The 144179-nt window shown below is 36.8% G+C and overlaps 1 non-coding gene and 2 pseudogenes across 1 annotated transcript; all 3 read right to left on the reverse strand.

Moving 5' to 3' along the window:
- Positions 1 to 54958: 54958 nt before the first annotated feature.
- Positions 54959 to 55142, reverse strand: LOC147004593 (U2 spliceosomal RNA). Its single transcript, XR_015047209.1, has one exon. It is a non-coding gene; the product is annotated as a U2 spliceosomal RNA (small nuclear RNA).
- A 706-nt stretch (positions 55143 to 55848) lies between these two features.
- On the reverse strand, positions 55849 to 58606 carry LOC147004594 (putative ATP-dependent RNA helicase DDX6 pseudogene; annotated as a pseudogene).
- A 22752-nt stretch (positions 58607 to 81358) lies between these two features.
- On the reverse strand, positions 81359 to 99391 carry LOC110286361 (fructose-bisphosphate aldolase A pseudogene; annotated as a pseudogene).
- Between the last annotated feature and the right edge of the window lie 44788 nt (positions 99392 to 144179).

The raw sequence follows: 144179 nt of genomic DNA on the forward strand, positions 1-144179 counted from the left end.
GTTTTTCTCCTCCATATGTTCCCTACCACGGAGTTCAAACCTATCTCAGCCCACAGCATTAAAAATGGCCAACCTTGGCCTGAAACTGTGAGCCAAAATAAATCATTTCTCTCATAAACTACTTCTGTGTTGGTATGATAAAAATATCTTATATATTTGATAATTAATGCTAAAGAGTGAATTAATGAGAAAATGATTAAGTTATTTTGTCTAAATACAGACTCACTTAAAATTCTAATAATATGTGATTATAATACCATTAGAGTTTGAATCCAATGAAAAGGAAATGAGAATTTTCAAGTAGAAATTACGTAGTTGCAACTTTGTATTCAAAGTTAGAATGTTATTAAAATACATCCCAAGGTGACATAACAACATGTCACTGAAAGGTGAATTTTGACAATTACTTGTCTTAAACAGGAAGGCATATTGAGAGTTTTAAAGTAAATTAAAAAACAATCTAAGATTAAAATATCTAGATATTTTTCTTTGTTTTTCTCAAAATAATTCCAATAACAGATTTTTCCTGCCTCTAATAAACAATTCTTTATAAATACTTATAAATATATTATTTTAACAAATTATAAATACTAGAAGCAATCCTGTATTTATTAATTTCAATAAGATATATTTCTACCTATCATTGATTTTCAAATCTTTTCATTTATATTACACGTACATTTTCAATGATTTATTTGTTACTCTATTTGATCAGTCCTGAGGGAGTCTGAAAGAGAATCAATTTAGAACAGCAGAGTTGGTAAAGCATTCTTTTCTAAAGTAACACTTAAATCATTCTAGGATAGTAGCATTATAAGTGCTAAAAATATTTACCAACCTAAATATAGTTGACTAAGCTGTTTTTTTTTTGTTTGTTTGTTTAAGTGGTATCCATATCCATTTTATGGTAGGAATTCATGTTTTAAGCACCCATTTTAGAACTGAATTTAGATTGCCTCACATATTCTACATGTTATGTTTTAGGTATAATTACATTCTAGAAATCAATGAATTGAAAACTAAACAGAAATATAAAGATTCAATAGATTCAATGAAACCATTGGTTCTTTGAAAGAGTAAAAATCACAACAAAACAAAAACAAAACAAAACAAAACAAACAAAATAAAAAAAAAACTTCGAGGCTTTTAACGTAGATTAACCAAAACAAAAGAGACAGAAAACCCAAATTAATAAACTTAAAGATGAAGAGGCAGACATTATGTCAGATACCAATGAAATTAAGAAGATTACCACCAGGAAATGCTTTGAAAACCTATATTGCAATACATTGGAAAATTTAGAAAAGATGGATATATTTGTAGATATATATGCCTAACAAAATTACATTGAGATGGTATAAGTAAGTTAATTAGATCAGTAGCAAGCAATGAGATTATAGTGGTCATAAAAATTCACCCATTCAACAGAAGTCTAGGCTTATATTGATTATCTGATGAATTCTGCCAGACCATTAGAGAAAAGTAATACTGATGTTTATCAAATTATTGTATAAAAGAGAAGGATAAAGAAAACTGAACAGACATAGCATTTGAAACTAGTATTATTTCATCACTCAAAGCAGAAAAGATCAAAACAAATAACTGAAAACTAATATAGGAAAAATTACAAAGAGGAACACTGTAGGCCAATATATCCCTGATTAACATAGATGCAGAGGTTTTTAATGCAATACTGACAAACTGAATTTAACAGCAAATCAAAAAGATCACTTGAGACTATCAAGTTAGCTTCATTCAAATTAGGCAAGGACAGTTTAACATACATACATTAATACATGTAAAACGTCAAGTACAAGGTCAAGGACACAAATATATCATTGTATATATAGTAAAAGGCCTTCAAACAAATCCAGTATCTTTCATTACAAAAACAGTGAAGAAATTAAAAAAGAAGGAACAAATGTAAACATACTAAAATCTCAAAACAACAGTTTATTAAACAGGAGGGAATTCTGATTAGTTCTACTAAAATTAAGAATAAAACATGGATATCTTTTTATAAACTAGTTTTCCCCCTTTGTTGTGCCTATGTGAAAGGTGTGTTTGGTTGCAAAAACTGGTATACGTGCCCAAAGGATAAAGTAGGGCATCAGTTGTCCTCCGTTTTTTTTTTGTTTTTGTTTTGTTTTTGTTTTTTTTGTTTTTTGTTTTTTGTTTTTTCCTCTGTGACAGATTCCCTCTCTGAAACTGTATTTTGGTTAGCCTGGTGGTGGGTCAAGAAGTTCTAGTTGTCCTTCTATCTTTATCAGTTCATGGTTTAGAGGTGTGCATGTGATCACACAAGTCTTGTGATATGGGTCTTCATTCTTGTGCAACAAGTGGTCTTACATATACTGACTTACCTCTTTTTCCTGTATTTCCTCAACTCTAATTTATTTCTGGAAGCCTAAGCTAGAACAACAAGACATATGAAAGAACTACACAATAATAAGGGGAAAAATCAATGTATCCCTAGTTGCAAATGTAATCCTATACACAAAAGGCACTATAGAATCCCCTGCAGGAAATGCTTTGATCTAGTAAACCCTTTCAGCACATATAGGATATATAAGAAACCTACAGATCCCTTTATTTTCTTACATACCACTAAGGAATATGTTCAGGACAAGAAGACAATGTCATTCATATGTAATAGCTTTCAAAGTGGGGGTGGAGGTGCTAGAAATAAAGACAACCAAAGAAGTAAAGGAAGCCTTTACTAAATTGTGAAAGCACTGAAGAAAGTAATTGAAGATGCAAAGATATCTCATGCTTATGGTTAAGAAGTTTACCAGTGTAAATTGGCTATGTAACTCAAAAATTATCTACAAATTTGATTCATTGCTCATCTTAATCAAGACACACTTCATTAGGAAAACAAATAGTATGATATGTAGTAAGCTAACAAGAAAGAAAAATTAGCTAGAATTCTACAAAGCTGTAAAATGCCAGAATCATAATAAGATTGGAAAAATTCATCAACAGTACAATATTGACTTTTATACTTTGTAGGTAGCCAACAGCTCTTTAAATGAAATTAAAACCTGCTTTATTGGAAGGAACTCAAATACACATATATAACAAAAGTAATCATAAAATAAAAAGCCATTAGGGTCCTTTCAGCAAATACTTGCGAGTGTATGCAATGGTGTCATCGTTTGGAGGCTAATTATGGGATGGATCCCTGGATATGGCAGTCTCTAGATGGTCCATCCTTTTGTCTCAGCTCCAAACTTTGTCTCTGTAACTACTTCCTGGGCCGGGGCCTAGCAAACACATAAGTGGATGCTCACAGTCAGCTATTGGATGGATCACAGGGCCCCCAATGGAGGAGCTAGAGAAAGTATCCAAGGAGCTAAAGAGATCTGCAACCCTGTAGGTGCAACAACATTATGAACTAACCAGTACCCCAGAGCTCTTGACTCTAGCTGCATATGAATCAAAAGATGACCTAGTCGGCCATCACTGGAAAGAGAGGCCCATTGGACACACAAACTTTATATGCCCCAGTACAGGGGAACGCCGGGGCCAAAAGGTGGGAATGAGAGGGTAGGGGAGTTGTGGGGAGTGTATGGGGGACTTTTGGGATAGCATTGGAAATGTAATTGAGGAAAATACTTAATAAAAAAAATAAAAAGCCATGAATTGAGGGGGGGCATGGGTTGGGGACATAGGACGTGTTGTCCATGTGTGAAAAATGCAAATGTAATATATTCAAGCATTATATTACCAAATATCATTTTTAACCTTTTAGAAATATTAAGAAGTATAAGAAAACAAGACATGACTTTTGAAAAATAAGAAAAACAAATAAATGTTAGAGGAGATTCAGTTATATTCCATTTTTTTTGATTTTTAATATTTTTATTACATATTTTCCTCAATTACATTTCCAATGCTATCCCAAAAGTCCCCCATAGCGCCCCCCACTTCCCTACCCACCCATTCCCATTCTTTTGGCCCTGGCATTCCCCTATATTGGGACATATAAAGTTTGCAAGTCCAATGGGCCTCTCTTTCCATTGATGGCCGACTAGGCCATCTTTCGATACATATGCAGCTAGAGACAAGAGCTCCGGGGTTCTGCTTAGTACATCATGTTGTTCCAACAATAGGGTTGCTGATCCCTTTAGCTCCTTGGGTACTTTCTCTAGCTTCTCCATTGGGAGCCCTGTGATACATCCAATAGCTGACTGTGAACATCCACTCCTGTGTTTGCTAGGCCCCGGCATCGTCTCACAAGAGACAGCTATATTTGGGTCCTTTCAGCAAAATCTTGCTAGTGTATGCAATGGTGTCAGCGTTTAGAAGCTGATTATGGGACGGATCCCTGGATACAGCAGTCTCTAAATGGTCCATCCTTTCATCACAGCTACGAAATTTGTCTCTGTAACTCCTTCCCTGGGTGTTTTGTTCCCAATTCTAAGAAGGTGCACAGTGTCCACACTTTGGTCTTCATTCTTCTTGAGTTTCATGCGTTTATCAAATTGTATCTTATATCTTGGGTATCCTAAGTTTTGGGCTAATATCCACTTATCAATGAATACATATTGTGTGAGTTCTTTTGTGATTGTGTTACTTCACTCAAGATGATGCCCTCCAGGTCCATCCATTTGGCTAGGAATTTCATAAATTCATTCTTTTTAATAGCTGAGTAGTACTCCATTGTGTAAATGTACCATAATTTCTGTATCCATTCCTCTGTTGAGGGACATCTGGGTTCTTTCCAGCTTCTGGCTATTATAAATAGGGCTGCTATGAACATAGTGGAGCATGTGTCCTTTTTACCGGTTGGGACATCTTCTGGATATATGCCCAGGAGAGGTATTGCTGGATCCTCCAGTAGTACTATGTCCAATTTTCTGAGGAACCGCCAGACTGATTTCCAGAGTGGTTGTACAAGCTTGCAATCCCACCAACAATGGAGAAGTGTTCCTCTTTCTCCACATCCTCGCCAGCATCTGCTGTCACCTGAATTTTTGATCTTAGCCATTCTGACTGGTGTGAGGTGGAATCTCAGGGTTGTTTTGATTTGCATTTCCCTGATGATTAAGGATGTTGAACATTTTTTCAGGTGCTTCTCTGCCATTCGGTATTCCTCAGGTGAGAATTCTTTGTTTAGTTCTGAGCCTAATTTTTTAATGTGGTTATTTGACTTTCTGGAGTCCACCTTCTTGAGTTCTTTATATATATTGGATATTAGTCCCTTATCTGATTTAGGATAGGTGAAGATACTTTCCCAATCTGTTGGTGGTTTTTTTGTCTTATTGATGGTGTCTTTAGCCTTGCAGAAGCTTTGTAGTTTCATGAGGTCCCACTTGTCAATTCTCGATCTTACAGCACAAGCCATTACTGTTCTATTCAGGAATTTTTTCCCTGTGCCCATATCTTCAAGGCTTTTCCCCACTTTCTCCTCTATAAGTTTTAGTGTCTCTGGTTTTATGTGAAGTTCCTTGATCCACTTAGACTTGACCTTAGTACAAGGAGATAGGAATGGATCGATTCGCATTCTTCTACATGTTAACAACCAGTTGTGCCAGCACCATTTGTTGAAAATGCTCTTTCTTCCACTGGATGTTTTTAGCTCCCTTGTCGAAGATCAAGTGACCATAGGTGTGTGGGTTCATTTCTGGGTCTTCAATTCTATTCCATTGGTCTATTTGTCTGTCACTATACCAGTACCATGCAGTTTTTATCACAATTGCTCTGTAGTAGAGCTTTAGGTCCGGCATGGTGATTCCACCAGAGGTTCTTTTATCCTTGAGAAGAGTTTTTGCTATCCTAGGTTTTTTGTTATTCCAGATGAATTTGCAGATTGCACTTTCTAATTCGTTGAAGAATTGAGTTGGAATTTTGAGGGGGATTGCATTGAATATGTAGATTGCTTTTGGCCAGATAGCCATTTTTACAATGTTGATCCTGCCAATCCATGAGCATGGGAGATCTTTCCATCTTCTGAGATCTTCTAGAATTTCTTTCTTCAGAGACTTGAAGTTTTTATTATACAGATCTTTCACTTCCTTAGTTAGAGTCACGCCAAGATATTTTATATTATTTGTGACTATTGAGAAGGGTGTTGTTTCCCTAATTTCTTTCTCAGCCTGTTTATTCTTTGTGTAGAGAAAGGCCATTGATTTGTTTGAGTTAATTTTATATCCAGCTACTTCACCGAAGCTGTTTATCAGGCTTAGGAGTTCTCTGGTGGAATTTTTAGGGTCACTCACATATATACTATCATATCATCTGCAAAAAGTGATATTTTGACTTCAACTTTTCCAATTTGTATCCCTTTGATCTCCTTTTGTTGTCGAATTGCTCTGGCTAGGACTTCAAGTACAATGTTGCATAGGTATGGAGAAAGTGGACAGCCTTGTCTAGTCCCTGATTTTAGAGGGATTGCTTCAAGCTTCTCACCATTTACTTTGATGTTGGCTACTGGTTTGCTGTAGATTGCTTTTATCATGTTTAGGTATGGGCCTTGAATTCCTGATCTTTCCAAGACTTTTATCATGAATGGGTGTTGGATCTTGTCAAATGCTTTTTCCGCAACTAACGAGATGACCATGTGGTTTTTGTCTTTGAGTTTGTTTATATACTGGATTATGTTGATGGATTTCCGTATATTGAACCATCCCTGCATCCCTGGGATGAAACCTACTTGGTCAGGATGGATGATTGTTTTGATGTGTTCTTGGATTCGGTTAGCAAGAACTTTATTGAGGATTTTTGCATCAATATTCATAAGGGATATTGGTCTGAAGTTTTCTATATTTGTTGGGTCTTTTTGTGGTTTAGGTATCAGAGTAATTGTGGCTTCATAGAATGAGTTGGGTAGAGAACCTTCTGTTTCTATTTTGTGGAATAGTTTGTGAAGAACTGGGATTAGATCTTCTTTGAAGGTCTGATAGAACTCTGCACTAAACCCATCTGGTCCTGGGCTTTTTTTAGTTGGGAGACTATTAATGACTGCTTCTATTTCTTTGGGGGATATAGGGCTGTTTAGATCATTAACCTGATCTTGATTCAACTTTGGTACCTGGTATCTGTCTAGGAACTTCTCCATTTCATCCAGGTTCTCCAGTTTTGTTGAGTATAGCCTTTCATAGAAGGATCTGATGGTGTTTTGGATGTCTTCAGGATCTGTTGTTATGTCTCCTTTTTCATTTCTGATTTTGTTAATTAGGATGCTTTCCCTGTGCCCTCTAGTGAGTCTGGCTAAGGGTTTATCTATCTTGTTGATTTTCTCAAAGAACCAGCTCCTTGATTGGTTGATTCTTTGAATAGTTTTTCTTGTTTCCACTTGGTTGATTTCGCCCCTGAGTTTGATTATTTCCTGCCGTCTACTCCTCTTGGGTGAATTTGCTTCCTATTGTTCTAGTGCTTTTAGGTGTGTTGTCAAGCTGCTAATGTGTGCTCTCTCTAGTTTCCTTTTGGAGGCATTCAGAGCTATGAGTTTTCCTCTTAGAAATGCTTTCATTGCGTCCCATAAGTTTGGGTATGTTGTGGCTTCATTTTCATTGAACTCTAAAAAGTCCTTAATTTCTTTCTTTATTCCTTCCTTGACCAAGGTATCATTGAGAAGAGTGTTGTTCAGTTTCCACGTGAAGTTTGGCTTTCTATTATTTATTTTGTTATTGAAGATCAGCCTTAGTCCATGGTGATCTGATAGGATGCATGGGACAATTTCAATATTTTTGTATCTGTTGAGGCCTGTTTTGTGACCAATTATGTGGTCAATTTTGGAGAAGGTACCATGAGGTGCTGAGAAGAAGGTATATCCTTTTGTTTTAGGATAGAATGTTCTGTAGATATCTGCCAGTTCCATTTGATTCATAATTTCTCTTAGTTTCTCTGTGTCCCTGTTTAGTTTCTGTTTCCATGATCTGTCCAATGGTGAAAGTGGTGTGTTGAAGTCTCCCACTATTATTGTATGAGGTGCAATGTGTGCTTTGAGATTTACTAAAGTTTCTTTAATGACTGTGGCTGCCTTTGTATTTGGAGCATAGATATTCAGGATTGATAGTTCCTCTTGGAGGATTTTACCTTTGATGAGTATGAAGTGTCCCTCCCTGTCTTTTTTAATGACTTTGGGTTGGAAGTCAATTTATCAGATATTAGAATGGCTACTTCAGCTTGTTTCTTCATGCCATTTGCTTGGAAAATTGTTTTCCAGCCTTTCATTCTGAGGTAGTGTCTATCCTTTTCTCTGAGTTGAGTTTCCTGTAAGCAGCAAAATGTTGGGTCTTGTTTGTGTAGCCAGTTTGTTAGTCTATGTCTTTTTATCAGGGAGTTGAGTCCATTGATATTAAGAGATATTAAGGAAAAGTAATTGTTGTTTCCTGTTATTTTTGTTGTTAAAGTTGGCATTTTGTTCTTGTGGCTGTCTTCTTTTAGGTTTGTTGAGGGATTACCTTCTTGTTGTTTCTAGGGCGTGGTTCCTGTCCTTGTATTGGTTTTTTTTCTGTTATTATCCTTTGAAGGGCTGGATTCGTGGAGAGATAATGTGTGAATTTGGTTTTGTCGTGGAATACTTTGGTTTCTCCATCTATGTTAATTGAGAGTTTGGCTGGGTATAGTAGCCTGGGCTGGAATTTGTGTTCTTTTAGTGTCTGTATAACATCCGTCCAGGATCTTCTGGCTTTCATAGTCTCTGGTGAAAAATCTGGTGTAATTCTGATAGGCTTGCCTTTATATGTTACTTGGCCTTTTTCTCTTACTGCTTTTAGTACTCTATCTTTATTTAGAGCATTTGTTGTTCTGATTATTATGTGTCGGGAGGTATTTCTTTTCTGGTCCATTCTATTTGGAGTTCTGTAGGCTTCTTGTATGTTCATGGGCATCTCTTTCTTTAGATTTGGGAAGTTTTCTTCTATAATTTTGTTGAAGATGTTTGCTGGTCCTTTGAGTTGAAAATCTTTATGCTCATCCACTCCTATTATCCGTAGGTTTGGTCTTCTCATTGTGTCCTGTATTTCTTGGATGTTTTGAGTTAGGATCTTTTTGCATTTTCCATTTTCCTTGATTGTTGTGCCGATGTTCTCTATGGAATCTTCTGCACCTGAGATTCTCTCTTCCATCTCTTGTATTCTGTTGCTGATGCTGGTATCTATGGTTCCAGATTTCTTTCCTAGGGTTTCTATCTCCAGTGTTGCCTCATTTTGGGTTTTCTTTATTGTGTCTACTTCCCTTTTTAGGTCTAGTATGGTTTTGTTCATTTCCATCATCTGTTTGGATGTGTTTTCCTGTTTTTCTGTAAGGACTTCTACCTGTTTGATTATGTTATCCTGTTTTTCTTTAAGGATTTGTAACTCTTTAGCAGTGTTCTCCTGCAATTCTTTAAGGGATTTTTGTGCTTCCTCTTTAGTGTCTTCTGCCTGTTTAGCAGTGTTCTCCTGTATTTCGTTAAGTGTGTTATTAAAGTCCTTCTTGAAGTCCTCTACCATCATCAGGAGATATGCTTTTAGATCCGTGTCTAGCTTTTCCGGTGTGTTGGGGTGCCCTGGACTGGGCGAAGTGGGGGTGCTGGGTTCTGATGATGGTGAGTGGTCTTGGTTTCTGTTAGTAAGATTATTACGTTTACCTTTCGCCATCTGGTAATCTCTGGGGTTAGTTTTTATTGTTGTCACTGTTTAAAGATTGGAGCAGAAGCTGTGTTCCACTCACCAGCAGTCTCAAAATCCTGCGGCGGGGGTCGTGGGTAGCTGGCGGGTGTCAGGCAACCCTGCGCTCCAGCTACCCCGGCGCTGATCAGGCCGGATGAGGCCTGTGGCCCTACTCAGGCTGGTTTCTGCTTCCCTAACTAATGCAGTCTCAGGTCCCACGCGCAATTGGATTGGAGCAGAAGCTGTGCTCCACTCACCAGAAGTCTTAAGATCCTGTGGCGGGTGTTGTGGGTAGCTGGCGAGTGTCAGCCGACCCTGCCCCCCAGCTGCCCCGGTGCTTTTCTGACCGGAAGTGGCTTGTGGCCCTATGTAGGCCGGATTTCTCTCTCCCCAACCAGAGCAGTCTCAGGTCCTGCGTGATTGGACTGGAGCAGAAACTGTGTTCTACTCACCAGCAGTCCCAAAATCCTGCGGCAGGGGTCGTGGGTAGCTGGTGGGTGTCAGGCAACCCTGCGCTCCAGCTACCCCAGCGCTGATCATGCAGGATGAGGCCTGTGGCCTTACTCAGGCCGGTTTCTGCTTCCCTAACTAATGCAGTCTCAGGTCCTGCGCGCAATTGGATTGGAGCAGAAGCTGTGTTCCACTCTCCAGAAGTCTTAAGATCCTGTGGCGGGTGTTGTGGGTAGCTGGCGAGTGTCAGCCGACCCTGCGCCCCAGCTGCCCGGGTGCTTTTCTGACCAGAAGAGCTCCATTTTTTAAAATGTAAATTAGTCCAACCACTTTCAAAACAAGTGTGGAGATTCTTCAAAAACTGGAAACATAACTACTGTATGACCTGGGTATACTTCTCCTAGATATACCTCAAGGACTCAAAATCAATATTCCATAGAGATATTTGCCCATCGGTATGTACTAAGTCAGTATTTGAGATAGTCACTTTATATACATGTCTGACAACAGATAAATGGATAAAGAAAATATAGCATATAGAGGCAATTTAATTCTATTCAGTCATAAACAAGGTGAAACTATGACATTTATAAAAAAATGAGTATGATTTAATTTCAACATAATAACTCAATATCACAAAAAAATACATTTTATACCATTTGTGAATTATAGGTGAAGGCATTCTTTATTAAAACTGTTCTCATAATTAAATATTTTTGATTTTTTAACTTCTTCACAACATTCTATTTGAACTGTTTTACAAATTAGCTAGTATTTACTATAGACCTCCATCATTATATGTAGCATATTTCTTCAAAGTGAAGGAAATAAAAGAAAAATAGCAACCAGTGAGCTGGTTCAGTTATTAGAGAAAATTAAGTCAGAAGACATGACTTTGAACCTCGGAACACATATTAAAAAAAAAATCCAGATGTGATGACATTTCTGGAATCATTCCTACAGTAAGATGGGAGACAGATACAGCACATTTACTTAGAAGCCTTTAGGCGAGTTAGCCTGGAGTATACATAACTGCCAAAAATGAAAAGAGATTCTGCTTCAAAAACAAGGTGGAAGGACAGAACTAATTTTTGTGAAATGACTTTAGTGAGATGTATTACATCCCTATGCACATTATGACACATATACTTCTATATACATTAATAAATATCTCTCTATCTGTCTCAAATAAGATTTCTCCCCTCTACAATTGTGGAGGAGGACATAGTACAGTTTCAAATCAAATGAAATGCTATATTATTCTTTCAAAAAATAAAATAGTATAAAGTAATTGAGTGACATTTCTATAACAAACATTTCTCCTATATTTTATGTAAAGTTGTTTCATAACAGTGTGTCTGTGGAAAATGAAATATGTTATTGGACTCTGACTATAAACATATGAATTAATTGTGCTAATCCATTTAACAGACATATTTTCAATATTTGTTTTGAGCAACATGTCCCACTAAAAATTGTAAGTCAAAGTAGAAGGCATGCTAATACATTTAGCCTTATGGATTTAAGGCATAAAACAATATTTTAAATTGACTTTATGACTTCTCTGTTTGATATGATAGGCAGCAGGGTCACTTACTTTTTATAAATATAAACAGAGAAATTAGAAACAATACATGATAGAGAAGGCTGAAAAGAAGATTTATTACCGAGCAAAGTCTGGCTCCCGTGTCACATATAATCAAGTTACATGAACATAATCTGTGAACTTTTGGTTTGTTAGAGCAGAATTTAGAAGGATAACGAGAGATGCTCCTAAAAGAGTTATACGATTTTTTTTTTAATGTGGGCATAGAGAATAGTTTTTTGTCACATTATTGGTCACATGTTCTGTTTTGTTTTGTTTTGAGATATGATTCACTTTGAAAGCCAGGCTGTCCTGGAATTCACTGTATAGTTTTTCTTCAAAGTTATGGGGATCATCCTGTCTCATCATCCCCAGTTTGGGAAATCAAAACAAAAGCTATAACATAGGGCTTATTACTTTTTATTTTTAATTTTGATTGTCATCCTTTCCTGGAAGAAGTTGTGTTCAATGTTGGGTAAGTTTGAATTCGTGATTTTAAAGGTCATTGTTCTAATTTGATAGCTGTTTCCATAATAAACATATTCTGACAACAAGCAAGCTAGAGTAGGAAGATTTAATTGGATTCTATTTCCAGTACCAGTCCATCACTGAGGCATGTCAAAGCAGGAACCCAAGATAGGAACTTGAATGCAGGCCTACCTGCTATAACACACAAAATTATTTCTGACAAAGAACTCAGTTTTCTGTTTTCTTTAAGGGGTTATCCACTGACATTTTGATCATGCTCCATGCACATCACTAATTGAACTTGGTATATAATTTTTCTTTCTTCATTTTTTATAAAGGGGGAGACCACAGGGTGGACAAGTGGATTTGAGAGGATTGAGAACTGATTGTGATCAGGGTGCATTATTAGAAATTCCAAAATGATTAATAAAAATATTATTTTGGAAAAATAAAATATGAAAAACTGTACTATCATTTCTCCTTTCTACATACTAGAATGTCCTTTTCTTTTATACCAAGCTCCTATATGAATGTTTTATATACTAGATTATCTTTACTTCTTCAGAGATCTTGTTATATTTCCCTTTTACATTTTTGAAAAATTAGATTTTACAACTTTTGTCGCTGAGATATAGTGGGTAGGTCTGATGCTACTTATATTCTAATGTTAAATACTGTTTCCTCAAGATGTGGTTGTCACGGACTAGCATATGTTCATGTATTCATGTCATGCCATGAGAACCTTCTCCCCAATTTAACTGGTCGATAAAAAGCTAGACCCTATGATTGGGAAGTTCAAGGAAGAAGATGGACTGGAGGATCATGAGAGAGGGTTACAAGGAAAAATATAGAAGGAGAGAGACAGAGACAGAGACAGAGACAGAGACAGAGAGACAGAGAGAAAGAGACAGAGAGAGAGAGACAGAGACAGAGACAGAGACAGAGACAGACAGAGACAGACAGAGAGAAGGGGGTGAGGAAGATGAAAAAGGAAGAAACTACCAGGGATCCGAACCAATCAGCCAGGAGAAACAGCAAATAACAAGGGGCTTTATAGCTGAGGAATAAGTTAGCAAAGCCTTAGATTACCCAAGCTAGGCATATGGTTTGAAAACAGAAAACAAAAATAAAAAATAAAAAAATCAAAAACCAAAAAACTAAAACCAAAACAAAACAACAACAAAAATGGTATTGTGTGTCTTTTTTATGGGGTTATTAGGATTCTAAATTTACACTACAAAGAGATTTTTCCCAAAAGATAAAAATTGAACAGTGAGCTTCCCAAATGGTAATAATAACCTCTCCCACTGAGATATACTCTAGTGTCTACACTACCATTTTTGATACAAAGGTTTTATGGTAAAATATAGACTACTAAAATGCTGTATGTAATGACGTAGGCAGCTAAGAAGTTAAGGCAGCCTGACACATTCTCCTCCAGTTTAAAAACAATGCAGTGATTCCACACATCTCTTGAATTGTTGAAATTGTAGTTGTTGAAACTGTAATTCAGTTTATTTATAACCCAGAGATCACCCTCATTTTCCATTTACAGGTTATCTGTATATGCACAAAATGTCAAAAATGCTTGAATTCTTCAATATGAACATTCTTATTGCTAGTGACATTCTGGTGTCTTGTTTCATCTTCCATACAAGGTTTCATTTTTACTAATTAAATATTCATCACAAAGTTTTTATGTATATAGAAATTGTGTGTGTGTGTTGTTATTGTGACATCACTGATTTTTAAATGCCTCCAATTCAATGCTTTTGAATGCTGTCTGCTTTTCCCATGTTTGAGAAGTTTGTTGCATAATATGTCTTATAGAGAAATAATTAGCATTATAGGAGCTGTGTTCAGTCATAAAACATAGTATTTTTAGATTGGATATGCAAAATGATTTCACACTAGTAATATATATTAGATAATACATACTGTATTAACAACACTCTAGAGAACTGATCAATTTGGTATATAGATATACTTGTATATATTCATAATATATTCACAATTCATAATGTAGAATTCATAATGTAGAAATTTTAATGAGACTGAATTATTTTATGAGCAATGTACTCTGGAATATTTAAGATTGATCACCAGTAGTCTGGAGATCCAGGATAGAACAATTTTTTTCAATTTTTATTAGATATTTTCTTCATTTACATTTCAAATGCTATCCTGAAATTTCCCTATTACCCCACTCCCCTGCTCCCCTACCTACACACTCCCACTTCTTGGCCCTGGTTTTCCCCTGTACTGGAGTATATAAAGTTTTTAAGACCAACAAAAATTTAAATCTAAACGTGATCTGCAGGACAATTCCATTTTCTAAGACCGAGGAAGTCATTCTTTTTTAATGGTTGATTTTCTAAGGTTCACACTTGTGATGAAAAATAAACATTTTTCATTCTGTGTTTGTAATTTAAATGTTACTTGCATTTAAAACTTTGATGAAAATATCCACATTTTAGACCAATTACCAGCATTATGAGTTCCATTCATGTTGATACAAAAATATGAACCCCTTCAAGTCTCTCAATAGCTTGGCATCTCTAAACACTTTTTTAACTACATGTAATATTCAAATGGTGAGAATATATTCATAACTTTTCTTTCTATAAAAGCAGGCTAACACGGAAACAAATTTAGGGCAATTCATCCAATGCTTGTTGTTGTGTTTCATTAAAAAGAATCACAGTCAGTATATGTGTGGTAGAAGTGAGTTATGGTGTGGGGGTAGGGGTGCCTCTTTGGAGCCATGAAGAGGCATCCCTTTTCATGAGGTATCAGCCATATACGGGTTTAGTATGGAATTGATTTTATTTAGGGCATGGGGAGTTGAGGGAGTAAGGAACATGTGGAGAGAGAGTTGGGAGGATTGGGGAGAGAAGGGACAGACATGGTAAAAGAATAAGAGGGTAAGAGGGTAAGAGAGTAAGAGAATGAGGAGGCAAACAGCTCCCCTTTTTCATTTAAAAGGGGGGTGTTTTATTTACTTACATTTGATATTTTATTTACTTACATTTCATATGTTATCCCCTTTCCTGGTTTCTCCTCTGAGAGCTCCCTATCCTCTCCCCACTCCACCAATCCAACCACTCCCACTTCTTGGCCCTGGCATTCCCCTATACTGGGGCATAGAACCTTCACAGGATCACTCCTCACATTGATGACTGACTAGGCCATCCTCTGCTACATATGCAGCTAGAGCCATGAATCCAACCATGTGTACTCTTTGGTTGGTGGTTTAAGAACCAGCTTTTGGTTTAGTTGATTTTTTGTATCATTCTCTTTTTTTCTAGTTGGTTGATTTCTGCCCTGTGTTTGACTATTTCTCACCTTTTACTCCTCTTGGGTGCATATGCTTCCTTTTGTTGTAGGTCTTTTGGGTGTTTAGTATCATTGTTAGTGTAGGATCTCTGCATATTCCTTATGAGGGCACTTAGTGTCATGGATTTTCCTTTTAGCACTACTTTCATTGTGTCCATTGTGTTCATTGTTGTGAAATTATAAATAGCTTGTTTTTTCTTTGGTGTATGTACCCTCCTTCTGTTGGAGAATATTTTTTGTATGTTTTTAGAATCCTCTGTATGGCTAGATTAGTAGATAGATATTGTTTAAATTTGGATGTTTCCAGGAATATTTTGGTTTCTCCATCTATCTTGATTGAGAGTTTTGCTAAGTATAGAAGCCTGGGTTGACATTTATGTTTTCTTAGGATCTGCATGACTTTTTTCCAGGCTCTTCTGTTTTTTATGGTCACCTTTAAGATGTCTGTTAAGTCTGCCTTTATGAGTTACTTAGCCTTTTTCTCATATAGCACTTAATATTCTTCCTTTGTTCTTTCAAAGTATCTTCTATACCTGAGATTCTCTCCTCTATCTCTTGTATTATATCGGTAATGCTTTCATCTGTAGTTCCTGTCTTCTTTCCTAGGTTTTTCATTTCCAGGGTTGTCTACATTTGTGTTTTTTTTTTATGGTTTCCAATTATATTTCTAGGTAGTGGAGTGCTTTGTTCAATTCCTTCACCTGTTTGTTAGGGTTTTTCTGTATTTCCTTAAGTGATTTGTTTTCTCTTCAAGGGCTTCTACCTGTTTACCTGTGTTTTCCTGTATTTCTTTCAGTGAGTTATTTATATTTTCCTTTAAGGACTCTATTGTCTTCATGAGATAGGATTTTAGTTCAGCATCCTGGTTTTCAGGTGTGGGTGTATCCAGAGCTTGCTGTGGTAGGAGAACTGTGTTCTGATGGTGCCAGAGTATACTAGTTTCTATTGCTTATGGCCTTGTGCTTAGCTCTCACCAGCTCTTTATCTTTGCTATTAACTGACCTGGATGTCTGTCTGGAGCCTGCCTCCTGTGTCCTTGGGTTGCAGCAGGTCTTCTGGGAGGCCTGTGACCCTGGTTGTAGCAGACCTCCTTGGAGACCTTCAAACTGTGGGGTCTTTAATGGAGTAGACATTATGATGATCTGCTCAGGGGGGATGGTGTAGGCTGGAAAGTAGGTGGAGTTTGTGCAGGGGCGGTGGGGGGGGGTTGGTCCTGTGTCCAATGGACTCCTTGAGAAAATGATGCTATTTTTCAGAATGCATTTAAGTTTCTAAAGTATATTAATTAATTTATCTCATAACTAATTACACATTTTCATAGATATTCATTTAACTGATAATTATGCAATAGCATTATGCTACTGGTAGCATAAAGCTATTGCAATATGTTTTTATTTTTGAAAAATCAGTTAGCTACTTTTTTATTCAAGAATTTTAATTATGAAAATTAAAATTCAGGGGTAATAGGCAATAGTGTATATATTTGAATGCTTATTTATTTTTATTCTAAATAACATTGTCATTTAGCTTCTAGCTAATATTTTCATTTTCATTTACGTTGGAAAGGTATACAAGGTATGTAAAAAAATTCATGGAGCTTCCTGGTCAGAGCACAGGTGTCCGCCCAGCCTGAGAGGCTTCTGCCACAGGTTCAGCAGGAGGCAGCTTGGTTCCGGGACTCCGCGGAGGGCAGTCTGCACAGTTGAGAGTATGGAATACAGAGGCCAGCAGTCTCTGGGACAGGCGAGAGCCACAGAGCCTCTGAGGCGGCACCATTTTCAGCTCCAGACAACCGGCCACCTTCCTGGTCAGAGCACAGGTGTCCGCCCTGCCTGAGAGGCTTCTGCCTCAGGTTCCACGGGAGCAACCTTGGTTCTGAGACTCCGCAGAAAGTAGTCTACACAGGTGAGAGTGTGGACTACTGAAACAACAGCTTCTGTGACAGGCCAAAGCAACACAGCTTCTGGGAAAGATCCTATTTTGGGACTTCATCTTCGGCCAGGAGGAGGTCCAAACACCAGATAACTGTGCACCTTCCCTGAAAGAGGAGACCTTGCCTGCAGAGACTGTTCTGACCACTGAAACTCAGAGGAGAGAGCTAGTCTCCCAGGTCTGCTCATAGAGGGTAACAAAATCCCCAGAGGAACAATCTCTAAACAGAGACAACTATAACAACTAACTCCAGAGATCACCAGATGGCAAAATGTAAACATAAGAATCTTACTAACAGAAACCGGGACCACTCACCATCATCAGAACCCAGCACTCCCACTTCGCCCAGTCCGGGGCACCCCAACACACCTGAAAAGCTAGACCTGGATTTAAAAGCATATCTCATGATGATAGTAAAGGACATCAAGAAGGACTTAAATAACTCAAAGAAGTACAGGATGTGGGACGCCTGACTCGCCAGCAAGAAAGACACCACAATAGGATACTTCTGCACACGTTTATTGGGAGAGCATTGACTGTGTAGGCGAAAGACCCCGAGCCCTGGGCCTCTCACTCTTATATACTATCAGTTCCCATCCACTCACAGCAGGCCTCATCACCTCACCAGGTATTCAGCTTCAGCTAATCAGGGCAGCAGGGGCATATCTCCACCAAAATGGCTTCGCCAGTAACCTGGTACACCTGCGAAGCTCTCACGATGTTTGTGGCTTATATGAGGAAGTCAGGTGCAAGTCATACGACTTAGATGCAGTTCCTGGCGCCTTTTTGAGACTGCTGCCACATCTGCTCCTCACATTTCCCCCTTTTTTCTTTTTTGACAGAGAGAATGTCTGTCTTAGATTGCCCCCTGCAGCAATGTCCCTTACCCGTCCTTGGGAGACAAACAGCATTGGTTTGATCCCTGTATTAGGTTGGTGACATGCCCAGGGAGTCTTATCACTGACTACCTCTCTGTCATGCCAAGCCACTCTTGGGGAGATTGTGTTTTGCTTGCGGCAGGTGCATCAAAAGGCCAGGATGTTGATTAACCTATGACCAGATCTTAATTGCTGCAAGCAAACCTCATGGGTGAAGGTAGAGGTCTGATCCCCAGTGTGCAAGCATAGGGGCCTTACAAAAAACCATCCCTTGGGCTCATCACCCAGAGAGGTCTTGGCCAGCTCCCGTGTCATTTTTCCTGGGGGAAGGGAACTAGGACACTGAACCTTCATGCACTCAGACATGCCTTCCACAGGATGTCAACAGCAAGCTATCTTCTGTGCAGTGCTTAGCCTCGCAACCCATGGCATAATGCAGCATAATTTCGTTTAGAGTGGCAAACCGAATCTGAGGAGATTGTCCCACCTCCACTGCAGCAAAAGCCTACGCTACCATGGCGAAAGTGCAGGCCTGCACACACTGCACCTAACACATGCACCAAACACACAACACACACACTATTACAAGCATACATCCCAGGGCTCCCATCCCTGCTCATCAGCCCTGAAGCAAGGGATAGACAGTTTGTAAACAAAGTAACTTGAAAAGGCAAAGGTACAAAGCAAGGCATCCTAGTCACAACAGCCAAATGATATAACGGATATCACTACTACAATATTATTCTTCTAAACAATAAACAAAAAAGGAGATCACATACAAACAGGCATAGCCAGAAAAGAAACATTCCTTCCTCCAGCAAATTGAAATACGTAAGTTTCAAACACATTAGAACCATTCCAATAAAATTTGCATTATCCCAGGCCCCTCCCACCACCATGCTTAAGGGGGAAAGATCAGTGCAACTACCATTCATCCCACATAACAACCATACATATAAGGGGCACTGCCCAAGGTGGAAGGGAATCAGGAACACTCCTACAAAAAGGAAAGGGGGGGCCATCTAGGTTGAGAGGGTATAGTGCCAATGCCCTTGGATATACTGGTAGGCCACACCCCTCGAATCCAGGTAGCATTAGTTTTAGTAGATACAGCTGAACACAATCATTCATCTGTGAAATATTTGGAATCATCTGAAAACACAACAATCCCTTTAGCTGAAGCAACATAGAAAAAAGGCAATTGTAGTGAAGCATTAGATGTAAAGAATTGAGCAAACACTTGAATGCGTCAATGACATGGGTTTCAGGAACACAGCCCCAACGTAGCTCTTCAGTTATCACTAGCCAGAGCACCTCCAGCCACAGGAACATCCACGTCCTCACAGCTCCACCTGCCCTGAATTACTCTGGTCAGCCACTCCGGACCCGAAGCTGTTGTCGATGATCCTGAGGAAACACAAACAGATCCTCTCTCCCAAACCAATTGAGAGCACTCCTCTCTTACCTGATTCAGCGCCTCATTGTCTCTCTGGAGTTCTGCAAGACCTTCAACACCAGTGGGCAATGATTTCCACACCCTTATGGCAATCTGATTCACCTGCTCAAACACCTGCACTGGATATCCTGTCTGTTGTTGTGCAAAGCGACCTTGACTAAGCAGCATATCCCTGTCCCATGCTGGATTTCCTGCAGCAGTGTTAGCCGCTGCCTGTTCATTTGCAAATTCAATAAGGAAGGCTTTCCAATCTAAATACTGCCCAGGTGAAAGGCATGCCTTTACCAAGCCTGCCCAATCGGACGGCGTCATGCAGTGTCTATTCAAGGCCTCTACTTGAGCCACAGTATAGGAGGCAGTTAAGCCATACATCCGCACGAACTCAGCCAAATTCCTGATTACTTTGAAATCCAAAGGCTCATGATATCTCTGCCCTGCTTGGTCGGTGAAAATAGGACATCCCAGCAAGGAGAATATAACCTCTCTCCAAACATCTAGACAGAAGGTCTGCTTATAGGTAGCTGCCAAGGAGGCATAGGGAGGGGGCGCAGTAGCCAATTTGCCTTCCTCCTCCGCCTCAGCTCTTTTGTTTTGTCCTTTCTGTCCACCTGATAACACTGTGTCTCCTTTCTTTTTTCTTTTTCTTTTTAAGCCCTTCTCCTCTTCCAACATATCCTCTTGTTGCTCTGTAAGGATTTTCTGACCTGTCTTGACTGCCTGACAATTCAAACAGTAACAGAGTCCATATATCAGAACAAACAAGACCAAACTTATCAGACCTACGCACAAAGGGTCAATGGGAGAAAAAAGCATAACTACACAGTGAGGATCTATTGATCACTACACTGAGGTTATCATAGTTCCTTAACTTGTCCCAAAACCGGGAACCTTAACTTGTCCCAAAACCGGGAACCTTATCATTACTTCCAGAGAGAAAACAGGACATCTCCCGTTTTCCTTCTGTCCCTAGGAAAGCTCTGAATTAGCTTATTTTCATTTTTCTCTTCTTATATTTCTTATTTTACTTATATTTCTGTGCATGCCTTCTTTTTCATTTCTCTCTGTTTCTGATATCCTTCCCTGGTGCTCCTGCAAAAGTTGCTACCCTTATCAAGGCAAGCAACAATTACTGGACCTACTGCATAAGAAAGCATACCTCTCAGAGACTCACATTAATTTCTTTTTACTTACCAGTACCACTGTTCCCCAGCTGAAGAGTTCTGAATCCATGCAGCTGAATCCTTCTCAACAGTCTGAGTTGCAGGAACACTTCATTACCACCGTTCCCCAGCTGAAGAGTTCTGAATCCACGCTGGATCCTTCTAAGCAGTCTGTTTTACGGGAACACTTTATTAACTGCTCCTTCACCGCGATGCAGTTCTGAATCCTCCCTGTAACAGGGGGTCTTCACTCATGCCTGATGTTGTTACTTCCCAGGTTTCGGCACCATTTGTGGGACTCCTGACTCGCCAACAAGAAAGACACCACAATAGGATCCTTCTGCACACGTTTATTGGGAGAGCATTGACTGTGTAGGCAAAAGACCCCGAGCCCTGGGCCTCTCACACTTATATACTATCAGTTCCCATCCACTCACAGCAGGCCACATCACCTCACCAGGTATGCAGCTTCAGCTAATCAGGGCAGCAGGGGCATATCTTCACCAAAATGGCTTCGGCAGTAACCTGGTACACCTTCGAAGCTCTCACGAAGTTTGTGGCTTATATGAGGAAGTCAGGTGCAAGTCATACGACTTAGATGCAGTCCCTGGCGCCTTTTTGAGACTGCTGCCACATCTGCTCTTCACAACAGGAGAACACTGCTAAACAAGTAGAAGACATTAAAGAGGAAACACAAAAATCCCTTTAAAAATTGCAGGAAAACACAACTAAACAGGTGATGGAATTGAATAAAACCATCCAAGACCTAAAAAAAGGAAGTAGACACAATAAAGAAAACCCAAAGTGAGGCAACGCTGGAGAAACCCTAGGAAAGAAATCTGGAACCATAGATGCAAGCATCAGCAACAGAATACAAGAGATGGAAGAGAGAATCTCAGGTGCAGAAGATTCCATAGAGAACATCGGCACAACAATCAAAGAAAATGGAAAATGCAAAAAGATCCTAACTCAAAACATCCAGGAAATCCAGGACACAATGAGAAGACCAAACCTACAGATAATAGGAGTGGATGAGAATGAAGATTTTCAACTTACAGGACCAGCAAACATCTTCAACAAAATTATTGAAGAAAACTTCCCAAATCAAAAGAAAGAGATGCCCAGGAACATACAAGAAGCCTACAGAACTCCAAATAGACTGGACCAGAAAAGAAATTCCTCCCGACAAATAATAATCAGAACAACAAATGCACTAAATAAAGATAGAATACTAAAAGCAGTAAGGGAAAAAGGTCAAGTAACATATAAAGGCAAGCCTATCAGAATTACACCAGATTTTTCACCAGAGACTATGAAAGCCAGAAGATCCTGGACAGATGTTATACAGACACTAAGAGAACACAAATTCCAGCCCAGGTTACTATACCCAGCCAAAATCTCAATTACCATAGAAGGAGAAACCAAAGTATTCCACGACAAAACCAAATTCACCCATTATCTCTCCACGAATCCAGCCCTTCAAAGGATAATAACAGAAAAAAATAAATACAAAGAAAGGAACCATGCCCTAGAAAAAACAAGAAGGTAATCCCTCAACAAACCTAAGACAGCCACAAGAACAGAATGCCAACTTTAATAACAAAAATAACAGGAAGCAACAATTACTTTTCCTTAATATCTCTTAATATCAATGGACTCAACTCTCCAATAAAAAGACATAAACTAACAAATTGGCTACACAAACAAGACCCAACATTTTGCTGCTTACAGGAAACTCATCTCAGAGAAAAAGATAGACACTACCTCAGAATGAAAGGCTGGAAAACAATTTTCCAAGCAAATGGCATGAATAAACAAGCTGGAGTAGCCATTTTAATATCTAACAAAATCGACTTCCAACCCAAAATAATCAAAAAAGACAAGGAGGGGCACTTCATACTCATCAAAGGAAAAATCCTCCAAGAGGAACTTTAAATTCTGAATATATATGCTCCAAATACAAGGGCAGCCACATTCATTAAAGAAACTTTAGTAAAGCTCAAAGCACACATTGCACCTCACACAATAATAGTGGGAGACTTCAACACACCACTTTTACCAAAGGACAGATCATGGAAACAGAAATTAAACAGGGAGACAGTGAAACTAACAGAAGTGATGAAACAAATGGACTTAACAGATATCTACAGAATATTTTATTCTAAAACAAAAGGATATACCTTCTTCTCAGCACCCCATGGTACCTTCTCCAAAATTGACCACATAATTGGTCACAAAACAAGCCTTAAAATATACAAAAATATTGAAATTGTCCCATGCAACCTATCAGATCACCATGGACTAAGGCTGATCTTCAATAACAAGATAACTAATAGAAAGCCAACATTCACGTGGAAACTGAACAGCACTCTTCTCAATGATAACTTAGTCAAAGAAGGAATAAAGAAAGAAATTAAGAACTTTTTGGAGTTTAATGAAAATGAAGCCACAATATACCCAAACTTATGGGACACAATGAAAGCATTCCTAAGAGGAAAACTCATAGCTCTGAGTGCCTCCAAAAAGAAACTATAGAGAGCACACATTAGCAGCTTGCAACACACCTAAAAGCTCTATAACAAAAGGAAGCATATTCACCCAAGGAGTAGAAGGCAGGAAATAATCAAACTCATGGGTGAAATCAACCAAGTGGAAACAAGAAGAACTATTCAAAGAATCAACCAATCAAGGAGCTGGTTCTTTGAGAAAATCAACAAGATAGATAAACCCTTAGCCAGACTCATTAGAGGGTACAGGGAAAGCATCCTAATTAACAAAATCAGAAATGAAAAGGGAAATAGAACAACAGATCCTGAAGAAATCCAAAACACCATCAGATCCTTCTACGAAAGGCTATACTCAACAAAACTGGAAAACCTGGATGAAATGAAAAAGTTTCTAAACAGATACCAGGTACCAAAGCTAAATCAAGATCAGGTTAATGATCTAAACAGTCCTATATCCCCTAAAGAAATAGAAGCAGTCATTAATAGTCTCCCAACCAAAAAAGCCCAGGATCAGATGGGTTTAGTGCAGAGTTCTATCAGACCTTCAAAGAAGACCTAATTCCAGTTCTTCACAAACTATTCCACAAAATAGAAACAGAAGGTTCTCTACCCAACTCATTCTATGAAGCCACAATTACTCTGATACCTAAACCACAAAAAGACCCAACAAAGATAGAGAACTTCAGACCAATTTCCCTTATGAATATCGATGCAAAAATCCTCAATAAAGTTCTTGCTAACCGAATCCAAGAACACATCAAAACAATCATCCATCCTGACCAAGTGGGTTTCAACCCAGGGATGAAAGGATGGTTCAATATATGGAAATCCATCAACGTAATCCAGTATATAAACAAACTCAAATACAAAACCACATGATCATTTCGTTAGATGTTGAGAAAGCATTTGACAAAATCCAACACCCATTCATGATAAAAGTCTTGGAAAGATCAGGAATTCAAGGCCCATACCTAAACATGATAAAAGCAATCTATAGCAAACCAGTAGCCAACATCAAAGTAAATGGTGAGAAGCTAGAAGCAATCCAACTAAAATCAGGGACTAGACAAGGCTGTCCACTCTTGCCCTACATATTAAACATTGTCCTTGAAGTCCTAGCTAGAGCAATTCGACAACAAAAGGAGATCAAGGGGATACAAATTGGAAAGGAAGAAGTCAAAATATCACATTTGCAGATGATATGATAGTATATATAAGTGACCCTAAAATTTCCACCAGAGAACTCCTAAGCCTGATAAACAGCTTCAATGAAGTAGCTGGATATAAAATTAACTCAAACAAGTCAATGGCCTTTCTCTACACAAATGATAAACAGGCTGAGAAAGAAATTAGGGAAACAACACCTTTCTCAAAAGTCACAAATAATATAAAATACCTTGGCGTGACTCTAACTAAGGAAGTGAAAAATCTGTATGATAAGAGCTCCAAGTCTCTGAAGAAAGAAATTAAAGTAGATCTCAGTAGATGGAAAGATCTCCCATGCTCATGGTTAGCAGGATTAACATTGTAAAAATGGCTATCTTGCAACAGCAATCTACAGATTCAATGCAATCCCCATCAAAATTCCAACTCAATTCTTCAACGAATTAGAAAGGGCAATCAGCAGATTCATCTGGAATAACAAAAAACCTAGGAAAGCAAAAATTCTTCTCAAGGATAAAAAAACCTCTGGTGGAATCACCATCCCTGACCTAAAGCTGTACTACAGAGCAATTGTGATAAAAACTGCATGGTATTGGTATAGTGACAGACAAGTAGACCTATGGAACAAAATTGAAGACCCAGAGATGAACCCACACACCTATTGTCACTTGATCTTTGACAAGGGAGCTAAAACCATCCAGTGGAAAAAAGACAGCATTTTCAACTAATGGTGCTGGCACAATTGGCGGTTATCATGTAGAAAAATGCGAATTGATCCATTTCTATCTCCTTGTACTAAGGTCAAATCTAAGTGGAATAAGGAACTCCACATAAAAGCAGAGACACTGAAACTTATAGAGGAGAAAGTAGGGAAAAGCCTCGAAGATATGGGTACAGGGGAAAAATTCCTGAATAGAACAGCAATGGCTTGTGCTGTAAGATCGAGAATCGATAAATGGGACCTCATAAAATTGCAAAGCTTCTGCAAGGCAAAAGACACCGTCAATAAGACAAAAAGTTCACCAACAGATTGGGAAAGGATCTTTACCTATCCCAAATCAGATAGGGGACTAATATCCAATATATATAAAGAACTCAAGAAGTTGGACTCTTGAAAATCTAATAACCCCATTAAAAAATGGGGGTCAGAGCTGAACAAAGAATTCTCACCTGAGGAATACCGAATGGCTTAGAAGCACCTGAAAAAATGTTCAACATCCTCAATCATCAGGGAAATGCAAATCAAAACAACCCTGAGATTCCACTTCACTCCAGTCAGAATGGCTAAGATCAAAAATTCAGGTGACAGCAGATGCTGGCGAGGATGTGGAGAAAGAGGAACACTCCTCCTTTGTTGGTGGGATTGCAAGCTTGTACAACCCCTCTGGAAATCAGTCTAGCAGCTCCTCAGAACATTGGACATAGTACTACTGGAGGATCCAGCAATACCTCTCCTGGACATATATCCAGAAGATGTCCCAACCGGTAAGTAGGACACATGCTCCACTATGTTCATAGCAGCCTTATTTATAATAGCCAGAAGCTGGAAAGAACCCAGATGCTCCTCAACAGAGGAATGGATACAGAAAATGTCGTACATCTACACAATGGAGTACTACTCAGCTATTAAAAAAAATGAATTTATGAAATTCCTAGGCAAATGGATGGACCTGGAGGGCATAATCCTGAGTGAGGTAACCCAATCACAAAGGAACTCGCACAATATGTACTCACTGATAAGTGGATATAAGCCCAGAATCTTAGGATACCCAAGATATAAGGTACAATTTGCTAAACACATGAAATTCAAGAAGAACGAAGACCAAAGTGTGAACACTTTGCCCCTTCTTAGAAATGGGAACAAAACACCCATGGAAGGACTTACAGAGATAAAATTTGGAGCTGTGATGAAAGGATGGACCATCTTGTGATTGCCATATGCAGGGATCCATCCCATAATCAGCTTCCAAACGCTGACACCATTGCATACACTAGCAAGATTTTGCTGAAAGGACCCAGATATAGCTGTCTCTTGTGAGACTATGCCGGGGCCTATCAAACACATAAGTGGATGCTCACAGTCAGCTATTGGATGGATCACATGGCCCCCAATGGAGAAGCTAGAGGAATTACCCAAGGAGCTAAAGGGATCTACAACCCTATAGGTGGAACAACAATATGAACTAACCAGTACCCTGGAGCTCTTCTCTCTAGCTGCATATGTATCAAAAGATGGCCCAGTCGGCCATCACTGCAAAGAAAGGCCCATTGGACTTGCAAACTTTTTATGCCCCAGTACAGGGGAACCCCAGGGCCAAAAAGGGGTAGTGGGTGGGTATGGTATTGGGGGGGTGGGTATGGGGGACTTTTGGGATAGCATTGAAAATGTAAACGAGGAAAATACCTAAAAAAAAAAAATAAAAGAAATAGTTAGAGGAAGGATTGAAGGAGCTGAAGGGACTGGCAATCCTATAGGAAGAAAAATATTTTCAATTAACATGGAACCTGGGGAGCTCCCAGAGACTAAACCACCAACCAAAGAGCATACATGGGCTGGTCCAAGGGCTCAGGTATATATGCAGCATAGGACTGCCTTTTTTGGCCTTAGTCGCCCTATGCTAGACTTCATAGAGACTTGATGCCCCAGAGAAGGAAGATGCTGGGGTGGAGTGAATGAAGTAGGACTGAGGTGGATGAAGGGGTAGGGTGGGTGAAGAAGCACCCTCTCATAGGCAAAGGAAATGGGGATTGGGTGAAGAACTCTGGGAGGGAGGAATGGGAAGGGAGGCACCATTTGGAATAAAAATAAATAAAATAACTTAATACAAAGGAAAAAAAATCATGGATACTACCTGTGTACATAGCCTCACTGAAGTGGAAACTTCTAGTACTTTGGAAAGTTAATTATGTCAAATGATGTTTTGCTGGAGCACAGAGGATTTCTTGCTAAAGCAAACATGTGAAAGATTGTCTTCCTGAAGCAGACATAGGTGAAAGGATGTTTGGATATAAGAGACATGTGAAAGCATGCTTGATGAAGGAGTATAAATATGAGCCCACATACAGTGAAATACGAGCACTGAACATTGTTTTGGTTTGGTCGCCTCACTATACTTAGTTAAGGATGCTCATGTATTAGTTTGCCTTACATAGTGTTACTGAGCTCACCTTGTGCTAATGCTGCTATTGAGAGAAACTCACCCAAGAACTGCTCCTGGGGTTCCTTTGGTAGCTCATTGCTTCTTTTGCCTTGCCTCAGGCCAATTAGTGAGCCTGGTGTTTTGTTGTTGTTTTTGTTTTGTTTTGTTTTTGTTTTTGTTTTCAGGATTGAACTACAGCTGCCTGGTATCTGCTTGCTAGAAGGACTGGAAGGTAGTTTCTGGTTTGGTTCGTGCCTAATATCTGCCTGCCTAGAGGAGTGGTCTGTATCTGCTGAATCATATTTGGTGTTTGCTATAAGACTGAACTGCTGCCAAAGAAGATTAAGCTTGCCCTCAAAAGAATTGTTGCTGGGAAGGTCCACTTCCCCCGTATGCTAATAACTTTTCTCTTCTACTACCTCTGCTGGGTGGTGGGATAGAGGAGAGGCTGAAACCTTATTTATGCCTACACCTCACTATAGCTTTCAAAGTTATGCAGTTATTAGGCCTTATAATTTACAATGTAATGATGGTAATTTGATGAAATTTGTATGCAATTTCTTTATTTTAGACAGAAATATGGAAAAAAATAGGAAAAGTTGAGTTTGTCTAGTTCCTCCATCTTCTATTGTGTTTGGAGTAATTTATTGTCTGTCTTGATTGCTATTGTATCAAAAAGTCAATTGTCATAAATGAGAAAAGAATGATTGTAGATCCAATATTCATAAATTTTATCCTGTTTATAAAAAGACTTTTGAGTGTCCATGCTACAATGAAACTGACCCTCTATTGTTTTGTGCTTTCTTTTTCTGGTTTTGATAATAAGATTCCGCTACTTACTTAGCTAGTCATTTTTTTCTAAATTTTAATTTTCCATAGAAAATGAAGCTTATATAAAAGCTATTAATATTATTTTTATAATCATTTAGTTGTGGACTTAATTTAAGATGTAAGAGTTTTTAGTAACTATTAGTATTCACTTTTAGATCTCTTAAATAAAATGATTATTAGAAGTGTTTCCTTGGAGTTTTATATGGTATATTTTTAGGTTTTGAAATCTTATCAATGACTGTTAACTTTTTGAGACAACTTTTCTCATACCCAAGTCGTTTTGTAGCAGAGAATGTCTTGAGAGTTACGACCAGAGAATGACCTAACATTATGTTCAGAGAATGATAGGATCATAATCCTTCTGCCTATACCTTCTCTTGACTATTGTTACTACCATTAAACATGAGTGAGTTTCCTCATCAGTTTTATGAGTTACTGGTAGTCAAATTCAAAGTTCTGTGTATAATAGGCAAGCTCTCTACCAAAAGCTATACCACCAGCCCTCTCATTGTGAATGATTTCTTTTTGTTTACATGTATTTTTAACAATCTAATTTTGTGATTTATATAGTAATTACATATTTTTTCCTTCCCTCTCTTTCCTCCAAACACTCTTTTGTAGCCCTGTCCTTGCTTTCCTGCACAGTAATGTGCTCTTTTTTTTTTTCCTTTAACTGTGGTTATATACACATGTGTATATACATTTCCATTACTAAAGAAACAAAATCTCTTCATCCTTTATTTTACATATAACAGTATGTGTAATATTATGTTTACATATGTTTCCAGGGTAGATTATTTAGTATTTTTAACATGAATGCTAATATATAAGCCTATAAGATTCAATAGATCAAGTACATGGTTCAAAATATAAACATGTCACTATTTGAGTTTTCAATGATTCATATATTTGAAATATTCTCACCACTTTAAAAAGAAATCTCACATGATTAATATAAACCATTCATCTTCTATATTCTCTTTGATTTAGAAAATTATTTGTATCTCTTTATTTGACTATTTTTTAATTTGGTATGGATGGAATTTAAGTGTATTCTCTTTTGCTACTAGATTCTTTTTTTTCTATTTTTATTAGGTATTTATTTCATTTACATTTCCAAAGCTATCCCAAAAGTCCCCCATACCTTCTCCCATCCACTCTCCCACCCAACCACTCTCACATTTTGGCCCTGGCATTCCCCTGTACTGAGGCATATAAAGTTTGCACAACCAGTGGGCCTATCTTTCCACCAATGGCCTACTAGGCCATCTTCTGATACATATGCAGCACTTTGGTCTTCGTTCTTTTTGAGTTTCATGTGTTTCACAAATTGATTTTTATATCTTGGGTATACTAAGTTTCTGGGCTAATATCCACTTACCAGTGAGTACATATCATTTGAGTTCTTTTGTAATTGGGTTACCTCACTAGGATGATGCCCTCCAGGTCCATACATTTGCCTAGGAATTTCATGAATTCATTCTTTTTAATGGCTGAGTAGTACTCCATTGTGTAAATGTACCACATTTTCTGAATCCATTCCTCTGTTGAGGGGCATCTGGGTTCTTTCCAGATTCTGGTTATTATAAATAAGGCTGCTATGAAAATAGTGGAGCATGAGTCCTTCTTACTGGTTGGAACATCTTTTGGATATATGCCCAGGAGAGGTATTACTGGATCTTCTGATAGTACTATGTCCAATTTTCTGAGGAACCGCCAGACTGATTTCCAGAGTGGTTGTACAAGCTTGGAATCCCACCAACAATGGAGTAGTGTGCCTCTTTCTCCACATCCTCACCAGCATCTGCTGTCAACTGAATTTTTGATCTTAGCCATTCTGACTGGTGTGAGATGGAATCTCAGGGTTGTTTTGATTTGCATTTCCCTGATGATTAAGGATGTTGAACATTTTTTCAGGTGCTTCTTGGGGATTCAGTATTCCTCAGGTGAGAATTCTTTGTTTAGCTCTGAGCCCCACTTTTAATGAGGTTATTGGATATTCTAGAGTCCACCTTCTTGATTTCTTTATATATATTAGATATTAGTCCCTTATCTGATTTAGAATAGGTAAAGATCCTTTCCTAATCTGTTGGTGACCTCTTTGTCTTATTGACAGTCTTTTGCCTTAAAAAAGCTTTGAAAATATATGAGATCCCATTTGTCGATTCTCGATCTTACAGCACAAGCCATTGCTGTTCTATTCAGGAATTTTTCCGCTGTGTCCATATCTTCGAGGTTTTCCCCTACTTTCTCCACTATAAGTTTCAGTGTCTCTGGTTTTATGTGGAGTTCCTTAGTCCACTTAGATTTGACCTTAGTACAAGGAGATAGGAATGGATCAATTCGCATTCTTCTACATGATAACCACCTGTTGTGCCAGCACCATTTGTTGAAAATGCTGTCTTTTTTCCACTGGATGGTTTTAGCTCCCTTGTTAAAGATCAAGTGACCATAGGTGTGTGGGTTCATTTCTGGGTCTTCAGTTCTATTCCATTGGTCTACTTGTCTGTCCCTATATCAGTTCCATGCAGTTTTTTATCACAATTGTTCTGTAGTACAGATTTAGGTCTGGCATGGTGATTCCACCAGAGGTTTTTTTGTCCTTGAGAAGAGTTTTTGCTATCCTAGGTTTTCTGTTATTCCAGATGAATTTGCAGATTGCCCTTTCTAATTCGTTGAAGAATTGAGTTGGAATTTTGATGGGGAATTCATTGAATCTGTAGATTGCTTTTGGAAAGATAAGCATTTTTACTATGTTGATCCTGCCCATCCATGAGCATGGGAGATCTTTCCATCTTCTGAGATCTTCTTTAATTTCTTTCTTCAGAGACTTGAAGTTCTTGTCATACAAATCTTTCACTTCCTTAGTTAGAGTCACGCCAAGATATTTAATATTATTTGTTACTATTGAGAAGGATGTTGTTTCCCTAATTTCTTTCTCAGCCTGTTTATCCTTTCTATAGAGAAAGGCCATTGAATTGTTTGCAGATCATTCTACAAAAGGCTTTACTCAACATAACTGGAGAACCTGGATGTAATGGACACATTTCTAGACAGATAGCAGGCACCAAAATTAAATATCAATCAGGTTAATGATCTAAACAATCCTAAAAACCCCAAAGAAATAGAAGCAATCATTAATAGTCTCCAAACAAAAAAAAGCCCAGGACCAGATGGGTTTATTGTAGAGTTCTCTCAGACCTTCAAAGAAAAATTAATTCCAGTTCTTCTCAAACTATTCCACAAAATAGAAGCAGAAGGTACTCTACCCAACTCATTCTATGAAGCCACAATTACTCTGATACCTAAACCCCAGAAAGACCTAACAAAGACAGAGAACTTCAGACCAATTTCCCTCATGAATATCGATGGAAAAATACTCAATAAAATTATCACTAACTCAACCCGAAAACACATCAAAACAACCATCCATCCTGACCAAGTAGGTTTCATTCCAGGGATGCAGGAATGGATTAACATATGGAAATCCATCATCAGCATCCACTATATAAACAAACTCAAAGACAAAACTACCTGATCATCTAGTTAGATGTAGAGAAAGCATTTGACAAAATCCAACACCCATTCATGATAAAAGTCTTGGAAAGATCAGGAATTCAAGGCCCAAACCTAAATATGCAAACCAGTAGCCAACATCAAAGTAAATGCTGAGAAGCTGGAAGCAATCCTACTAAAATCAGGGACTAGACAAGGCTGCCCAATTTCTCCCTACCTATTAAACATTGTACTTGAAGTCCTAGCCAGAGCAATTCGACAACAAAAGGAGATCAAGGCGATACAAATTGGAAAGGAAGTAGTCAAATTATCACTTTTTGCAGATGATATGATAGTATATATAAGTGACCCTAAAAATTCCACCAGAGAACTCCTAAACCTGATAAACAGCATCAATGAAGTAGCTGGATATAAAATTAAATCAAACAATCAATTGCTACTAGATTCTTTATTGCATTGTTTTAATTGCTTAATATTTTAGCATGAGTCAGGATCCTGGTTATTTTGAAACCAAACAATGTTGCATCATAAAGCACATATTGTATGATTATTTTCCCAGAGACAAGTTAGGAAATGTCTGCTTGATAGGGACTGCACTGACAGTTCAAATAACAAATTCAATCCAAGTTCAACTTGGTAAAGCAATGAGTTTATTGAAGTTACTCACAGAAGCATGAATTATTCAACCTCTTGAGCTGCATCAATAACATATCCAAATGTCAACATGGACAACTGATGAAAAGTTGAACCACTGAAAATATATCATCTCCAACGAAGTTGTTATATAATCTCAGGGAGATCTAGAAGACCCTACAGGATATAATAAAAGGCTTATAAGATCCATGTCATCTTGAGAGAATATTCACAGGCCTAATGTCAAGAGAACCTCCTGCCTGTAGCCTTAGTTGTTCTACTTCAATATAGCAAAGTTCATGTCCAATCTAGAATGAAGTTACACTACAGCATACTACACCTTATTTATCCTTATTTATCCAGACATCAGTTGCAGAACCAATGTTTAATGTATTGACAATTAAGAATAATGTTGTTGTAAGCTTCAGCTCCATTATCATTAGAAATATCTTGTTGCTTGTTTATATATATATATATATATATATATATATATATATATATATATATATATATATTTCAAAATAGGCTTCATGAATCATTTAGTAATTCCATGCTCAATTCTTGAAAGAAGCTACAAATCTGCTTTCAAATGCAACTATACATTTATATTTTCAACATTAGTTATTATATTTCCCACATTTTTGCTAAGCACATATTTTGTGTAATTTTTGTTAAGATCATATACAGATGTAGATTAATTTTATTTATTTGCAACTAATGTTGTTTAAAAATTGACCTGTTTATTTTAAGGATTTGTTTATTTTCTTTCGCAACCAAGTCCACTTTCATGACTATTCAAAATTTTATTTCAATCTTTAATATTTATTTAAATATGGTTAACCATGTCTCCTCCATATTTGAAGTTAAACTATTTTCCACTCAAGATAAAAGATTATAATCCTCAAATTAAATACACATATTCAATATGTACATACAATATGAAAATATTATAATCCATAATTCCTGTAAAAAAAAGTAAAATTCAGTAAAAAGTAAAATAATATTCAGATTTGTGATCAGATTTGTGTCTCTTCCCCAGATCCTGAGTAGAAGCCCTCCTGAATGGCCATGTGCTAATTGTCTCTTTCTATGCTATTGTCAATACTGCCACAATATCCACTTACTCATCCTGTCTCCTCACTCACAAAGTAGCATTGTTGTGCCAAGAAATGCTTCTGAACCCTAAAAGACCACCAAGGAGCTAATTCTGATGCAGTTATATTAGGGTCTCTTTATTCACGCTCAAGCTGTAGCTCCCCGCTAACCCTGAAATACCAGGAAAGTAGAGCCCTGAGCCTAGTTTCTGGCAAGCATTTATAAAGGCAAGAAGTGGGTATCTGACTGGGCGGCCATTATGGCTTCTAGCATAATTGGCTGGAGACAAACCATAAACTTGATTTCTGCTTTTCTCCTTATTTTTGGTTGCTAGGAAGTGACATGCCAGGGGCAGACTTTTAACCTGTGGTGGTGGGAGGCAGATTTGTTGAAGAAAAACCTGACACTGGTGTTAGATGCTGGTTTTTTTTTTGGGGGGGGAATAGGGGTGTAACCTGGAAAGCGATGTTACACATAGGTCTTGTTGAGGGGTAGCCAGGAAACAAGTATGGCCTGTTACTTGTTGAGCATTAGCCAGGAAGTAAGTATGGCCTTTTGCTTAACTTGAGTTCAACCTTAGGTCAGATTTTCTAAAACAGAATCTGAATGCAAAAGATTTGGTCTCTCAGTATTTGAGGGATAAGTTCCTTTCAGCAATGTGAGTGCAACTGTACTGGATGCAGCCCAGTTCCCAGAATTTGTGATTTCATTATTTTCTTTGTTATTGGGCATAGTCTCCGCCCCCACCCCGAAAAAAAAAAAAAGAGAGAGAGAAAGAAAGAAAAAACAAAAACAAAAAATTCCTTGTGACCAATGTCTCAGTCTTTTGGAGGCTTTTTGCTTTCTTTTGCCTATGTCCAGCATTGCCTACTATTTATATTTATTCTCACTTTCTTTGGACTGATGAGTTCTTCAATTATTTACATTTTCCTCCTTTTACAGTTTATAACTTTCTTGTTTAAATACCTTTCAGCTGAGATTTTAGTAGTTGAGATTTTATTCTGTTTGAGTTTAGAGATTTGTTGTTGTTTTTGTTTGCCATTTATAGACTTGGCAATTTTGTTAGATATAAAACTTTTTTTCCTTCTTTGCTGGTAGTTGATCTTCTAGTGGATCTACCAAAAAATCACATTAAGTCATATGCATTTCTTAATTTGTGTGTTGATAGTTGTGTTTTGTTTTATTTAATAAAAAAACATTAAAGAATCACTAATAATTTCAAGATGTTATAGACAACTATGACAAAATTTAAATTTAAAAATTTAAAAATTCTTCTCTATTTTAATACAAACATAAAAATATATTTTAAGGAAAATATTCAATAATAGAATATTTCTAAATCAATAATATTTAAATGGTGATACCATTAATAGGTCTTTCTCAGTGTTCTGTAAAGACTATAACCTGAGTATTCGAACAGCAATCAAAGAAATCCCTATTGGAAGTTCTAGTATAATTTTTACCATGATGAGAATTAAGTTACTTAAATTAGGTGTAAGGTTTTTCCCTTATTCCTGTGAGCTGGATCTGCCTAATGTTTACAATTAAATGGGAATGCATAGTTATTTCCCTATTTTTTCTGAGTGATGGTGAAATTACCTCTCAAATATTAATACTGAACTGAATTCCAATGGAGAATTCATATTTTCATTTATTTTAACTTTTTTCATATTACTAATTAAAACACTTATTCAGATAGTGACTTGTCTAATTTATATGTTCATTAAAGCACTCAAAGATTTTTTTAATGAAATTTATTAAGAAATGTAAAGCCAAGCTTAAAGAAATAAAAAGAAAAGAAACAAAAACAAACAAGCTTCTTTAAGATGACTATGAAAATAAAAGTTTTTTCAATTCCCAAAAATAAAATGTACAACTAAAATTAGTAATAGTTTAAGAAAGTGATATTGAAACTTTTATTAAAAGGATTTTAGTGGGTAACTGTTTTGAATAGAAATTGATTTACAGAACTTGTAATAATGAGGACTTTAAGAATTCTGTAATTATTTGGTGGCTTTGTGTCCAATTTCACATTCAATATGCTATAAGATAGTATGTCCTGGTGCTTGTGTTAATAATTCTGCATCACAAAAATAGGCAAGTACAGTGTTGGTATACTTATTTGCTTATAATATATTGCATTTAGAAAGATCAGATTAAGTAATTTTAAAATAGTAAATCTGAAGGGCTTACTCAACACATTATTTGATATTTTAACTCATTTTTAAGCTTAATGCTCAATATTCTTTTTCTTAAATATGAAAGTTCAGGTCTTGCTATACCACATATGTAATTGTGCTTTAGTTACTATGATGATTTAAATGAGGATGTCTCCCATGTTCTCTGATACTTGAGACCATTTCACCAATTGGTGGCATGGTTTTGACAGATTTAGGAGGTATAGTCTGGTTGGAAAAGGTATGTCATAGGACGTAATGCTTAAGAGTTTAAATATTCACTGCATTCTTCTTTTGTTTGTTTGTTTGTTTGTTTCTCTTTCATAGTCAATGTTTCTTACATTTGACTATGTTAGTTCTCACCTTGTTTCATTGGTGATGCCTCTGCTCTGCAGTCATGGGCTGTTATCTGGAATCTTAAATCCTAATAAACTCTTCCTTGTTTAAAGTGGCTTGACAGTGGTGTTTTGTCACACCAGTAGATAAGTAAATAATACAGGTAGCTTGCAGAGACTGTACACTTCTAAGAAGATTCAACTATCAGACTGATATCAGGGAAGTAAGTATGGCAAGACACTAGCAACAAATATATAGTTTGTTCAGCTTGATATATATGATTTTTTTTCTGTATTTTTAAGTTATTGTTCAATAGTTTCAGTGTATTTTTGAACAAATTCTCTTTAGAATAAGTCAACAAGTATATTGTTTTCTTGATAATTTGGCATGTCTTTTTAACATAACATCTATGTTCTTATATGCAGCAGGATAATTTTAAATTCAGTCTAGTGATTTTATAAGTAAGATTGTACTGTTTTAGTATATTCAGCATGGTACAGAGGGTGGGCAGGACTTGGTAGGAAGAAAAGAGGGAGAGAAAAAAAAGGGGCAGGATCAGTGTGGGAGGAGACAGGGAGAGATGTACAGAGGGTCAGGAAATTGAATGGAGGCGTGTAGCAATGGGGGATGGGGAACGGAGGGGAGCCAACAGAAAGTTCCAGACACCAGGAATGCAAGAGGCTCCCAGGATCCAACAAGGTTGAAATACCCAACAAAGAGGAGGGAGAACCTGTAGAGACCATGTCCAGAGGTCAGGCAGGGTCCTCGGTTGAAGGATGGGGCCACACACACACACACTCTTCTCAAAAATTTAACCTAGAATTGCTCCTGTGTAAAGGAAATGCAGGGATAAAGATTGGAGCAGAGACTGAAGGAAAGACCATCCCAGAGACTGCCCCACCTGGGGATCCATCAAACCCAAACATTATTGCAGATGCCAATAAGTGCTTGCTGACAGGAGCCTGATATGGATATCTTCTGAGAGGCTCTGCCAAAGACTTACTGATACAGATGAGGATGCTTGCAGCCAACCAACGTACTGAACAGGGCTGCATTTGAGGAGTTAGGGGAATAACTGAAGGGGCCAAAGGGATTTGCAATTCCATAGGGAGAAAAACAGTACCAACCAATCAGAACCCCCAGAGCTCCCATAGACTAAACCACCAACCCATAGCTCCAGCTGCATGCATATGTATCAGAGGATGGCCTTCTCTAGCACCAAAGGGAGAGGAGGCCTTTGATTTTGTGAGGGCTTGATGGACCAGCATAGGGGAATATTAGGGAGGTGAGGAAGGTGTGTGTGTGTGAGCACCCTCTTGGAGGCAGGGGGAAGAGGATGGAATGGGTTTTTTTGGAAAGGAAATCTAGAAGGGGGATAACATTTAAAATGTAAGTAAACAAACTAAGCAATTAATTTTTTAAAAGAAACGTAAATAAATAAAATGATTAATAAAAATAACTTATATTACATTATCTATAATTAATGTACTCACCGCCCAGTTTGGGAGGCTGAAAATGTCAAGGTCAAGGGAATAGAAGATACAGGGTTTACTGAAAGCTTACTCTCTTTCATACTTATTATCCTTTGACAGTAAAAATGAATTTATCTGTTAAAATATAATTATATTTTTATTAATACTATAAGTCATTCCATGTAAAGAAATATGTAGCAATGGATCAATGGTTGAAAATTCTTTTTACATATTCAATGATATTTTTGTGTTGTTTGTATACTTGGTTTAAATTAAAATTATACTTACATATATAACAGAGAAATTATTTTTTTCCTTTTTTTAATTTTTAATATTTTTATTACATATTTTCCTCAATTACATTTCCAATGCTATCCCAAAAGTCCCCCATAGCGCCCCCCAATTCCCTACACACCCATTCCCATTCTTTTGGCCCTGGCATTCCCCTATATTGGGGCATATAAAGTTTGTAAGTCCAATGGGCCTCTCTTTCCATTGATGGCCGACTAGGTCATCTTTCGATACATATGCAGCTAGAGACAAGAGCTCCGGGGTTCTGCTTAGTACATCATGTTGTTCCAACAATAGGGTTGCAGATCCCTTTAGCTCCTTGGGTACTTTCTCTAGCTTCTCCATTGGGAGCCCTGTGATACATCCAATAGCTGACTGTGAACATCCACTCCTGTGTTTGCTAGGCCCCGGCATCGTCTCACAAGAGACAGCTATATTTGGGTCCTTTCAGCAAAATCTTGCTAGTGTATGCAATGGTGTCAGCGTTTAGAAGCTGATTATGGGATGGATCCCTGGATACGGCAGTCTCTAAATGGTCCATTCTTTCATCACAGCTACGAACTTTGTCTCTGTAACTCCTTCCCTGGGTGTTTTGTTCCCAATTCTAAGAAGGTGCACAGTGTCCACACTTTGGTCTTCATTCTTCTTGAGTTTCATGCGTTTAGCAAATTGTATCTTATATCTTGGGTATCCTAAGTTTTGGGCTAATATCCACTTATCAGTGAATACATATTGTGTGAGTTTTTTTGTGATTGTGTTACTTCACTCAAGATGATGCCCTCCAGGTCCATCCATTTGGCTAGGAATTTCATAAATTCATTCTTTTTAATAGCTGAGTAATACTCCATTGTGTAAATGTACCATAATTTCTGTATCCATTCCTCTGTTGAGGGACATCTGGGTTCTTTCCAGCTTCTGGCTATTATAAATAGGGCTGCTATGAACATAGTGGAGCATGTGTCCTTCTTACCGGTTGGGACATCTTCTGGATATATGCCCAGGAGAGGTATTGCTGGATCCTCCAGTAGTACTATGTCCAATTTTCTGAGGAACCGCCAGACTGATTTCCAGAGTGGTTGTACAAGCTTGCAATCCCACCAACAATGGAGAAGTGTTCCTCTTTCTCCACATCCTCGCCAGCATCTGCTGTCACCTGAATTTTTGATCTTAGCCATTCTGACTGGTGTGAGGTGGAATCTCAGGGTTGTTTTGATTTGCATTTCCCTGATGATTAAGGATGTTGAACATTTTTTCAGGTGCTTCTCTGCCATTCGGTATTCCTCAGGTGAGAATTCTTTGTTCAGTTCTGAGCCCCATTTTTTAATGGGGTTATTTGACTTTCTGGAGTCCACCTTCTTGAGTTCTTTATATATATTGGATATTAGTCCCTTATCTGATTTAGAATAGGTGAAGATCCTTTCCCAATCTGTTGGTGTTTTTTTGTCTTATTGATGGTGTCTTTAGCCTTGCAGAAGCTTTGTAGTTTCATGAGGTCCCACTTGTCAATTCTCGATCTTACAGCACAAGCCATTACTGTTCTATTCAGGAATTTTTCTCCTGTGCCCATATCTTCAAGGCTTTCCCCCACGTTCTCCTCTATAATTTTCAGTGTCTCTGGTTTTATGTGAAGTTCCTTGATCCACTTAGACTTGACCTTAGTACAAGGAGATAGGAATGGATCGATTCGCATTCTTCTACATGTTAACAACCAGTTGTGCCAGCACCATTTGTTGAAAATGCTGTCTATATAGAAAGCATTATATGTTACTATTTTGGGCATTTTATCTTTTTTGGGGGGGGGGGTTGATATAGGGTTTCTCTGTGTAGCCCTGGCTGTCTGGGAACTCACTCTGTAGACCAGGCTGGCCTCGATCTCAGAAATTCACCTGCCTCTGCCTCCCAAGTGCTTGGATCAAAGGCGTGTGCCATCACACCAGACTGGGCATTTTATCTTAATGACTGTAAATCAAAAGTAATCTTGAATAATGGATAATATTTTAAACTACTATTTAGCTTTTAAGATTTGTCCTCTTATATAGAAGACCCAAGTTAATCGGTTTTACTTTGCTCTCATAACAGGAAAAAAGACAGAAATCAACAACAATTCCAATATAAATTTAAAAAAAAATATTGCTAAAAATGTAGATATAACTCACATCTGTAATCCCAGCATTTCAGAAGCTGAAGACAGAATATTGCCTTTATAGTATACCATGATGCATTTTTTAAAAAAAGTATATTGGTGAATTTCAGTCGCACTGTTTTATTCACCAGTAAGAGAAATTGGTGTAGAATATATTTTACTATAGTCACTTAATCAACAGAATATGAAGACCATATTAATCAGTGGTATAAGTTGTCATTTGAAGTTTCTTTGATAGTATATAGACTTTATTCAAATGTATAGTTTAGCAAATAAAATGACAGGAAATCTAATACTTTGCTTTGAAAGAATTAATGTTTTTATTGTTTGAAAAAATGAGAAGTACAAAGCTTAAATATGTAAAGAAAGCCTAAAGCAAAGCAAGACACTAGGGATCTCAATAGTAAGTCTTTGATAGTTATATGTATAATAAAAGATGATCCATGACAAAACCAAATTTGCACAATATCTTTCTACAAATCCAGCCTTAAAAAGGAAAATAGAAGGAAAACTCCAATACAAGGAGGAAATTACACCCTTTTATAAAAAGAAAGTATTCTTCTTTCAAGAAACCCAAAAGAAGATAGCTACACAAATATAATTACACCTCTAACAACAAAAAATAACAGGAAGTAACAATCACTTTCCCCTAATATCTCTTAACATTACTGGACTCAGTTCCCCAATAAAAAAGACATAGACTAACAGACTGAATGTGTAAACAGAACCCAGCATTTTGCTGCATACAGGAAAGGCAACTTAGTGACAAGGACTGACACTACCTCAGAATAAAAGGTTGCAAAATATTTTGCCACGCAAATGGTCCCAAAAAACAAGCTGGAGTATCCATTCTAATATCAAATAAAATCGACTTTCACATAGATGTTATCAAAAAAAGATAAGGAAGGACACTTTATACTAGTCAATGAAGAAAAGCAACCAAGAAAAACTCTTAATTCTGAACATCAATGTTCCAAAAGCAAGGACGGCCACATTCATAGAAGAAATTTTATGAAAGCCCAGAGCACACATTGAACCTCACACAATAATAGTGGGATACTCAACACTCCAAACTAAGCCATGGACAGATCATGGAAACCAAAACTAAACAAAGACACAGAGGAACTAACAGAAGCAAACCAAATGTATTTAAAAGATATCTATAGAACAGTATATCCTAAAACAAAAAAATATAGCTTCTTCTCTGTACGTTCTCCAAAACTGACCATATAGTTGGTTACAAAACAGGCCTCAACAGATACAAGAATATTGAAATAATCCCATTTATAATATCAGGTCACCAGAGACTAAGCCTGGTCTTCAACAACAAAAAAATAGGAGAAAGCCCACACACATGTACAAACTGAACAATTCTCTAGTCAATGATAACTTGGTCAAGGAAGAAATAAAGAAAGACATTAAAGTCTTTTTAGAATATAATGAAAATTAAGACACATAACACCAAAACTTATAGAACACAATGAAAACAGTGTTAAGAAGAAAACTCATACCTCTAAGTGCCTCCAAAAAGAAACTGGAGAAATCATACAAATGCAGCTTATGAGCACACCTAAAAGATCTAGAACAAAAAGAGACAAATATACCCAAGAGGGCTAGACAGGAGAAAATAATCAAAGTCAGGGTTGAAATTATCCAAGTAGATACAAAAAGAAATATAGAAAGAATTAACAAAACCAGGAATTTGTTCATTGAGAAAATCAACAAGATAGATAAACCATTAGCCAGACTAACCAGAGGACATAGAGACAAAAACCAAATAAAGTAAGAACTCAAAAGGGATACATAAGAACAGAAACTGAGGAAATTAAAAAAATCAGCAGATACTACTACAAAAGCCTATACTCACCAAAACTGGAAAATCTGGATGAAATGGAAATTTTCCTAGGTAGATACCTTGTACCAGATTTAAATCAGGAACAGGTAAAGCATCTAAATAATTCTATTACCCCTAAAAAATAGAAGCAGTCATTAAAAGACTCCCAACCAAAAAAAAAAAAAAAAAAAAAAAAAGCCCAGGACCAGATGATTTTAGGGCAGAATTCTGTCAAAGAAGACCTAATACCAATTCTCTTCAAACTATTCCACAGAATAGAAACATAACGATTTGTTCTAGGAAGCCACAATTATGCTTATACCTAAACCACACAAAGACCCAATAAAGAAGAGAACTTCTGACCAATTTACCTTAAGAATATTAATGCAAAAAATCTCTTAAACCGAATCCAATGATGCATCACAACAATCTCCCATTATGTCCTAGTAGGGTTCATCCCAAGAATGCAGAGATGGTTGAATATAGGGAATACATCAACATAATGCACTATATAAACAAACTCAAAGAAAAAAAAAAAACATGACCTTCTCATTAGATTCAGAGAAAGCATTTGACAAAATTCAATACTCCTTCATATTAAAAGTCTTGTAAAGTTCAGAAATTCAAGGACCATACCTAAACATAGTAAAAACAAAATACAGCAAACAATTATCCAAATACATGGAAAGAAACTTGAAACAATCCCACTAAAATCAGGGACTAGACAAGGCTGACCACTCTCTCCCTATGTGTACATTACATAGTGCTAAAAGGACTAGCCAGAGCAGATAAACAACATAAGAAGGTAAAAGTGATACATTTAGAAAGAAAGAAGCCAAAATATCACCATTTGAAGATGATATGACAGTATACTTAAATGACCACAAAAATTCTACCAGAGAATTCCTAAATCTGATAAATAACTTAAGCAACATGGCTGGATAAAACTTAACTCAAACCAATCAGTAGCTTTCCTCTACTCAAACGATAAACAGGATGAGAAAGAAATTAGGGAAATGACACCTTTCACAACAGTCACAAATAATGTAAAATACATTGATGTGACTCAAGACAAGCAAGTGAAAGATCTGTATGACAAGAACTTCAAGTCTCTGAAGAACAATAACAAAGATCTCAGAAGATGGAAAGATCTCCCACACTTAAGATTTGGCAAGTCTGTACAGGTGAGAGTGTGGACTACAGAAGCTAACAGCTTCTGGGACAGGCAGAAGAGACACAGCTTCTGAGGCAGACACCATTTCAGGCTCCAGACATCAGGACACCTTCCCTGCCAGAGGTGAAGTGTCTGCCCCACCTAGGAGAGCTTTGCCAGAGCACCTGGGGGAGCCATCTCGGTTCCCAGATCCCTCCAAGACTAGTCTGCACAGGTGAAAGTGTGGACTACAAAAGCTAACAGCTTCTGGGACAGGCAGAAGCCACAAAGCTTGTGAGGCAAACCCTATTTCAGGCTCCAGAGATCCGGGCACCTTCCCTGACAGAGGAGAGGTGACTGCCCCGCATGGGATGGCATTGCTGGAGCACCTGGGGGAGCCATCTTGGTTCCCGGATCCCTCTGAGACTAGTCTGCACAGGTGAGAGTGTGGACTACAGAAGGTAACAGCTTCTGAGACAGGCCCTGTTTCTGGCCTTCATCTTCTGCCAGGAGGCAGGTCCAAATGCCAGATATCTGTGCATCCTCGCTGCAAGAGGAAACCTTGCCTGCAGAGAGTGCTCTGAACACTGAAACTCAGGAGAGAGTTAGTCTCCCAGATCTGCTGATAGAGGCTAACAGACTCACAAGAGGAAGAAGCTCTAACCAGAGACAACTATAACAACTAACTACAGAGATTACCAGATGGCAAAAGGCAAACGTAAGAATCTTTCTAAGAGAAACCAAGATCACTCACCATCATCAGAACGCAGCACTCCCATCTCAACCAGTCCTGGGCACCCCAACACACCCAGAAAGCTAGACCAAGATTTAAAAGCTTATCTCATGATGATGGTAGAGGACATCAAGAAGGACTTTAATAACTCACTTAAATACAGGAGAACACTGCTAAAGAGTTACAAGACCTTAAAGAAAAACAGGGAAACACACACACACAAACACACACACAAAACAAAACAAAACAAAACAAACAAAAAAAAGAAACAGGAAGAAGTACTTAAAGAAAAACAGGAAAACACATCGAAATAGGTGATGGAAATGAACAAAACCATACTAGACCTAAAAAGGGAAGTAGACACAATAAAGAAAACCCAAAGTGAGGCAACGCTGGAGATAGAAACCCTAGGAAAGAAAAATGGAACCTAGGTGCGAGCATCAGCAAAAGAATACAAGAGATGGAAGAGAGAATCTCAAGTGCAGAAGATTCCATAGAGACCATCAGCACAACAATCAAAGAAAATGCAAAAGGCAAAAAGATCCTAACTCAAAACATCCAGGAAATCCAGGACACAATGAGAAGACCAATCCTATGGATAATAGGAGTAGATGAGAATGAAGATTTTCAACTGAAAGGGCCAGCAAATATCTTCAACAAAATAATAGAAGAAAATTTCCCAATCCTAAAGAAAGAGATGCCCATGAACATACAAGAAGCCTACAGAAATCCACATAGACTGGACCAGAAAGAAATTCCTCCTGACACATAATAATCAGAACAACAAATGCTCTAAATAAAGATAGAATATTAAAAGCAATAAGGCAAAAAGTCAAGTAACATATAAAGGCAGGCCTATCAGAATTACCTCAGACTTTTCACCAGAGACTATGAAAGCCAGAAGATCCTGGACAGATGTTATACAGATATTAAGAGAACAAAAGTGCCAGACCAGGCTACTATACCCAGCCAAACTTTCAATTACCATAGATGGAGAAACCAAAGTGTTCCACAACAAAACCAAATTCACACATTAACTTTCCACGAATACAGCCCTTCAAAGGATATTAACAGAAAAAAAAAATACAAGGATGGAAACCACGCCCTAAATAAAGCAAGAAAGTAATCCTTCAACAAACCTAACAGAAGACAGAGCCACAAGAACAGAATGCCAACTCTAACAACAAAAACAATAGGAACCAACAAGTACTATTCCTTAATATCTCTTAATATCAATGGACTCAATTCCCCAATAAAAAGACATAGACTAAGATACTGGCTACACAAACAGGACCCAACATTTTGCTGCTTATAGGAAACCCATCTCAGGGAAAAAGAAAGACACTACCTCATAATGAAAGGCTGGAAAACAATTTTCCAAGCAAATGGTATGAAGAAACAAGCTGGAGTAGCCATTCTAATATCGAATAAAATCGACTTCCAACCCAAAGTTATCAAGAAAAGACAAGGACACTTCATATACATCAAATGTAAAATCCTCCAAGAGGAACTCTAAATTCTGAATACCTATGGTCCAAATGCAAGGGAACCCACATTCATTAAAGAATCTTTAGTAAAGCTCAAAGAACACATTGCTCCTCACGCAATAATAGTGGGAGACTTCAACACACCACTTTCATGAATGGACAGATGCTGGAAACAGACACTAAAGAAGAACACAGTGAAACTAAGAGAAGCTATGAAACAAATGGATTTGACAGATATCTACAGAACATTTTATCCTAAAACAAAAGGATATACCTTCTTCTCAGCACCTCATGGTACCTTCTCCAAAATCGACTGTATAATTGGTCACAAAACAGGCCTCAAAAGATACAAAAATAGCTCTTCCGGTCAGAAAAGCACCGGGGCAGCTGGGGCGCAGGGTCGGCTGACACTCGCCAGCAACCCACAACACCCGCCACAGGATCTTAAGACTTCTGGAGAGTGGAACACAGCTTCTGCTCCAATCCAATTGCGCGCGGGACCTGAGACTGCATTAGTTAGGGAAGCAGAAACTGGCCTGAGTAGGGCCACAGGCCTCATCCGGCCGGATCAGCGCCGGGGTAGCTGGAGCGCAGGGTTGCCTGACACCTGCCAGCTACCCACGACCCCCGCCACAGGATTTTGGGACTGCTGGTGAGTGGAACACAGCTTCTGCTCCAGTCCAATCACGCGGGACCTGAGACTGCTCTGGTTGGGGAGAGAGAAATCCAGCCTACATAGGGCCACAAGCCTCTTCCGATCAGAAAAGCACCGGGGCAGCTGGGGCGCAGGGTCGGCTGACACTCGCCAGCTACCCACAACACCCACCACAAGATCTTAAGACTTCTGGTGAGTGGAACACAGCTTCTACTCCAATCCAATTGCACGCGGGACCAGAGACTGCATTAGTTAGGGAAGCAGAAAACCGGCCTGAGTAGGACCACAGGCCTCTTCCGGCTGGACCAGCACCGGGGTACCATCAGTTACCCACGACCCCCGCCGCAGGATTTTGAGACTGCTGGTGAGTGGAACACAGCTTCTGCTCCAATCTTTAAACAGTGACAACGATAACAACTAACCCCAGAGATTTCCAGATGGCGAAAGGTAAACGTAATAATCTTACTAACAGAAACCAAGACCACTCACCATCATCAGAACCCAGCACCCCCACTTCGCCCAGTCATGGGCACCCCAACACACCGGAAAAGCTAGACACGGATCTAAAAGCATATCTCCTGATGATGGTAGAGGAGTTCAAGAAGGACTTTAATACCACACTTAAAGAAATACAGGAGAACAATGCTAAACAGGCAGAAGACACTAAAGAGGAAGCAAAAAAATCCCTTAAAGAATTGCAGGAGAACACTGCTAAAGAGTTACAAATCCTTAAAGAAAAACAGGATAACATAATCAAACAGGTAGAGGTCCTTACAGAAAAGCAGGAAAACACATCCAAACAGATGATGGAAATGAACAAAACCATACTAGACCTAAAAAGGGAAGTAGACACAATAAAGAAAACCAAAAATGAGGCAACACTGGAGATAGAAACCCTAGGAAAGAAATCAGGAACCATAGATACGAGCATCAGCAACAGAATACAAGAGATGGAAGAGAGAATCTCAGGTGCAGAAGATTCCATAGAGAACATCAGCACAACAATCAAGGAAAATGTAAAATGCAAAAAGATCCTAACTCAAAACATCCAAGAAATACAGGACACAATGAGAAGACCAAACCTACAGATAATAGGAGTGGATGAGAATGAAGATTTTCAACTCAAAGGACCAGCAAACATCTTCAACAAAATTATAGAAGAAAACTTCCCAAATCTAAAGAAAGAGATGCCCATGAACATACAAGAAGCCTACAGAACTCCAAATAGACTGGACCAGAAAAGAAATACCTCCCGACACATAATAATCAGAACAACAAATGCTCTAAATAAAGATAGAATACTAAAAGCAGTAAGAGAAAAAGGCCAAGTAACATATAAAGGCAAGCCTATCAGAATTACACCAGATTTTTCACCAGAGACTATGAAAGCCAGAAGATCCTGGACGGATGTTATACAGACACTAAAAGAACACAAATTCCAGCCCAGGCTACTATACCCAGCCAAACTCTCAATTAACATAGATGGAGAAACCAAAGTATTCCACGACAAAACCAAATTCACACATTATCTCTCCACGAATCCAGCCCTTCAAAGGATAATAACAGAAAAAAACCAATACAAGGACAGGAACCACGCCTTAGAAACAACAAGAAGGTAATCCCTCAACAAACCTAAAAGAAGACAGCCACAAGAACAAAATGCCAACTTTAACAACAAAAATAACAGGAAACAACAATTACTTTTCATTAATATCTCTTAATATCACTGGACTCAACTCCCCAATAAAAAGACAGGGAAGGACACTTCATACTCATCAAAGGTAAAATCCTCCAAGAGGAACTATCAATCCTGAATATCTATGCTCCAAATACAAAGGCAGTCACATTCATTAAAGAAACTTTAGTAAATCTCAAAGCACACATTGCACCTCATATAATAATAGTGGGAGACTTCAACACACCACTTTCACCAATGGACAGATCATGGAAACAGAAACTAAACAGGGACACAGAGAAACTAAGAGAAATTATGAATCAAATGGAACTGGCAGATATCTACAGAACATTCTATCCTAAAACAAAAGGATATACCTTCTTCTCAGCACCTCATGGTACCTTCTCCAAAATTGACCACATAATTGGTCACAAAACAGGCCTCAACAGATACAAAAATATTGAAATTGTCCCATGCAACCTATCAGATCACCATGGACTAAGGCTGATCTTCAATAACAAAATAAATAATAGAAAGCCAACCTTCACGTGGAAACTGAACAACACTCTTCTCAATGATACCTTGGTCAAGGAAGGAATAAAGAAAGAAATTAAGGACTTTTTAGAGTTCAATGAAAATGAAACCAAAACATACCCAAACTTATGGGACGCAATGAAAGCATTTCTAAGAGGAAAACACATAGCTCTGAGTGCCTCCAAAAGGAAACTAGAGAGAGCACACATTAGCAGCTTGACAACACAACTAAAAGCACTAGAACAAAAGGAAGCAAATTCACCCAAGAGGAGTAGAGGGCAGGAAATAATCAAACTCAGGGGTGAAATCAACCAAGTGGAAACAAGAAAAACTATTCAAAGAATCAACCAATCAAGGAGCTGGTTCTTTGAGAAAATCAACAAGATAGATAAACCCTTAGCCAGACTCACTAGAGGGCACAGGGAAAGCATCCTAATTAACAAAATCAGAAATGAAAAAGGAGACATAACAACAGATCCTGAAGACATCCAAAACACCATCAGATCCTTCTACCAAAGGCTATACTCAACAAAACTGGAGAACCTGGATGAAATGGAGAAGTTCCTAGACAGATACCAGGTACCAAAGTTGAATCAAGATCAGGTTAATGATCTAAACAGCCCTATATCCCCCAAAGAAATAGAAGCAGTCATTAATAGTCTCCCAACTAAAAAAAGCCCAGGACCAGATGGGTTTAGTGCAGAGTTCTATCAGACCTTCAAAGAAGATCTAATCCCAGTTCTTCACAAACTATTCCACAAAATAGAAACAGAAGGTACTCTACCCAACTCATTCTATGAAGCCACAATTACTCTGATACCTAAACCACAAAAAGACCCAACAAAGATAGAAAACTTCAGACCAATATCCCTTATGAATATTGATGCAAAAATCCTCAATAAAGTTCTTGCTAACTGAATCCAAGAACACATCAAAACAATCATCCATCCTGACCAAGTAGGTTTCATCCCAGGGATGCAGGGATGGTTCAATATACTGAAATCCATCAACGTAATCCAGTATATAAACAAACTCAAAGACAAAAACCACATGGTCATCTCGTTAGATGCGGAAAAAGCATTTGACAAGATCCAACACCCATTCATGATAAAAGTCTTGGAAAGATCAGGAATTCAAGGCCCATACCTAAACATGATAAAAGCAATCTCCAGCAAACCAGTAGCCAACATCAAAGTAAATGGTCAGAAGCTTAAAGCAATCCCTCTAAAATCAGGGACTAGACAAGGCTGTCCACTTTCTCCATACCTATTCAACATTGTACTTGAAGTCCTAGCCAGAGCAATTCGACAACAAAAGGAGATCAAAGGGATACAAATTGGAAAAGATGAAGTCAAAATATCACTTTTTGCAGATGATATGATAGTATATATAAGTGACCCTAAAAATTCCACCAGAGAACTCCTAAGCCTGATAAACAGCTTCGGTGAAGTAGCTGGATATAAAATTAACTCAAACAAATCAATGGCCTTTCTCTACACAAAGAATAAACAGGCTGAGAAAGAAATTAGGGAAACAACACCCTTCTCAATAGTCACAAATAATATAAAATATCTTGGCGTGACTCTAACTAAGGAAGTGAAAGATCTGTATAATAAAAACTTCAAGTCTCTGAAGAAAGAAATTCTAGAAGATCTCAGAAGATGGAAAGATCTCCCATGCTCATGGATTGGCAGGATCAACATTGTAAAAATGGCTATCTGGCCAAAAGCAATCTACATATTCAATGCAATCCCCCTCAAAATTCCAACTCAATTCTTCAACGAATTAGAAAGTGCAATCTGCAAATTCATCTGGAATAACAAAAAACCTAGGATAGCAAAAACTCTTCTCAAGGATAAAAGAACCTCTGGTGGAATCACCATGCCGGACCTAAAGCTCTACTACAGAGCAATTGTGATAAAAACTGCATGGTACTGGTATAGTGACAGACAAATAGACCAATGGAATAGAATTGAAGACCCAGAAATGAACCCACACACCTATGGTCACTTGATCTTCGACAAGGGAGCTAAAAACATCCAGTGGAAGAAAGACAGCATTTTCAACAAATGGTGCTGGCACAACTGGTTGTTAACATGTAGAAGAATGCGAATCGATCCATTCCTATCTCCTTGTACTAAGGTCAAGTCTAAGTGGATCAAGGAACTTCACATAAAACCAGAGACACTAAAACTTATAGAGGAGAAAGTGGGGAAAAGCCTTGAAGATATGGGCACAGGGGAAAAATTCCTGAATAGAACAGTAATGGCTTGTGCTGTAAGATCGAGAATTGACAAGTGGGACCTCATGAAACTACAAAGCTTCTGCAAGGCTAAAGACACCATCAATAAGACAAAAAAACCACCAACAGATTGGGAAAGGATCTTCACCTATCCTAAATCAGATAAGGGACTAATATCCAATATATATAAAGAACTCAAGAAGGTGGACTCCAGAAAGTCAAATAACCCCATTAAAAAATGGGGCTCAGAACTGAACAAAGAATTCTCACCTGAGGAATACCGAATGGCAGAGAAACACCTGAAAAAATATTCAACATCCTTAATCATCAGGGAAATGCAAATCAAAACAACCCTGAGATTCCACCTCACACCAATCAGAATAGCTAAGATCAAAAATTCAGGTGACAGCAGATGCTGGCGAGGATGTGGAGAAAGAGGAACACTCCTCCATTGTTGGTGGGATTGCAAGCTTGTACAACCACTCTGGAAATCAGTCTGGCGGTTCCTCAGAAAATTGGACATAGTACTACCGGAGGATCCAGCAATACCTCTCCTGGGCATATATCCAGAAGATGTCCCAACTGGTAAAAAGGACACATGCTCCACTATGTTCATAGCAGCCCTATTTATAATAGCCAGAAGCTGGAAAGAACCCAGATGTCCCTCAACAGAGGAATGGATACAGAAATTATGGTACATTTACACAATGGAGTACTACTCAGCTATTAAAAAGAATGAATTTATGAAATTCCTAGCCAAATGGATGGACCTGGAGGGCATCATCTTGAGTGAAGTAACACAATCACAAAACAACTCACACAATATGTATTCACTGATAAGTGGATATTAGCCCAAACTTAGGATACCCAAGATATAAGATACAATTTGATAAACGCATGAAACTCAAGAAGAATGAAGACCAAAGTGTGGACACTGTGCACCTTCTTAGAATTGGTAACAAAACACCCAGGAAAGGAGTTACAGAGACAAAGTTCGTAGCTGTGATGAAAGGATGGACCATTTAGAGACTGCCGTACCCAGGGATCCATCCCATAATCAACTTCTAAACGCTGACACCATTGCATACACTAGCAAGATTTTGCTGAAAGGACCCAAAGATAGCTGTCTCTTGTGAGAAGATGCTGGGGCCTAGCAAACACAGGAGTGGATGTTCACAGTCAGCTATTGGATGTACCACAGGGCTCCCAATGGAGAAGCTAGAGAAAGTACCCAAGGAGCTAAAGGGATCTGCAACCCTATTGTTGGAACAACATGATGTACTAAGCAGAACCCCGGAGCTCTTGTCTCTAGCTGCATATGTATCGAAAGATGGCCTAGTCGGCCATCAATGGAAAGAGAGGCCCATTGGACTTGCAAACTTTATATGCCCCAATATAGGGGAATGCCAGGGCCAAAAGAATGGGAATGGGTGGGTAGGGAAGTGGGGGGCACTATGGGGGACTTTTTGGATAGCATTGGAAATGTAATTGAGGAAAATATGTAATAAAAATATTAAAAATAAAAAAAAAGATACAAAAATATTGAAATTGTCCCATACATCCTATCAAATCACCAATAATATCATAAATAATAGAAAGCCAAAATTCATGTGGAAACTGAACAACACTATCATCAATGATACGTTGGTTAAGGAAAGAATAAAGAAAGAAATTAAAGACTTTTTAGAGTTTAATGAAAATGAAGCCACAACACACCCAAACTCATGGGCCACAATGAAAGCATTCTTGAGAGGAAAACTCATACCTCTGAGTGCCTCCAAAAAGAAACTAGAGAGAGCACACACTAGTAGCTTGACAACACACCTAAAAGCTCTAGAACAAAAGGAAGCAAATTCACCTAAGAAGAGTAGACAGCAGGAAATAATCAAACTCAGGGGTGAAATCACCAAATGGATACAAGATACACTATTCAAAGAATCAACCAAATGAGGAGCTGGTTGTTTGAGAAAATCAACAAGATAGATAAACCCTTAGCGAGACTCACCAGAGGGCACAGGGACAACATCCTAATTAACAAAATCAGAAATGAGAAGGGAGACATAACAACAGATCCTGAAGAAATCCTAAACACCATCAGATCCTTCTACAAAAGTTTATACTCAACAAAACTGGAAAACCTGGATAACATGGACAAATTTCTAGGCAGATAAAAGGTACCAAAGTTAAATCAGGATCAGGTTAATGATCCAAACAGCCTATATCCCCTATAGAAATCGAAGCAGTCATTAATAGTCTCCCAAACAAAAAAGCCCAGTACCAGATGAGTTTAGTGCAGAGTTCTATCAGACCTTCTAGAAGACCTAATTCCAATTTTCTTCAAACTATTCCACAAAATAGAAACAGAACATACTCTACCCAATTCATTCTATGAATCCACATTTACTCTGATACCTAAACCTCATAAAGACCCAACAAAGAAAGATTCCACCAGAGAACACCTAAACCTGATAAACAGCTTCTATAAAGTAGCTGGATATAAAATTTACTCAAACAAGCCAATGTCCTTTCTCTACACAAAAGATAAACAGAATAAGAAAGAAATTAGGGAAACCACACCCTTCACAATGGTCACAAATAATATAAAATACCTTGGCTTGACTCTAAGGAAGTGAAACATCTGTATGAAAAGAACATCAAGTCTCTGAAGAAAGAAATTAAAGATCTCAGAAGATGGAAAGATCTCCCATGCTCATAGATTGGCACGATCAATATAGTAAAAATGGCTATCTTGCCAAAAGCAATCTACAGATTCATTGCAATACCCATCAAAATTCCAACTTAAATTCTTCAAAGAATTAGAAAAGGCAACCTGAGAATTCATCTGGAATAACAAAAAACCTAGGATAACAAAAACTCTTCTCAATGAAAAAAGAGCCTCTGGTGGAGTCACCATGCCTGACCTAAATTTGTACTACAGAGCAATTGGATATAAAATGCATGGCACTGGTATAGGGACAGACAAGTAGACCAATGGAATAGAATTGAAGATCCAGAAATGAACCCACACACCTATGGTCACTTGATCTTTGACAAGGGAGCTAAAACCATCCAGTGGAAAAAAGACAACATATTCAACAAAGGGTGCTGGCACAACTGGTGGTTATCATGCAGAAAAATGCTAATTCATCCATTCCTATCTCCTTGTACAAAGGTCAAATCTAAGTGGAACACGGAACTCCACATAAAACCAGAGACAGTGAAACTTATAGAGGAGAAAGTAGGGGAAAGCCTCGAAGATATGGGCACAGGGGAAAAATTCCTGAATAGAACAGCAATGGCTTGTGTTGTAAGATCAAGAATCTACAAATGGGACCTCATAAAATTGTAAAGCTTCTGCAAGACAAAAGACACTGTCAATAAGACAAAAAGGCTACCAACAGATTGGGAAAGGATCTGTACCTATTCTAAATCAAATAGGGGATTTATATCTAATATATATGAAGAACTCAAGAAGGTGGACTCCAGAAAATCAAATTAAAAGTGGGGGTCAGAACTAAACAAATAGGATGGCGAGTATGTGGAGAAAGAGGAATACTCCCACATTGTTGTTGGGATTGCAGGCTTGTAAAACCACTCTGGAAATCAGTCTGGCGTTTCCTCAGAAAATTGGACATAGTACTACTCACAGTTAGTTATTGGATGAATCACAGGGCCCCCAATGGAGGAGCTAGAAAAGTACCCAAGGAACTAAAGGGTTCTGCAACCCTATAGGTCGAACAATAATATGAACCAACCAGTACCCCCGGAGCTCTTGTCTCTAGCTGCATATGTATCAGAAGATGGCCTAGTTGGCCATCATTGGAAAGAGAGACCCCTTGGTCTTGCAAACTTTATATGCATCAGTATGGGGGAACGCCAGGGCCAAGAAGTTGGTGTGCGTGGGTAGAGGGAGTGGGGGGGAGAATCTGGGGGACTTTTGGGATAGCATTTGAAATGTAAATGAAGAAAATACCTAATTAAATAAATAAATTAAAAAAAAAAAGAAATGTGAACTTGCCCTTCAGTATTGGTGAAGACTGTAAATATTTCATATATGTTCATTTTCTTTAAATATGCATGAGCATTCAAAAGCAGAATTAGATTTTACAAGCAGGAGCTCCAGGGATAACAGTAATTCCACTGTAATGCTCATTCTTTTTACAATGATATAATGCTAAATAGGGATTTTTCTTCCCTTGATCATCTATATACCACTAATGGAAAACACGTGCAAGTTGCAAGTTCATAACAAATTACAATTATATATATATATATATATATATATATATATATATATATATATATATATATATATTCCTTTATAAAAGTTTCAAAGAACATTTGGCATGCCCATGTCACAAAACTTTTAAATCCTGTCACCAATTTTGTGATAGTAAGAGTATTTCCAAGTATTGTCATTCACTCAACCATAAATCAATGTTATGCTTTCAAATACTTTCAGGTGTTAAAGAAAAGTGGTGAATTCTGATGAAAAGTCTTGAGGTGAGACTCTTTAGTTCATTGACATATACACTTTCATGAAGATGTCATATCCCAATAAAGTACAATATTAAACATTCTACTCATGACACATCTCAGCAAGGTCTGCAGACTAGACATTCTTCACTTGATCTTAGCCAAAAGGCCGAGAAGTGATAGACCAGATATTCTTGCCACTGTTTCTCTGCTTGGCTGCTTTTTCTGGCTTTGCTAGACATGCTTTGGATGCCAGAAGTACATCCTTGCCATCATCGAGTTTCACTGTCTCCTACCCTTTTGGTAGAAGCCTGGCTTTAGAATTCTGTGGGTTATCATCACCATTATCCTCACAGAATTTTGATCATTTTAGCACTGTCAACCTCTGGCTGCTGCAGGCTATTCTCAGTAGTGTAGGTCTCTGGAAGTGGTGCATAGTTTGAATTCCTGTCCTTACTCTGTGCCTCTCCTAGTTAATCTGTTTGTTGTGCAGATTGTAGAGAAGGTTTAGCCAGCCACACCTGTGGAACAGCTCATCCAGGCAGCCATTTCTTTCTCTGATTCTGCAGCCTGTCAAAGATTCCTACACATCAGCCTTGCCACTCATATCTTAAAGCCAGCTGTTCTCTTCCCATAAGCTGTGAAATAGCTCAAGAAGTCCTTTTATTCTGATGCCATGATCCCTGACACTTAGACTCATTTTATTATTCTTTCCTTTTTTGGTTTTTAATCAAATGAAGCAAAATAGCGAAGGCATGATTCTGAGGGTATATTTTCTTTTTTTTTGTTTATATATATATATATATATATATATATATATTTATATATATATTTATATATATATATATTTATATTTATATATATATATATATATATATAAACCCAGAAAAAAAACTTATTTACAAAGTTTATACAAGTATACACATCCAATTTTCTACGGGTCACGCTTTGCCACAGAGGAAAGAGGATCAAGGCTCCCTCCGACAAGTCTTTACAGCGAGTGCCTTCCTGCTCATGGACGCGTGTGAGCCAGCGTAGTGTTCTGCTGTAGAGCACAGAGGCTTATCATCTGGCTCTTGCAGTGAGAGGCTGCTCTTTTCTTTGGGAGCGACGATGGTGCGTCTACTCAGCCCGGAAGAAAATTTTACTTGGTATTGTTTTTTTAAATACATGTATGTACAGTGTGGATGGACTGCAGTTGTGAATCAACTCCTCCATATAAAGAAAAGGAAAATGGCGCTACCATCACTAGTCTACCTTCTGGCCCTGGGCGTGAGTACTGGTAGAACAGGAAGTGAGACTTCAACTTGAAACCAAAATGAAGAGGCAAAGAAATAAAAAAGAAAATAGAACATGACTCTGTTGATTCCTTGGGCTGTGTGTAAAGATTATATTCTTAATGGTCTTGTAGCATAAGGCACTTCGCACAAATAAGTAATAAGCTCTTCAGGCTTAAAAACGGATGAATAATCAGGGAGAAGTTGAAATGCAGTAGAGTCAGCTAGTGGAGAACTTTAGACAGGTGCACGTGTTCACCCAAATTCTCTTTTTTTAGGGTTTCTCCCCTTCTTTTCTTTTCCTCCTTCCTTGTCCCCTTCCCCCAGAAAACATCTTTAAAAACCAACAGTTAGTGCAACGAATGTTCAGTCAGCACACAGTGCAAACAAGTGGAACAAAAAAGGTCTATGTCTTCTTTTCAGTTTTTCTTCACCAGTTTAAAAAAAAGAAAAATGTCTGAGCTCTTATATAACTCTTCATAGTTCCAAAATAAAGATGAAAAAACCCACAAAGAGAAGAGCACCCCCCCAAAATGTTGTGTCACAGATCCAAAGAGCCTTCTGTAGTTTGTCAAAGCGTGCTTGTTACGGTTTCTCGTCTTCTGCAGGCTCACTGTGGTATTCTGCCACATACAGGCTCTTATCAATGTTGCTTGGGATGGGTTTGATCGCTGTCCCCACCTGCTCCTCAATACTCTTCAGGTTGAAGCGATCATCATATGTGATCAAGTTGATGGCTAAGCCAAGATGACCAAAGCGACCTGATCTTCCAATACGATGAAGATAGGTCTCTGCCAGCTTTGGGAAGTCAAAGTTTATTACCACATTCACAGCTTGTATATCAATACCTCGGGTAAACAGATCAGTGCAAACAAGATTGCGGCATAAGCCATTTCGGAAATCATGAAAGACACGATTTCGATGTTCCTGCCTCATTTTAGCATGGATATAAAAGCAAGAGTAGCCCAGCTGAGAAATCTTCTTGGCGAGTAGCTCGACTCTCTGGGAGGAGTTGCAGAAAATGATGGATTGGTTTATCTGAAGCCTGAAGAAAAGTGTATTGAGGCAGTGCACTTTTTGGCGCTCCGTTACATATGCGTAGTACTGAGTTACTCCTTTCAGAGTTAGTTCCTCCATCAGGTTTATCTCGTAGGTTTTTTGCAGATGGGAATTCATAAACTTTTGTACACTAAGAGGGAAAGTAGCGGAATATAGTAAAATCTGCCTATTCTTAGGTAGTGTGAGAATAATATCCTCCATTATCTGCACAAAATCCTGTGACAACAATTTATCTGCCTCATCCAGCACTATCATCTGCACGTGATCAACCTTTGCTACGCCTTTCTTGATGAGATCCAGGATCCTGCCAGGGGTAGCAATCACCACATGCACTGTATCATCAAGCCTCATTATGTCATCCCGTAAATTGGTTCCTCCGGTGGTTGCCATCACTTTGGCCCCTCCCATGTGTTTGCTGACCTGGATGCAAATCTGACTGACCTGTAGAGCAAGTTCTCTAGTGGGAACAATCACCATTGCTTGAATATTGTCCTTCTTCAGGTCCAGCCGTTCAAGTAAGGGGATGAGGTAGGCACCGCTTTTGCCTGTTCCATTTTTTGCTCTAGCTAAGATATCCCTACCAGATAAAGCAATGGGAATGCTCTCCTCCTGGATAGGAGATGGTTTTTCCCAGCCCATTTCAAAAATTCCCATTAGCAACTCTCGTTTCAAACAGTAATCTTCAAACTCATTTCCTTTTGTGGAGGTCACATCCGAAGTTTTGATTCGTAGATCCTTTGGAGGGAGTTTTAATGTCTTTTTCCAGTCATCACCAGGTTTAATAGTGGCGGCCATGCTCTGGGCTTGCTGTGGAGTGCCGTTATTGATTGTGCTGGTGTTCTTCAACTGGTTCATCTGTGGCTGTGGCTGTGTGCCCCCTCCTCCAGGGCCAGCACTGGCCTTCACAGGGCCCCTCAAATGGCCGTTCTGACTGGACAGACCCATGATAACAGGGTTCTCTGTTCTGGCCGTGCTCATGCTTTGTTAGCTGCACAGGTGTCTCTTTCAAACTTCAAACTTTTCAAAGTCAGTAGAGAAACTGTAATAACAGTTTATGAGGCTCTCCAAAATGAAGAGATAAATAAGTCCTGCTCAATAATCTGAGTCCTTTATTGCAGTTCAGGCAAGCACCTGTAAGTCTCTCAACGGTGAGCAGCAGTAGTTAACTTGCTTTCATGCACCGAATCAACTTTTTATTTTTTTTAAAGCCTTCTAACAAGCTTGAATTATATCTGAATTCACTCACTTCAATCCCACGCCTCGCGGCTCAGGCCCGAGTCCTACCACCGAGGCCACTCCCGCTCCGCACCCTCGGTCCTTTATTGTTGACTCCGGGTATATTTTCTTTTCTTTTTTTTTTTTTTTTTTTTTTTTTTGTTTGTTTTTTCGAGACAGGGTTTCTCTGTATAGCCCTGGCTGTCCTGGAACTCACTTTGTAGACCAGGCTGGCCTCGAACTCAGAAATCCGCCTGCCTCTGCCTCCCGAGTGCTGCTGGGACTTTTCAATGATAAATTCAAGATTAAAAACACAGCAATATAAAAATATATTGATGAAAATAGGGACACAAAATACTTGGAGAAGAAAAGTTTAAACATGTCTGGGTATAGGAATATTGAAGAAAGCAGAGGTAAAGAAAAATCTTTTTAAAAAAGTTGTTTGAAAATTGATATGGAAACATACTACATCAAAACCCACTTTAAAAATATGCAGCAGATGTGCAGTTCAGATTTCATGTGGGTCCTAAACACCTAGAGTGAGGACAATCCCTAAAGCTGTTGCCTATCTGTGAAATACATTTCCAGAATTGAACTGCCTTGTCTGATTTAATAGGTGAGAATGTGATTAACTCCCAAGAGACTTATTTGCCAGGGTGGGGGAATGCTCAAGGGAGGCCTGCACCCTTTCAGAGGAGAAGGGGATGGGGAAAGGGATTGTGTCAAGGGGGACTGAGAGAGAGAGCAGTGATCAGGGTGAAAAGTGAATATGAATATTTATATATATACATATACACATATATATATATTGTATATACACATATGTATATACACATATGTATATACATATATATGTGTATGTATATATAATTGGATGCAAAGTAGAATTGTTGTAATATAAACTGGAGGAGCAGTACTAGGGGCCTAAGGATTAAGTGGGAATGGGTGGCAGTGTGGAAAAGAGAAGTGAATAATGCACATAAACACACAAAAAACATACACACTAATATAGAAACCAACACAATCATATTGACATAGCACAAAATAAATAGTAATTAATTTAAATTTTGAAAACGCTAAATGATTTATGAAGAAAAATGAAGATAACATAAAAGTTTTGCTATGTAAATATGTAAATACTAAATATAATATAGACACAAGTATTTAAATTGATGCAAATGATCAGTGGTGATTTATATTTACTGTACATATATACTACAGTGCCATTTCTATTACCATTTAATGTTTTGTTGACTTCATTAAAAATCAGAATAACATTAATAATTTTCTGATATTAAACTTTTGAGCACATGAGAAAATATTCTAAATGAAAATGTTTTCATGTGTGTAAACAGATTTAAGTTTGTAAGAGTAATTAGGAAGTTTCTTTGAAAATCTAGTACCTACTTCATGACTTAAAATAAATAAATAAATAAATAAATAGGAAGTTGAGCAACACTTCCATAAAATTGAAGAAAGTAATGCATAACAAATGATGCTGTCTAAATGTTCAAGTGCAACGATGATACAAGTCCCCAGAGTAAGACCTGATTCCTTGTTACCATTGATTTCCCCCCCCCCCTCTGGAGGATTAAGTGGCAGATGGAATTTCCATCTGGAAATTGTCCTTGCTGATCATTTTAGATAGTTTTATTGACTTAATCCTCTGGGGAGTTATAAAACCTTACTTGGTTACTTGGAATACAGCTAAATTGTAGCTCTTCAAGATAACTGTTTTGAAGAAGATGTACACTGAGTACCATAAAATTATGATGAAGTAAAAATTCCATAAACATAATTAGGATTGCAAGCATAGTTTTTATTCAATTAATGTATACATAGTAAAGTGCATCTCAATAATTAAGCATGATAACCATAGAAGACTGCTTTAATGGAAATCATGTATTAAGAAAATATCTGCATTTCTTTTATTTTAAATGCAGATACTTATAAAAACTGACTTAATTTGTGATTAAAATGATAGCACAATTCATTACTGAATATCTCTGGGTCATGAAAGGAAAGTAACTCATCTGAAATACTCATGAACTTCAAAACTCTTGCACGAAATTCTATCTTAACAATCAGATAATAAAAAGAATTTTCTCAGCAATTTCAATATGATAACTTCTTATAAGATTAGCAAAACCATAACCATTTTAATTTTAGCATACAATAAACCTATTAATTATATGGTGGAAGTAACAGTATTGTAACCTATCCTCATTTTCAATTAAGCAACTGTTTCATCCTGTATTAGTGTTTCATGCAACATGTGTTTTGCACTAAACTTTTAAAAGACATTGCATGAAATAGAAAACATGTGAAATAGAAAGCATGATTTAGCCAAATATTTTTGAGAAAATAATATATTAAAACCACTTCTTAGTGACAGAATAACTGCACATATTCTCACATATTATCAAATTAATCTATGATTTGATGTAAACACAAAACGAATGCCAGCTGATAAAAATGAGCCCAAGTACAATTATTTGTGACATGAAAGACTGTGAATTATTAGGCCATATGAAGCATAAGTCTTCAGAAATACTTTTATATAATTATTTTATGATGTTGAACCTTCAGTTGTAGCATTCCCCAATTGATGACAAAGCATCAACATATGACAAAATGAAATAGACTGCCTCTTTCACAATGGCATGGTGTCTTTCTTCTTTAAAATATTTTTCTACTACCTTCATATTTTGAGATATTAATTCATTCTATAGCCCAGGTTTTCCTGGAAATTGCAACAACTCTTACTAAGCCTTTCTAAATTCTGAGATTACAAGTTTGAACTATCACACCTTTATCTAAATCTATATTTTTTTTGTCTTTTTGTTTGTTTGTTTTTGTTTGTTGTTGTTGTTGTTGTTTTTTGAGACAGGGTTTCTCTGTGTAGCACTGGCTGTCCTGTAACTCACTTTTTAGACCACGCTGGCCTTGAACTCAGAAATCCACCTGCCTCTGACTCCCAAGTGCTGGGATTAAAGGTGTGTGCAACCATGCCCGGCTATAGATATTTTTATCTTTTAGCATATTAGAGTGAAGGAAGTATTAGAGGAACTATTTCAGAAGAGATGATACATGGAATTAGAGAAGAATATCAGACAGAAAACAAAAGGGCCATGTTTTCTTTAATTTGTCTGCCCTAGAATTTATGTTACTTATAATTATATGTTATTTTTATGTGAGAATAGATGAGGATGAAAAACTAGAGCTTTGCTAATGTTAGGAAAAGGAAGCTTATGAATACTGTAAATACAGGGATAGTACATGATATGCTTTAAATCAATTGTCTACATGAAACCTGATACTGTGTAATGAACCCAAAGCATCTTTTAAATATAAGTTAAAGCAAATCATCAAAATGGATGAAATGGCATGATAAGAATTTGAAGCGACTATTCTGAAGCATACATCACTTATTGAAAGACAAAGGAAAGTGATAGAAATACTGACAACAGACTCTCAAGAACTAGTCCAATATTCTTATACTGAGCTAAATGTACTTTCCTGATGTTGGAATTAAACTCATTCAATAGGCCAGGTTGCCTTCGAACTTGCAATCATACCTTAACATCTTCTAAAAAGATTATGGATTTATTTCAAGTGGTCCAATGCAATTCAAGTATATTTCAATGATACTTAGCTTAAATTAAACTCATCAAGGTTTTCATTTTCTGAATTTTCACTTATTGTGAAAAAGAAATATACTCACAATATTAAATTTTTATGAGTTATCTGCACATTTTCTGTATGTCTAGTAATCTGATATGGGCATTAATGTAGTTATTTTGCCATCCTTACAATGATTTAGAAAATTGAAACACTTTTCTCATCTTCTTGATATTATTTTATCCTTTACTTGGTTGATAATTTGATGAAGAATGCAGATTAGATTTTCACCAGAAAATTACTAATCCTATATATTAAAATACCATTGTATAATAGGATCTAGACAAGGTCGACTGCTTAGAAGTATTTTTTCTATGATTTCTTATCTGAAAATCAAAATTATTGTTCGTTAATAATTGGGTCCACATATAAACCAATAATGTCAAACAAACTTAGACAGCCCCCCCCACACTTATTGCCTCTAATGAGATAAATTCAAATTACAAATGAGTATATTTCATCACTTACATTATTTGACCATGGGGTATATGGAAACAGTGAATGATTTCTGGCCATTAAAAGCCAATCACATACCTTAATTTGCTTGGTGAATAAAAAGATAATTTAAAAAATAAACTGATAGTTTGAAAAGAATTCTTCAAATTCAATCAATGAAACATTAATGAAAATAATTTAAAGGAAAACTATGAAGTAATATTTTCCAGCCACTTAATGTAGTATGTACAGACATTTACACATCCCATTGGCAACAACACTGATGACAATTTGCATGTCTAATTGACATTTTGGTGGCAGTCAAGAGACTAGTTCATGTCTGAATGAATAAATAAGTAAAATCATGTCATTATATGTTACTTAAAAGAACTAATGGAATTAGCATTTTACCAGTAGAAGTTTTAACTGTGTAAAGTCAAAACTAATTTATAAACTGTTTTTTAGCTCTGGGGATTTTTCTCAATTTATATGCAATTGTTTATGTACTACTGACTTTTAAACTCTGATTTAAATATTATCCCTTTCTCTTTATAAACCACTTAATACAGAACACTGTAAAATACTGGGTTAGGCAGTAGTGGTTCCTGAAATAAGGAACTAAATTGCCTCTACACTCATATTAAAGGTTAAAAATTTATGACCCTAGTAAAATTGAATATAAACACAGGTATAGATTCTTTATAGTTAATTAAGCCATTGTTTTGAAATATTCCCAAATATGCTTTGTATTTTATAATATCTTTATTTATTTATTTATTTATTTATTGGTTTTTAGAGACGGGGTTTCTCTTTATAGCCCTCGCTGTTCTGGAACTCACTCTGTAGACGAGGCTGGCCTTGAACTCAGAAATCCACCTGCCTCTACTCCCGAAGTGCTGGGATTAAAGGCATGCACCACCACTGTCCGGCTATAATAGCATTTTAAAAATATGATGAATTAAACAAAATCCAGAAACTATAAATTAATGAAGCTGTGAGTCTAGAATACCTGTTTGTTTGAAATATAATTAAAAATTTATGTTGAGAATTTCTTATCTTGTATATCTAGTGATATTCCCTTGAGAAACATAATACAGATAACACAATTAAGATTGAAAATGAAAAATGATTCCACTCTAGTAAAGGGATGACTTGCTTTGCTTTGCTTTGCTTTTATTTTATTTTATTTATTTATTTATTTATTTTTATTTTTGTTTTTTGAGACAGGGCTTCTCTGTGTAGCCCTGGCTGTCCTGGAACTCACTATGTAATCCAGGCTGGCCTCAAACTCAGAAATCTACCTGCCTCTGCCTCTCAAGTGCTGGGATTATAGGCATGCACCACCACTGTCTAGCTGACGTATTGTTCTCTGCTCTAATTCTTGTATTATTTTTCTAATTCTTCAAAGACAATATTATATAGGAGGCTGAAATATTTTATAAAATAAATATATAGGTGCCCAGAACCACAGTCTAGCAATGATGGGAATAATTATAGAATTTGAGCCATACATATTTTATTTCTCTGATTTGTTGATAGTATTTTCTTCTGATTTATATTAATGTTTTACATATCTAACAGGCATCTGACATTTATGTCATACATGTTAACATCAATGAGAATTCATATTCTTCTTATGAGAGCTCTATCCTAAGTCAAAAGAGCTCAAGATATGGAAGAAAGGAAACAGACAAAACATTGTGAAAGCCTGGTTCTCAAGGCTTTATCCAACTTTTATGACATGAGCTCACTTCAGATGACTCTTCTTGGAAGATATTATACATCAAAATCCCTAAAATGGACCTAAGGAGATAGCTCGATAAAGTGTTTGTTGCACAAGTGTAAGCAAGTACTCAAAATCCTCCAAACCCATGTAAAGAGAACACATGTCTATATGCCCAGTATCCCTATAAAGACAAAAAAGGTATGATGGAAGGTAGAGATAGGAAATTACCCAGGAACTTAGAGTTCAGCTTTCCTGGCATACCAATGAGGGGGGAATAAAACAGAGAATTGTCTTCAACAATGAGGATAGTGAAGACTAGCATTTATACTTATCCATTGACTTCCACATGCATGCTGTGGCAAATTCATATCAGTACACACACACATGCACACACACACACAAACATACACACACACACACACACACAAACACACACACACACACACACATACACACACACCACACCACACCAAAACAGCAACAAAAGTAACAATAAAAATAACAAAGTACAAAATAAGAAGCGGGTGATGCAAGTTTTATTTGAGAATTTTCATCGACTATATACATGGACATTAGGAAGCAATTAAAGCTTTAAGGCATCTTAGAATTAATGAGGTGATCAGGAACACTGGAGCAACTCTAGCATCTATTAGTTGGTTACTTGATTAAGTGACAGGGAGAAGACAACTAAATTAGGTGAAAATTTTTAGTCGTACATATTGTTGACAGAAGACACCTTTGGATGGTAGGTAAAAAGGAAACAGATAAAAGGTGAACATGAAGAGTGAATTGCAGCATTTTCAGATTTATAATTTGGTGTTCAAGTATTATCTACTGAAAGTTAAGGATACACAGAATGACACAAAGAGAAAATCCTGAGCAAATATAGATTTCCATTTGAGCATTACTTTTCTGTATGTACAGATATGAATTTTTTAAATCATCCTTTTTAGCTTTGTTTAGCAATATCTCTTTTATGTTCTCTTTTTCCATTTTAACTTTTTTTTACTGGAATAAATTATTCTATTAATCAGATATCAAGTTTATAATTCAGTTAAGCTCAAAAAAGAAAATAGGTGAAGGCCATTTGAATGAGTTCAAATTGGAACCATGATCTTTTTCTCCTGCTTGCTTTAGAATAGTTTTGATTAGTGAAATGGGCATTTACAACTGCTTTCTGAGTTCTTTCGAATACTTTTGCCTCTGGTATGTTTTTCTTTTTCCCCCAGTTGGTGCTGCTAAATAGCTCCTTAAAGGAAACAGCATACTGTTGCTGTGCTGTGGCTACTGTGCTATTATATCCTCACTTAGAGTGTGAACATTCAATTGTTAATTTTTTTTACATATCAATTGTTCATAATGATTGGCTTCATTATGGCTTTTTCACACATGGATATAATCTCTTTTCATCATGTCACTTCCATTTTCCCTTCTTGTTCTCTTCCATTTCTTCTTAACTCTTTTCTTCTCCTAACCTAGATAGACCCCTTCTATTGCAGAATCTTTTCTATAGTTGTCTTTCTGAACTCTTCTATGGTGACATACTGTCTTTAATTAGGAGAATGGTTGAAATGAGCATGGACACTTTAGTAACAATAAAATGTTTCTCCCTTCCCCAGAAACTATTGAATGTTTTTGTATCTTCAGGGAGAGATGGACTCCAACAACTTCTTGCCTATACTTAAAACTCTTTTATAAATATGGACTTATAGAAAATGTAAATTATGAGTTCTTTATGAAAACCTTATTGGAACTATTTTCAAGATCAGAAAGGGATTTATCAAATTATAAATTAGTGAGTTATTTGTATATCCTCCAAGGTTAACTAATTTATTTAACACCTGCATAAATGCTTTACCTGGACACTGTAACTATTCTGTTTAATTAATGACTCAAAATTTACTAGACCTTGTAAAGCACAAAGCTCCCTCCCACATGCTTCATTTTCATTTAAGATATGACAGACTTTAGTCTTAAATGTTCACTTTAAAAATAATGTGATATAAAACCAAATTTGATGATTTTTATTTATTTTTTAATTAGGTATTTTTTTCATTTACATTTCAAATGCTAGCCCAAAAGTTCCCCAGACTCTCCCCCCACCCCACTCTCCTACCCACCCACTCCCACTTCTTGGCCCTGGCATTCCTCTGTACTGAGGCATATAAAGTTTGCAAGACCAAGGGGCCTCTCTTTCCATTGATGGCCGACCAGGCCATCTTCTGATACATATGCAGCTAGAGACACAAGCTATAGGGGTACTGGTTAGTTCATACTGTTGTTACACCTATAGGGTTGCAGACCCCTTTAGCTCCTTGAGTACTTTCTCTAGCTCCTCCACTGGGGGCCCTGTGTTCCATATTACACATATTTTATGTGTGTACCTGTTTGTGTGTGTATATGTGTGTGTTTTTGTGCATCCATATGTTAATGCCTGTGTATGTATATAAGAGCAAGAGTGTGGAGGTTAAACAATAGCTTGCATGAGTTTGTAGTTGATTTTTTCTATATAACATGTGGGATCTAGGGATCAAAATCAAGCTGTTAGGCTTTAAGTCAGGCACTTTACCCATTGAGCTAGCATACTGGACTTGGATGGTGGTTTTTAAAATGTCAAATTGTAAACAGGGGGTACTTTTTTATATAACTATATTCACTAATTTTTAAACTACATTATAATTTTGTATTTTACCACCAAATACATTGATGTTTTAATCATATCATAATACATTATGTTTTATGAGTGTGTGTGACTAAATGACATAGTATTACATGTTACTAGGTTGATATAAAACATGTTTGGACTCAGGGAATCTTGCATATTTTCCTGGAAAGAATAGGAAATCAACAACTTAAGTATAAAAAAATAATGAGACAAGGATAAAATTCTGGTTTTCAATGATCTCTACATAACTATCAGCAGCAGTAAGTCAAATATGAACAGAAGGTTTATGGAATATATTAATGGAGCCAGGAGGAAATAGGAAAATTTTGAAATTACACGGGTAGGGGAGCAGGGTAGTGGGAGGGTATAGGGAACTTTTGAGATAGCATTTGAAATGTAAATAAAGAAAGTATCTTAGAAAAAACAAGACACAAACAGTTGAAGGTGCCATTGTCCATTCCTTGAGCCTTCTGATTCTATGCAAAAGATCCTTCTTAATCACTTGGTATCACAAAGGAAACAGAGTTAGCAAGAATTAGAGTCAAGTTGTATCCAGTATCAAAGTCCAGATTTGCACCCTGGTATTGTGTGTGTGTGTACATACATACATACATACATACATACATATGAAGTTCAAATTACTCAAAGAAGATTACTAAACTATCAGGTGTCAAAATAGATTGTTGACAAAATATCAAATATATGGCTTTTAGCCTGGTTATAATCCCAGTGCTAAAGATGCTGGGAAAAGAGGATGATTGAATTTGAAACTAGCCAGAACTACTAAGAATGAGTCAATAACACAGTGGGTTTAGGGGAAGGATTGTATACAGCTAGAATCAGGTTCAGTGGAACTTACCTCTTCTTTAGAATTTGGTCTTCAAATTTGAGACCATTGATGAATCAATACTCAATTCAAGACCAATCTGAGCTACATAGTATCAAAACAAGGGTAGTGGATACATCTGCTTCTTAGAGACATTGTTTTATGATGTCCTGAATTCAATCCTAGCACTGGAATAAAACTATGTAAAAAGTCTTTGGATGATAGATATAATGACACAGACAAGAAAGGAATATGGTTGGAGGAAGTGCCCACTTCCCCTGTTCCTTCTTACTCAAGAATCAGAATAGCAGAAGTAGCACTGATGAGATCAACATAAATCTTGGGAACATCACTGCTGAAGCATGCCCAAAGAAGCCTCTGATAGTTTTATAATGAAAAAAAGTTTAATGTGTCCTGATTGAAAATATAGGCAAATATGTTCAGTGTTTACCCATGTGAAAAATACAGATATTTATACACTAATTACAAATTTTTAAAACATATTTCATTCTGTAACTACTGACAGTAAATGATTCACATTCCATTTGTGTCCTACCTGAACATTTTAAAGTGAGAATGAGAGAGAAAGAAAAGTTTGGAGGCCTTATTGAATCAGAAAAGTGGATAAAATACAACGGGCTGGTCAGTTTAAGTGTGATTAGGCTAGCTGTGTCTGCTAGCTGATAGATAGTTCACAATGCTAGAATTCTATCTTCCTGAGGAGACTGGAAGTCAGAAGTATCATCCTTCCTAATGATTATGCTTCAAAGGAAAGGCTCTCAAGTATTTGAGAGAGATTCTTCTGAGTTGCAAGAGACATTTCTTCACAGTTTTAAGAACTTTTTAGTAAATTCACTGAGATATTGGAATCTGGTGCCTGTCATCATGTGTTGGACAGAAAAAATAGTCCATTTTCTTTCTCAATTGAACTTTCTGAGGCAGAAATTTTAATGGATTATCTGGGGTTATAGTGAGGACAAAGCCTATGCTCTTACAAGTAATATGTTTTGGCCAAGTCTCTGAGTGCAGTAGTTTGGAGAGAGCTGATAATCAAATATACTACCTCACACATACTTAAAAGTCTAACAAAGAGTATAGTTAAGACCTCAGATAAATGTAACTAAAAATAATATTGAATGCTTGAATGCAAAAATGCTTAAAGAGTATGTGTTGCTTGGAAAGGTCAAATCAGGGAACATAGGCAACTTCAGAGATATATTATGAATATTATGGTGTATTTATAAAAAGATAAATGGTATAGAAATATGGTGTATGTGAGTGTGGTGTGGTTTGGGGGAAGGGGTTGCCAAGGCATCCCTATCCCTGAGAGACAAATCACAAGGTGGTATAACATAGAATAGAGTTTATTTAGGGCATGAGGAGGGAAGTTAAGAGAGTAGCAGAGACAGAGAAAGGGAGAAAGAAGGAGAAAGTAGAAAAGTAGAGACTGGTCATGACCACATGGAGAGAGGGGGAAGGGAATGGAGAGAGAGTAAAGAGTAAGAAAGTAAGAGAAAATAAGACAGAGAGAGGAGGTGTGAAACATTCCCTTTTGTAGTGGGCCAGGCCTACCTGGCTGTTGCCTGGTAATTGTGGGGAGGAACATACCTGGCTGCTGCCTGTTAGCTGTGGGGTTGGAGTCCAGACAGAATACCAACACCTTACCTGTGCTCTGAATGTAAATGAAGGAGAAAAGTTTTCACATGGAATCATGAAAATCAAAACTTTCATAGTTCATAATCATCAGGTCTAAAACCAAGCAAAACTCACACACAAGATTTAAAGTAATTCATTAAGGAATGAGTATAGGAATCAGTTAAAAAGAAATAAGAATTCTTCATAAAATATATTCATGAAAGTGAAATTTCTCTGAGGCAATTAAACTTGAATTATATATACACACACACACATATATATATGTATATATATATATATATATATGTGTATATATATATATATATATATATATATGTATATATATACTCAAACAGTCTTGAAATTGTGTAACAAACAAATATACAAAGTTTAAGAAGTTAACATATCTTCTGATCTGCAACTACATCCAAGCAGCAGATCATGTATTCTAGTTCTCCCCTCCAAAACTCCCCACATCCAGAGACAGCTTGACCCACAGTAGTTCTGAAACTACCAGGTTCACAGGTTAGACACTCCTGCCATAATACCTAGCCTAACTGGGACCCCACCCAGGACCAGTGGATGCAGGAACTTCTGCTCCTCCTGAGACACATCTACTTACTGTCCAAAATTGAATGCAGGAACAGATCATGTGCTATAGCCTCATCCCACCCTGCTCCCTTCCCCAGAGTCGGTTTGACTTCCCAGAATTCCCAACAAAAGCAGACTCACAGGTAAGACCCCTCACCCTAATACTTAGACTAACTGGGTTACCCCAATCTCTGGGAGCCCAGAGGACAGAGGACCTCCTTCCCTGCCAGAGACATATCTTCCTTCCAGGCCTGAAACTATGCACAGGAACAGATCATGTGTTCCAGTACCCCCCCCCCCATTCCTTCCCCTACATTCTAGGGCAAATACCCAGAGACAACTTGATTCCCAGGAGTTCTGACACAATCTGGGTCACAGGATATCCTTCAGAGCCAGGATCATAGAATAAGCATTCCAGATCTCTTCCCACACTCAGAAACAGTCTGACATGAGGAGATCCAACATAACCAGGTTCACAAGAGGAACAGACTCCAATCAGAGAGAGCAAGGCCAGTTAACACCAGAAATAACCAGATAGCAAGTGACAAGCTCAAGATCATAAGCAATAGAAATCAATACCACTTGGCACTCTTGGAACCCAGTTCTGAACACCACAGAAATCCCTGTGTATCCTAAAACACTTGAAAAGCAAAATTGTGTTCTAAAAGCTCATCTTATGAAGATGATAGAGGACATTAAGGAGCACATTCCTAATAGGAATAGAGGGGAACAGAGATAAACAGATCGATGCACTTAAAGAGGAAACAGGTAAGATACAGGAAAACACAATCAAACAGGTGAATCATCAGTGTAATCCACTATAGAAACAAATACAAAGAAAAAAATCTACATAATTATCTCATTAGATGCTGAGAAAGCATTTGACAAAATGTTGTTCGTGATAAAAGTCTTGAAAAGATCAGGAATTAAAGTCACATACATAAACATAATAAAAACAATATACAGCAAACCAGCAGCCAACATCAAATTAAATGGAGAGAAACTTGCAGCAATCCCACTAAACTTGGGGGCTAGGCAAGGCTGCCCACTCTCTCCCTAAATATTAAATATAGTACTCAAGTCCTAGCCAGAACAATTAGACAACAAAAGAAGGTTAAAGAAATACAAATTAGAAAGAAAGAAGTCAAAATATCACTATTTTCAGATGATATGATAGTATACTTAAATGACCCCAAAAATTCCAACACAGGACCCTTCAGCCTGATAAACAACTTCAGCAAAGTGGCTGGATAAAAAATTAACTCGAATAAGTAAGTAGACTTCTCCAATCAAAGAATACATGGGCTGAGAAAGAAATTAGGGAAACAACACCCTTCACAATAGTCACAAAAAATATAAAATATCTTGTTGTGACTCTAACCAAGCAAGTTAAAGATCTATATGATAAAAACTGTAAGTCTCTGAAGAACAGAATTGAAGATCTCAGATGATAGAAAGATCTCCCATGCATATTGATTGGCAGGATTAATATAGTATGAATAGCCATCTTACCAATAGGAATCTACAAATCCAATGCAATCCCCATCAAAATTCTAACTCAATTATTCATAGAGATAGAATAATTCTCAACTTCATCTGGAAAACAAAACAACCTAAGATAATGAAAATAATTCTCAACAATAAAAGAGCTTCTAGGGGAATCACCATCTCTGACCTCATGCTCTACTACATAGCAATAGTGATAAAAACTTCATTGCATTGGTACAGACACAGACAGATAAATAAATGGAATAGAATTGACAACTCAGACATAATTCCACATACAATTGTCACTTGATCTTAGAATGTTAGAGATGTGAGTAATCAAAGAAGATAAAACCATCCAGTGGAAAAGAGAAAAAAAAATGGTGCTGTTTCAACGGGTGGTCTGCATGTAGAAAATGTAAATCCTGTTTTATCTCCTTGTATAAAGATTTAGTCCATATGGCATCAATGGGAGTGTAGGCCCTTGGTCTTGTGTAGGCTTGATGCCCCAGTATAGGGGGATGTTATAGGAAAGTGGTGGGGGAAATACCTACTTAGTGACAGGAGATGGGATGGGTGATTTGTGGAGGGGAAACTGGAAAGGGTGACAATATTAGAAATAATAAATTAATTAAAAATAATTTAACATATAGGGTAAAACACCCTCAGAGAGACATATAGTCATTTCATAACATTTAATACATCATTGGAGGGAATTTGGGAAGCAAGACCAGTGGAGACAAGGATTATTTCCAGTTGTTTTGACATTTTGTTAAATCAGAAATAAACATGACTAATAAAGTTAAACATGTTTTTAAAGGTAGGTAAGTCTGTATGAATGAGTATACTATCTGAATCATAAACTGTAAGGTAAGATTCATTTCCAAAAATGAGAAACCAAGATGTTTCACTTGGCAAATATTTTTATAATTAAAAAAATCAGGGTAGAGAACTTTTTTCACATTTTTTTGGCTGCAAAAGAGCAAGAGTAACCTGTTTTTGAATTGGAAGTTGATTGTTTCTTTTAACACTATGTAGGCTTTAATTCATAGAATGGTGTTTGTGATTGTAAATAAAGGATGGGAAAGTACTTCAAAATGTATTTAAAAAATCTATTACACTCATATATATATTATGTTTCAGAACACATTCCAATTCTAGTTTCTCCAAAATGCCTGTAGAAATCTATTAATGAAGCACTACCACAATTAATGCTTACTATAATTTAAAAACAAAACAAAACACAGTCTTAGAGATGTAAATAATGACTTGTATGGGAGGACAAGATCACATATTTATGATTTATGAGGGTTTCCTCAATAGTAGTACTTTCTTGGATTTGATTAATGTTATTTTAATAGTTATACATTAGTAGACATACATAGCAGCAACAATTTGATACAAGAAATAAATTGATATTTGTTATTATCTATAATACAAGTAAGTTTTTAAATATGTAAAAGAAAATTGTGGGAGAAAGGGGATTTTAGTAACTGCTATCTATATGAACCAGAAGAAGAAGAATAACTTTACATTTATATGATTAGCTTAGTAGTATGCCTGTGTTAATACTAACAGCAACCTGTGTTTTGTTTTACTTTTAATTTATGGTACAACATTTTTTTAATGTGAAGAAAATTGCAATGAATACACTAAAGATTCCAGCCCTACAAAGGATAATAGATATAATACTCCAACACAAGGAGGGAAACTACACCCTAGAAAAAGCATGAAATTTATCTTCTTCCAAAAAAGTAAGTGGTAGATAGCTACACAAACATAACTCCACCTCTAATAACAAAACTAACAGGAAGCAACAATCACTTTTGCTTAATATCTAACATCAATGGACTTTCCTTTTTATTTAAAGATAAAATCTACATCAAATTGTTTCATAATTACTGAGCCCTCTCACTATTTGTTTAGACTTATAGAAACATATAAACACAAATAATTATGAGAAATATTGTATGTTGGTTTGGGAATTAATTAGAAATATTATAAACACTATATATATGAATTAGTTGCTTCAATCCCCAAATAGATACCCTTAAAAATAAATATGCATCCTCAATTTTGTTAATATTTGTTTTAATTAATTGTGATATTCATATAAAAATAGATAAAACAAAACATGATTATGTGAAGTAAATAAGCTATACTCAGAAAAATAAATATAATATTTTCATTAATGGGTACGATACAGTTTGAAATACACATGAATATATAATAAATGAATATAGAAGTGGTATTATGTTTCTAAAAGAAGATTATTAAAGGGATGTGGTCCAAGAGAGTATATGGGCTATCTGTCTAAATCAAAAAAGCAGAGAATTATGTAGAATAAGTGGATTAATCATTTAAGGATATTTGGATCAAATGCTAATGGATGAGTATGATGATATATAAGGGTGTTTCACATTAAAATACATTTTATGCTACCTAAAAGTTAATAAAAAGTAAGCAAATTCAAAACTGAAGAAAATAACTATGAAAGTTTTAGCTATCTTAACTACAAAATATTCAACTTCCCTAGAATAGGATTCTGATTCTCTATAGCATGTATTTCTTTTTATTTAACATTGTACTGTATAATCACTGAGTAAGTAAACTATGTAAAACTCCACATATACTACAAAATGTTAATTGACGCATATAGCCAGAGGTATACTAGTACATTCTATAATAATGTTTGAGTTAGATGCTTTCATCAAAAATAAAGAATGCACAGTTTGGATTCTAAACAAGCAACATACAGGGAATGTCAAGTTACATAGACTAATGGCCTGACCCAGGCTATGTAAAGCATGAAAAACATGTATTGCCTTTGGGAGAGTCTGTGGATTAGTATGCTTGTCATTCAGTTGTAATCTGAAAAACAAAAATTTATAGGACTTAGAGATGGATAATAAAAAAGCATGAATTACTTATTCTATTTTTCATTTGCAAAAATAATGAAATGGTCTATGTAAACAATTTAAGAAAAACATTTGCTTCCCTAATTTTTATGTAAACATAAAAATAATACATGAATTTATTCAGAAGGTTATAGTTATAGTGCTCAAGAGGAAAAATAATATTATTGCTAAATATAAAAACAGAAGGTAATGTCAGTATCTCCTATCTAAGAGAAAAGTTCACCTCAGTGGAAGTGGCATAGTCATTAGCTTTTCATCTAGTATAACAACTGACCTAAAAGAAAAACTATATGATCTTGGTTATTTTACTATCCTTGATGATATGAGCATATGTTCTTTGAATTTCACATGCAAATGCATTGGTATGTGTTTACAGATGAGTGTTCTTTGTGGAAAGTGTCCCTTAAGAAAACATGGCTGTGTGGTATTAACATCTAATGAATATTAAATTAACATTTAATCCATTTGAAGTGACATTCATAGTTTTAGTGGGATGAAAGTACAACAGAATTGTATACTTATTTCAGTCTCACAGCATACTAAATGTAGAATGATACACAGAAAAATGGCATAATCTTTTCACAATAATAACATGAAAAAATGTAAAATATTTAATTAAAAATAAAGTGACTTAAACCTAAGTCATACATAATTCTGTATATGTATATATATATATATATATATATATATATATATATATATATATACTGTAGTATATGTGTACTTTATAAAATGTGTATTACAAAAATAGGAGACCAAAAATACTAGTCAGTCATATTATTTTCTTTCCCATTTTTCATTTCTCTAGATAAGGAAGTAGGAGGTAGATACATTTACTATTTACCATGTAAAGAATTACTGTATCTTAAGAATTTACAGGTCTAATTTCTTAAAGGCTGTCTATCATCTATTTATCATTTAATATAGCTTGATTGTATGTGTCATGTGTTTATCTACCTTTATACGTATTTGTTCAAAAATAAGTGCTTGAGCAATACAAGTTAGAACAGTGTTCATTTTGCCTTCTTATTCACCCTAAAAGTTACTACTAATATGTGAATAAACCATTTTTATACATAAACGTTAATGATTAAATCAAGCTCACTTCTCTGATTTGTAAAATTTTAGTAAAACTTTTATGAGTAAGTTACATTCATTCTTGCATAGAATTAAGACTATTTCTTTATATTAAAGAAGCATATAGCTTAGTGAACTTTCAGTTTCTTTTTAATTCCTATAACACTTGCCATAATGATTACCTACATATGAAATATTTGGTTTTTTATAATGCTACTCACTTTTTAAATTAAAATGCTGTTTATAATTTATGTGATTCAATATAAGAATTATAACTATCAATCTTTTGTTGTTTTATATGCTATCCAGAACTCATTATTTTGAGTATAAGCTTCTTAATTCAAACAGAAATTATATGAAGTACGTTTAAGTGAAGGAACACTGTCATCATCAACTATCTACTTGCCTATCTGGTATTCATAGTTGAACTTAAGTGTTTAACTCACTAAATGAGTAATTTACAACCACCTATTTGTCCAATACAATGAAATCAGTAATCCTCAGGAAACTATAAATATGAAAGTATTCTTTAGAAGCTCTTTACTTTGTAGTAGTAACACACAAACACACACACATACACACACACACAGACACACACACACACAACCTTGAAAGAGGTATTTGTTTGAGGTAAAAATTCCATGTTATACTACATTAATTAGAGATAAGTCAAGGAATAGAAACTTATAGCATCTATTCACATTACATACATAGTCAAGTTCAGAAAAAAAGTGGATGTATATATGTTTAGTACTCATCTAATTTTTTTTCTACCTTTTTATTGTCATGTTGCAAACCATGGAGTGGTACAACCTATAGTTGGTTAATTCTCCCTGCAACAATTAAACCAAGATATTACACCAAAGAAATAACACCAAGATAAGAGGATCTAAATAATCTCTTAAGGAGATTTTCTTCCCTACTGTTTGAAATTATGCCTAACCAAAAACTAAAAATTTGCATTATAGGAGTTTTAGTTGAGATATATATATATATTTGTTTGATATATATATTTGTTTGAAATATATATATATATATATATATATATATATGTAAATCTTTGTTAAAAGAGACGAAGAGTAAAGCATGCCCCTTGAAAAGGTGTTTCCATCTCAGTAGTCAAGTAAACAATGTCTTTGACTTAACTTTGTTAAATCATTATGAGGGAAATGTATTAATAAATAGATTTTGAATTATGTTTTTATTTTATGAGAATGTTATACAGTATTTACATAATTTTGACCATTCCTTCTAACCCTCTAAGTTCAATTCTGAATCCTCTTAATTTCATAACCTCTTCTTGAATTATTATTCTTACATATACGTACATACATACACACATACACACACATATACACTTAACAAACACCATAATATTTTGATTATTTATTGTCATGTGTGCTGAAGGATATTCACTTGGGGTTGGATAACCTATGATAGAACTCCTTCCTAGAAAAAAACTGATTATTCTTTTCTATGAGTCATATACATTTTATTTTTCATATTTTCACAATTATTATATTATCATCAGGGTTTAATGAAGGAATTAAAAAAGTTTAGTTGGCAATGACAAAACAAATTTAAGACATTTCAAAATTGTTCCCCTTCATTACTAAAAATTGAAATTTGGTGTTTGTCTAAATTTAATATATGCTCACAACCAATCATTGGACTGAGCACGGGGTCTGCAACGGAGGAGTTAGAAAAAGGGTTGAAGGAGCTGAAGAAGTTTGCACTCCATAGGAAGAATAACAACCAACCAGACACCCCATAGTTCCCAGGGACTAAACCACAAAGGAAAGAGTACAAATCGATGGACTCATGGCTTCAGCCGAGTATGTAGCAGAGGATGGCCTTGTTGGACTTCAATGAAAGGAGAGTCCCTTCGTCCAGTGAAGGCTTGATGCCCCAGTGTACCAAAATGCTAGAATCGAGAGGCAGGAGTGGGTTCATGGGGGAATACCCTTGTAGAAGAAGGGGTAGGGGTTTGGTACAGGGAGTTTCCAGGTGGGGAAGCTGGGAAAGGGAATAATATTTTAAATGTAAATAAAGAAAATATCCAATTAAAAAAATATAAGGTTATGTTTACATTGGAACATAAATTAAAATTTGATCTAATGCATAGCTCAAAATCTTACTTTTATATTTATGGTCTAGTTGTGTAAATGAAGTCTGGCTTTTATTAGTGTGATATGAGTAAAGAAAGTATTACTGGAAATAAAGACACAAAGCAAATAACCATTGCTGGGAAGGCTTTTCTTTTCAACATTAAGGTAGTGAGTTACATCCCATTTTAAACCCTTCTTAAAGTGTGTGGTTTTAACTAGACATTGTAAATAACTTAAAAGCTCAGGTCAAAAGGGCTTCATAAGTTATTCAGACATTATAAAATACAATTTTCTGAAGCAATTTAGACTTGCATGATCTTATTATAAAGAAATTTCTAAATGGGGATAAAATTAAGTGAATATTTATAATTCAAAACAAATGTTCACTTAAAGATCTTTTCTCAGAACTGAAGTGCAATTGTTCTTATCATTGTTGATTAGCATAATTTGAGAAATGCCTTGCACTATTTCTTAAATACCTGTTCAAAGATATTATTAAAAGGGCTAACAAATTTAGCAATAAAAAATATATAGTCACTCATTTATAAATTAACAAAATATAATAAAAGGCAATAACAATGTAAAGCTAGGAAAGAAGTGATTATTCATAGAAAAATTACTGATGTATAACAATCTAAATTAATTCTGAAATGTGAACTCTTCCCCCACTAACAAATCTTTTATATTATAAAGCATTAAATTCTCCCCCAAAGACACTGTGTATTATTTTCAGGAAGCTGATGGTCTGCATGCAATTACATTGACAAAAAAATAATCACAACAAACTATATGTAGCAGAACACACCTAAAATTCAAATATGCAGAAGATTAAGTCAGGGAGATGTAGAATTGAAGAAAAATTTGCTCTATATATTGCGTTCATGGGGTAGTGTGTATATCAAAATATCTTATATATTACTAATAAAATTATTTCATATTTTTTGCATATGATTGTTAAATAAAATAGCAATAATATTTAAAAAGCACAGCAGTCTACCCAGAAAGAAAACTAACATAATTCCCATCAGAAGACATAATGTGTTACGAAAAATTGTCTTGATCTCATAATCCAGCCTCCAGGTGGGAGAAAGAACTCTAGATAGAAACAATACAATTTATATGGATCTAAATATGATGGTCTCTTAAATATGATGATGTCTTCTCCGTAAAGAGCACTAAAACCTAGAAAACAGGAGAGAGAGAAAAATGGGAGAGAGAGAGAGAGAGAGAGAGAGAGAGAGAGAGAGAGAGAGAGAGAGAGAGAGAGAGAGAGAGAGAAAGAGAGAACAGCCATGCTAAGATTGGGAGTGACTGAGCTTCTTCAGAGTGTCTTTGATTGGTTGGGGAATGACTTTGACAATCAAATCTTAAGTAACAGAAATGCCAGACATTTATAAATTTGGAGACATTGGCAAGAATTTTCATATTATGTCATTTAGTTTAACATAATGTACATGACAAGTAGCATGAAAAATCATGTAGCATACTTAATTTTTTTCAAGTCACAACAAAGATGCTTATTTCTTCTCTTTAATATTTTTTATTTTGTTTAATTTTATGTCTATAGTTAATTTTTTCTAGTCACATCATAAACTGCTTATTTCTGTTTTTAATTTTTATTTATTATTTTAGTTCAATTTTATGTGCAATAGTACTTCACCAGAGGTATGTATATGTCAATGGTAGGGATGTAGAGAAAAGGAAAGTTTTATACAGTTAGTGAGAGTGTTGCTTAAGATATTCATTTGTGGAAAAGAATGGGTGTATTCATTAAAATGAAGCTAGCATGAGAATCAACAAACGTGGCAAGTTGTGTTTATCCAAAGAAAAGTAAATTGGTTATCCAAAGAGATGTCTATAATTTCACATTCACTGCAGCATTATATTGACAATAACCAAGAAATGATACCTAAATATCCATTGGTTAATGACCAAAGAAAAGACAATAGACATATAAAATACAAAAGACAATAGACATATAAAATACTATTCTGCTATTAAAAAATGAAAACTTGTCATTTGCCATAATTTGGTCAAAATTGTAGATCATTATGTTAAGCTAAATAAGCCAAACATAATGGAATAAGTATGAGGGTATATATTTTATGTATTTAAATTTATTTAAATTGTTGAATTTAAAAATAAAATTAAAGACATCAAAACATCAATGCACACATTAGAATAAAACATGCTCTTCATTGTAAAACAACAATATAGGTATATACTTATAATGGTTATCACTGGGTATTGTGTAAATGGATAACATATATTTAAACATGAGCAATATCCTCTGTATAATACAACACAAAATACAGTATTTTAACTAACATTGTAGCTGTGTTTTATTTTTATTTGGGAACTGTGAAATATACAACCTGAGATACTAGTTACTTTGTGAGTATGCTTCAAAATTCTAATGACTCTAAGATATGATGTAGCCTTTCTACCTGTCTGAGTGATCACACAGGAATGTAAATACTCCTTTAACCAATTTTTAAAAGCCATTGTGAGGAACATATTAAATGACTGTGTAGTCATTGATGCAGTTGCAGCTGGCTTATGCAAATGAACCTGCAGTGATATGTTCCCATTAGGTATATCTATTTTTGTTTATTGTATTATATTAGTTGCTTTTGAAAAGATCTATCTTTACTCATGATTTTAATTGTTTTAAGCCATAAGGTGCTGTGGCACACCTTTGATCCCAGCACTTGGGAGGCAGAGGCATACGGATTTCTGAGTTCGAGGTCAGCCTGGTCTACAAAGTGAGTTCCAGGACAAGCAGGGATACACAGAAAAACCCTGTCTCAGTCAGCTATTGGATGTATCACAGGGCTCCCAATGGAGAAGCTAGAGAAAGTACCCAAGGAGCTAAAGGGATCTGCAACCCTATTGTTGGAACAACATGATGTACTAACCAGAACCCCGGAGCTCTTGTCTCTAGCTGCATATGTATCGAAAGATGGCCTAGTCGGCCATCAATGGAAAGAGAGGCCCATTGGACTTGCAAACTTTATATGCCCCAATATAGGGGAATGCCAGGGCCAAAAGAATGGGAATAGGTGGGTAGGGAAGTGGGGGGTGCTATGGGGGACTTTTGGGATAGCATTGGAAATGTAATTGAGGAAAATATGTAATAAAAATATTAAAAATCAAAAAAAAACCCAAAAAAATAAATAAATGTTTTTTAAAATCTCTGATTTAACTTTTATATTTTTAGAACTTAAAAAATAACTTCAATATTTTTTGGACTTCTTGCATCACATTCCTAGTTGGAAACTCTAAACTCTTTTAATTACTGTTTAATCATGTTAAAACTTTATTAAATAAATAAGTTTTCTTAGAAACAGTACCTAAGTGTGAATTTATAATGGCATAATTCAAGAAAAAATATTTTGTACACTCTTGATTGCTAAAGTTAATAATTTACAATAAGAAACAAAATAAATGCTATTAATATATTTCATAGGCTTTCTGAGATCACCTTTAAATAGAAACTATCTTAAAAATAAAGGTTTTGTTTTCTCCTCCTAAATAGTTGTTTATTGATAGAGGGGTGGAAAAGATGGTAGAATTAGCATTTACAGACAAACACACACACACATGAGGGCAGCAAGAGTGATGGGAAAGTTCCTGAAGGCCCCTCTTCAATAGCAATTGTGAAGGCAGGGACCTGGAGTGTTGATGGAGCACCTCTAGTTAGTAGGCATGGTTAGAGATGAAGAGAAGTTCCCTGGCTGCCATTCCAACCTGACTATTTGGGGTAAGTATACTTCTCTTGACAAGCGACGTTGTTGGCCAGGACTCACTTGATGTAAGCCTCCTGAACTACCTTCAGGTTTTCCTTCTTCCCAACCCAGACTTTTATAGCAGAGTCCTGCAGAGCTCCAACATAATGGAAAGGCAAGGCCCATGGCTTTAGACAGAACCTCTTGATAGCATTGAGGTTGATGATTGCCATTTCCTCATTTTGCCCTCCAAATAGGAAAACAACCCCAGGGACAGCGGGTTGCACTGTGTGATGACACACTGCTGTGACAGATGCCATGGCAATCTCTTTATTGGAAAATTTATGGGTGCAAGCATGACCATGGGTAACAATGTTGGGCTTCAGCAATGTGAATTCTAGATAGTGGTCACTCAGATCCTTGAAGATAGCTCCCAGTACATACTCAGTTACATACTGGCAGCACTTCAAGTCATGGTTCCTGTCAGGGAGTATTTCATGCTCCAGAATGGGTACGTTGTCATTCTGTTGGAAGATGATGGCATAATGGGCCAAATCATTGACATTTTCCATTATGGCAAGCGCTAAGGGAGTATGTTCCCCAGTCTTTACCACAAAATGCTACTTGGCAAGGTTGGTTCCACTCTTCTTATACTGAGCACAGCATTCAGACTGGCCACTAGCCCTTGGGTACTAATCTCTCCTTTGGCTCCTACCAGGAGCACTAAATCCTCATCTACCTTAATGCCCACAACACCACCGATGGACTTGATAACTGGGGGGAAGGGACGTCCATCATCTGCCTTCTGATAGAGTGTCTCATGGAAGAGGATCTCCCCACCTGATTCCCTACCTCAGTGCAGGGATTAACATGGTCAACAGCTGTCAACAGCATCTGGCAGTAGAAATGTCTGTTCTTGCTGCTTTCTGTGCCAAAGGACTGCAGGCAGTTGACAATGTTTCCAGTGGACTCTTCTGCAGCTAGAATGCACTTGCTCAGTGCCACAATTTGTTGAGGGATGTCAGACAGCTCCTTCTTATGCTCTGGTGTCAGTGCTAAGTATGGATAGGGCCAAGGGGCAGCATGTTCCTGGCACAGGATGGGGTAGGTCTGCTGAGGTGGCTAGGCAAAAGGAGTGAGGAGCGAACACAGCTAGTACCGCCAGAACCTCATTCTTCAGCTTGTTCCAAGAGAACACAGCCTATTCATTTGAGGTGGAAAAGGGCATCTTCTATTCTGCTTTCAGATGCTAATACAAATCTTTTTTTATAGTAAAATAAATGAAGCAATTTTAATTTTATTTTTTGTTGTTCTAAAATGTGAGTACTGCTACAGGAAATAGAAAAGATATTGGATTGTAACTAATCTATTTTATCAATATATTACATATTAATCATTAAATAGAATTTACATATACATGAACAAACTAATGTAAAATATGTGATTGCTTACTAAGAAATATGGTTTTTAAAGAAATTAATGCTACCTATGTCTTCTGAAAGCATTAAATGTATTTTTATGAGTAATTTATGTCAGAATAAAGCACAGTAATATACAATATTATAGTAACTTTGATACATCCGTGTTTTATTTTACATCTTCATTTGTTAGATATATTAATATCACAAACTTTAAAGTACTATTAAAAGTTTTATCATTAAGAAATATTTTGCCCCAGGCCACCTTGGAAACGAACTCAGCAGACAGTCCCATTGTCCCCCGAGGACTCTCCACACTGCAGGCACCCTAGCACACCCAGGACCTTTGGATCACTGAAGAGAGTCAGATCCAGGGAAGGCTGTGACCCCAGGACTCAGGTGAGAGACCATCTTGTATCCTGGGTCTCTCGGAGACCAGTCTTTCTAGGAGAGCACATGGGTCACAAAAGCAACAGAATTTATTGGACATGGTCCCTTTGGATTTTTGTCCTCAGCCAGGAGGCAGAGCTGAGACCCAGACCTCTAGGCACCTTCCCCACCAGAGGAGAGTAGTCCTCCAGGGGGGGTTCTGAGACGGGACTCAGGTGAGAGCACCATTTTGGATCACATGTCTGTCAGAGACCAGTCTGTGCAGGAGAACACATAAGCCACAGAAGTAACAGAGCTTCTTGGACAGAGTCCCTTCGGGCCTTCATCTTCATCCAGGAGGAAGATCTGAGGGTCAGATCTCTTTGCAGCTTCCTTGAAAGAGGAGAGCTTGCCTGCAGAGAGTGCTCTGATCACTGGGACTCAGAAGAGAGTTGGACTTCCAGGAGTGCTGACATGGGCTAACAGAATCACAGAAGGAACAAGCTCCAGCCAGAGACAGCTAGAACATCTAACAACAGAGATTACCAGATGAGGAAAGGCAAACATAAGACTGTTAACAACAGAAACCAAGACCACAGGGCATCAGCAGCACCTAATACTACCAACACAACAAGTCCTGGATACCGCAACACATCTGAAAAGCAAGATTAGAATTTAAAATCATATCTCATGACGCTGGTAAAGGATTTTAAGAGGAGCATTAATAACTCACTAAAAGAAATACAGGAGAAGACTGCCAAACAGGTAAAAGCCCTTAAAGAGGAATCACAAAAATCCCTTAAAGAATTATAGGGAAAAAAACAAGCAAATAGGTGATAGAACTAAACAAAACCATCCAAGATCTAAAAATGGAAGAAAAGCAATAAAGAAAACCCAAAGGGAGACAAATCTGGAAACAGAAATCCTAGGAAAGAATTAAAGAACCATAGATGCGAGCATCAACAACAAAATAGAAGAGGTGGAAGAGAGAATCTCAGGTTCAGAAGACTCCATAAAAAATCAACCAATCAAGGAGCTGGTTCTTTGAGAAAATCAACAAGATAGATAAACCCTTAGCCAGACTCACTAGAGGGCACAGGGAAAGCATCCTAATTAACAAAATCAGAAATGAAAAGGGAAACATAAATACAGACCCTGAAGAAATCCAAAACACCATCAGATCCTTCTACAAAAGGCTATACTCAACAAAACTGGAAAACCTGGATGAAATGGACAAGTATCTAGACAGATACCAGGTACCAAAAGTAAATCAACATCAGGTTAATGATTTAAACAGTCCTATATCCCCTAAAGAAATAGAAGCAGTCATTAAAAGTCTCCCAACCCAAAAAAGCCGAGGACCAGATGCGTTTATTGCAGAGTTCTATCAGACCTTCAAAGAAGACCTAATTCCAGTTCTTCACAAACTATTCCACAAAATAGAAACTGAAGGTACTCTCCCCAATTCATTCTATGATGCCAGAATTACTCTGATACCTAAACCACAAAAAGACCCAACAAAGATAGAGAACTTCAGACCAATTTCCCTTATGAATATCGATGCAAAAATCCTCAATAAAGTTCTTGCTAACCGAATCCAAGAACACATCAAAACAATCATCCATCCTGACCAAGTAGGTTTCATCCCAGGGATGCAAGGATGTTTCAATATACGGAAATCCATCAACGTAATCCAGTATATAAACAAACTCAAAGACAAAAAACACATGATCATCTTGTTAGATGCTGAGAAAGCATTTGACAAAATCCAACACCCATTCATGATAAAAGTCTTGGAAAGATCAGGAATTCAAGGCCCATACGTAAACATGATAAAAGCAATTAACAGCAAACCAGTAACCAACATCAAAGTAAATGGTGAGAAGCTGGAAGCAATCCCACTAAAATCAGGGACTAGATAAGGCTGTCCACTCTCTCCTTACCTGTTCAACATTGTTCTTGAAGTCCTAGCCAGAGCAATTAGACAACAAAAGGAGATCAAGGGGATACAAATTGGAAAGGAAGAAGTCAAAATATCACTTTTTGCAGATGATATGATAGTATATATAAGTGACCCTAAAAATTCCACCAGAGAACTCCTAAGCCTGATAAACAGCTTCAATGAAGTAGCTGGATATAAAATTAACTCAAACAAGTCAATGGCCTTTCTCTATACAAAGGATAAACAGGCTGAGAAAGAAATTAGGGAAACAACACCCTTCTCAATAATCACAAATAATATAAAATATCTTGGCGTGACTCTAACTAAGGAAGTGAAAGATCTGTATGATAAGAACTTCAAGTCTCTGAAGAAAGAAATTAAAGAAGATCTCAGAAGATGGAAACATCTCCCATGCTCATGGATTGGCAGGATCAACATTGTAAAAATGGCTATCTTGCCAAAAGCAACCTACAGATTCAATGCAATCCCCATCAAAATTCCAACTCAATTCTTCAACGAATTAGAAAGGGCAATCAGCAGATTCATCTGGAATAACAAAAAACCTAGGATAGCAAAAACTCTTCTCAAGGATAAAAGAACCTCTGGTGGAATCACCATGCCGGACCTAAAGCTGTACTACAGAGCAATTGTTATAAAAACTGCATGGTATTGGTATAGTGACAGACAAGTAGACCAATGGAACAGAATTGAAGACCCAGAGATGAACCCACACACCTCTGGTCACTTGATCTTTGACAAGGGAGCTAAAACCATCCAGTGGAAAAAAGACAGCATTTTCAACAAATGGTGCTGGCACAACTGGCGGTTATCATGTAGAAAAATGCGAATTGATCCATTTCTATCTCCTTGCACTAAGGTCAAATCAAAGTGGATTAAGGATCTCCACATAAAAGCAGAGACACTGAAACTTATAGAGGAGAAAGTAGGGAAAAGCCTCGAAGATATGGGTACAGGGGAAAAATTCCTGAATAGAACAGCAATGGCTTGTGCTGTATGACCGAGAATCGATAAATGGGACCTCAAAAAATTGCAAAGCTTCTGCAAGGCAAAAGACACCGTCAATAAGACAAAAAGTTCACCAACAGATTGGGAAAGGATCTTTACGTATCCCAAATCGGATAGGGGACTAATATCCAATATATATAAAGAATTCAAGAAGGTGGACTCTAGAAAATCAAATAACCCCATTAAAAAATGGGGCTCAGAGCTGAACAAAGAATTCTCACCTGAGGAATACCTTATGGCTGAGAAGCACCTGAAAAAAATGTTCAAAATCCTTAATCATCAGGGAAATGCAAATCAAAACAACCCTGAGATTCCACTTCACTCCAGTCAGAATGGCTAAGATCAAAAATTCAGGTGACAGCAGATGCTGGCGAGGATGTGGAGAAAGGGGAACACTCCTCCATTGTTGGTGGGATTGCAAGCTTGTACAACCACTCTGGAAATCAGTCTGGTGGTTCCTCAGAATATTGGACATAGTACTACCAATGGATCCCACAATACCTCTCCTGGGCTTATATCGAGAAGATGTCCCAACCGGTAAGGAGGACACATGCTCCACTATGTTCATAGCAGACTTATTTATAATAGCCAGAAGCTGGAAAGAACCCAGATGCCACTCAACAGAGGAATGGATAAAGAAAATGTGGTACATTTATACAATGGATTACTACTCAGCTATTAAAAAAAATGAATTTATGAAATTCCTAGGCAAATGGATGGACCTGGAGGGCATCATCCTGAGTGAGGTAACCCAATCACAAAGAAGTTGCACAATATGTACTCACTGATAAGTGGATATTAGCCCAGAAACTTAGTATACCCAACATATAAGATACAATTTGCTAAACGCATGAAATTCAAGAAGAACTAAGACCAAAGTGTGGACACTTTGCCCCTTCTTAGAAATGGGAACAAAACACCCATGGAAGGAGTTACAGAGACAAAATTTGGAGCTGTGACGAAATGATGGACCATCTAGTGATTGCCATATGCAGGGATCCATCCCATAATCAGCTTCCAAATGCTGACACCATTGCATACACTAGCAAGATTTTGCTGAAAGGACCCAGATATAGCTGTCTCTTGTGAGACTATACTGGGGCCTAGCAAACACAGAAGTGGATGATCACAGTCAGCTATTGGATGGATCACATGGCCCCCAATGGAGGAGCTAGAGAAATTACCCAAGGAGCTAAAGGGAACTGCAACCCTATAGGTGGAACAACAATATGAACTAACCAGTACCCCGGAGCTCTTGTCTCTAGCTCCATATGTATCAAAAGATGGCCTAGTCGGCCATCATTGGAAAGAGAGGCCCATTGGACTTGCAAACTTTATATGCCCCAGTACAGGGGAACCCCAGGGCCAAAAAGGGGGATTGGGTGGGTAGGTGATTGGGAGGGTGGGTATGGTGGACTTTTGGGATAGCATTGAAAATATAAATGAGGAAAATACCTAATAAAAAATTTATAAAAAAAAAAAAAAAAACACGGACACAACAATCAAAGAAAATGCAAAATGAAAAAAATCCTAACTCAAAATATTCAGGAAATTCAGAACATATTGAGACGAGCAAACCTAAGGATAATACGTATAGATGAGACTGAAAAATTTCAACTTAAAGGGCCAGTAAATATCTTCAAAAAATTATAGAAGAAAACTTCCCTAAGGTAAAGAGAAAGAGATGCCCATGAACATACAAGAAGCCTACAGAACTCCAAATAGACTGGACCAGAAAAGAAATTCCTCCTGACACATAATAATCACAACAGCAAATGCACTAAATAAAGATAGAATATTAAAAGCAGTAAGGGCAAAAGATCAAGTAACATGTAAGGCAGACTTATTAGAATTACACCAGACTTCTCACCAGAGACTATGAAAGACAATAGATCCTGGGCAGATGTCATACAGACCCTAAGAGACCACAAATGCCAGCCTAGTCTACTATACCCAGCAAAACTCTCATTTAAAGAGAGGGAGAAACCAAAGTATTCCATGACTAAACCAAATTCACACAGTATCTTTCCACAAATCCATCCAAAGTATAATAAAGGGAAAAGTCCAACGCAAGGATGTAATTACACCCTAGAAAAAGCAAGAAAGTAATCCTTCAACAAAACTAAAATTAGATAGCCACAAGGACAGGATATAAACTCTAACAAAAAAAAAATAACAGGAAGCAACAATTTCTTTTCCTTAATATCTCTTAATATCAATGGGCTCATTTTCCCAATAAAAAGATATAAACTAACAGACTGGCTACATAAAAAGGACCCAAAATTTTGCTGCATACAGGAAAAACATGTCAGGGTAAAGACAGACACTACCTCAGAGTAAAAAGCTGGAAAACAATTTTCCAAGCAAAGTTTCTGAAGAAACAAGCTGGAGTGGCCATTCTAATATCCAATAAAATCGATTTCCAACCAAAAGGTATCAAAAAAGACAAGGAGGGTCATTTCATATGCATTTAAAGATAAAATCTTCCAAGATGAACTCTCAATTCTGAATATCTATGCTCCAAATGCAAGGGTATTCACATTAATTAAAGGGAATATAGTAAAACTCAAAGCACACATTGTACATCACACAATAATAGTGGGATACTTCAACACCCCACTCTCATCAATGGACAGATCCTGGAAACAGAAACTAAACAGAGACACAGTGAAACTAACAGAAGTTATCAAACAAAGAGATTTAACAAATATCTGCAGAACATTTTATCCTAAAACAAAAGGATATACCTTCTCAGCATCCCATGGTACCTCCTCCAAAATTGACCATATAATCTGTCAAAAACAGGCCTCAACAGATACAAAAATATTGAAATTATACCATGTACCCTAAGATCACAACGGAATAAAGCTGATCTTCAATAACAACATAAATAATACAAAGACAACATTCACATAGGAGCTGAACAACAATCTACTCAATGATAACTTGGTCAAGGAAGAAATAAAGAAAGAAATTAAAGATTTTTAGAGTTTAATGAAAATGAAGCCACAACATACCTATACTTATGGGACAAAATGAAAGCAGTCCTAAGAGGAAAACTCATATGACTATGTGCCTCCAAAAAGAAACTAGAGAGAGCAAACACTAGCAGCTTGACAGCACACCTCAAAGCTCTAGAACAAAAGGAAGCAAATTCAACCAAGAGGAGTAGACAACAGAAAATAATCAAACTCAGAGATGATATCAACCAATGCAAAAAAAAAAAATCAAAAAACTATACAAAGAATCAACCAAACCAGGAGCTGATTCTTTGAGAAAATCAATAAGATAGATAAACCCTTAGCCAGACTAACTAGTGGGCACAGGTACAGTATTCTAATTAACAAAATCAGAAAGGAAAAGTGAGACGTAACAACACAATATGAGGAAATCAAAAACATCATCAGATCCTACTACAAAAGGCTATACTCAAGAAAACTGGAAAACCTGGATGACACTTATAGAGGAGAAAGTGGGAACGAGCTTTGAAGATATGAGCACAGGGGTAAAATTCCTGAACAGAACAGCAATGGCTGTTGCTATAAGGTCAAGAATAGACAAATGGGATCTCATATAATTGCAAAGCTTCTGTAAGGCTAGGGCACTGTCAATAAGACAAAAAGGCCACCAACAGATTGGGAAAGAATCTTTAAGAATCCTAAATCTGATAAGGGATTAATATCCAATATATACAAAGAACTCAAGAACCTGAACTCCAGAATATCAAATAACCCCATTAAAAAATGGGGAGCTAAAAATAAGAATTCTCAACTGACGAATACCGAATGGCTTAGAAGCACCTGACAAAATGTTCAACATCCTTAATCATCTGGGAAATGCAAATCAAAATCAAAAACAAAAACAAAACAAAACAGAAAACAACAACAACAACAACAAAACCCCCCTGAGATTCCATGTCACTCCAGTCAGAATTGCTGAGATCAAATATTCAGTTGACAGCAGATACTGGTGAGGATATGGAGAAAGGGGAATACTAATCTATTGCTGGTATTTTTGCAATCGGGTACAACCACTTTGGAAATCTGTCTGCAGTTTCCTCAGAAAATTGGACATAGTACTACCAGAATATCCAGCAATACCTCTCCTGGGCATATACACAGAAGATGTTCCAACTTGTAATAAGAACACATGCTCCACTATGTTCATAGCAGCCTTATTTATAACAGCCAGAAGCTGGAAATAACCCAGATGTCCCTCAACAGAGGAATAGATACAGAAATTGAAGTACATTTACACAATGGAGTACTACTCAGCTATTAAAAACAATGAATTTATGAAATTTTTAGGCAAATGGATGGATCTGGAGTATATCTTCCTAAGTGATGTAACCCAATCACAAAAGAACATTCATGATATGCACTCACTGATATGTGGGTATTAGCCCAGAAACTTAGAATACCCAAGATACAATTTTCAAAACACATGAAACTCCAAAAGAAGGAAGATAAAAGTGTGGATACTTCATTCCTTCTCAGAATGGGGAACAAAATACCTAAGTATTGAGTTACAGAGACAAAGTTCAGAGCTAAGATGGAAGGAAGAACCATTCAGAGACTGCCCCACCGGGGGATCCATCCCATAAACCATGTCTAAACCCATACACTGTTGCATAGGCCAGCAAGATTTTGGTGACAGGACCCTGATATAGCTGTCTCTTGTGAGGCTATGACAGTACCTGGCAAATACAGAAGTGGATGCTCACATCTATTGGTTGGAACACAGGGCTCCCAATGAAGTAGCTAGAGAAAGTACCCAAGAGCTGAAGGGGTCTGCAACTATATAGAATGAACAACAATATGAACTAAACAGTACCCCCCCCCAGAGCTTATGTCTCTAGTTGCATATGTAGCAGAGGATGGCCTTGTTTGTCATCAATGGGAAAAGAGTCCCTTGGTCTTGGGAAGATTATATGCCCCTTTACAGGGGAATACCAGGTCCAGGAAATGGGAGTGGGTGGGTTGGGGAGCAGAGTGGGGAAAGGGTATAGGGGGCTTTTGGGATAGCATTTGAAATGTAAATAAAGAAATTATCTAATAAAAAGGCGTTAAAGAAAGACATATTTTTGACATTTTTACAAATATGTAAAAGCTTTTATTATTCTTTTCCATAGTGTGTTTTTCTTGGTGCTATATAATGTGAATAAAATTTTAACATGTTAGTGCACAAACACATCATTTGCTTTATTGATATTCTCTAAATAATATCTATAAATTGATATTCCTTTCAGTTGTCAAGTGTTATTTACTCTTGAAAATATGTGGTATGACATGGAAGATAAAGTCAACAAGAAACATATTATCAAATTTTGTATTGGAGCAAGGTGAAAAGTGGGTATTCCTTGATTTGGTTTATGAGACAAAATAAACTAGATTAATCATGGTATGAATGATTCATATTCTTTATGATGATGATTTATATGTTTTTGGTAATAATATTCCAAATACATATGAAATATATCTTAAATATTTGAGTCTGTTTTCTTTTAGAATAAATTATTTTCCAAAAATATTTTGTAAAGGGTATGTGAACATATTTCACTTACCCTTGCACAGAGGTGCACAGTGCTAATCTAGTTTACACTTTATATCCTCTGCTTCCCTGAACTACTTCCAGAAAATAGTCCTTTAATTTTAATACTCAAAGAAAAAAATGGAACATAGAACACCACCTACAGCAAATTTTGAAAATATCAATAGAGATTAAAAACACTATTAGAGACAAGAGAGGAAAATTACTTGCTATATGAAAATGGAGTTTCAACAGTGATGACTTCCATAATCTAGCTACAAAACCTTGGTTCATGATTTATTTTTCAGATATTTATAATCTTTGAGAATATATTGAACTCCACACACACTTCTGCACCTCTGTTGCTTGTATGTATACATTCATATCAATATTATCTTTAGTATATAATGGTATCATATACTTCATTAACATAATTCTCTTTGATTCTACATTAAAACCGTTTTTTTAGGAATAACATCATTCTTCATTTATTACTGTAAAGTAGAAATTACGATATTACCAACTAAATACTTATTTTTATGTTTATCCTTTAACTTTATGCATATCAATATTCTGTCTGTCTGTATGTCTGTATACTACATGTGTACAGAGGCCAAAAATGTTTTCCTATCACCTAGGACTGTAGTTATAGACACCAGTTTTGAACTGCTAGCTGGGTGCCAGGAATTGAATCCAGGATCTGGAAGATCAGCCCATGCCCTTAAGTGTTAACCAATTGTCTCCTTTTGGGGCCCAAAAGCCCCGGGCATCTCATCCTCTGTCTTGTCCCTGGGCCATCATCTAACACCCTTTTTCTTCTTCCACTGTCTTGCTTCCATTCCTAATTGACTTGGGACATTTTACAATGAGGGCACCCCTTTCTGGACCTTTTACAATGAGGACAATCTTTTCCTGACATTTTACAATGGGGGCATTCCTTTGACGTTAAATTGTTATCTAGCACAGATTTGGCATGTGTGCCTTCTGTGATTTTCAGCTTTATAAACCATCCATTTTCCAAGAGTAAATGAGACTTGAACAGAATTTTTGTCTTGCCTCCTTTCTTCATGTCTTCTGATCGCGAATTTGCAGGTGCAGCTCCATTCCCTCGAGAACCCTGTTATTTAAGTCCTGCAGGTCTGGGCAGTCTCCTGTTTCCTATATACTACTAAATGTTTGCTAATTGTTACTGTTTTATATTATCAAAAAAAATCTTTTTTAAAATTTTCTGCAGTTTTATCAACAGTATATTAATATATTACTAGTTAGGAGTGGACCATTTATTGCAACTCTGTTATGATCTGTGCCATACATATTTAGCTGTTTGGAGATCCTAAAGTAAGTATATTGTCTTAGTCAGGGTTTCTATTCCTGCACAAACATCATGACCGAGAAGCAAGTTGGGGAGGAAAGGGTTTATTCGGCTTACACTTCCATACTGCTGTTCATCACCAAGGAAGTCAGGACTGGAATTCAAGCACGTCAGGAAGTAGGAGCTGATGCAGAGGCCATGGAGGGATGTTCTTTACTGGCTTGCTCAGCCTGCTCTCTTATAGAACCCAAGACTACCAGCCCAGAGATGGTCCCACCCACAAGGGGCCTTTCCGCCTTGATCACTAATTGAGGAAATGCCTTACATTTGGATCTCATGGAGGCATTTCCTTAACTGAAGCTCCTTTCTCTGTGATAACTCCAGCTGTGTCAAGTTGAGACAAAACTAGTCAGTACATATATATATTCCAGAAGTTAAACTGATATGATCAATTATGTGTATACACACACACACACACACAGTGACTTTACTTATATCAAAAGTAAAGCATCTACATGTTGTTTTTCTTAGGAGCTTCTTGTAGATAGATATCTTATATAATTTAAGAGAACCAGAAACAACTTTTTTATCTATACATAAAATTTAATTCAATAACTGTCATCATCTAAAACTCTTTTGCTTCTTCCACAACTTCAAAGAGACAGTCGGTAATTAAGGACATTTTAAATCCCAAGCACTCTGACAGACAAGGTAGATTTGAGAGAGCTTTTGAAACCTGAATTGCCAAGAAAATTCCTTACTGACAAATGTTCAACATGAGGTTTGGGCTGAACGTGTTCAGAAAAGGTGTTATGGGCTATATAGCTCTCTCAACTACATTTTTCGTAGAAAGCTGTACATAAAATAAATGCAGTTTAGTCTACTGAAAATGAACTGGAGAATTTCATTAAAAATGAGAAAATATTTGACCTATATTCTTATAAATAATACCTGTATTATTTATAAGATAAGGTTGTGGAAGATTTAACTGAGAAAAGTATCCAGTATCCAGATTGTCATAACAATAGAGCAATTATATAATAAGAAATAAGGCAAATAAAAAAATCATGATGAGTTTTGGCTTTTAACTAGTAAGTAAATGAGTACACACTTAAGGATTAATGCTATTGCAGTGATTAAATGTGGTAAACAGTTTTTGAAAATTCACCTAGTAATATAGTTATTCAGAATTATGATTTTAATCTATAGGTATTATATTATCATCATCATGTATAATTTGAATATACTTAATTTCATTGAAACTACTGTTATGTCTTGGTTTCTAATATGAAGTATAATAATGGGACTTTTAATCAATTTGGAGGTTCTTAGAGATCTTTCTCATGTGAAGAGATTAACAGAGTAACCTTACAAGTCAGCTAGTTATTTCAAGTACTGGTTGCTATAAAGCTAATCTGGTAGCTTCTCAGTCTCTCTCATATCCATTCATCATTTTTAAGTGTTTTTGTCCTTAAGCAATGAGGTTGACATATCATTCCAGCATAAACTCTTGGGCTCCTGGGATTGTTACTCAAATAAACTCTTCTTCTTTTATATGAGAAACAGTCTTTAAAAGGGATTATGAAATACTCACACTATAATTTTTAAAAATTAGAGTTTTCCTTAGGAGGAAAGTTGGCATAAAATATTTTATCTCATTTCTTTGAAAATTACAGTAAAAGACATTTCCTTCTGTGAATTTAAATGGTAAGTGCTAAGACCTAATCTTCAGTAGTTGCTCAAGTAATAAATTAAAACCAAAATATGAATAAAAGCAGCAAAGATGTCCATGCAATCACTAATCTTAAATTTTTTTATTGTTCTGAGTAGGTTTTGCATGTTACATAGTATAGAAGATATATTTATAAGCATGTATTTCACCCCATTTAGAGGTATATAGTAAAATCATTACTTTGGGAGTAATTAATAAACATAATGATAGATAACAATTTTATTCCTTAATTTTAAAATACAAACTGGGAAATGGTAAAGTTTCATTTTTCTACTAAAATTAAATAAATTGATATTACATTCTAAAAAGAACTAGAGTATAAACACAGTAGCATATGCCCTTGCAGGTTAACCAGTTTTTCAGTGACATAGCTAGAACATGCACTAGCTTTATTAAAAATATTAGATGCAAGAGTACTCAACTGTCATTTGTACTTAGTGTAAACCACTCTAAAGCTCTAAGAATCTTAAATCAAGTACAATAACAATCATGCATAATGTATGAACAAACTCTCTCTAAATTATCAGAAGTCAGTGCACTAAAATGGAAAACTTGAATGTGTACCATTGTTGGTACCTAAGTGGCAGATTTTCTCCGAACCCAGAAATATCATGCCTAGGTTACAGGGACCTGGGCATCTGTTGCCATAGAATTCACCATACATTCTCAGAATTTACCTGGCTCACTTCCCACCTTTATCTGCAAGAGGCAAAGTTACAACTCAAATAAAAGGCAGACCCTTCTCTCTCCTTCATCTTAGTTACCACCTTTGCCCCTTTCTCCCTACAATAAACCTCATATGAAACTGTTGGTCTGGTGTGGTCTGTCTGGACACAAGATGTGATTTTAACACAACATTGGTGCCCCAAACTGAGAATTGTTACCCAGGTGTACTGCCGACACAGGTTGACCACCGCTGGCTGGTGAGACCATGACAAATCAACTGTGACACCACCACATGGACTGTAGCCACCTGGTGCCACCAGCACACCACGTGGACTTCCACCACATCTACAGACCACTACCACCCTCCCCTGTGAGACTCACAGATTTCTACCATGTGAGCTGTGCCTCTGCAGTCTACCACCTGGGGATAACCTCTGCCATGTGGGTTACACAACCCAATAGGCCCACACTAACAGGACAGTTCTACTTTTCCTGCTACCAGACCACAAAAACCCTCAAAGACACAGTAGCATATTGGTAAAGTATTTTTAACAGTCAGCTGGAAGGACTCTAAATGCCCAACCTGGCCCTATTTGTAGGACAAGGGGGTGGCATTTCATGGCCATGGTCCTTATGAGCAGCCTCCTAGCAGACATTCAAGAAGAGGCTTTGACCTTTGTATGACTTCCCTTCTCAAAAGAGGTTCATAACCCCTGTAGATCTTGCAGCCATTCAAAAATTCCTAGATCTAGGTTGAAAAGCTTTCCGTCAAGTCCAGTACTCCACCATAGCCCCTGGATGTTCAAGTGATAACCTGGACATCTAGACTGGCTGTACATGTTTAACTCATTTCTGAACTCTTTTTGGGATGCTAGTACAAATAGTTCAATAACATCCCATCAAACAATGGGTGCTGCATTTTCTCTGAACATATCTCCAGGCACCCCACTGTTATATCTCTTGGAAAATATCAAATCTCAGAAGTTAATGCCCTAACTTGAGGTCATAAAAACTAGTACACTTTGACAATAAGGTCTGGATTCAGTACCCATTAGAAAATGGCTCCAAATTTCCACTTAATGGCACACTAGATCCTATTATGTTAAGGGATCTTCATACATACTGCCAGCAGTCTGGTAAATGGAAAGAGGTTCCCGATGCCAAAACATCTATTTATATTTGCTGCAACCCCTCTATGTATTCTTCTTCTTTCACAAGCCAACTTCTCTTAGCCTTGAAACCTATACCACCTACACCAGATAATGCCATAACCCTCATCCACCTAAAGAACTGCCTCCTTTTCACCACAGACCATGCCTCCAAAATCCCAAACTAATGCCCCAGTCTCTCCTCACTAGGCTAACCAAGAGCCTAATTGCTCAACCTTTCCACACCCCTCTCCACCTCCTGAGCCAGTTGCAGGTCTCTCCAATTGCTCTGCATTGGCACCTAGCTTCACCCCTTCTATAACCCGCTTGAAGGCCATAGCCAACACCCAAGTACTTCTCCTCCAAGGACACCTGACCTAGCATTGGTACATCCTTTAAGGTAAGTTTCTGGGTAACTGCTAGATCCTTGGACTTCCATTCACAGCTACTACTGAACCATTGTTGGGAATTGGACTGCAGACTGTAAGTCATCAATAAATTCTTTTACTATATAGAGACTATCCATAAGTTCTGTGACTCTAGAGAACCCTAACTAATACAAACTCTAACTCCTCCACCTTTATTAGAGTTCCAGTACATTACTCATTCTTATAGCTTGACTTTCCACAATGTACATATGATGCTTACTAATAATTTACTTCCTGAAGAACAAAGGTGAGTTTGGGAACAGGCAAGAACACATGCAGACAAAATTCATCAAACAGATAGAACATATCCAATCAGGTCTGAGGCAGTACCTGATCAAGATCCTTAATGGAATTATAATTCCACAGGCGGTATTTTAGCCAGAGATAAATTCACAATTTGCCTCCTGGCAAGTATCTGTAGCATAGCCTTAAAAACATTAAATTTTGAAAAAAATCAAGAGGTCATGTAGGGCAAACAGGAAAATCCATCTCAATTTTTAAAACACCTCTCTGAGGCTTATTTTAACACTAATCTGCACCCTGAAAATCCAGGAGATAAGCAACTTCTGAAGACCTACATTTTCCCCAGAACTACCACAACATAAGCTAAACATAGGCAGTTGGAGAAGGGGCCCCTAACTCCACAGGCAGACGTTTTGGCACTGGCCTTCAAGGTGTACCATGAAAGAGATGAGAAAGCCCACAATCAAAAATATTATATGCTGGCAAAGCTGTCCAACCAGCCTCAGCCACTGCTCCAGACTCCTGGTCTTCTAAGGATCAGAGACTACCAGGCTCCTGCTATAGATATGGTCAACAAGGTCACTGGGTGCGGGCTTGTCCTAACACCTACAAGCCAAGGGGACCATGTCCTAAGTGCCATCAGGAAGGACATTGGGCTGTTGATTTTCATCATATTGTACAGGGCAAAGGAACATCAGTCACAGGTAACCCTCTAGCCAATCACCTAGGCTTTGCTATGGATGACTAAAGAGGCCCAAGCTCCCTTGACTTGATCATAACCATCACAAACAGGGAGCCCCAGGTAGACATCATGGTATATGGGTGGTCTATCTCCTTCCTCATGAACACTGGGGCCACTTACTCAGTCCTAACAGATTTGGGGGGACCCACTTCCCCTTATAATTTTCCTATCTTTGTGGTAGAAGGACAATCTTGCCTTCCTCACCAGACCCCACCCCTTAGTTGCATTTTTAGGGGTGTACCTATCACTTATTACTTTTTGGTAGTGCAGACATGTCCTGTTCCCTTATCGGGAAGGGATCTTCTAACTAAGTTGGGAGCCAAAATTTCCTTTGCTTCCCCACATTCACCTAAACCCAAGCTCACCAGCAGTTCCTCTGCTCATTCTTCTAGCCAGCCAACCTATTAACACTAACATGTTCTTTCCTTTACCAGCTTCTCAGATAGACCCCCGAGACTGGGACATCTAGAATCCCTATGTTGCTAAAACATCATTCTTCTGTTGTCATCCAATTACTGGATTCTACCTGGTACATCACTCAAGCTCAATATTCTCTCTTCAGAGCCTTGTGGGACTTAAGCCTATCATTTCTGACCTCATAAGGAAAATCTCTGTCACCCCACCTCTTCCCCCTTTAACACCCCTATGCCAGTAGTTAAGAAACCTAATAGTACCTATTGCTTGGTTCAAGACCACAGGTGGATTAATTCTGCAGCAGTTCCCTTTTATCCTTTAGAGGCTAACCCTTATACACTTATTTCCACTATTACTTCAGAGACTTTCCATTTCTTAGTCCTAAATCTCAAGAATGAATTTTTCTCTATCCCTTTAAATTTCCAGTCACAGAATACATTTGCCTTTAACTGGACAGATCTTATCACCCAATTCTCTACCAAACTTACCTGGGCTGTTCTACCTCAGGGATTCTGGGAGAGCCCACACCCATTTTGCTAGTCCCTGGCTTCTGAATTACTGTCCCTTTCTCTCCCTAAATCTAAAATTGTGCATTAAGTAAATTACATCCTTCTCTGCAGCCCTTCTCTAGATATTAGCCAAGCAGACACCTCTGCTCTTCTAGATTTCCTTTCTAGTCAAGGCTACAGGTTCTTATCTTCTAAAGTCCAACTGTCAACTCCTTAGGTTATCTGTTTGGGACTAATGATTAAGTCAACCACCAAGGCTATTATTTGAAATAGAAAGGATTCAGATTTAATCTCTAACTGTTCCTTCTAGAAAGGAAAAGAATTTATCATTCCTTAGAATAGCTGTTTTTTTACATTCCTTGGTTCCTACCTTTTCCTTCCTTTCTTGCCCCTTATATGAAGTAGCATTGGCCACACCCATGAACCTCTTCTCAAACCTGTTACCAATTCCTTTCAAAGGCTCCAAGGGGCTCTCCTTAAAGGCCCCAGAATTACATATCCTTGACTTGTCTCGTCCTTTCCCCATCTCTGTACTCTATGTAACTGAAAATAATGCCCCTGGAATGTTAAGTTATCAACTGGGAACCTCTTTTGCACCTGTAGCATACTTGTCAAAAAAAAAAAAAAAAAAAAACTATCAGGAGTTAGCAGTTGCTGAACTCCTTATTCTAGAGTCATAAAAACCTAAACTTTAGGTCACCTATAGCTGTATTCTCTTCTTATAGCCTGTCACAGCTCCTAACTTACAAAGACTTACAGATTCTACCTCCCTCCAGGGTTCTTTCTCCTTAGGTAAAACTAATAGAGCACTCTACACTCACCTTCCAATCATGCCCACCTCTTAATATTTCTAGTCTTCTTCCTCGACCAAATACTAACCACTCCCTATCGAATTCCTGCAATGAAAATTTAGATAAACTCTTACCTCATCTTTCACACATACAGGAGGGCACATTACCTCAAGCCATCTATACCTGGATTACAGATGGAAGCTCCTTTCTGTAAGAAAGGCCCAGAGAAGCTAGCTATGACACACTGTCAGACACAGAGGTAGTGGAGGCACAGGCCCTTCCTGCTCACACCAGTAATTAACAGGCTGAATTACTATCCTATACTCCTGCCTTTGGACTGGCACAGAGACAATCCCTCAACATCTATACAGATTCCAAATATGTTTTCCGTGTTCTTGTGTCCCACACCATTATCTAGAAGGAGCTTGAGTTACTTAGGACTAAAGGAGGATCAGTAACTAATGTAAGCCAAATTAGGGACATGCTAAAGGGCTTCCATCTCCCCACAGCTATTGGGGTTGTCCACTGCAGATCCCACCAGACAGATGACTGTTTTGTCTCCAAGGGAAACAATCAAGCCTATGAGTCAGCTAGAGCTGCGGCCCTTATGGGCCTAGACACTTCTCACCCTCCCCAAGATATCTTTACCCTGCAACCCATATCCCCACTTGTCACAGGAACTTTAATTTGATTGGGTAAAACTCCTAAATCTGGCTCATTTCAGGCTCTGAGCTCTCTCCAAGGGACCTCTCCACATCTCACCCTTTAAACTCATGTATGGACATGTGATCCTAACTCCTGGTCTTCCACCTAAATGCTCTACTTCCAGACTGTCTACTCACCCTATTACTTTGTCACCCCTGTTCTCTCCTATGGAACTTTGTTGACCAAAATCTACCACGGCCACATACTGATCTCTGTCCAAAGCCTGTCAACACTGGTGACCAAGTCCTTCTTTCCTCTCCAGACCATCAGCCATCACCCATCTCTTCCAAATGGCAGAACCCTTTTAAGGTAATTCTTGTGACCCCTATAGCTGCTAAACTCGAGGGACTCTCACCTGTCTCACCTCAAACCTTTCATCCCTCCACCTAAAAAGGATTCTTCTTCATACACATTGACCCTTACAAGACCATGCTCTGTTAAGCTCCAGAGTATATCGAGACCACCCACCTTGTCCTCAATCCCAGAAAAATGATACTCTACCACGCAGCTGAGCTTGACCTTACTGGTTTAGACATGAGTTTCTTGTCTTCCCTCTGCTGTTCATTTCCATCCAGGGTATCCCTTACATCTGGAGATTTGAGGTCCAAGACACCTCCACAGATAACAAACAGTCTTTTAAAATAGGGTAAGGAAATTCCTCCATAGCCGGATGCCAGGAACTGATCCAAATTGCTGTCATCCCTGTATCTGTCATCACATCTAAATATTATGATCTCTATACTTGTTTTCTCTTTGACCAGACAAAATATCATTGTGAAAAATGGTCAACCAAATATGGAGCTACCTATATTGTTCTTGTCAGATACAAGGATCATATACCAATCTCTTCTTCTATCAACACTGTACAATACTCTTTTCCTACATAAAAGACTCATGGGATTCCAGGTGGGAGACATGAATTGTTGTTAAGTTCTACCACAAAAATCAACATGGGTCCCCAGCAAGTACTATCAACATCCAGAGAAAATGTGTCTCAATTGTCCAACCTCTAGATATCTGAAAAGTTGGAGAACTAATGAAACACTCCTCTGAGGTCCTTACCTTTTTGACATCTCCCCTCATAAATGGCACTAACTTGTCATTTCCCTTTTGATTCAAACTTGGATCTCAGTATACCAACTCCTTAATGTCACACAACCTGGTTACTTTAAAGATTGCTGGCTATGCGTAACCCCTGAAACTCATTCACAATTGCCACTTACATCCTCCCCATTGATACTGCCATGTAATGTTACTTCACCATTTGTCAGCTGCCCTGACTCTGATGTTGCCAGAACCCTATACATTTTATCTATCACTCTTTTTGGTGTGGCAAGCTGTTCTAAGACCTCTGGGACATGTTCTGTAGGAACGCTGAGCTCCTCTAGACATTAGGAAGCAGTTTTAGAAACACAATGCCCCTATTCCCTTTTCACCATTGGTTTCCTCCTCCCCCTTTTTCCCTTCTCTTTATAGTAAGAAAAAGAGAGGTATTTTGGTATCAGGAACCTGTGTATCTGAGTGTCTCCAAACCCAGCAACATCACACACAGGTGACAGGGACCTGTGCATCTGTTCCATGGCAACCGCCATATATTCCCAGAATCCACTGGGCTCACTTCTCACATTTACCTGTAAGTGGCTAGGTCACAACCCAAATAAGTGGCCGACCCTTCGGACACCCCACATTTCTCTCTCATTCATTAGTTTTTGTTGTCACCTATGCCCATTGACCCAACAATAAATCCTGTGTGGACCTGTCTTGGCCTGGTGTAGTCTGACTGGATGCAAGCTATGATTCTAACAAAACCATGACGGGAAATCAAATTACTATGAAATTATCATTGCATATGGACATTGTAGACATTTATTTGAGGCAATATAGAAATAACTTTTGCATTAAAAAATAAAAGTTATGCCAATTCACCTGTATATTCTTATATATTACTAAAAACCAATTTTCCATAAAATTTTTATCAACATTACCAAGAAAATTCTGACATTACTTTCTGGGGAAAGATGCCACAGATCCCTGAGAGGAATTTTTGACAGCTAGTCACATTGAGTGTTGCTGAAGCTGAGATTGTATTAGTTGTTGTCATTGTATGTCATATCATCCATTTTAGGTTGACAGGAAAATTCACAATAGACACAAAGGAAAGAAAACCTCACACACGAACGAAATTTGGCTATCACAGAAACAGTGACTTGGTTAGGTATTGCATTCTCAATGCTGTAGTCTATTAGTTTCATATGTCTCCATTATGCTGACATATTCCTGTAGATTTTACATATCACTCTGTCATGGTAGCTGCAATAGACAAGTAAAATCAGGGCCTGCTGAAGATGAAGATCAAGACAGATCATACCTTGCAAGAATTCAGCAATATTAACAATTGGGAAAAACATTTTTTAAATGTCCTAACTCTAGGATTATGTATTAGTACAATCCACATTCCAATTCTTCCAGAATTGGGAGCTCTAGCTTTCTGTTAACGCTCACCAAGCTAACACATAGTGTTATACTTACAGGTAATATAACTACTTCATTAATGTACCACATTTAAATGATGTATAATAAAATAAAATTTCATATATTTTCAGTTATTCTTAAATGAATACAGATTATATTTTTAGCTTTCTATAAAGTAGCATAAAAATTCTTAGAAAGATAGAAAATTCTCTCTTATAAATACTCTGTTGTTGAATAACATTAGTTTTGAATATGATAATCATTAATCATAAAACAAACAAACAAAAAGCCAGAATATTTTCTTTAAAAAAAAATATAAGGAATTCAATACCCATACCTAAACATAATAAAGGCAATATACAGCAAACCAGTAGCTAACATCAAAATAAATGGAGAGAAAATTGAAACAATCTCACTAAAATCAGGGACTAGACAAGGCTGACCACTTTCTCCCTACATATTCAATATAGTACTTGATGTCCTACTCAGAGGAATTGTACAACAAAAGGAGATCGAGGGGATACAAATGGAAAAGAAGAAGTCAAAATATCACTGTTTGCAGATGATATGATAGTATATCCAAGTGATCCTAAAATTTCAACCAGAGAACTCCTATACTTGATAAACAGCTTCAGTGAAGTAGCTGGATATAAAATTAACTCAAACCAATCAGTGGCCTTTCTCTACAAAAAGGATAAACAGGCTGAGAAAGAAATTAGGGAAACAAAACAATTCACAATAGTCACAAATAATATGAAATACCTTGGTGTGACTTTAACTAAGGAAGTGAAAGATCTGTATGATAAGAACTTAAAGTCTCTGAAGAAAGAAATCAAAGATCTCAGAAGATGGAAAGATCTCCAATGCTCATGGAATGGCATTAATAATATAGTCAGAATGGCTATCATGTCAAAAGCAATCTACTGAATCAATGCATTCCCCATCAAAATTTCACCTCAATTCTTGAGAGAGTTAGAAAGGGCAATTTACAAATTCATCTGGAATAACAAAAAATCTGGGATAGCAAAACCTATTCTCAACAATAAAAGATAAAAGAACCTATGGTGGAATCACCATCCCTGACCTCAAGCTATATATTACAGAACAATTGTGATAAAAACTGCATAGTACTTGTATAGTGAAAGAGAGGTAGAACAATGAAATAAAATTGAAGACCCAGAAATGAACCCACACACCTATGGTCACTTGATCTTTGACAAATGAGCTAAAACTATCCAGTGGATAAAAAAAAATAGCATTTTCAACAAATGGTGCTGGCTCACCTGGTGGATAACATGTAGAAGAATGTGAATTGATCCATTCTTATCTTCTTGTAAAAAGTTTAAGTCTAAGTGGATCAAGGAATTCCAAATAAAACCAGAGACACTGACACTTATAGAGGTGAAAGTGGGGATGAGCCTCGAAGATATGGGCACAGGGGAAATTTTCCTGAACAGAACAGCAATGGCTTGTGCTGTAAGACCAAGAATCAACAAATGGGACCTCATAAAATTTCAAAGCTTCTGTAAGGCAAAAGACACTGTCAATAAGACAAAAAGGTGACTAACAGATTGGGAAAGGATCTTTACCAATCCTAAATCTGATAAGGGACTAATATCCAATATATACAAAGATCTCAAGAAGCTGGACTCCAGAAATACAAATAACCCCATTAAAAATTTGGGTACAGAGCTAAACAAAGAATTCTCCACTAAGGAATACTGAATGGCTGAGAACCTCTGGAAAAAATGTTCAACATCCTTAATCATCAGGGAAATGCAAATAAAAACAACCCTGAGATTCCACCTCACACCAGTCTGAATGGCTAAGTTCAAAAATTCATGTGACAGAAGATGCTGACGAGGATGTGGAGAAAGAAAAACACTCCTCAGCCGGGCATGGTGGTACATGCCTTTAATCCCAGCACTTGGGAGGCAGAGGCAGGCAGATTTCTGAGTTCGAGGCCAGCCTGGTTTACAGAGTGAGTTCTAGGACAGCCAAGACTACACAGAGAAACCCTGTCTCGAAAAACCAAAAAAAAAGAAAAAAAAAAAAAAGAAAAAAAGAAAAACACTCCTCCATTGCTGATGGAATTTCAAGCTGGTACAACCACTCTGGGAATCAGTTTGGCATTCCTCAGAAAATTGGACATAGTACTACAGGAAGTTCTAGCAATACCACTCGTGGCCAAATACCCAGAAGATGTTCTAACTTGTCATAAGGATGCATGCTCCACTATGTTCATAGCAGCTTCTTTATAATAGGTAGAAGCTGGAAAGAACCCAAATGTCCCTCAACAGAGGAATGGATACAGAAAACATAGTAAATTATTGTAGTACATTTACTCAATGTAGTACATTTATAACCTATTCAGCTGTTAAAAACAATGGTTTATAAAATTCTTAGGCAAATGGATGGATCTGAAGGATATCATTCTGAGTGAAGTAATCCAATCACAAAAGAACACATATGGGCTGGACAGATGGCTCAGCATTTAAGAGCACTGACTGCTCTTCAGAAGGTCCCATGTTCAATTCCCAGCAACCACATGATGGCTCACAACCATCTGTAATGAGATATGGCACCCTCTTCTGTAGTGTCTGAAGACAGCTACAGTGTACTTACATATAATAAATAAATAAATCTTCAAACAAACCAACAAACAAACAAAAACCACATGATATGCACTTACTGGTAAGTGCATATTAGCCCAGAAACTTAGAGTACCCAAGATACAACTTGCAATACTCATGAAACTCAAAAAGAGGGAGAACCAAAGTGTGGATACTTCCTTACTTCTTAGAAGCATGGGGGGGGGGGTATGGACAAAATACCCATGGAAGGAATTACAGAGACAAAGTTTAGGACTGAGACTGAAGGAAGGACAATCCAGAGACTGCCCCACCCAGGGAACCTTCCCATAAAAAACCCACCAAACCCAGATTCTATTGTATATACCATCAAGATTTTGTTGACAGGACCCTGATATAGCTGCCTCCCGTGAGGCTATGACACTTCCTGGAAAATACATTAAGTGGATTCTCACAGTCATCTATTGGATAGAACACAAGGTCCCCAAGGAAGTAACTAGAGAAAGTACCCAAGGAGCTGAAGGGGCCTGCAGCCCTATAAGAGGAACAACAATATGAACTAACCAGGACCCCCTGAGTTTGTATCTCTAGTTGCATATGTAGCAGAGGATGGCCTAGTAGGCCATCAATGAGAAGAATTGTCTTTGGTCTTGTGAAAATTCTATGCCTCAGTATAGGGGAATGCCAGGGCCAAAAAGTGGGAGTATGTTGGTTAGGGATTAGGATTAGTGGGAGTAGGTTGGAGGGGGAAGGGTATAGGTTTTTTTTTTTTTTTTTTTTCAGAGAGGAATATAGGAAAGGGGATAGCAATTAAAGGTAAATGAAGAAAACATCTAATAAAAATTTAGAAAAAAATTTTTATTAGATATTTTCTTTATTTACATTTCTAATTTTATCCCCTTTCCTCATTTCCCCTCTGATCCACCCCCCCCATATCATCCCCCCTCCCCCTGCTCACTAACCCACCTACTCCTGCTTCCCTGTCCTGGCATTCCCCTACTCTGGGGCCCTTCACAAGACCAAAGGCCTCACCTCTCATTGATGTCCCACAAGGCCATCCTCTGTTATATACGCGGCTGGAGTATCTTTTCTATATGAAAATAAAGATTGCTACTTTAGAAGAAGTGTTGTTATGATAGCATCTTTTCAAGTGAGCCACCCTCTCTCTTTACATTTTGCCAGCTCACGTCTGCCAGAATTGCCCAGAGTAATTTTAAATAATGAATTACTTGCCTTTGTTTTTTGTCCCATCCTTTCCTTTTGTTTTGTTTGTTTGTTTGTTTTTGTTTGTTTTGTTTCATTTTTGTTTTTGTTTTTTGTTTTTTTGCTCTTTTGTTTTCAATTTCATTTATATCTAGTGGTCACTTTATGTTTATTAAAAAAAAAAAAAAACTTTACTTCTTTTGCAGTCATTGTTGCTGTGATGGCAATAATGTTGGTGTGACTCAAGACCTAATGGATAGTACTAAAATACTCAATGAGTTAGACAAAATCTTACTTCTGTGAAAAACATGTTCAGAACTGTTCAATAAAAAATGTGTTATTCCAAGATGCTAGGTTTGTAATAATTTCCTTACATGGTAACAGAAAATTAATAAATATAGTTTTCTTCATTTTGGAATGTGGTGTTTTGAATGAGGGTGGACACAACAGAATCATCATATATTTAAAAGGTTGGTCTACAAATGGTGGAACTATTTTGGGCTGTATTAGGAGGTGTGGCCTTGTTGGAGGAAGTGAGACACTGGGTGTAGGCTTTGAGGTTTCAAATGCCCAATCCAGGTCCAATATATCATTCTCTGACTCCAATTTGCTGATAAGAACTAAGCCCCAGTGGAGTCTCCAGTGCCTTATCTCCCTGCCTATTGCCATGCTCCCTGCCACGATTTTCATGAACTCACCCTCAAAAAACATAAATGATCCTCCAATTAAGAGTTTTATCTTATAAGTTTCTTTGAATATTGTGCCTCTTCAGAGTAACAGAACAATAACTATGACAGTTTTCTTCTTCCTTTCTTTGTCATTCTCCTCACATTTTGGCTGAAAAGTTAGATAACACTTCTTGATTTCCTATATATCCATAAAGACCTGCTTAAATGATTAAAAGTACAAAACTTACAAATTTAGTTTTCATTAGAATTTATAATTGTGTAGCTGAAGTGAGAAATTAATTGAAGATAAAACTAGAAACATTTAGATTGTTTTGGTAGTTCTTCAATTTAAAATTCTTGTATATTAAAACTAACTTTAATTTAATAACAATTTAATTAATTTTATTCTGGATGTTATGACAAAAATTAGATTCAACAAATGATCTTTTGTGCTTTTTCATGTATGTGTAGTTGTGGATCAAGGAGAAATCACTGCTCCCTGGGACATTTTTCTGCATGTCAGATCTGGTGCATTGAATATTCTTCAGTGATTATTCATTCTCCAGGTGACTAGTCTGGGTTTGTTCTTAAGGTGACAGAGTTCCAAGACATAGCAAAGAGGGAAACATTCTTAAATGCTAGACTTTGAATTTACAATTGTCTTCTATTATTTTCTATCCCTCAAAAATATTCTAAGGTCAGTTAATATGTACACTTTGAAAAACAAGACTCTATCACTTGACAGAGATTAGACTAAAAGTCTCACTTCAAAGGATGTTCCAAAGCAATGAGTATAGAGTTTCTACTACCATACTAGCACATGCATGCATCATGAATAATTAATTGCATTTTAATAATAATAATAATAATAATTTAATGAGACAGAATAAATAGATCTGCTGTACATTTGTAAAAAAATAGGGTTTACTCTAATGCCACATCTACTTTGACTAGTACTCTTGTCAAATATTTCATGTAAATTATGCTCTATCATATAAGAGATGATATTATATGTTCAACTCCATAATTATGACTAAATTATTCAAAGTTTATGAGTTCATTGTGGAAGAGGTTACAAAATAAGTGCCTGTGATATGGTATTATAAAGTGTGAAGCCATGAGCACTTTTATCTGGAATTTGATTTCTAAAGTCCTTATAATATTAAGTGGTTAAGAATTACTTTAATCTTAATAATTTGATGCTTGATAGAGACCCTGTGAGTAGTTTCAGGATGCTTGTTAGTTGCTGAAAAGATTTAAACCATGAAATCAGATGGTTGGTTCTTCTAGAATCTATTCTAGCCTCTAGAGCACTGGTTTTCAATCTGTGGGTCAGTACCCTTTTGGTGATTGGTATACTGCTTTAGAGTAGTTACCTAAGACCATCAGAAAATACAGATATTTACATCACTGTTCATAATGGTATCAAGATTACAGTCATTCAGTAGAAAGACAGGACATCAAATAGAGGGATGAGATTGCCAACCCACAGTCAAAAATTCTGACTCAGAATTGTCCCTGTTTAAAAGAGCTGTAGGACAAAATGGAGAAGAGACTGAGAGAAAGGAGGTCCAAGTTGGGCCCATCTCAAAGGGAGGTTCCAAGACCTGACACTATTACTGACGCAACGATGTATTTACAAACAGGAGCCTAGCATGGCTGCCCTCCAAGAGGTCCAAAAAGCAGCTGACTGAGACAGAAGCAGATATTTATACTTACACAATGGACAGAAGCCAGGGAGCCCTGTGGTTAAATTAGGAAAAGGCTGGAAGAAGCTAAGAAGGAGGGCAGCCCCATAGGAAGATCAGCAGTGTAAACTAACCTGGACCCCTGAGATCTCTCACAAAATGAGCAACCAACCAGACAGCATACACTAGCTGATCTGGGGCCCCTGACACATATATAGCAGAAGAATGCCTGGTCTGGCCTCAGTGAGAGAAGTGAGGCCTCAGGGAATGGAAAGGTCTGGTGGGGTATTTGTGGAGAGTGTAGGGCTGTGGGGACATCCTCTTAGAGATTGGGGAGGAGGAATGGGATGAGGAACTGTCTGAGGGCAAAATGGGAGGGGGTAATGGCTAGAATGTAAAAATAAAAATTAAACATAATAATAAAAAGATTGCAGTTATGAAGTAGGAACAAAAATAATTTTATGAATAGCATTCACCACAATATGAAGAAACTGTATGAAATGGTGATAGCAGCAAGAAGGTTGTGAACTACTGCTTTAGATAGGGGTAGAGGATAAAAAATATATTTATTACAGATTGCCTATGGTTTATTCAATTGTGCTTATGTAGCAAAATACATTTAGAAAACACTTTAAAATAGGTAAAGATAGAAGACTTTTCAGGTAACTCAATAGCTGTAGTAACCTTGATGGCAGTGTACTAATAAAGGACACAAAAATTCCATGTACTTATGTTCCACCCCATACATTCACTTATTGTTTATTGCTACTCTTTATAATGTCCTTTAATGTAAACAAAATAAAGTAAGCACACCTCAGTGTTCTGTGAGCAATTCTGGGAAACCAAGGTGAACTAGGAGAGAGAAATAGAAACCTTCATTTATGTCCAGCTATTTAGAAGCAAAAGAAGAACCTTCTTTGGTTTATTATAAAGAGAAATTTGGTTTACATTTGAAGAAACAAAAACCCAATTCTCTGAAATTTATCCTTCAAAATGTTACTATTTCAAAGTAGATAGTGTCAAAATTGGAATGCTTTAGAGATCATCCATCTGGTTTCTGCTACACCAGTATTTCCTGGGTAGAAATATTTCATATACCCAGTAGAAGACAGATGTAAGAACATAATGGAAACAACTGATAGTCAATTTTGTAACCTATGTACTCTGAGTATTGAAAGAATAAGCTTATATATTACATACATATATAGATGCTTTTCAACAAAATGAATTTTTAATTTTGAAAAGAAAGATAGACAATAACTAATGTGAACATATACCATTTGTGATAGTTTGTATATGCTTGGCCCAGGGGGTGGCACTATACTGAGGTGTAGCCTTGTTAGAGTAGGTATGTCACTGTGGATGAGGCCCTAGAAGATTTTGAACTATTAAGCCATATGTCTTAGTTCATATTTTATTGCTGTGAAAAGACACCATGATCATGACAGATCTTATAAAGGAAAACACTTAGTTGGAGCTGGCTTAAAGTTTCAGATGTTTAGTCTATTATTATCATTGAAAGAAGAATGTCAGCATTCAGACATTAGTGATTGAGTAGGAGCTGAGAATTCTATATGTTGGTCCATGGGCAGCAGATGGAGACTATGAGCAACACTTGGAATAGTATGAGCATAGAAGAACTCAAAACCTGCCCCTACAGGTACATGCTTCAACCAACAAGACCACACCTACTCCAACAAAGTCATACTTTCTAATAATGCCACTCCCTGTGGGCCAAGCCATCAGACACCTGAGTCTAAGGGGCAATTCCTATTCAAACTACAACATCATGCTATTCAAATATTCTAATTTTTCTTATGAAAACAATACAAAAAGTTACAGAGAAGTCAATATTCTTTATTCTCAAATTTATCAGTTCTGGGTTAGCCTGATATCTCATACACTGAATATGAATTTTAGAGGAAGCAAATATGCAATTTCATCACCAAACATTTTCAGAAGGCATCTTTCAAAGTCAAGAATGCTCTCCAGACAGATTTAAGAAAGTACTGTTGTCTCCGTATTAAAATACAACAAAAGACTAAATATTCCAGATCCCGCATCCTACACAGAAAGTGGTGATTTTTTTTTCCTACTGTAGAACCCTTTCAATTTTAAATACTTTCACCTGTGGTGTTTCTACCTGAAGCCACCAATACAGTAAAGCAAGACTGTTCCCATCAAGAGACACAGAAATGTTGGCACAGTTTCAGTTCTTTATGCCTGTAGTTTAGAGTGCTAGGAGATGAGTCTCACAGTATTCAATATAGTGATTGATTAGGTTAACTACTTTAAGTGAAACCAGTACTTCACAGTAGAGACAAGAAAAAAGTGTGTCTAGAATATAGCAAATCATTTATGACAAGTCATTACTATAGCCATAGCTCATGATTAATTTTAATAACAAGAATTTCAATCTAGCAGGACTAAAGATGGCTCAGATGGGTCAGGAATGAACTTTTGAATCATTACTACTAGTGATGAACCAAAACCAGCTGAGATGTTTGCTACAAACTCAGTGCATTCAGAACTAAATGCAGAAGGTACTCATAAAAAACTACCTATGAATATGTGCTTAGTCAAGAAAGTAAAACTGACAATTATTATGAGAGCTCTCAACCTGCTTTTAAGATATTTATATATATTAAATATAGAAAATTATATCAATAATTTTTCAATTACTATTTTATTTAACATCATATTAAAGACTGGAATATGTTTATACTTTGTTCATCTCACAAAGTAGTATTTTAGATGCAGAATACCAGAAAAAAAATAGTAAAAATAAGTTGACAACTTCTACTTCACCTCCACTCTAAAAAGGAGACTCCTACATTATTGTTTTTAAGGCATATTATATTAAGTGACACCAAAACCATATTATTGCCTTTATTTGGAGTTTAAGGATGACTTATAACGATGCATATGGTGTCAAATTGACATGAGTTAGATTTACTATGTGTGATGTTTAGTGTAATTGTCAAATTGACAGGATCTAGAATCACCTGGGAGATGAGTCCCTGGGCATGCCTGAGGAAGATTGTCTTGTTCTTATTAAGTAAGATGGAGAGACCTGCAGAATGTAGACATCACCATTCTATTGATTAGATTCTAGACTACATAGGTTAATAAGAGAGCTGAGCACTATCTTGAATTTATTGTTTTCTATTTCCCAATGCTGAGTGTGATGTGATCAAATGCTTCTTTTAATTCTATGCCATAATAAACTGTATACTGATCCATCAGGCAAAAATAAGTCTTTCTTTCCTTTACGTATCTTTTATTATTATATGTTATTGCAGAAATAGGAGAAATAATTAATGCAGAAAACTGGTATCAAAAATGGAGTTTGCTGTTGTCATACATGTGAACATGTGATTTGGGTATTTTCATTGGTTCTAGAATAGAAAAGGACTTGTTCCCTTGCATGCTAAATCCTTAGCATACTGGAAAGAGAATATAGTTATCTATTATACTGGGAGTTTATAAGACAAGAATGAAGAGAGAAATGTGGACAATGGAGACATTGCTCATGAGGTCAGAGAGAGAAATAAATGATCTATTTTAAACATTATACAGATTAAGTATATGAAGATAGGTTAATCTTGATATGCAGTCAGCTGTCCTATGCATTTCAAATACTGAGGACATTTCTATTTATTATTCATTGAGATGGATACTAACATTTCAAAAGGTACTTTAGTGATTCAGGTTAGTAAAAGAAGTGGGAGAGCATTGTCAAAAATTAGAAATGACAGATTAGTACAGTATACACTTTTATTGATTGTAGAAACTTAAGGTTATAAAGAGGATTAAGAGATCAACATTGTTGAACATAAAACCCAGTATTTAACATTTCTTTTCCAGGAGAAAGCTTTTTTAAAAATAAAATCCTATACTTATATCTTATAGCCATAGTACTAGCTGTACAGATATACATGAAAATGATTTTACATAATAGAAAAGCATTGCACTTTTACTATTATGCAGAAGTATTACATTTTAAATTTGTTAAACAACTTGGAATCTGTGTTGAAGGGTCTGAAACCTTTTCTACTTCCTATTACTAATGTAGTGTCATTGTCTACTGTTTAATTCCTAAGTAAAAAGAATATGATGTTATTAAGATGGTAGTTAAAAACAAGTATTTTATTGAATAAAACATATTATTATCATCCAAATAAAATATTTTTTCCTATATAATTGAGGAGTTTTTATACATGTTTAACTTAGTAGCTGAACTTGATACAAATTATTCATAAATATTTTGTTATAGTACCTTGTGTGCTAGGTTTCGGTTATTATAATAGTTTTTAAAGAAAGTTTTATCCAAGATATCTTGGTCATTCGGTTAAGCCCTGAGAAACAGTGATCAGGGGATTGATCATGGAATTCTGTTTATTATTGCTTTTTTTATTCCTTGACTATTTGTGTTTATTGTCTTGCTTGTTCCTTAACCTAGAACTAACTTTATTACTTTCATGTAATTAAAATCGTATAAAAGCAAATTGGGAAGTAATAAGCCTGCCTCAGCCTCAGAACTGGCTGTAAGAAAAAAGCTTTTCTATTGTTCACATTTATCATATATGGTGCATTGTTACATAAGGAATTTTCATAGAATTATATATTGTAAATTGAGTATAACTTCCTGAAATCTGCAGTCCCTCACCTTATATCTTCTGACTTAGCACTAGTCACCACTGTGCATCTAGAGCAGTGATTCTCCACCTGTGGTTCATGAAACATTTAGGATCATATATCAGATATTTTTCTTATGATACATAATAGTATATAATTTACAGTTATGATGCAGCAACAAAATGATTTTATGGTTGGGGTCATCACAACATTAGGAACTGTATCAAAATGTTACAACATTAGGAAAGTTAAAAACAAGTTATCAAGACTTTTACTTCCTTTTTCACAAATGAAAAGAAGAAAACATGATAATTCTCCTTTTTAAAATGATTTACTATTATTTTGTGTGAATTTTTGGTTTTCCTGCATATAAGTCTGTGTGAGGGTGTTGTATTTAGAGCAACTGGAGTTACAGACAATTTTGAGCTACCATGTGGGTACTGAGAATTGAACAGGATCCTCTGGAAAAATAGTCAATGCTTTTCTTACCTGCTGAGACATCTTTCCAGCCTCTATAATTCTCTTTTTCAGATGGATGTAATTAAACTAATATAATTATCTCTAACTGTGTATATTTTCCTGAAAACAATTTGACTTGATTGCTTTTCTTCACGGATAAACTAATTCATATATATATATATATATATATATATATATATATATATATATTTGTCCTCTAAATCTGAACAGACACACATGCACACATGAACAAATAAAATCATTTTTATCTATTCTTCTGTTTCATGATACAACGAAAGGTGTTTCTGTAAGGTTTAGAATAGCACTGCAGTAAAAACTGATATACAAATTTTTATGTGATATTCATAATCCTTTAAGTAAATATATAGGACTATTATAAATGTGTCATATAGTAGATCTATGCTTTATTTTATGAGAAATCTTCAAAGTGATTTCTATATTTTCAGAACACTTTATACTATTCCTAGCAGGGTAGAAGTGTTCACTTTTGTCTACAATCTTGCTGTCATTTTTAAAAATTTGTTTCCTTAATGATTTCCATTGTGATTGGGATGAGATGAAATCTCAATTTATTTCTTTGATGGCTAGAGATATTGAACATTTTTATGTTATATGTATGTTCTCTATAGTTATTTCATTTTTGAGAATAGTCTGTTCTTTTCATTAGACAATCTATTTAATGGGACATCTGACTTGATTTGGTTTAGATTTAATTTATTTGTTTTTATATTCTTAATGTTTATTTTTTATAAGATGTAACTTTACTTTTTGAGCTGCTTATTTTGTTATACTAAAACTTCAATTTCAGGAGGTCTCACTTGTCAATTGTTGGCATTATTTCTGAACAATTGAAATTCTATCCAAAAAGTCATCACCTATGCTTATGTCTTGAATTGGTTCTTCCTATGTTTTCCCCTAGCAGTTTCACAATTCAGGTATTACATTAAAATTAGTGATTCATTTTGAACTAGTATTTATAAAGGTAAGACATATTACTCCAATTTCTACATGTGAATATCTATATTTGTTAGTACTATTTGTTGATGAAGCTATTTTCTCTCCAATGCACATTTTTATATCACTGTAAATATTTAGGTGAATATAGCTATATGAATTTATATCAGTTCCCTCTATTATGTAACATCAATCTGCATGTCTATATTAGTGCTACTATACTGTTTTGGTTTGGTTTGGTTTTGGTTTTTACTGTGATTATGTAGTCATGGTGATTTCCTCAGAATTATTCTGTTTGCTCAAGATTATTTTTGTGATTCCACATGAATTTTAAGATGTCTTTTTCTATCTCTGTGGAATATCACTATACTTTGATTAATTTTGCATCAAAATCTGTATATTTTTTGAACTGAGGCTGTATTTCACAATATTAATTATTCTACTCAGTGATTATAGAAGGTCTCTGTTCTCTGTTGTCTTTTTTTTTTTTTTTCAATTTTCTCCATGTCTTAATGGTTTTCACTGTAGATGACCTTTACTTCCTTGGTAAGGTTTATTCCTATAATAAAATTCTGTGATGAAAATCTCATAAAGAGAACAATTTTTATTTAGGGTCACAGTTCCAGAAGTTTGATTCGATGGATGGTTGATTCATTGCTTTGGGGATTTTAGCATGGTAATATATTACTGAATATATGACGAAGAAAAGTCACTCATCTTATGGTTAGAAATTGATTAAAACAGAAAAGGACACATGGAAGAGAGGAAAAACCCATATATCCCTGAATAATATAGCCTCCTAGCCCATTCGACTTACCTCTTTAAATTTCATTTACTTTACAATAGTGTCAAGCTGGTGGCCAAGTCTTTAGCAGGTTGGCATTCAGATGGAGGATAATCCAAATTCAAATAATGTTCTAATCATATTTGTTGTATGTGAATTTAATTATCTCTTAGTTACAGAGGTATATATTATTTTAAAAATATATGTTTACCCATATTATTTCTCTTTCTGATTTATAAAAGTTTTTTTACTGAGACAATCTAATATGATCATTCTTATATTTAGTAATTTATGCAGTGTTTGGTTCATCAAAAACATAAATGATACTTTCTAAGTTGTTTCAATGGCAAATTAAAAGAAACAATTAAATGTATTAACACAGACTTCTTCTGACACAAATGGACAAAGTACAAAGCCAAAGAAAAATGTCAATAGACAGAAGAAGATAATGTTAGTAGTCTAAACTAGTCAAAATAAATATAGCAGGATGGCATTTTGTATTGAAGCTTGTTTGAATAAGGAACAAACTATTAGATGAAGACTATATCTGGGAGAAGTGCAGGGGTGCTCAAATCAAATCCTATCAATTAAACATAAAAGCAAAATAAAAGGAAAGATGCAGCAATAGTTCAAAGGGAAATATAATTCATAAAACACAGACAGGAAAGTAAATTATTAAGGATAACATTGACATGTACTGCATTATGCACCTTTGTTACCTTTTTAGCCTAATTTCATGAAATAAGAAATCCCTTTAATATTAACTCACATTGTTTATTGAAGTCAAAAGAATATCTTTCAGTAAATTGGCTTTAGTGGAAAGATGTGATTAATGGAAAGATGTGATCAATTAGAAATGAATTAGTGTTACTAAATCCTAATTGATGTAATACTGATGGCTTAATAAATACTAAGCTTATAATAAATTTACTTGATCTTAAAGAGGAAATGAATAATGATTTTACTTCCTGATGTTTTGCTGACCAATTCAAAGCAATTCTGGGATTAGCTTCCCTATTCAGGAGTATCCAAGATATGTAATAAAATGGGTCAATTATTTAACGAAATACAAAGTAACCTCATGGATACAAAATAAAATACCAATTGCTATCATATTGATTCAACAATATAGAACTCTTACATTGTCACAGATTAAGCTTCACATGCAAAAGCCAAACCTAGACCCCCTACACATTTGTAACAAATGTGCAGCTTGGTCTTCATGTGGGTCCCCTAAAATGTGGAATGGGGTCTTCTTTTGTCTCTGTTCCTGGCATTAGATATCTTTCCCACATACTTGGCTTGCCTGGTTGTGCCTCAGTGGGAAGGGATGTGCCTAGACCTACTGGGATCAGACGCTCTAGCATGGGATGGTGCCCAAAGAGTGTTTGGTGCTTCCTTTCTAAGGAGAAGTGAAGTGGGCAATGAAAAAGGAATTATTAAGTGTGAGTCTGGAAAGAGAAGTGGGGTGGGGTAGTGATCCTGACATAAGATGAATTATATATATATTAAATACCAGTGAGAATTTCCTCCAAAAAAGAGAAATTTATATTGCTTTCTAATTCTCAGTGTTTAATAGTTTTCCTATTTTTTAAAACAATACTTTAGAAACAAAAAATAAGCAGTAGCTTTCCTTCATCATTGTCAGGGTTAGAGCTAAGACTCTTATGATGAGATGAGTTAACAAATATTATGCATATTATATTTATCTAAAAAATTGTGACACAAAACCCTACAGAAATGTAGACTCAATAGGAAAAAATACTTTATTTTAACACATATATTTGATAAATAATAGATTACTATATAGAGATGTGATAAGACACTTGGGAGGGAGAGACAGGTGGATTTCTGAGTTCAAGGCCAGCCTGCTCTACAAAGTGAGATCCAGGACAGACAGGGCTATACAGAGAAACTCTGTCTCGAAAAAACAAAAATAAATAAATAAATAAATAAATCAATAAACAGATAAATAAATAAATGATAAATAAATAAATGTTATTATATAATGGTAGTAAGATTGGATGAAACGCAAAACGCCTCCATAGATTTGTCTTGGATTCTGTGTGTTGCATTCCTTTGCTGCTTCTATATAAGGCAAAAACTTTCTGTATCAAGAATCTTATGATCTATTATGAAACAAGGAAGGAAAGCTAAAACATTATTTCTCATTTTTTATTGAATACTTCGAGGAAAGAGGGTTTAGATTCTATGGCTCACCTAGCAATGAGAATTCTGGAATTTGAAACTTGTTTGGTAGACTTTTGAAAGAGACTACTACTAAGACCTTGCAATATTCTTTGGCCAAAGTATGCATGTCAAAGTTCCATGCTTTTTGTAATTATTTACAAAGCTCCCCAAATACTCCCTCCTTTTAAATTTCTACTGTTATCAACATAGTTCATGTTTTCTCCCAAAATTCATGGCTGAGTTCACACACAGAGAGAGAGAGAGAGAGAGAGAGAGAGAGCCAGAAGACCAAAAAACTACTCATATACTATCTGGTTTTTTTTTTTTTTAGATTTATTTATTTATATGTAAGTACACTGTAGCTGTCTTCAGACACTCCAGAAGAGGGAGTCAGATCTCGTTACGGATGGTTGTGAGCCACCATGTGGTTGCTGGGATTTGAACTCCGGACCTTCGGAAGAGCAGTCGGGTGCTCTTACCCACTGAGCCATCTCTCCAGCCCTCATATACTATCTATACATGGATGTGATGTAAAAATTTAAATAATAAACTGACCACTCTGTAAAAATAGAGTTGTCTTACATGGTGTGGGGTGTTATGAATTTTTATAACCCATTACTGTTTAAGAACAAGGAAAACAATAAAAGTACTCATAATCAATTAAATTTGAATTAAGTCATGAATAGGCAAGTTATATTCAGGTATTTGGTGCTGGCATTTAAGATGATATGTGATATGATCTTGGGCATCACTACCTGAATAACCATAGCATAGTCTTTGTTAAATAGAATGACTGTCTATTCATGCTCCCATAAAATGTGTTGTGGATTTTCAACACTTTTCTTTAGAGGAACTTTCCACTTGATCATTTTCTTAATTTGCAAAATACAATATTATACATTTTATTTTCTGCCAGAAAGTAATTGTATTAGATCATGATATTGATTACCATCATTCTCTTCATATTATGTTTCATAGAAATAATACTATCAGAAAGCCTTGTTGCTGAAGAATCCTGTTTCTGTGCTACTAAATGAGTTTGGTATATACTGCACTTAACTGTACCCAAGGGTAAGTAATCTATATAGATCAGTCAATAAGTAATGCAATATTGTCTAGTAAAGAGCTGCTTCCATATAAATGTGGTTCTTGAACATGGATAATTTTTTTCCCTAAGGATCAAAAATTGAAAACGAACATAAAGAATTTGAAGATTCTTCATAAATAATGAAATACAATGTGCATATTTTTTTCATTTTTATTAGATATTTTCTTTATTTACATTCCAAATGCTATCTTGAATGTCCCCTATACCCTCCCCCCACTCTGCTCCCAACCAACACACTCCGACTCCTGACTTTGGCATTCCCCTGTGCTGGGGCATATGATCTTTTTTTTTTTTTTTTTTTTTTTTTTTTTTGGTTTTTCGAGACAGGGTTTCTCTGTGTAGCCCTGGCTGTCCTGGCACTCACTTTGTAGACCAGGCTGGCCTCGAACTCAGAAATCCGCCTGCCTCTGCCTCCCAAGTGCTAGGATTAAAGGCGTGCGCCACCACGCCCGGCTGGGGCATATGATCTTATCACAACCAAGGGCCTCTCCTCCCATTGATGGCCGACTAGGCCAGCCTCTACTGCATATACAACTATAGACACAGTTCTGGAGGGTACTGGTTAGTTCATATTGTTGAGTTAAACTTTATTAAGCAGTAAGTAATGTAATTTGGTAATCTTCCACATAGGATTTATGATATATATTCCCATCATTTATTATTCTTATTTTACAAATAAATGTTGAAAATAATGTGATATTTTGGTAATTTACTTAAAAGTTACTGCTTTAATAAATAAAAGTCTCAAAATGTCTTGAATTACTCTGTGATTCCTAGTAATGAGTTTGATTCTGTAAACATTGTTCTGTAACCCTAGCTATAAATTTTCTTCACCTGAACCATCTAGAGTAGTACCTCTCAACCATCCTAATGCTATGACACTTTAATACATTTCCCCATGCTTTGGTGAGGCCCAACTGTGAAATTTTTTTTGTTGATACTTCAAAGCTGTAAGTTTGCTACTGTATTGAATCATAATGTAAATATCTATTTTCTAATGGTCTTAGGCACCCATGTGAAAGGGTCATTCAATCCCCAAGGGGATTATAGCCGCTAGCATTTTTTCCTAAGAAATATATAAACATTCTTGGATATTAAACAGCACCGGCTTTTCATTGATGATGAAAGGTTTATGATAAATGGTATATATGATTTGTGAAAAGCTAAATAATCAAATCAAATACTTAATATTGTAAATATTATATTCAGTTGAAATTTATTAAATAAGAAAACTTAATCATAAAATAAGCACAATTATCGGATATTTGTAAATGACTATTATACAATTGAATAGTATTTAATCAAAAATATATAAGAAAATAGTTGTTTTCAGCCACGTTTGACATAACTAAGATGCAGAGAAAAATTATAATTTTCTGTCTTCCTCCTCCTCTTCCACCTCCTCTTCTTCTTCCTCCTCCTCTTTCACCTCCTTTTCTTCTTCCTCCTCCTCTTCTCTCTATTCCTTCTCCTTCTACAAATGTATGAAATGGCCATGTTCGATCTCAGGGTTTGATCACTAAAAGATATTTTTTAAATTGATATAATTGTATAAGCAAGTAATTTTCAATAAATTAAGCAATAACATGATTCCTTTAACTTTGAATTGCACAAAGTACATATGCAGGTAATTATAAACTTGCCTTAATTTTTAATTTTTTTACAAGACATTATCTTCATTTACATTTCAAATGTTATCCCAAAAGTCCTCTATAACTTCTCCCCACCCTGCTCCCCTACACTCTCACTCCCATTTCTTAGCCCTGGTATTCCCCTGTACAGGGGCATATAAAGTTTCCAAGACCAAGGGCCTCTCTTACCAATGATGGCCAACTAGGCCATCTTCTGCTACACATGCAGCTAGAGGCATGAGCTGTGGGGGTACTGATTAGTTCATATTGTTGTTCTACCTATAGGGTTGCAGACCCCTTCATCTCCTTGGGTAATTTCTCTAGCTCCTCCACTGAGAGCCCTATGTTCCATCCAATAGATGACTGTGAGCATCCACTTTTGTATTTGCCAGGCACTGACATAGTCTCACAAAAGACAGCTACATTAGAGTCCTTTCAGCAAAATTTTGCTGGCATATGCAATAGTGTCTGTGTTTGGTGGCCGATTATGGGATGCAGGCCCGGGTGGGGCAGACTCTGGATGGCCCATCCTTGTGTCTTAGATCCAAACTTTGTCTCTGAAACTCCTTCCATGAATATTTTATTGCTAGGGAGGAATGAAGTATCCATGCATTGGTGTTCGTTCTTGATTTTCTTGTGTTTTGGAAGTTGTATCTTAGATACTCTAGGTTTCTGAGCTACTATCCACTTATCAGTGACTGCATATCAAGTGACTTCTTTTGTAATTGGGTTACCTCACTCAGGATGTTATCCTACAAATACATGCATTTACCCAAGAATTTCATAAATTCATTGTTTTTAAAAGCTGAGTAGTACTCCATTTTATAAATGTACCACATTTTCTGAATCCATTCCTCTGTTGAGGGACACCTAGGTTCTTTACAGCTACTGGCTATAATAAATATGGCTGCTATGAACATAGTGGAGCTGGTGTCCTTCTTACCAGTTGGAACATCTTCTGGGTATATGCCAAGGAGAGGTAATGCTGGATCTACAGGTAGTACTATGACCAGATATCTGAGGAACCGTCAGACTAATTTCCAGAGAGGTTGTACAAGCTTGCAATCCCACCAACAATGGAGGAGTGTTGATCATTCTCCACATCCGCGCCAGCATCTGCTGTCACCTGAATTTTTGATCTTAGCCATTCTGACTGGAGTGAGGTGGAATCTCAGGGTTGTTTTGATTTGCGTTTCCCTGATGATTAAGGATGTTGAACAGTTTTTCTAGTGGTTCTCAGCCCTTCTGTTTTCCTCAGTTGAGAATACTTTGTTTAACTCTATACCCCATTTTTCAATGGGGTTATTTGAATTTCTAGAGTTCAGCTTCTTGAGTTCTTTAGTCCCCTATTAGATTTAGGATTGGTAAAAATTCTTTCCCAATCTGTTGGTGGCCTTAGAGTCTTATTGACTGTATCTTTTGCCCTACAGAAGCTTTGCATTTTTGAGGTACCGTTTGTTGATGCTTGACCTTAAAGCACAAGCCATTGTTGTTCTGTTTAGGAATTTTTCCCCTGTGCCCATATCTTCGAGACTTTTTCCCACTTTCTCCTCTATAAATTTCAGTATCTCTGGTTTTATGTGGAGTTCTTTGATCCACTAAGACTTGAGCTTTGTACAAGGAGAAAAGAATGGATCAATTCTCATTCTTCTACATGCTAACCACCAGTTGTGCCAGCACCATTTGTTAAAAATGCTGTCTTTATTCTACTGGATGTTTTTAGCACTCTGGTCAAAGATAAAGTAACCATTGGTGTGTGGGTTCATTTCTGGGTCTTCAGTTCCATTCCATTCATTTACTTGTCTGTCCCTGTACCAGTACCATGCAGTTTTTATCACAATTGCTCTGTAATACAGCTTAAGGTCAGGCATGGTGTTTCCCCCCAGAGGTTCTTTTACTTTAATGGGGATTGCATTGAATCTGTAGATTGCTTTCCGTAAGATAGGCATTTTTCCAATATAAATCCTGCCAGTCCATGAGCATGGGAGATCTTTCCATCTTGTGAGATCTTCTTCAATTTCTTTCTTCAGCGACTTAAAGTTCTTGTCATACAGATCTTTCACTTAATTCGTTAGAGTCACACCAAGGTATTTTATGTTTTTTGTGAATATTGTGAAGGGTGTTGTTTCCCTAATTTCTTTCTCATACTGTTTATCCTTTGTGTAGAGAAAGGCCACTCATTGGTTTGAGTTAATTTTATATCCAGCTACTACACTGAAGCTGTTCTTAAGGTTTAGGAGTTCTCTGGTGGAATTTTTAGGATCACTTATATGTACTATCATATCATCTTCAAATAGTGATATTTTGACTTCTTCCTATCCAATTTGTATCCCCTTGATCTCCTTTTGTTTTTTAATTGCTCTGGCTAGGACTTCAAGTACTATATGGAATAGGTACGGAGAAAGTGGGCAGCCTTGTCTAGTCCCTGATTTTTTTGGGACTGCTTCCAGCTTCAATGTATTTAGTTTGATGTTGGCTACTAGTTTACTGTATATTGCTTTTAATATGTTTAAGTATGGGCCTTGAATTCCTGATCTTTCCATGACTTTTATCAGGAATAGCTGTTTCGTTTTGTCAAATAATTTCTCAGCATCTAACAAGATGATCATGGGATTTTTGTCTTTGATTTTGTTTATATAGTGGATTATGTTGATGGATTTCTGTATATAAAACCATCCCTGCATAGCTGCGATAAAGCCTACTTGATCATTATGGATGATCATTTGATGTGTTCTTGGATTCGGTTTGCAACAATTTTATTGAGTATTTTTTTCATCGATATTCATAAGAGAAATTGGTCTGAAATTCTCTTTATTTGTTGGATATTTGTGTGGTTTAGGTATCAGAGTAATTGTGGCTTCATAGAATGAATTGGGTAGAGTGCCTTCTTTTTCTATTTTGTTGAATTGTTTGAGGTGTGTTGGAATTAATTCTTCTTTGATTGTCTCATAGAACTCTGAACTAAATCCATCTTTTCCTGTGCTTTTTTTTGGGGGGTGCTATCAATAATTGCTTCTATTTACTTAGGAGAAATGGGACTGCTAAGATCATTAACCTGATAATGATTTAACTTTGGTACCTGGTATCTGTCTAGGTAGTTGACAATTTAATCCAGGTGTTCCAGTTATGTTGAGTAAATCCATTTGCAGTAGAATCTGATGATGTTTTGGATTTCCTCAGGATCTGTTGTTGTGTCTCCTTTTTCATTTCTGATATATATATATATTTTTTTAATCAGGATACTGTCCTGGTGCCTTCTAGTTAGTCTGGCTAAGGGTTTATCTATCTTGTTGATTTTATCAAAGAACCAGCTGCTGGTTTCGTTGATTCTTTGAATAGTTTATTTTTTTCTACTTGGTTGATTTCAGCCCTGAGTTTGATTATTTCCTGCTGTCTACTCCTCTTGGGTGAATTTGTTTCCTTTTGTCCTAGAGCTTCTATGTGTGCTGTCAGACTGCTAGTTTATTCTCTCTCTACTTTCATTTCTGGAGACACTCAGGACTATGTGTTTTCCTCTTAGGACTGCTTTCATTAGTTCCCATAAGTTTGGGGTTGTTGTGGCTTCATTTTCATTAAACTCTAAGAAGTCTTTAATTTCTTTCTTTATTTCTTCCTTGCCCAAGTTATCATTGCGTAGAGTATTCAGTTTCCATGTGAATGTTGGCTTTCTATTATTTATGCTGTTATTGGAGAGATCAGCCTTAGTCCGTGGTGATCTGATAGGATGCATGGGATAATTTCAATATTTTTGTATCTCTTAAGGCCTGTTTTGTGACTGATTATATGGTCAATTTTGGAGGAGGTACCATGAGGTGCTGAGAAGGTATATCCTTTTTTTTATTATTTTTTTTTATTTTTTTAGGATTAAATGTTCTGTAGATATCTGTTAAATTCATTTGTTTCATAACTTCTGTTAGTGTCCATGTGTCTCTTTTTAGTTTCTGTTTCCAGGATCTGTACATTGGTGAGAGTGGAGTGTTGAAGTCTCCCACTATGATTGTGTTAGGTACAATGTGTGCTTTGACCTTTACTAAAGTGTCTTTAATGAATGTGGCTGCCCTTGCATTTGGAGCATAGATATTTAGAATTGAGAGTTCCTCTTGGAGGATTTTACCTTTGATGAGTATGAAGTGCCCCTCCTTTTCGTTTTTTATAACTTTAGGTTGGAAGTTGATCTTATTCGATATTAGAATCTCTACTCCAGCTTGTTTCTTTTGACCATTTGCTTGGAAAATTGTTTTCCAGCCTTTTACTCTGAGTTAGTGTCTGTCTTTGTCCCTGAGGCGGGTTTCCTGTAAGCAGCAAAATGTTGGGTCCTGTTTGTGTAGCCAGTTTATTAGTCTATGTCTTTTTATTGGGCAATTTAGTCCATTGATGTTAAGAGATTTCAAAAAAAGTAATTGTTGCTTCCTGTCATTTTTGTTGTTAAAGTTGGGATTCTGTTCTTGTGGCTGACTTCTTTTAGTTTTATTGAAGGATTACTTTCTTGCTTTTTCAAGGTTGTAGTTTCAGTCCTTGTATTGTTCTTTTCCCTTTATTATCATTTGAAGAGCTGGATTCATGGAAAGATATTGTGTGAATTTGGTTTTGTCATGGAATACTTTTTTTCTCCATCTATGGTAAGTAGATTTTTGCTGGGTTTAATATCCTGGGCTGGCTTTTGTGTTCTCTTAGGGTTTGTATAATATCGGTCCAGTATCATCAGGCTTTCATAGTCTCTGGTGAGAAGTCTGGAGTAATTCTAATAGGCCTGCCTTTATATGTTACTTGACCCTTCCCCTTACTGCTTTTAATATTCTGTCTTTATTTAGGGCATTTGTTGTTCTGATTATTATGTGTTGGGAGGAATTTCTTTTATGTTCCTGTATATTTGGAGTTCTGTAGGCTTCTTGTATGTTTATGGGCATCTCTTTCTTCAGGTATGGGAAGTTTCGTTCTATAATTTTGTTGAAGATATTTACTGGCCCTTTAATTTGAAAATCTTCATTCTCATCTACTCCTATGATTTGTAGGTTTGGTCTTCTCATTGTGTCCTGGATTTCCTGGATGTTTTGAGTTCAGATCTTTTTGCATTTTGTATTTTCTTTGATTGTTGTGTCCATGTTCTCTATAGAATCTTCTGCACCTGAGATTCTCTCTTCCATCTCTTGAATTCTGTTGCTGATTCTCACATCTGTGGCTCCTGATTTCTTTCCTAGGGTTTCTATCTCCAGAGTTGTCTCCCTTTGGGTTTTCTTTGTTGTTTCTAGTTCCATTTTTAGATCTTGGATGGTTTTGTTCAATTCCATCTCAGGTTTGGTTGTGTTTTCCTGTAATTCTTTAATGGATTTTTGTGTTTCTTCTTTAAGGACTTCTACCTATTTAGCAGTCTACTCCTGTAATTCCTTGAGGGATTTTTGTGTTTCCCATTTAAGGTCCTCTACCTATTTAGCAGTGTTCTCCTGTATTTCTTTAAGTGAGTTATTAATGCCCTTCTTAAAATCTTCTGACACCATCATGAGATATGATTTTAAATCCAGGTTTGGCTTGTCCGGTGTGTTGGCATTTTTAGGACTTGCTGTGGTTGGCGTACTGGGTTCTGGTGATGCCCAGTGTTCTTGGTTTCTGTTAGTAAGATATTTATGTTTGCTTTTCACCATCTGGAAATCTCTGGTGTTAGATGTTCTAGCTGTCTCTGGTTGGAGCTTTATCCTCCTGTGATTCTGTTAGGCTCTGTCAGCACTCCAGGGAGTTCATTTCTCACCTGAGTTCAAGTGGTCAGAGCACTCTCTGCAGGCAAGCTTTCCTCTTACAGGGCAGGTGTCCAGAAGTCTGGAGCTCTGATATACCTCCTGAGTCCTAGGATCAGAGCCTCCCTCTAGGCTGACTCTCCTCTGGCAAGGAAAGTCCTCAGGGCTCTGGGTCTCTGCTCTGCCTCCTGACTGAGAATCAAGGCCCGAAGGGACCCTGTCATACAAGCTCTGTTGCTTCTGTTGTCCACATGCTCTCAGGTGATCACAAGGTCCTGGGTGTCCTAGGGGTCCTGCAGCATGGAGAGTCTCTGGGGCCCTAGATGCCCTTGGCCGGGCTCAAGCAGAAGATTGCGGGGCTGGCCCAACCTGAATGGATCCGTCTGGTCGTGTGGGGTTCCTCAGTCCCTGTCCCTGCTGGCACAAGACCCTCCTCTATTCTTTGGAGCTGATGTTGGATTACACTCACCAGTGATCCGGAGGTGTTACCAAGGTCCTGTGGAGTGGAGAGTACTCTGGAGCCCTTGGTGGCCTCTGCTGGGTTCAGAAGGAAGGTGGTGTGAGTGGCCATTAATTTTTATTATTTTAAAGAACATTCTGAAGAATATGTCAAGTCACCAGGTTATTTTCTAATGGGAATTAGTACTGTGATTTAAACAATAACCTGTTTAAGATAGAGTATAAAGAAAAAATACAATTTTCAAGTTATCACAAAAATTAATACCAGTCGGTCATGAGAATGTCCCTGGTTTAATACCTGGTGTGATGGTTTATATATGCTTCGCTGAGGGATAGTCACTTTTAAGAGGTGTGGCCTTGTGGTTGTGGGCTTTTATACCCTTGGCCTAGCTGCCTAGGAGTCAATATTCTGCTAGCAGCCTTCAGTTGAAGACGTAGAACTCTCAGCTCCTCCTGTGCCATGCCTGGCTGGATGCTGCCATGTTCCTGCATTGACTATACTAGACTGAACCTTGGGACCTGTAAGCCAGCCCCAATTAAATGTTGTCCTTTATAAGACTTGCCTTGGTCATGGTGTCTTTTTACGTAAAACCCTAACTAAGACACCATGTTAACTCATTTATCATGAAGCACACAAAATTTTTTATCTTAAGTATTTATAGCATTGCTCCCTTGTCAAAGATACTTGATTTTTCCAAGTATTTTCAAAATGTACTACCATACAGTGTAATAAGTACAAGCTATAGAGAAAATATTCATTAAATAAATTTACAAAATCACCCATGGAAAGACAAAAACCAGTTATATTTATTCATCTCAATAAGTATGAACATGAAATTTAACAATGCAAAACAATTGCATGGAATGTTTTTCAATAGTAAAAATGAAAGGAGCAGAACGTGATTACAACTTAGGAAGACAAAATTCTAGCATTATTGAACCACTTATATGTATCATCCAACATTGAAAAGGTATTGGTAATCATTGTGTCCTATTATGAAAATTGCCAAGTAACTTTATTCACATTAAAATTGCTATGCTCATATTATATAATTTATATTATAAATCTAATATTACATATGGAGTTGGCTTTTGTAGATCAGGTTTTATATTTGAATTGCATTAAATTGAACAACATTGGGGATTATGATCATCATAGAATTTTATTACTATTTTAATTATATACAAATACTAAGTAGAAACTATGACAAATATAAGTGATTTCTACCAAATGGAAAATAATATTTAAGTATTAAGTGATTCTAGATCCTATTGGCTTTATAAGGGAAAGAATAAAATAAACATAATGGAAATATACTCATTTAAAATTTTATATGAATACATGTTCTTGAAGTAAAATATAAAGATCTATACATAGACAAAGAAGTACAAAAATATAGCAAATATTTTTAAATTGACATAAAAATAACTACTTGTTTAATCTCCTTACTACAGCATGTACATTAGTGTTTATTTTGAGATTTGCTGAGAAGGGTGTATGGGAAATAGTAAAGAGTTGTTTCAATTACATTTGAAGTTGCTTCAATGAATCATTGTTTAAAAAGATTTTTATTCACTGGTTGCTTAAAAAGTTAATTAGAAATTTGTACTTAGTACTATTCTTATTTATTATGACCTGTTTTCTCTTTAAACGTATATTTAAATATAGAAAATATAGCACATATGCAATATCCTAAATCAACATCTATGTTTCAATACTCAGATTTGATGTGCCTAAAATGTTTTATAGGAAAATGTGTAATATTTTAAAATATAATGAATCGCTTCTCAGCCTTTTGGCTAAGATCAAGTGTAAAATGTAATGAATATGCTCATATGTGAACATATATTTCCATATACATATAGCCTAACTTGGTAATTAATTCTATCTATCTATCCGTCTATCTATCATCTATCTATCTCAATACAATATCTCAGTCTAGCCTCAAGCTTTTCATGTATCTGAGGATTACATCAACTACTGATCCTCCTGCCATTATTTAAAAAAAAAAATCTAAAATTATATATATATATATTTACAGCCCTGAATTTCATGAATGACATACAAGCATGTTGCAATAAAATCACAGTGATTTGAGTTTGTACTTCTGAACCCATGTTAAAGATGTGGACATGAAACTCAAAATCTTGGACAGATAATTATTGAAGGGGCAATTATTCTGTTTGTGGTAGTTTGAATGGTAAATCTCTATAGACTCTAACTTATGTTGTTGGTGATGATTGAGGAGGTGCTGCAACCTCGCTGGAGCAAGTACCTCAGGGGAGATGGAAGCTGGTATGAATATTGGAGGTGGGAGGAAGATTTTGAATGTTTATACTCCTTAGCTACTTCTAATTTACTCTGCTTCAGCTATGCAAGTGTGGATGTGATCTTTCTGCTTACTGCTATGCATTCTGACCATGAAGGACTCATATTGCTCTGGAAGTGATGGCAAAATAAGTTTTTAGTTTATTTTCGTCATGGTGCTTTATCACAGCACTGGAAAAACAAATGAAATAATATCTATCTCTTTAACATGATTTAAGTTGGAGTGACGCTTTGACTGATAATTAACCCTGATCTCTACTATCATTTATAATAGTAACTCTTAAACCATTTGGAAACCAGATCATGGATGAAATATTCCAAATACTTCTGGCATTTCTGGCTCCACTTATGTTTTTAATGAATCCAAGAATAAAACATTACCTTTTGGGGGCTGTATTTCCATTGTGTGCATTGCTCTATTCTACTTTCAGTTCTTACCATTGCCATATAATATTTGTGAAATCTAAGAAATCAGGGTTAGGATCTACTGGAGTACAGAATATCTTAACAAGATGAGGAAGAAGAAGAAGAAGAAGAAGAAGAAGAAGAAGAAGAAGAAGAAGAAGAAGAAGAAGAAGAAGAAGAAGAAGAAGAAGAAGAAGAAGAAAAAGACGAAAAGGAAGAAAAGAGGAAGATCTTAGTTAATGTTTCACTGCTGTAAAAAGACAAAATGATCAAGGCAACTCTTATAAGGACAACATTTAATTGGGGCTGGTTTACAGGTTCAAAAGTCGATAATAATTAAGGCAGTAGCATGGCAGCATCCGGTCAGGCATGATGCAGGAGGAGCTGAGAGTTCTACATCTTCATCTGAAAGCTAGCAGAATTCTGGCTTCCAGGCAGCTAGGGTGAGTGTTTTAAAGCCCAAACTCAAAGTGACACACCTGCTCCAACAGAGCCACATCTTCTAATAGTGCTACTACCTGGGCCAAGCATATATAAACCATCACAATGATGATGATAATGAAAATTATGACACAGAGATCATAATTGATGAATGATTATGATAATAACGGCAGTGATAACAAGTTCTATGGTAAAGTTAATAGGAAGTGATGATTTCAAGTAAAATTAGGTGGGAGAGGATCATCAGATATTTATCTGTGACTACTATCTGATACCACCTTCCAACTGCAACTGATCTTTGGAGATATTATGCTACTTTTATGACTCTTCCACAAGGTTGTCTCTAATGTGTTTTATTCACAAAACTGCTTCTAAGGTATAGATCCTAAAATTTTCCAAAAAAATGTTTTTTTTTTCCCATTTTTCAAAGTGTGATATTTTTTCATGGTTTCAATTGCTTTTTTTTTTTTTTTCAATAGTCCAGTCTTTATCCCCATCCTGGTCCACCCTCTGACTCTGATACATTCTGTACCTTCTCTCCCCATCTGCAAGAGAATCACTCCACTAGACCTCCCTACTCTCTCTGGTTTCATGTCTCTTGAGTGTTAGGTGCATCTTCTCTCATTAAGATATTTTCCTTCACAGTATTGATCATGCTGTACCCAAACACATTTGAATACAATTGCATATTTTTACAATATCATAATTCCATTTATAAACTGAAGGAAAGAGGCTATTACTGTAGTGTCAGAATCTTGTGGTGTCTGGGTTGAGAACAAAAAAGTATAGTTGAATTGAAGGTTGAGTTGAAGGATAAGTAAAGGTCAAAAGTTGGAAAGGGGAAACATAGAGTAGGTTATTAAAAGAAAAGTTGATTGAATAAGTATCTTAATCAAGGCATATTACTTAAGAATGAAACAGAGAGAGAGGGAGAGAGAGAGAAGGAAAGAGAGACTAAGAGAAAGAGAGAAAGAAAGAAAGAAAGAAAGAAAGAAAGAAAGAAAGAAAGAAAGAAAGAAAGAAAGAAAGAGTAAGAGAGAGAGAAGAGAGAAGGGAAAAGAAAAGAAAAAAAGAAAAACACTTTTACACAATGTGGAGTAACTTATAGGTAGTTGTAGCATGACTTCAACATTCAATTTAAAAGATCACATGTCTTTGTTTTACTTTGATATATTTCACACAAGATCAGTGACACAGAACTTAGTAAAGTATTCCACATTTCCTTATTTTTCTTCTCATGAAATATATTAATTCTAACCCCCAGGTACTATAGGATGCCCAGGATCATAAGATAAGGGTTGAGTAGGACATAACATCTGTTCCAACATACCCAGGAGTAACTGGAACCAACAGGATCCAGAGACAAAGAAACTCCACCTGACCAGTGGCTTGGGTTCCTTCTGGTCTGCACTGGTTCACTTTTGGTGTGAACTCTGCAGCCATTCCCACAGCACACAAAGATGGCTCAAATCACAGGTGCTCTAACACACCTACGATCAGAGGATCCCAGGATCCCAGGAGCTTGGTCAAACCAGGATCTCAGGGTCCCAGATGCAGCTTGACTCCCAGGAACTCTGACACACCCATATTCTTAGGATCAGAGGATCCTGGAATCACAGGATCAAAAAGACACCTGGACTCTAAGGAATTCTGACACAAGCAGGATTAAAGGAAGGACAGGGTCCAGTCAAATATAGCAAAGACATCTAGCAATAGATATAGTCAGATGACAGTGAAAATCAAGCTGAAGAACATATGCAGCAGAAACCAAGGTTACTTGGCATCATCGGAACCCATTTCTCCCAACATAGCAAGTCCTCAATACATCATCACACCAGAAAAACAAGATTTATACCTAAAATCATTTTTCATGATGATTAAGACAACTTTAAGAAAGACTTAAATAACTTCATTAGAGAAATACAGGAGAATGCAGGTAAACAGATAGTAGCCGTTAAAGAGGAAACACAAAATTTCCTTAAAGAATTACAGGAAAACACAATCAAACAGGTGAAGGAAATGAACAAAAGCATACAAGACCTAAAAGTGGAAATAGAATCAATAAAGAAATCACAAAGAGAGACAACTTTGGAGTTATAAAATCTAGGAAAGAGATTAGGAGTCATAGATGCAAGCATTACCAACAGAATACAAAAGATAGAAGGGAGAATGTCAGGGGAAGAAGATACCATAGAAAACATTGACATAACACTTGAAGAAAATGCAAAATGCAAAAAGCTCCTAAACTAAAACATCCAGGAAATCCAGGACACAATGAGAAGGCCAAAGGCTAATAGGTATAGAAGAGTCAAAGATTCCCAAATTAAAGGATCAGTAAATATCTTCAACAAAATTACAGAAGAAAACTTCTCTAACCTAACAAGAGAGATGCTCATGAACATATAGGAATCCTACAGAACTCCAAATAGACTGGATCAGAAAAGAAATCCCTCCTGTCACATAATAATCAAAACACCAAATGCATAAAACAAAGAAAGAATATTAAAAGCAGTAAGGGAAAAACTTCAAGTAACATAAAGGCAGACCTATCAGAATTACACCAGATTTCTCAACAGAGAGTGTGAAAACTAGAAAATACTGGACAGACATAATATAGACACTAAGAGAGCACAAATGCCAGTGCAGACTACTATACCCAACAAAACTCTCAGTAACCATAGATGAAGAAACCAAGATGTTCCATGACAAAACCAAATTTACACAATATCTTTCCACAAATCCAGAAGTACAAAGGATAATACATAGAAAACACCAACGCAAAGAGGGAAACTACAATCTTCATGAAAAGCAAGTAATCTTTCAATAGACCATTTATTTATTTATTTATTTATTTATTTATTTATTTATTTATTTTTGGTTTTTCGGGACAGGGTTTCTCTGTGTAGCCCTGGCTGTCCTGGCACTCACTTTGTAGACCAGGCTGGCCTCGAACTCAGAAATCCGCCTGCGTCTGCCTCCCGAGTGCTGGGATTAAAGGCGTGCGCCACCACGCCCAGCTCAATAGACCTTAAAGAAGATAGCCACACAAACATAATTCCACCTCTAACAACAAAAATAATAGTAAGTAACAATCACTTTTCCTTAATAACTCTTAACAACAATGGACTCAGTTTCCCAATAAAAAGACATAGACTAACAGACTGGACATGTAAACAGGACCCAGCATTTTGATGCATACAGTAAACACACCTCAGTGATAAAGACAGACACTACCTTTAAGAAAAGGCTGGAAAATAATTTTCCATGCAAATGGTCCCAAGAAACAAGCTGGAGTAACCATCCTGATATCAAGTAAAATTGACTTTCAACCAAAAGTTTTTTAAACAAATAAGGAAAGACAAATGAAAAATCTACAAAATGAACTCTCAATTCTGAACATCTACGCTTCAAATGGAAGGGCAGCCACATTCATAAAAGAAACTATAAGCTATATTAAAGCTCAAAGCACACATTGTACCCCACACAATAATAGTGGAAGACTACAACACCCCACTCTCAGCAGTGGACAGATCATCGAAACAGAATCTAAAGACACACTGAAACTAACAGAAGTTATGAAACAAACAGATTCAACAGATATTTATAGAACATTTCATCCTAAAATCAAAAGAATATCCCCTTTTCTCAGCAACTCATTGTACCTTCTCCAAAATTGACCATATATAATTGGTCACAAAACAGGCCTCAAGAAATACAAGAAGATTGAAATGATCCCATTCACTCTATCAGATCACAACAGACTAAGGCTGGTTTTAATTACAACAAAAACAATGGAAAAAGCACATACACATGGAAAGTCAACAATGATCTACTCTATGATAACTTGGACAAGAAAGAAATTAAAGACTTTTTAGAATTTAATGAAAATGAAGACATATCATCCCCAAACTTATGGGACACAATGAAAGTGGTAAGAGGAAAACTTATAGCTGTTATTGCCTCCAAAAGAAAAACCTGGAGAGATCTTACACTACCAGCTTGACAGCACACCTCAAAGCTCTAGAACAAAAAGAAGCAAATACACCCAAAAAGAGTAGAAGGCAGGAAATAATGAAAATCATGGCTGAAATAAACCAAATAAAAACAAAAAGAACTATATAAAGAATCAACAAAAACCAGGAGCTGGTTCTTTGAGAAAATCAACAAGATAGATAAATGCTTAGCCAGACTAAACAGAGGGCACTGAGACAGTGTCTGAATTAATATTATCAGAAATTTAAAAGGAGACATAACAACAGAAACCATGGACATTTGAATCATCAGATCATACTACAAAAGTTTACATTCAACTAAATTGGAAAATCTGGGTGAAATGTACAATTTTCTACACACATACCAGGTGCCAAGGTTAAAACAGGATAAGATAAACCATCTAAGCAATCTCATAACTCCTAAAGAAATAGAAGCAGTCATTAATAGTCTCCCAACCAAAAAAAAAAAAACAAACAAACAAAAAAAAAAACAAAAAAACAAAAACAAACAAACAAACAAAAACAACAAAAAAGCCAAGGACAAGATGGGTTTATTGGAGAATTCTAGCATATCTCCAAAGAAGACCTAGTACCAAAACCCTTCAAAGTATTCCACAAAAGGAAACAGGAGAAACTCTGCCCAATTCTTTCTATGAAGCCACAATTATGCTTATACCTAAATCGGACAAAGACCAAACAAAGAGAACCTTAGACCAATATTCCTTATGAACATTGTTGCAAAAATACTCAATAAAAATCTTGCCAATTGAATCCAGGAACACATCAAAATATCATTCACTACAATCAAATAGGCTTCATCCCTGGGATGAAGGGGTGGTTCAGTATATGTTAATCAATCAATGTAATCCACTACATAAACAAATTCAAAGAAAAAAAATGACCATTTCATTAGATGCTGAAAAAGCATTTGACAAAATTCAGCAATCCTTCATGTTAAAAGTCTTGGAAAGTTCAGGAATTTAAGGCGCATATCTAAACATCTTAAAAGAAATATACAGTAAATCAATGACCAACATCAAACTAAATGGAGAGAAACTTGAAGGTATCCCACTAAAATCAGAGATTAGAAAACGCTGACCAGCTCTTCCGGTCTGACCAGAACCCGGGTAGCTAGGGCGCAGGGTCGGCTGACACCCGCCAGCTACCCACGACACCCGCCACAGGATTTTGAGACTTCTGGTGAGTGGAACACAGCTTCTGCTCCAGTCCAATCGTGCGGGACCTGAGACTGCTTTGGTTGGGGAGAGAGACAACCAGCCTGAGTAGGGCCACAAGCCTCTTCCGGTCTGACCAGCACTCGGGTAGATAGAGTGCAGGGTCGGCTGACACTCGCCAGCTACCCACAACACCCGCCACAGGATCTTAAAACTTCTGGTGAGTCGAACACAGCTTCTGTTCCAATCTAATTGTGTGCGGGACCTGAGACTGCATTAGTTAGGGAAGCAGAAAACCGGCCTGAGTAGGGCCACAAGCCTCTTCCGGCCTGACCAGCACCGGGGTAGCTAGGGCGCAGGGTCTGCTAACACTCGCCAGCTACCCACAACACCCGCCACAGGATCTTAAGATTTCTGGTGAGTGGAACACAGCATCTGCTCCAATCTTTAAACAGTGACAATGATAACAACTAACCCCAGAGATTATCCAGATGGCGAAAGGTAAACGTAATAATCTTACTAACAGAAACCAAGACCACTCACCATCATCAGAACCCAGCACTCCTACTTCGCCCAGTCCAGGGCACCCCAACACACCTGAGAAGCTAGACCCGGATATAAAAGCATATCTCATGATGATGGTAGAGGACATCAAGAAGGACGTTAATAACACACTTAAAGAAATACAGGAGATCACTGCTAAACAGGTAGAAGACATTAAAGAGGAAGCACAAAAATCACTTAAAGAATTGCAGGAGAACACTGCTAAACAGGTAGAAGACATTAAAGAGGAAGCACAAAAATCCCTTAAAGAATTGCAGGAAAACCAGACCAAACAGGTGATGGAATTGAATAAAAACATCCAAGACCTAAAAAGGGAAGTAGAGACAATGAAGAAAACCCAAATTGAGGCAACGCTGGAGATAGAAACCCTAGGAAAGAAATCTAGGACCGTAGATGCGAGCATCAGCAACAGAATATAAGAGCTGGAAGAGAGAATCTCAGGTGCAGAAGACTCCATAGAGAACATCGGCACGACAATCAAAGAAAATACAAAATCCAAAAAGATCCTAACTCAAAACATCCAGGAAATCCAGGACAAAATGAGAAGACCAAACCTACGGATAATAGGAGTAGATGAGAATGAAGATTTTCAACTCAAAGGACCAGCAAATATCTTCAACAAAATTATAGAAGAAAACTTCCCAAACCTTAAGAAAGAGATGCCCATGAACATACAAGAAACTTACAGAATGCCAAATAGACTGGACCAGAAAAGAAATTCCTTCCAACACATAATAATCAGAACAACAAATGCACTAAATAAAGATAGAATACTAAAAGCAGTAAGGGAAAAAGGTCACGTAAAATATAAAGGCAAGCCTATCAGAATTACACCGGATTTTTCACCAGAGACTATGAAAGCCAGAAGGGCCTGGACAGATGTTATACAGAAACTAAAAGAACACAATTTCCAGCCCATGCTACTATACCCAGTCAAACTCTCAATTACCATAGATGGAGAAACCAAAGTATTCCACGACAAAACCAAATTTACACATTACCTTTCCACGAATCCAGCCCTTCAAAAAATAATAACAGAAAAAAAACAATACAAGAACGGAAACCACGTCCTAGAAAAAGCAAGAAGGTAATCCCTCAACAAACCTAAAAGAAGACAGCCACAAGAACAGAACACCAACTCTAACAACAAAAATAAAAGGAAGCAACAATTACTTCTCCCTAATATCTCTTAATATCAATGGACTCAACTCCCCAATAAAAAGACATAGACTAACAGGCTGGCAACAGAAACAGGACCCAACATTTTGCTGCTTACAGGAAACTCATCTCAGAGAGAAAGATAGACACTACCTCAGAATGAAAGGCTGGAAAACAATTTTCCAAGCAAATGGTAGGAAGAAAAAAGCTGGAGTAGCCATTATAATATCTGATAAGATTGATTTCCAACCCAAAGTCATCAAAAAAGACAAGGAAGGGCACTTCATTCTCATAAAAGGTAAAATCCTCCAAGAGGAACTATCAATTCTGAATATCTATGCTCCAAATACAAGGGCAGCCTCATTCATTAAAGATACTTTAGTAAAGTTCAAAGCACACATTGCACCTCACACAATAATAGTGGGAGACTTCAACACACCACTTTCACCAATGGACAGATCATGGAAGCAGAAACTAAACAGGGACACAGTGAAACTAACAGAGGTTATGAAACAAATGGATCTGACAGATATCTACAGAACATTTTATCCTAAAACAAAAGGATATACCTTTTTCTCAACACGTTACAGTACCTTCTCCAAAATTGACCACATAATTTGTCACAAAACAAGCCTCAACATATACAAAAATATTGAAATTGTCCCATGCATTCTATCAGATCACCATGGACTAAGACTGATCTTCAGTAACAAAATAAATAATAGAAAGCCAACACACTCGTGGAAACTAAACAACACTCTTCTCAATGATACCTTGGTCAAGGAAGGAATAAATAAAGAAATTAAGGACTTTCTGGAGTTTAATGAAAATGAAGCCACAACATACCCAAACTTAGGGGACACATTGAAAGCATTTCTAAGAGGAAAACTCATAGCTCTGAGTGCCTCCAAAAAGAAACTAGAGAGAGCACACATTAGCAGCTTGACAACATACCTAAAAGCTCTAGAACAAAAGGAAGCAAATTCACCCAAGAGGAGTAGACAGCAAGAAATAATCAAACTCAGGGGTGAAATAAACCAAGTGGAAACAAGAAGAACAATTCAAAGAATCAACCAATCGAGGAGCTGGTTCTTTGAGAAAATCAACAAGATAGATAAACCCTTAGCCAGACTCACTAGAGGGCATAGGGAAAGTATTCTAATTAACAAAATCAGAAATGAAAAGGGAGACATAACAACAGACCCTGAAGAAATCCGAAACACAATCAGATCCTTCTACAAAAGGCTATACTCAACAAAACTGGAGAACCTGGATGAAATGGAAAAGTTTCTAGACAGATACCAGGTACCAAAGTTAAATCAAGATCAGGTTAATGATCTAAACAGTCCATATTCCCTAAAGAAATAGAAGCAGTCATTAATAGTCTCCCAACCAAGAAAAGCCCAAGACCAGATGGGTTTAGTGCAGAGTTCTATCAGACCTTCAAAGAAGATCTAATCCCAGTTCTTCACAAACTATTCCACAAAATAGAATCAGAAGGTACTCTACCCAAAACATTCAATGAAGCCACAATTACTCTGATACATAAACCACAAAAAGACCAAAAAAAGATAGAAAACTTCAGACCAGTTTCACTTATGAATATTGATGCAAAAATCCTCAATAAAGTTCTAGCTGACCGAATTCAAGAACACATCAAAACAATCATCCATCCTGACCAAGTAGGATTCATCCCAGGGATGCAAGGATGGTTCAATATACGAAAATCCATCAATGTAATCCATTATATAAACAAACTCAAAGACAAAAACCACATGATCATCTCGTTAGATGCTGAAAAAGCATTTGACAAAATCCAACACCCATTCATGATAAAAGTCTTGGAAAGATCAGGAATTCAAGGCCCATACCTAACCATGATAAAGGCAACATACAGCAAACCAGTAGCCAATATCAAAGTAAATGGTGAGAAGCTGGAGGCAATCCCACTAAAATCAGGGACTAGACAAGGCTGCCCACTCTCTCCCTATCTATTCAACATTGTACTTGAAGTCCTAGCTAGAGCAATTAGACAACAAAAGGAGATCAAGGGGATACAAATCAGAAAAGAAGAAGTCAAAATATCACTTTTTGCAGATGATATGATAGTATACATAAGTGACCCTAAAAATTCCACCAGAGAACTCCTAAGCCTGATAAATAGCTTCAGTGAAGTAGGTGGATATAAAATAAACTCAAGCAAGTCAATGGCCTTTCTGTACACAAAGGTTAAACAGGCAGAGAAGGAAATTAGGGAAGCAACACCCTTCTCAACAGTCACAAATAATATAAAATACCTTGGCGTGACTCTAACTAAGGAAGTGAAAGATCTGTATGACAAGTACTACAAGTCCCTGAAGAAAGAAATTAAAGAAGATCTCAGAAGATGGAAAGACCTCCCATGCTCATGGTTTGGCAGGATCAACATGGCTATCTTACCAAAAGCAATCTACAGATTCAATGCAATCCCCATCAAAATTCCAACTCAATTCTTCAACGAATTAGAAAGGGCAATCTGAAAATTCATCTGGAACAACAAAAAACCTATGATAGCAAAAACTCTTCTCAAGGATAAAAGAACCTCTGGTGGAATCACCATGCCTGACCTAAAGCTGTACTACAGAGCAATTGTGATAAAACTGCATGGTACTGGTATAAGACAGACAAGTAGACCAATGGAACAGAATTGAAGACCCTGAGATCAACCCACATACCTATGGTCACTTGATCTTTGACAAGGGAGCAAAAACCATCCAGTGGAAAAAAGACAGCATTTTCAACAAATGGTGCTGGCACAACTGGCTGTTATCATGTAGAAGATTGCGAATTGATCCATTCCTATCTCCTTGTACCAAGGTCAAATCTAAGTGGATTAAGGAACTCCACATAAAACCAGAGACACTGAAACTTATAGAGGAGAAAGTAGGGAAAAGCATCGAAGATATGGGTACAGGGGAAAAATTCCTGAATAGAACAGCAAAGGCTTGTGCTGTAAGATCGAGAATCGATAAATGGGACCTCATAAAGTTGCAAAGCTTCTGCAAGGCAAAAGACACCGTCAATAAGACAAATAGACCACCAACAGTTTGGGAAAGTATCTTTACCTATCCTAAATCATATAGGGGACTAATATCCAATATATATAAAGAACTCAAGAAGGTAGACTCCAGAAAATCAAATAACCCCGTTACAAAATGGGGCTCAGAACTGAACAAAGAATTCTCACCTGAGGAATACCAAATGGCAAAGAAGCACCTGAAAAAATGTTCAACATCCTTAATCATCAGGGAAATGCAACTCAAAACAACCCTGAGATTCCACCTCACACCAATCAGAATGGCTAAGATCAAAAATTTAGGTGACAGCAGATGCTGGCGAGGATGTGGAGAAAGAGGAACACTCCTTCATTGTTGGTGGGATTGCAAGCTGGTACAACCACTCTGGAAATCAGTTTGGCGGTTCCTCAGAAAATTGGACATAATACTACCAGAGGATCCAGCCATACCTCTCCTGGGCATATATCCAGAAGATGTTCGAACCGGTAAGAAGGACACATGCTCCACTATGTTCATAGCAGCCTTATTTATAATAGCCAGAAGCTAGAAAGAACCCAGATGCTCCTCAACAGAGGAATGGATACAGAAAATGTGGTACATTTACACAATGGAGTACTACTCAGCTATTAAAAGGAATGAATTTATGAAATTCCTAGGCAAATGGATGGATCTGGAGGGCATCATCCTGAGTGAGGTAACATATTCACAAAGGAACTCACACAATATGTTCTCACTGATAAGTGGATATTAGCCCAAAAACTTAGGATACCCAAGATATAAGATACAATTTGTTAAACGCATGAAACTCAAGAAGAACGAAGACCAAAGTGTGGACACTGTGCCCCTTCTTGAAATTGGGAATAAAACACCCATGGAAAGAGTTACAGAGATAAAGTTTGGAGCTGTGAAGAAAGGAAGGACCATCTAAAGACTGCCATATCCAGGGATCCATCCCATAATCAGCTTCCAAATGCTGACTCCATTGCATTCCCCAGCAAGATTTTGCTGAAAGGACCCAGATATAGCTGTCTCTTGTGAGACAATCCCGGGGCCTAGCAAACACAGAAGTGGATGCTCACAGTCAGCTATTGGGTGGATCACAGGGCCCCCAATGGAGGAGCTAGAGAAAGTACCCAAGGAGCTAAAGGGAACTGCAACCCCATAGGTGGAACATTATTATGAACTAACCAGTACCCCAGAGCTCTTGACTCTAGCTGCATTTGTATCAAAAGATGGCCTAGTCGGCCATCACTGGAAAGAGAGGCCCATTGGACTTGCCAACTTTATATGCCCCAGTACAGGGGAATGCCAGGGCCAAGGGGTGGGGGTGGGTGGGTGGGGGGCTGGGGGGGGAGTGTATTGGGGTCTTTTTGGATAGCATTGGAAATGTAATTGAGGAAAATACATAATTAAAAAAAAAAAAAGAAAAGGCTGACCACTCTCTCTCCCTATCTATTCAATTTAGTACTTGAAGTTGTATCTAGTGTAATTGGACAATAGGAGGTAAAAGGGATACAAATTGAAAAGGATGAAGTCAAAATATCACTATTTACAGATGATATGTTAGTATAGTTAAGTGACCACAAAAATTCCACCAGCGAACTCCTAAAGGTGATATACAACTTCAGCAATGTGGATGGATATAAAATTAACTCAAAAAAATTAGTACCCTTCCTCTAGTCAAAGGATAAAGAGGCTCAGAAAGAATTTAGAGAAATGAGACCATTCACAATAGTCACAGATATATTACATGCCTTGGTGTGACTCTAACCAAAGAAGTGTATGATCTGTATGACAAGAATTTCAAGTTTCTGAAGAAAGATATAAAAATTCTCAGAAGATGGAAAGATCTCCCATGCTCATGGATTGGCAGGATTAATATAATAAAAATGAACATCTTTTCAAAAGCAATCTACAAATTCAATGCAATCCCCATGAAAATTCCAAATTAATTCTTCATAGACTTAGAGAATTTGCAAATTTATCTGGAATAACTACAACAACAACAAAAAAACAGGATAGGGAAATCTATTCTCAATAGTGAAAGAACTTCTGGGGGAATCACTATCCCTGACCTCCACTGGTATTACAGAGCAATAGTGATAAATACATACATACATACATACATAGATACATACACACATGCATAAATAAAAAATAAAATCCTGCATGGTATTGGTACAGAGACAGGTATAAATATCAATGAAATAGAATTTATGACTCAGAAATGAACCCACACATCTATGGTCACTTGATATTTCACAAAGGAGCTAAAAACATCCAGTGGAAAAAAAAAGACCGCATTTTTAACAAATGGTGCTGGTTCACCTGGTGGATAGCATGTAGAAGAATGTGATTGACCCATTCTTATCTCCTTGTACAAATCTCAAGTCCAAGGGGATCAATGACATCCACATAAAACTAGATACACTGAAATTTATAGAGGAGAAGGTGAGAAAGAACCTTGAACAGGAGATACATTCCTGAACTGAACACCAATGGCTTATGCTCTAAGATAACAATCCACAAATGGAACCTCATAAAATAGCAAAGCTTCTTTTAGGCAAATGAAACTGTCAATAGGACAAAATGGCAACCAACATATTAGGAAAGGATTTTTACCAATCCTACAAATAATAGCAGGCTAATATCCAATATGTACAAAGAACTCAAAATGTTAGACTCCAGAGAATCAAATTAACCTTATTAAAAATGGGGTGCAGAACTAAACAAAGAATTTTCAACTGAGGAATATTGAATGGCCAAGAAGAACTTAAAGACATGTTTAACATCCTTATTCATCAGGGAAATGTAAATTCAAACAACCTTGAGATTCTACTGCACACAAGTCAGAATGGCTAAAATCAAAACCTCAGGTGACAGCAGATGCTGGTGAGGATATGCAGAAAGAGGAACACTCCTCCATTGTTGGTGGGATTGCAAACTGGTTCAGTCACTCTGGAAATCAATCTAGAGTTTCCTCAGAAAATTTAAAATAGATCTACCTGAAGACCCAACTATACCACTCCTGTGCATATATGCAGAAGATGCTTCAACATGTAATAAGGACACATGCTCCACTATGTTCACAGCAGCTTTATTTGTAATAGCCAGGACCTGGAAAGAAAGTATATTTCCTTGAACAGAGGAATGGATACAAAAAATGTAGAACATTTACACAATGGAGTACCACTCAGTTATTAAAAGCAATGACTTCATGAAATTTGCAGACAAATAGATAGAACTAGAAAATATCCTGAGTGAAGTAATCAAAGCACAACAGAACACACATGGTATACACTCACTGATAAGTGAATATTAGCCCAAAAGCTCCAAATAATCAAGATACAATTCACAGACCACATGAAGCTCAAGAAGAAGGATGACCAAAATGTGAGTGCTTTGGTCCTTCTTATAAGGAAAACAAAATATTCACAGGAGCAATTATGAAAATAAAGTTTAGAGCACAGACTGAAGGAAAGGCCACGCAGAAACTGCCTCAACTGGGTATTTCTTCCATATACAGTTACCAAAACCAGATGCTATTGTGGATGTCAAGAAGTTCATGCTGAAAGTAGCCTAATATGGCTGTCTCCTGAGTGCTCCTGCCAGAGCCTTACAAATACAGATGTGGTTGCTAGCAGCCTATCATTGGACTGAGCCCAGTCCCCAATGGAGGAGTTACAGAAAGGACTGAAGGAGTTGAAGGAGTTTGTAACTCCATAGAAAAAACAACACAATTAAACAACCAGACCCCCCCCCCATAGCTCCCAGGAACTAAGACTTCAACAAATGAATATTCATGGCTCCAGCTTCATCCAGAAGATGGCCTTATCATGTAACAATCAGTGGAGAGGTTTTTGGTCCTGTGAAGGTTTGATAGATGCCCCTGTGTAGGGAAATCTAGGGCAGAGAGGTGAGCTTGGGTGTGTGGAGGAACACCATCATAGAAACAGGAGGAGGGAGAATGACATAGGGAATTTCTGGGAGGGGAGAAAATCTAGAAAGGGGATAACATTGAAATAGCCAATAAAAAATTGTTCATTCCTAAAATCTCATGATTCTAACAGTGTTTCTTTCTTATTTTTGTATAGAAATCCTAT

Source organism: Mus caroli, unplaced genomic scaffold (genome assembly GCF_978045245.1).
Source record: "Mus caroli unplaced genomic scaffold, Mus_caroli_1 scaffold_5, whole genome shotgun sequence".
NCBI classification, from domain to species: Eukaryota; Metazoa; Chordata; class Mammalia; order Rodentia; family Muridae; genus Mus; species Mus caroli.